We start from the raw sequence: 110,031 nt of genomic DNA on the forward strand, positions 1-110,031 counted from the left end.
GAAACTGAAAGTAACCGGAACACCGCGTGGTACTTGTTACGAGTAACGAGCATCCCGAACACCGTAATATTCGCACGAATATCAAGCTCGGACGAGTACGTTCGCTCATCTCTAGTTTTGTCCCTTATCAGTTTGGCCAAGTAGGGTTACTTAGACCCCAGGAACAAGCGCAGGCCTGAATCTATCGACGCGATCAGTCTGCCATGGTAGGCAGGGCCTTCTCCCTCACTCCTTACGTAGTTAAAAAAAGACTTCCTGTTTATTATTTGTCAGTTTGTTTTGGCCTCCGAACTGTGAGCAACTATTGTGCACGTCTGCAGTTGCAGGTCCAGCATGTCCTTTGCAAGCGCAACAAAATACACATTGGATATTGTTTACCTTTGCTAAGATGAGTCCCACTGAGGTGCTAACTAGTCAGCTGAAGACACTGTTATTGGAGGTTGCTGAACTAAAACAGCAGCAACCCATTCTGAGGCTTCTATTAAAGAGCCTAAGATTGATCTACTGAATTGTTTTTCTGGAGATAGAATAAAATTTGTTTGCTTTAAAGAGTCCTGCAAACTTTATTTCAGGTTACGCCCCCTATCCTTGGGTGACGAGCTTCCGAGGGTGAGAATCATTATTTTCAGGTTTCAGGGTGCCCCCCAGACATGAGCCTTTTCTTTGCTGCCCTCCTCTGAAGCTTTGTTCTCTGTGGATCGTTTTTGAGGCTTTGGGTTTGATTTAGGATGATCCCAATAGGGTCTCACTGGCAGAGGGGAAGCTCACAGGCTTGCGTCAGGAAGATTCTCCTATTGAAGAGTTCTGCACCGAATTTCACCACTGGGACAGAGACTAATTGGAATGACCCGGCGTTGTAGAGTCAGTTTTATTGTGGCTAAGCGGATAATAATAAGGACCTTTAGGTGGCGTATCCCATGCCTCAAAGCATTGATGCAACAATGTCTTTAGCCATTATGGTAGGAAGATGGATTACAGAAAGGCATAAGGAGCTTTCCCATCCCCCTGCTTTCTGGCCTATGGCTGAGGAGGAACCCATGCAACAGGATTCATCGGTAGGCAATGCCTGTAAATGGAAGACTGGACATTTCCTGGAAAATTATCCTCGCCGTAACTTTCTGCCACAAACACTTAGTAGTCTGGAGGTTACAGGGGAGACCCCTATAGGTCTAATGATTGCTTGGATATTGTCCTCCTGGTTGGTTCTTCCTGCTGAGATTCTCACTGAGGGTGGTATTGATCCAATCAAGGTCTTCTTGCATTGTGGAACCGGTGTCAATATTATTCATCAAGAGACAGTCAAGCGTTGTGTCCCAAACCTTTGTCTAAAGATTGGATTATTTCATACTGAAGTTTTTACCTTGTATGTGATGGAATCCCTTCCGGCGCAAATAGTCTTGGGTTTGCCCTGGTTACAGTTGCATAATCCCATGGTAGACTGGGAGAAGGAGGACATTGTTAAGTGGAGCCCTTACTGTAGTGAATGCTGTATTTCAGTAGAGATGCCTTTGGTACAAGCCAAGTTACCCAAATATTTGTTTGACTTTGCTGATGTGTTTTCACAGGAAGGGGCAGACAAATTACGGCCTCACAGAAAAGGGCATTGTTCTATGGAACTCATCCCGGACTGTAAATTGCCCAAAAGTCGCATGTACAGTCTAACCGTGCCTGAGAGATTGTCCGTAAAGGAGTATATTCAGGACAGTCTAAAGAAAAGACACATTCGTCCCTCAATTTCTCCATTAAGAAAAAGAATGGAGGTTTGCGACCCTGTCTGGATTTCAGAGAGCTAAACAAGATAACTAAGCATAATCTGTACCCATTGCCTCTCATTCCTGATCTATTTGCCCAGTTGAATGTTGTCAACTGGTTTTCCAGTTTAGCTGTACGAGGGGCATATAACTTAATTCAGATCAAGAAGGGGGACGAATGTAAAATGGCATTTAACACCCCAGAGGGGTATTTGGAGAGTTTGGTAATGCCATTTGGGTTAACAAATGCGCCTGGAGTTTTTCAGTCTTTCATCAATGAAGTACTATATGAATTTAATGGCCGCTTTGTCCTTGTATATCTTGATGATATTTTAATTTTTTCATTGGATTTTGAGACACACATTGCCTATGTTCGTCAGGTCCATCAGGCGTTACGCGATAAGTTAGTTCGCAAATTATTATCATGGGTTTATCAAAGGATTTTCGGTTTTGGTTTAACCATTGACAGATATGACTAGAAAGGTCAGTTTTTCTTATAAATGGTCTTCAAGAGCGTTACAGTCCTTTCAGAAGCTGAAGGAATATTTTGCGACAGCTCCGGTTTTGGTACAGCCATACACATCCAGACAGTTTGTAGTGGAGGTGGATGCCTCGGAAGTTGGGGTAGGTGCAGTGCTATCCCAAGGTACTAATACACTGCAAAATCTTCACCTTTGTGCTTTTTTTTCACGCAAGTTTTCTTTGGCCGAGCGCAATCAGTGTTGGTGATTAAGTGGGCGTTTGAGGAGTGGCAACACTTGTTGGAAGGGGCGCAGCATAAGGTGATGGTTTTTATGGATTCAAAAAACCTAATCTACCTAGAGTCAGCCAAGAGACTCAGAGTTTTTGCCCCTAGCTGAATTTCCGCTAAACAATAAACCGCTTGATTCTACGGGGATGTAAGCTTTCTTGTATAATTATGGTTTCCACCTGTGTTTTGGTCCCTTTTCCAAGGAAGTATTGGAGGTGCCTGAGGAGAATGAGTTTTCCTCTAACATCGAGAAGTAAAGAGATTCAGAGGAATCTTCAGAAGACGGCTAAAAATTTTAAGCGGGTGGCGGATAACAGACATCTGGAGGGGACTAACTTCTTGGTGGGAGACTTGGTTTGGTTGTCTACTAGAAACATAAAAATCAAACAAATGTCATTCAAATTAGGTCCACGATTTATTGGTCTGTTTAAAATTTTGGAAAAAATGAATCCGGTATCTTTTCGTTTAGAGATTCCTGGTTCAATGAGAATCCATAATGTATATCATAAATCTCTGTTGAAAAAGTTTGTGGACTCTGGCAATGGTTCATGGCCGCTAGCCCCAGTTGTGGTGGATGGAGAAGTTCATTTTGAGGTAGGTCGCATAGTGGATTCTCGCCTTGTTAGGAGATCTCTTCAGTATTTAGTGCATTGGCGCGGCTATGGTCCTGAGGAGAGGACGTGGGTGCTGACAGCAGATGTTCATGCGGATCGATTAGTGAAAGTTTTTCACAGGCTGAATCTTAAGCGACCTGGTCCTAAGGGTCCTTGGGTCCCTTCTAGAAGGGGAGGTACTGTTGCAGCAGTGCTGAGATCGCTGCTGGATTAATGAAGTCTGGTATGGGTTTTAGATTTGGTTCTGCACCTTCTAGCTTGGTAGGTGTGACGTAATGTAGTCACATCTGTGGGTAACTACTGGGTATTTACCTGGGCTGATACTGAGCTAAGGTGATGTGTATTGTCATTTGCTCTCTGTCTATGTTGGCAGTCAGTAGCTCCCATGGTCAGCATGGTGATCTCTGCTCCTTACTCCGGACGGCTCAGTCTGCTGCGGCTTATTCTACTAAAGCTAAGTGCTGTGTTTAATTTTGTTTTGTCCCTTATCAGTTTGGCCAAGTAGGGTTACTTAGGTCCAAGGAATGAGTGCAGGCCCGCATCTATCGATGCGATCAGTCTGCCGTGGGCCTCTCCCTTGCTCGTTACGTAGTTAGGGAGAGATTTACCATTTATTGTCAGTTTGTTTTGGCTGCCGCACTGTGAGCAATTATTGTGCACGTCTGCAGTTGCTGGTCCAGCACATCCTTTGCAGATGTAACAGGGAGCTATAGAAAGTATCAGGCTCCTGGATTAGAACTGACAGCTAACTGATATTCATAAAAAACATCATGTACTAGACAGTTCAGAAAGAGATATACTTTAATTATTTGCAGATTACCAGTCTATCATTCACCCTGACACATGAGTAATGAGTACCAAAATATATATAAGTGCATCATCGCTTATGAATATCAGGTGTTGGGAGCTTATGGTGAAGCCAGTCATCTACTCTGGACTGCATCATCTTTATGTCAGAGCAAATGATTGCTGCAAGTAATAAATCAGAGGCAGTTCCATTACAGGCACGGTGAACAAAATCACAGCTACTGATATAATATTGAGATACTCAGCGACTGAGTACTCTGATTAAGTCTATAGTTGTACATGGGGGAACTATACAGGTTCAAATTATTAACCCTCTATAGTATGTACCTATAGAATTATACCCATGTGATACGTTGGAAAATATATGATCATTGGACTTCCAACAAATATAGAATCAAACTATATATGAATTATACCATCCTGAAGTGTTGGTAAAGACAAGGAAGGATAGGTCTTCATTAGAGATGAGCGAACGTACTCGTCCGAGCTTGATATTCGTGCGAATATTACGGTGTTCAGGATGCTCGTTACTCGTAACGAGTACCACGCGGTGTTCCGGTTACTTTCAGTTTCCTCTCTGAGACGTTAGCGCGCTTTTCTGGCCAATTGAAAGACAGGGAAGGCATTACAACTTCCCCCTGTGACGTTCAAGCCCTATACCACCCCCCTGCTGTGAGTGGCTGGGGCGATCAGGTGTCACCCGAGTATAAAAGTCGGCCCCTCCCGCGGCTCGCCTCAGATGTCTTGTGAGTTAGCTGAGGGAAAGTGCTGTTCTATTGGAGTTGCTGTAGGGAGAGTGTTTGTAGTGAGTGTAGGCTTCAAGAACCCCAACGGTCCTTCTTAGGGCCACATCTACGTGTGTGCAGGCTGCTGTTAGCAGTGGAGAAATTTTTTTTTCTTCTCAAAATCGGCAGTGCAGAGCATTGCACCCGGTATTAGGGACAGAAGTGGTGCTTAGGCAGGGAGAGTGTTAGGAGTGAGTGTAGCCTTCAAGAACCTCAACGGTCCTTTCTAGGGCCACATTTAACTGTGTGGAGTACTGTGCAGGCTGCTGTTAGCTGTGTTGCTTTTTTTTTTTTTTCTCAAAATCGGCGGTGCAGAGCATTGCGCCCTGCATTGATACTACAGGCACAGAATTGTGTAGGCAGGGCCGCAACACAGTTATATTAGTCATTGAATAGACGCAGTGGGCCTTTTCTTTTTTAACAAAAGGGAAAAAAGTATATTTGCCCTGCCTCTGTCAGTCCTAAGGGCTCTGGGTACGTGTGTGCTGCGTGGAGAACGTAAAAAAATCAGACGCAACCAGCTACGGTTGAGTGCAGCCTTGCGCCAATTTCTTTCCTGCCTGGGAAATACCTGCTCTGCCACAGTTAATAACTCTGCAACAGTAAAGTTCTGTGACACTTTTGCAGGGCCGCAACACAGTTATATTAGCCATTGAATAGACGCAGTGGGCCTTTTCTTTTTTAACAAAAGGGAAAAATGTATATTTGCCCTGCCTCTGTCAGTCCTAAGGGCTCTGGGTACGTGTGTGCTGCGTGGAGAACGTAAAAAAATCAGACGCAACCAGCTACGGTTGAGTGCAGCCTTGCGCCAATTTCTTTCCTGCCTGGGAAATACCTGCTCTGCCACAGTTAATAACTCTGCAACAGTAAAGTTCTGTGACACTTTTGCAGGGCCGCAACACAGTTATATTAGTCATTGAATAGACGCAGTGGGCCTTTTCTTTTTTAACAAAAGGGAAAAAAGTATATTTGCCCTGCCTCTGTCAGTCCTAAGGGCTCTGGGTACGTGTGTGCTGCGTGGAGAACCTAAAAAAATCAGACGCAACCAGCTACGGTTGAGTGCAGCCTTGCGCCAATTTCTTTCCTGCCTGGGAAATACCTGCTCTGCCACAGTTAATAACTCTGCAGCAGTAAAGTTCTGTGACACTTTTGCAGGGCCGCAACACAGTGTCAGTTATTAAACTTATTATTCAGTGAATAGACGCAGTGGGCCTATCCTTTTAAACAAAGGGGAAAAAAGTATATTTGCCCTGCCTCTGTCAGTCCTAAGGGCTCTGGGTACGTGTGTGCTGCGTTGAGAACGTAAAAAAATCAGACGCAACCAGCTACGGTTGAGTGCAGCCTTGCGCCAATTTCTTTCCTGCCTGGGAAATACCTGCTCTGCCACAGTTAATAACTCTGCAACAGTAAAGTTCTGTGACACTTTTGCAGGGCCGCAACACAGTTATATTAGCCATTGAATAGACGCAGTGGGCCTTTTCTTTTTTAACAAAAGGGAAAAAAGTATATTTGCCCTGCCTCTGTCAGTCCTAAGGGCTCTGAGTACGTGTGTGCTGCGTGGAGAACCTAAAAAAAATCAGACGCAACCAGCTACGGTTGAGTGCAGCCTTGCGCCAATTTCTTTCCTGCCTGGGAAATACCTGCTCTGCCACAGTTAATAACTCTGCAACAGTAAAGTTCTGTGACACTTTTGCAGGGCCGCAACACAGTGTCAGTTATTAAACTTATTATTCAGTGAATAGACGCAGTGGGCCTATCCTTTTAAACAAAGGGGGAAAAAGTATATTTGCCCTGCCTCTGTCAGTCCTAAGGGCTCTGGGTACGTGTGTGCTGCGTTGAGAACGTAAAAAAATCAGACGCAACCAGCTACGGTTGAGTGCAGCCTTGCGCCAATTTCTTTCCTGCCTGGGAAATACCTGCTCTGCCACAGTTAATAACTCTGCAACAGTAAAGTTCTGTGACACTTTTGCAGGGCCGCAACACAGTTATATTAGCCATTGAATAGACGCAGTGGGCCTTTTCTTTTTTAACAAAAGGGAAAAAAGTATATTTGCCCTGCCTCTGTCAGTCCTAAGGGCTCTGAGTACGTGTGTGCTGCGTGGAGAACCTAAAAAAAATCAGACGCAACCAGCTACGGTTGAGTGCAGCCTTGCGCCAATTTCTTTCCTGCCTGGGAAATACCTGCTCTGCCACAGTTAATAACTCTGCAACAGTAAAGTTCTGTGACACTTTTGCAGGGCCGCAACACAGTGTCAGTTATTAAACTTATTATTCAGTGAATAGACGCAGTGGGCCTATCCTTTTAAACAAAGGGGGAAAAAGTATATTTGCCCTGCCTCTGTCAGTCCTAAGGGCTCTGGGTACGTGTGTGCTGCGTTGAGAACGTAAAAAAATCAGACGCAACCAGCTACGGTTGAGTGCAGCCTTGCGCCAATTTCTTTCCTGCCTGGGAAATACCTGCTCTGCCACAGTTAATAACTCTGCAACAGTAAAGTTCTGTGACACTTTTGCAGGGCCGCAACACAGTGTCAGTTATTAAACTTATTATTCAGTGAATAGACGCAGTGGGCCTATCCTTTTAAACAAAGGGGAAAAAAGTATATTTGCCCTGCCTCTGTCAGTCCTAAGGGCTCTGGGTACGTGTGTGCTGCGTGGAGAACGTAAAAAAATCAGACGCAACCAGCTACGGTTGAGTGCAGCCTTGCGCCAATTTCTTTCCTGCCTGGGAAATACCTGCTCTGCAACAGTAAAGTTCTGTGACACGTTTGCAGGGCCGCAACACAGTTATTAAACTTATTATTCATTCACTAGAGGCAGTGGGCCTTTCCTTTTTAAAAAAAAGTTAAAAAATTATATTTGGCCTGCAGGCTTGCGCCAATTTCTTTCCTGCCTGTGAAATCAAATCACTGCTAATACAGCATGCTGAGGGGTAGGGGTAGGCCTAGAGGACATGGACGCGGCCGAGGACGCGGAGGGCCAAGTGAGGGTGTGGGCACAGGCCGAGCCAGTGCGGTGGCCAGGGGTAGAGGCAGGGCCAGACCGAATAATCCACCAGCTGTTTCCCAAAGCGCCCCCTCGCGCCATGCCACCCTGCACAGGTCAAGGTGCTCTACGGTGTGGCAGTTTTTCACAGAGACGCCTGACGACTGACGAACAGTGGTGTGCAACCTTTGTCGCGCCAAGATCAGCTGGGGAGGCACCACCAACAGCATGCGCAGGCATATGATGGCCAAGCACCCCACAAGGTGGGACGATGCCCGTTCACCGCCTCCGGTTTGCACCACTGCCTCTCCCCCTGTGCCCCAACCTGCCACTGAGATCCAACCCCCCTCTGAGGACACAGGCACTACCGTCTCCTGGCCTGCACCCACACCCTCACCCCCGCTGTCCTCGGCCCCATCCAGCAATGTCTCTCAGCGTAGCTTCCAGACGTCGCTAGTGCCACAGTTTGAGCGCAAGCGCAAGTACGACGGCACGCACCCGCACGCTCAAGCGTTAAACGTGCACATTGCAAAATTGATCAGCCTAGAGATGCTGCCGTATAGGCTTGTGGAAACGGAGGCTTTCAAAAGCATGATGGCGGCGGCTGCCCCGCGCTACTCGGTTCCCAGTCGCCACTACTTTTCCCGATGTGCCGTCCCAGCCCTGCACGACCACGTCTCCCGCAACATTGTACGCGCCCTCACCAACGCGGTTACTGCCAAGGTCCACTTAACAACGGACACGTGGACAAGCACAGGCGGGCAGGGCCACTATATCTCCCTGACGGCACATTGGGTGAATTTAGTGGAGGCTGGGACAGAGTCAGAGCCTGGGACCGCTCACGTCCTACCCACCCCCAGAATTGCGGGCCACAGCTCGGTGGTGGTATCTGCGGCGGTGTATGCTTCCTCCACTAAAGCACCTTCCTCCTCCTCCTCCTCCTCCAACGCAACCTCTGTCTCGCAATCAAGATGTGTCAGCAGCACGTCGCCAGCAGTCGGTGTCACGCGGCGTGGCAGCACAGCGGTGGACAAGCGTCAGCAGTCCGTGCTGAAACTACTCAGCTTAGGATAGAAGAGGCACACGGCCCACGAACTGCTGCAGGGTCTGACAGAGCAGACCGACCACTGGCTTGCGCCGCTGAGCCTCCAACCGGGCATGGTCGTGTGTGACAACGGCCGTAACCTGGTGGCGGCTCTGCAGCTCGGCAGCCTCACGCACGTGCCATGCCTGGCCCATGTCTTTAATTTGGTGGTTCAGCGCTTTCTGAAAAGCTACCCCCACTTGTCATACCTGCTCGGAAAGGTGCGCCAGCTCTGCGCACATTTCCGCAAATCCCACACGCACGCTGCCACCCTGCGGACACTGCAACATAGGTTTAATCTGCCAGTGCACCGACTGCTGTGCGACGTGCCCACACAGTGGAACTCTACGCTCCACATGTTGGCCAGACTCTATGAGCAGCGTAGAGCTATAGTGGAATACCAACTCCAACTTGCGCCGCGCAGTGGGAGTCAGCCTCCTCAATTATTTACAGAAGAGTGGCCCTGGTTGGCAGCCATCTGCCAGGTCCTTGGAAAATTTGAGGAGTCTACCCAGGTGGTGAGCGGCGATGCTGCAATCATTAGCGTCACCATTCCTCTGCTATGCATCTTGAGAAGTTCCCTGCAAAGCATAAAGGCAGACGCTTTGCGCTCGGAAACAGAGCCGGGGGAAGACAGTATGTCGCTGGATAGTCAGAGCACCCTCCTGTCTATATCTCAGCGCGTTCAGGAGGTGGAGCATGAGGAGGATGAGGAGGAGGGGGAAGAGACAGCTTGGCCCACTGCTGACGGTACCCATGCTGCTTGCCTGTCATCCTTTCAGCGTGTATGGCCTGAGGAGGAGGAAGAGGAGGAGGAGGAGGATCCTGAAAGTGATCTTCCTAGTGAAGACAGCCATGTGTTGCGTACAGGTACCCTGGCACACATGGCTGACTTCATGTTAGGATGCCTTTCTCGTGACCCTCGCGTTACACGCATTCTGGCCACTATGGATTACTGGGTGTACACACTGCTCGACCCACGCTATAAGGAGAGCCTTTGCACTCTCATTCCCGAAGAGGAAAGGGGTTAGAGAATGATGCTATACCACAGGGCGCTGGTGGACAAACTGATGGTAAACTTCCCATCCGACAGCGCTAGTGGCAGAAGGCGCAGTTCCGAGGGCCAGGTAGCAGGGGAGGCGCAGAGATCAGGCAGCATGTACAGCGCAGGCAGGGGAACATTCTCCAAGGCCTTTGCCAGCTTTATGGCTCCCAGCAAGACTGTGTCACCGCTCCCCAGTCAAGGCTGAGTCGGCGGGAGCACTGTAAAAGGATGGTGAGGGAGTACGTAGCCGATCGCACGACCGTCCTCCGTGACGCCTCTGCCCCCTACAACTACTGGGTGTCGAAGCTGGACACGTGGCCTGAACTCGCGCTGTATGCCCTGGAGGTGCTTGCTTGTCCTGCGGCTAGCGTCTTGTCAGAGAATGTGTTTAGTGTGGCTGGGGGAATCATCACGGATAAGCGTACCCACCTGTCAACCGACAGGGCCGACAGGCTTACACTCATCAAGATGAACAAAGCCTGGATTTCCCCAGACTTCTCTTCTCCACCAGCGGACAGCAGCGATACCTAAGCAATACGTAGGCTGCACCCGCGGATGGAAGCATCGTTCTCTCTCACCATCCAAAACGGGGACATTTCTGCTTCATCAATCTGTGTATAATATTCCTCCTCCTCCTCCTCCTGCTCCTCCTCCTGAAACCTCACGTAATCACGCCGAACGGGCAATTTTTCTTAGGGCCACAAGGCTCACTCATCTAATTTTTCTAAACAATTTTTATATGTTTCAATGCTCTTAAAAGCATTGAAACTTTAACTTGAACCAATTTTTTGTTAAACTGGGCTGCCTCCAGGCCTAGTTACCACTTAAGCCACATTAACCAAAGCGATTAATGGGTTTCACCTGCCATCTTGGTTGGGCATGGCCAATTTTTACTGAGGTACATTAGTACTGTTGGTACACCAATGTTTTGGGGCCCTCACCTACAGTGTAATCATAGCAATTTCTATGTTCTTCGCCTGCACTCATGGTACAGAAGTGTGTGTGGGGTTGGCCTACACTTTAGCTACATAAATGTAACTTGGGCCTTGGCTATACTGCAGCTACTGAAATGGAACTAAGACTGCGCTCCCACTATACTGCTGCTTCGGAATTGTTACTGGGGCCTGTGTAGGCTGCTACTATTACTGAAATGGAACTAAGACTGTGCTCCCCCTATAATGCTGCTAGTGATATGTTAGTGGGGCCTGTCGCTAATGCTACGGCTGAAATGTTACTAATTCTGGGCTCTGCCTATACCGCTGCTAATGGTATGTCTCTGGGGTGTGGAAACAGAGGCTTCCCAAAGACATGATGGCGGCGAGGCCATTTCCCACCAACGCTGTTACTGTTAAGGTGCATATAACCACGGACACGTGGAGAGGACACGTAGTGCCTCCAAAACATCCCCCGCCACGGCCCACTTAATCCTGGCCACATTCCGAAAACCAACAAAATAAAACCGCGCTACTAGGTCCGCAGTCACCACCACATTACCACCAACGCGGTTACTGTTAAGGTACATATTACCAGTCTGACTGGGGCATGCAGTGTTGGCCGGAGCCCACCTGCATTAAGCACGACATTACTACCTCAGCTGTGTTGGGCAATGCAATGGGATATTTTTGTGTATCGCCGGTGGGTTCCAGAGAGCCACCCATGCTGTAGGTGCACACGGAGTTTAACCTACATGTGTCCACTTGTAAAGAACCCCAGTCTGACTGGGGCATGCAGTGTGGGCCGAAGCCCACCTGCATTAAGCACGACATTACAACCTCAGCTGTGTTGGGCAATGCAATGGGATATTTCTATGTACCGCCGGTGGCTTCCTGGCACCCACCCATGCTGTGGGTCCACAAGGAATTATAAATGCATCTGTTTCCACTTGTAAAGAACCCCAGTCTGACTGGGGCATGCAGTGTGGGCCGAAGCCCACCTGCATTAAGCACGACATTACTACCTCAGCTGTGTTGGGCAATGCAATGGGATATTTTTGTGTATCGCCGGTGGGTTCCAGGGAGCCACCCATGCTGTAGGTGCACACGGAGTTTAACCTACATGTGTCCACTTGTAAAGAACCCCAGTCAGACTGGGGCATGCAGTGTGGGCCGAAGCCCACCTGCATTAAGCACGACATTACAACCTCAGCTGTGTTGGGCAATGCAATGGGATATTTCTATGTACCGCCGGTGGCTTCCTGGCACCTACCCATGCTGTGGGTCCACAGGGAATTATAAATGCATCTGTTTCCACTTGTAATGAACCCCAGTCAGACTGGGGCATGCAGTGTGGGCCGAAGCCCACCTGCATTAAGCACGACATTACTACCTCAGCTGTGTTGGGCAATGCAATGGGATATTTTTATGTACCGCCGGTGGGTTCCAGGGAGCCACCCATGCTGTCGGTCCACAGGGACTTCACAATAGGGAGTTGTACCTGCCTGTGTCTATGAATTAAAAAGCCCGGTCTGACTGGGGCATGCAGAGACACCTTGACAGAATGAATAGTGTGTGGCACATAGGTTCCCCATTGCTATGCCCACGTGTGCAGCTCCTGATGGCGGTGGCACAGGATTCTATTTCTCATTGCTTCTGTACAGCATTGTGGGCTATCGCCCGGCCCCTTTTAAAGAGGGTCGCTGCCTAGCCGTGCCAACCCTCTGCAGTGTGTGCCTGCGGTTCCTCGTCATGGCAGACGCACTTATAAATAGACATGAGGGTGATGTGGCATGAGGGCAGCTGAAGGCTGCGCAGGGACACTTTGGTGTGCGCTGTGGGGGGGCGGTTGGTCAGCATGTAACCCAGGAGAAGTGGCAGCGGAGTGTCATGCAGGCAGTGATTGTGCTTTGTTGGAGGTAGTGTGGTGCTTAGCTAAGGTATGCATTGCTAATGAGGGCTTTTCAGAAGTAAAAGTTGTTGGGAGGGGGGGGGCACTCTTGCCGGTATTGTGGCTTAATAGTGGGACCTGTGAACTTGAGATGCAGCCCAACATGTAGCCCCTCGCCTGCCCTATCCGTTGCTGTGTCGTTCCCATCACTTTCTTGAATTGCCCAGATTTTCACACATGGAAACCTTAGCGAGCATCGGCAAAATACAAAAATGCTCGGGTTGCCCATTGACTTCAATGGGGTTCGTTACTCGAAACGAACCCTCGAGCATCGCGATAATTTCGTCCCGAGTAACGAGCACCCGAGCATTTTGGTGCTCGCTCATCTCTAGTCTTCATATAAAGTTCATAGAAGTAAATGATCTGAGCTATCCACTGGTATAAAGGCTTAAGTGTTAGTGTGAGCAGATACCTCACGATATGAGGGATTGCATGAAATAATAAAAGTAAGAAAAAAAAAATACAAAAGATGATTCAACCATCCTATCTGGTGTGTGACTGAGGTCAATCCAAAACACTTGGCTGTCTTAAGAAAAAGTGTCTTGCTTTATTAAAGTTACTGTGCCATAAAATACAGGAGTTCACAGAGTACGCGTTTCAAACCCTCACACGGGTTCTTGTTCACCTCAATAAACACTCCATACACTTCCGTTTCAATAGACTATTTGCATCAATTAAAAACAAAAAACACCTGATTTTTAACCCTTTGAATGCTTGCTACATATATCCTAATAGGAAGAACCTTATATCAGATGGCAGTAAATATTCCAACCATAATTCCAAAAACAGTGCATAGTACAAAAATACCTTACAATATAATAAAGTGCATTCATTAATATAATATTAGAAGGAATATACAAAACGATATCAATATTCAGAAATTGCATTAATACCTTCATTATTTAGTTTTCTTTTTTACTTTTATAATGACTATAAAATGATCTCAATAAGGTATTATACCTCTAAATTAATTTAATATATTTATTTATTTATTAACAATTGACAAGATGAGGGAGCAGAAAAAAAAATGTGTACAAATATAAATTTTTCTAGATATTAATTTATCAATTAAATATGTACATATTATACACGATAGGACATGAAATATATTTATAATGTAATTAATTTTTTCTTTATAGTAAGATATCAATTAGATGTAAATGTAACAAAGATAATGGAAATTTTAGTATATGTAGAGCAAGTCTGTTCTTGCAATCATGCCAGCCGGTATTCTTGTGTTTAATTTTAAAATCCATAATGCCTCTCGCTTGAAAAGCATTTTTTTAATGATTTTTTTGTCTCCTTTGATCCAATAATATCTCTATACCATACCACTTAAAACTGTCTTGTGTACTTCTCTAAAATGTTTTACAGCCCCTGAATGGGTAGAAAGAGAATTTTTTATTCCTCTGAGATGTTCCATTCTTCTAGTCTTCACACTATATATTGGATGTTATAACAGACACACTCTATTATATACATTACACTAAAAGATTTGCAATTAATGAACTTCTTGATTTTATACTCTTTAGTTCCCATGAATGTAGATTTCTTCATTGCTAGATCAAGCACCACAACATGCATTACCACACTTATAAAAACCTTTATGTGTGAGCTAATGTGATCCCTCATTTTGTGTGAAAGGGCTTGGGGATAAGATATTACTCAGGCTCTGGTTTTTTTTGGCCACAACGGAAACACCCTTATCCAAACTTTTACAGAAATCGCTATGCTGCTTTAAAATGGATAAATAAGTAAAGAATAGATCTTTAATTTCATAGAAATTATAATTAAACAGAGTTGAAAACACCAATCTACTTCTGCAACTGGAATTTTTTCTTACAGGATTGTCTAATAAATCCTCCCTTGTACGATTTTCCACTTTATTGCAGGCTTTATTTTTCTGTCATAACCTCGTTTTGCCAATCTATTACAAATGGATTTCTTAGTGTGATTATAAATCTCTTTTTTGGAGCAGGACCTTTTTTGCCCTTACAAACTCCCCAATCGAGATGGCATCCATAATTTTGTTATTATTTCCCCCATTTCACTGTCACCATGCAGGATGAGGTCCAAAAAGGGTAACTACAAGTGAAACGGAGGTTACAATCATTGCTATTAATATATTTTTTCAAAATTTGTCACTATCTTGTACAGCACCATTCATGTCATTATCATTGTTCCAGATTATAACATCATCAATAAATCTAGTATACTACACCATGTGACCGAGGAATAGATTATTGTCAGAAAAAATACTGAGCTCTCTCAAGGAGCATAGAGAATTAATTTTATAAGTGGAAACGCCATTTTAATTATAGTAATAAAAGTTATATTTTATAGTTTTTGGTCTTCTCAGTGATATATTTTACATTGTCTCTCAACAAAGACAATTCTGTTTTTATGGAACCTACTTTTACTAAACCACCTTTTACTGCTATGTATAACTGGGCTTTCTGCTCGGAGATATTCTTTAAAAGCATTTCTTTCCTCTACTGTGTCATCAGTACTCCTATTTCAGAGTCATAATCAACTTTACATCTCTATTGCCACCTCCATTTAATCACTTCTATTGTTTCTATTGAGAGAGCTCTCTTCATCATGCTTCAAGCCATGATTCCATCCATTTTTTCCATTTGACACAGAAACTTCATCAATCTTTTGTTGTGAGTTTTAGTAGATCTTTTTAATGAAGAAAAAAAAACTAAACTAAAGGCTCAATCTTTGAAGAATTTATTTACAAATAGAGGCAGGTATGTTTTTAGACTTACCAATTAGAGATGAGTGAACGTACTCATTTAGGGCGTTTTTTCACTCAAGCACCGCTTTTTCCGAGTAACCGACTACTCGGGCGAAAAGATTCGGGGGGCGCCGGGGGTGAGTGGGGGGTTGCAGAGGGGTGTGGGGAGAGAGAGAGATGCCCCCTGTTCCCCACTGCTACCCCCTGCTCCACCACGCCGCCCCCCGCATCTTTTCGTCCGAGTAGTCAGTTACTCAGAAAAAGCGGTGCTCGAGTGCAAAAACGCCCTAAACGAGTCATTTCGCTCATCTCTATTACTAATCTATTTGGCCATTACAGGCAACAGTTTTAGGTTTTATCAATTTTATCACTTTATTCAATGCCTAAGGGCTCATGCCCATGAGCGTCGCGGGATACGCCCGTGGATTTACGCCACAAAAGTATCGCGACTAAAAACAAAAAAAGTGCCTGCAAGTGATTACGGATTTCTACGGTCTCCATTAATGCTATATTAATGGAGAGCTCCCATGGCGTAAATCTGCCTAAAATAGAACATCCGTGGTAGAATTCCGCATGTGAGCATTGGCAGGCAGAAAGCTAATAGGTTCAATGGAACCTAATAGTTATGGAATTCACATGCATTTTTCCGCAGCAGGAAACGAGTAGCGATTCCGTTCGTGGGCATTTAGGCAGGATGACTATAGGGTGCATGATTGATTCACATGGGCATGATATATATGCATATCTAAAATTATATGCCATGTGCACACATACAGTACTACTCTGTCCCTGAGGAAGCCACCCTAGTGGCAAAACACATTGGTTATTTGTGTATTCTATGGTAACCTAGGTATGCATTAGCCAAAGTACCATAATTAAATTTTTAAGCTGGAATGGAGCTTTAATTTTTATGATTATGCGAATACATAGGTGGAAACGTTCCATTGGTACTTGTGAGTCTAGTACTATCTGCAATTACACATACACCAGTCTGTTCCTGATTATGGATATAGTTATGATAGTATCACGAAGCAGGGTTTGGTAATGCAGGTGAAAGGGAGAGTCTAGATGGAGTATATATCGTGCCCAGATACTTGGACTGGGTGAGGTAGAATCCAATCCAGGTCTTCCTAGTAGGTTTCCAGTTGCTCACCTGTGAGTAACTAAACACATTACTGGGGCATAAAAGGCTGCCAGGTTAGGCAGTGTGTGTCAGTGAGTTGAGGACATCACAGGAAGAGCGCCTGACCTGGTGGGAGTAAAGTTTACCCTTCTGCCCAGCCGCACCCTAGTGGACAGATATTTAAATGTCTTCGAGGGGTTTTTGATATAAAGACTGTTTTATCGTGTGTCTGCTGCAACCTGCTGTTACACCTGTTGTCAGAATAAATGGACTCATTCTTGGAGGACATTTCTAGCCATTGTGTCATATCCACCCCCTCCCTTAACAGAACGGAGTTGTGGTACACGGACTTATAAGCTATTGTTTCTCTGTTACCAGCCCGAAGGCTGAAGCATCTATATATATAAAATTGAATGTATGCGTGTGTGTCTGTGTGTTTGTCCTTTATGCGCTACTACACCATTCATCCGATCGCCATGAAACTTTGGGAAGTTGTTGAGTACACCCCTGGGAAGATTATAGGCATAGTACAACTATCCTACGATAAATGGTGCGCGTGCGAGCGTCGTCGACAGTTGCGCCCCCCCCCCCCCAAGTAGATCGTTTGATTTCCATCACTGCCACTAATTCTCTCACTTCGCGATGTCATAGAAACTTGAAATTTGGCATGAGCATTGATTATGTCATAAATAGGAAAAGCTAATGGGTCCCAACTCGATTATTCAATTCTAAGCGCCAAAGAATTAGCGTCCAAATTTTACGTACGGAATCTAATTCTCTCACTTCCCAATGTCATAGAAACTTGAAATTTGGCACGAGCCATGATTATGTCATAAATAGGAAAAGGTAATGAGTCCCAACCCGATTATTCAATTCTAAGCGCCAAAGAATTAGCGTCCAAATTTTACGTACGGAATCTAATTTTCTCGCTTCCCAATGTCATAGAAACATGAAATTTGGCACGAGCATTGATTATGTCATAAATAGGAAACGCTAATGGGTCCCAACTCGATTATTCAATTCTATGCGCCAAAGAATTAGCGTCCAAATTTTACGTACGGAATCTAATTTTCTCACATAGAAACTTGAAATTTGGCACGGGCATTGAATATGTCATAAATAGGAAACGCTAATGGGTCCCAACTCGATTATTCGATTCTATGCGCCAAAGAATTAGCGTCCAAATTTTACGTACGGAATCTAATTTTCTCACATAGAAACTTGAAATTTGGCACGGGCATTGAATATGTCATAAATAGGAAACGCTAATGGGTCCCAACTCGATTATTCGATTCTATGCGCCAAAGAATTAGCGTCCAAATTTTACGTACGGAATCTAATTTTCTCACATAGAAACTTGAAATTTGGCACGGGCATTGAATATGTTATAAATAGGAAAAGTTAATGGGTCCCAACTTGATTATTCAATTCTATGCGCAAAAGAATTAGCGTCCAAATTTTACGTACAGAATCTAATTCTCTCACTTCCTGATATATATAAATATCTGTCTGTCTGTCTGTCTGTCCTTTATGCATTACTACACCATTCATCCAATTGCCATGAGACTTTGGGAGGTTGTTGAGTACACTCCTGGGAAGATTACTGGCATAGTACATCTATCCTATGATAGGTGGCGCGCGTGCGAGCATTGTTGACAGTTATGCCCCCCAGACAAAGATCGTTTGATTTCCATCTCAAGCACAAAAGCAAAAGGCATTACCAGCAACGGCATGCGGGTTCAACTACAAAATGATGCATCCGCCAAACGTTTCGCAAGACAATTGCTGGATATTGAGAATGCTGAGGTAAAATGAAAGCTGTGCTGTGATTGGTTGCTATTTCTTATACTGCTGAGGTAACATGAAAGCTGTGCTGTGATTGGTGCCTACTTCTTATACTACTGAGGTTGCATGAAAGCTGTGCTGTGATTCGTTGTTATATATTATACCACTGAGGTAACATGAAAGCTGCGCTGTGATTGGTTGCTATATATAATGCCGCAGAGGTAACATGAAAGCTGCGCTGTGATTGGTTGCTATTTTTTATATTGCTGAGGCAGAATAAAAGTTGTGCTGTGATTGGTTGTTATTTCTCTTACTGCTGAGGTAACATGAAAGCTGCGCTGTGATTGGTTGTTATATATTATACCACTGAGGTAACATGAAAGCTGCGCTGTGATTGGTTGTTATCTAGATATATAAAAACAAATGAATGTCTGTCTGTCTTCGCAGCAACGCGCGACGGGTAAGCTAGTCTATATATATAAAATTGAATGTATGCGTGTCTGTCTGCGTGTCCTTTATGCGCTACTACACCATTCATCCGATCGCCATGAAACTTTGGGAAGTTGTTGAGTACACTCCTGGGAAGATTATAGGCATAGTACAACTATCCTATGATAAATGGCGTGTGCGAGCGTCGCCGACAGTTATGGCCCCCCCCCCACGTAGATCGTTCGATTTCCAACATTGCCACTAATTCTCTCACTTCCCGATAGGGTAGAAACATGAAATTTGGCACGAGCACTGATTATGTCATAAATAGGAAAAGCTAATGGGTCCCAACTCGATTATTCAATTCTAGCGCAAAAGAACTAGCGTCCAAATTTTACGTACGGAATCTAATTCTCTCACTTTCCAATGTCATTGAAACTTGAAATTTGGCACGAGCATTAATTATGTCATAAATAGGAAAAGGTAATGGGTCCCAACTCGATTATATAATTCTAAGCGCCAAAGAATTAGCATCCAAATTTTACGTACGGAATCTAATTTTCTCATTTCCCGATGTCATAAAAACTTGAAATTTGGCACGAGCATTGATTATGTCATAAATAGGAAGAGTTCAAGGGTCCCAACTCCATTATGCAATTCTAAGCGCCAAAGAATTAGCGTCCAAATTTTACGTACGGAATCTAATTTTCTCGCTTCCCAATGTCATAGAAACTTGAAATTTGGCACGAGCATTGATTATGTCATAAATAGGAAAAGTTATTGGGTCCAAACTCGATTATTCAATTCTAAGCGCCAAAGAATTAGCATCCAAATTTTACGTACGGTATCTAATTTTCTCGCTTCCCAATATCATAGAAACTTGAAATTTGGCATGAGCATTGATTATGTCAAAAATAGAAAAAGTTAATGGGTCCCAACTCGATTTTTCAATTCTAAGCGCCAAAGAATTAGCGCCCAAATTGTACGTACGGAATCTAATTTTCTCACCTCCCAATGTCATAGAAACTTAAAATTTGGCACGAGCATTGATTATGTCATAAATAGGAAAAGTGAATGGGTCCCAACTCGATTATTCACTTCTAAGCGCCAAAGAATTAGCGTCCAAATTTTATGTACGGAATCTAATTTTCTCGCTTCCCAATGTCATAGAAACTTGAAATTTGGCACGAGCATTGATTATGTCATAAATAAGAAAAGCTAATGGGTCCCAAATCAATTATTCAATTCTAAGTGCAAAATAATTAGTGTCCAAATTTTACGTACGGAATCTAATTCTCTCACTTCCTGATGTCATCTATATATATAAAAAGGAATGTATGTCTGTCTGTCTGTCCTTTTTGCGCTCCTACACCATTCATCTAATCGCCATGAAACTTTGGGAAGTTGTTGAGTACAGTCCTGGGAAGATTACTGGCATAGTACATCTATCCTGCGGGCATCGTCGACAGTTATGCCCCCCAGACAAAGATCGTTTGATCTCCATCTCAAGCACAAAAGCAAAAGGCATTACGAGCAACGGGATGCGTGTTCAACTACAAAATGATGCATCCGCCGAACGTTTCACAAGACAATTGCTGGATATTGAGAATGCTGAGGTAAAATGAAAGCTGTGCTGTGATTGGTTGCAATTTCTTATATTGCTGAGGTAAAATGAAAGCTGTGCTCTGATTGGTTGCTATTTCTTATACTGCTGAGGTAAAATGAAAGCTGTGCTGTGATTGGTTGCTATATATTATACCGCTGAGATAACATGAAAGCTGTGCTGTGATTGGTTGCTATATATTATACTGCTGAGGTAACATGAAAGCTGCTGTGCTGTGATTGGTTGTTATATATTATACCGCTGAGGTAACTTGAAAGCTGCACTGTGATTGGTTGTTATCTAGATATATAAAAACGAATGTATGTATGTATGTCTGTCTTCGCAGCAACGCGCGATGGGTACGCTAGTATTAGATATATATATATATATATAGTTCTGTTACTAAATAAGTATCTAACAAATGAAATGTAGCTACTGTATACTAAACTTACCTTTTATTAACTTCCCTTGGTATATATGTAATTGTCTGTACATGCAGTCTGCTCTGCTGTGTATCTAATCTTTTCTTGTGTGATACTAGTTGTAGCTAAGATACACTGTGCAACCAGGTACCAAGAGCCTGTACTGGAATTCACCCACTAACACCCTCCTTCTTTTACTCAGTCTACCCCTCCCTACTCTGTTGTAATAAGTCTCCCATATGGATAGCTTAGGAACAGAGTGTAATTGGATGCTTGGCTGCAGAGATGTTCCCCCACTGCCCCCTCAGTATCACTCTGTCGGTATTATTGTATCTTGATGCCACCGGAACGGATAGGTGGAGAGAAGCCTTAGCCAGTTTGACAGCCAGGTCACGCCCCCATTTGATGATTGGCTGCAGGATGTTACGAGTGTAGACTATTAGGTTGCATTAGGTAGCGGATGCCGAACATGTAAGATAGTGACTGGCTCTCCCTTTCCTTGGGCTGACAGGTTAGTGCTCGATTATGGCATGGCAGCTGTGCCGCAGAATGTGTTGCCGGGCGCAATGCATACTAGCAGCATAGCCGTTGTGTCCGGCGCTGTGATTGGACCCTCCGCCGCCGAGAGCACTTGGATTTAGCAGGGAGCATTTAGGAAGGTGCCGCTGGCTGCAGTCAGTGCCCCCTCCGTCGCCGACAGCACTTGCATTTAGCAGGGAGGATTTAGGAAGCTTCCGGGTGCCGCTGGGAGTGGCCCCTTCCGCTGTGACCACACTTTTATTTTCCTAAGGAGATTGTGTAAGGTGCCGCCCACTGCACAAGGACTACCTCACTACGGGGGAAGCAGGGAGAAATCAGCCACTGCACGCACCACTGTTTCCACCTCCATGCGACTGCAGGCACTCAATGTTCCCTGGCAGCCGGAGAGGGGTCCACACTGTCATGCACTGCAGATGGTAGGGGTGGAACCAGGGAGAACTCAGGCACTGGTTACTGTAGTATCTTGAGGCCACCAGACTGCAGACAACCATCTACTGCAGGCATGACCTGGCTGTCAAAGAGCCTAAGCCTTCTCTCCACCCAGCAGTTCCAGTGGCGTCAAGATACAATAATACCTACTCTGTCTGACTTCCTGTATGTATATGTTTATAACTGGTAGAGAAAGTAAAATATACTCCATGCTTTCTTTGTTCCAAGCTAAAAGATAAGATGAACCAATAAGTATTAGAATTTATTAAGCCTTCCTATCCAACATATAAAGCTCTGTGTGATGTAATAAAGTAGTCTGAGATTTGTGAGCGAAGCTCCCTCAGTCTGTTTTGTGTCTACACAATCTTTGTTTGTTTCCTATACACTCTGTGCAGATTGTACATCGTATATCAGAGTCACAATTGGTGGAGTTGATGTCGGCAGTGCATGATTGCTAGGGGCAATGACATGAATGTTTCGGCTGACCAACACCATACTAAAGCACCCGCTTTAAAAAAGGAGGGGGTTTCTGAAGTAGCTGGGGCAAGAAAGGCGGTGCAGCAATCTCTGCAAAAGAAGACATTGGAAAACGACAATATTTGAGAGGGTGGCTAAGAGAGAAGAGAAAGTAGTTGTTGACCAATTTGTCAGGGACCTACCGGTAGAGATGCAGCGCAGGGTTGGACATGGGGACCTCAAAGACGTTAACCAGTTAGTGGACCTTGTCAAAAGGCACATATTCATGTAACATTACCTCAGTGACATCTCGACTGTCCAGACCCCTTCCCCGGGCACCTGGTCTGCACTGGGTAAGTCGGTATCACCTACTAGAGGAAGGTTAATGCATCAGGATAGAGGCCTGGGTTGTTGTGGGAACATCCCAGGGTCCAGGGTTAAATAAGCAGAGATCTTCTCAGTCTTAGACCAAACTCCCTGCCCAGGAGACATGAACTATTGCAGTGCTGGAGATGCCAGGAGCTGGGACATGTCTCAGCCCATTGCCTCTTAAGCTCCAAGCTGATGGAGTGTGCATATGGAGTGTACGAGCCTGCGTATACTGCCTCCCCTGTACTGGAGGTGGAGCCTCAGATGTGTCGCATAAAGGTAAACCAGGTTGACGTATAAGCCCTTTTGTGCATCCACGGTGACATTAAAAATTACCTCGTAGAATTGGCTACCATTGAGACAGTGGTGGGGACGGTCGACAAATTGATGCACCAAGCGATATTGAGACAAAACTTTCCCGTTTTAGCAATTGTGGGAAAAGGCAACGTCCTCTGTGAAAGAGACTGATGTAGCACCAGGGATGGCTGGCCTACACCAGACAACCCTGTTAATATGGACATTGATAACGAATGCCTAACTTTTCCTCTACAGCTATTAGCTGGAGAAAATGATGAGGACCCTCAGATTCCCCATGGTATTTCCGATCTTGAAGTATCAAGTGAGAACTTTGGTACTGCGCACTGCTGACGTCATATATTTATCATGCGGCTCGCAGACGGGACCACAGGCTTTCCTTTATCCTAGTGGGCATCTATCTAGGTCACACGACCACTAGAGATGCCAGGATGACGTCAACAGTGCGCCCAGCGTCCCTGCCGTGAATTCAGTCAGAATCACTTCAGGTGAACCTATGAATGGTGTGTAATATAAATATATATATTAGTCCCATATGCTTGAGAAAGGTGTTTGTATACGCCAAAACGCATTGCATTTATTTTGAATTTTATTCTGGTGCATGTGATATAAGCAAGATTAAAATAATTTTGGTATAATCTTCTGGATCATCAGCCATTTCCTTGATCCTGAGGGAAGGGGTCTTTTTCTAATTGATTGCTCTAAAAAATTCTCCTACATCTAACTATTACTGTAACATTAACCAGTGTTTCACTACAACTTCCTCACAGCACGAGCGCATAAGGACTTTTTATTACTTCCTATTCGCAATTTTCCCAATGTTAATTTCAATTTGGGGCATTCCCGTTTGCTGCTCCATGTTCTATGGATCGTCTATGGGATTGAGGAATCGCAGTATTTGAGCCTGCCGGGAGCTCAGGTGCTAGCGTGGGGGGGGGGGGGGGGGGGGTTCCCGTTTTCTCTAATGGGGGAGTTGCTTGGCACCAGGCGAGTCTCCTTTCTTCTCACTTATAAATTTGATTGTTATTTATATTTTCACGTAGCAACGAGGCGCTGTCCAACTCACACTGTGACAGATGCAGCTTATACGAGCCATTTAGTCAAATTTACCTACAACAGTTTTGCACGTGCTAACCTTTAACTCAGCCATAAAAATTGTGTTCCAAGCAAAGAGAATCACATAGACTTCTTTTAATACACATTAACAACATAATTCAGACATATAAACATATTCACACAAATTTGTATTAAACACATTCACAAAAGGAAATTAAAAATATTCACTTAAGATTACAAGTATAATACTAATGGATGGTCGAAGAAAATCAATAAATGAACAGGCCAAAAGTTATGCATAAGCAGTAATATAAATTATATTCAGTTGCGACACGGTCAAAATTATTTCAAAAGAACTTTTATACAGCAATATGACATTTATGTCACTTCTATGTTGGTTACCTTATTGGTAACTCTGGATCGTCGCGGGATGCATTCCAAATCATATCGGCTTTCATAGATAGTGGGACATATCTGCCAATGATTGTTTCTGTAAATGCCTAAATAGCTGTACACATCTGGCTTGTAGGTCAGCAAACATTTTACACCTGAACTTCGAATTACAGCATCTGTCTGCATGATACTTTCTTCATCTGTGAAGTCTTGAGTATATACACATATAACATGCTTACTTTCGGGATGGTGAGGGCTCACTTTAGCTACATTAAGCTGACCTTCTACTACTGCAGTAGCTATTCCACGCCAGGCATGGTCAACTTTAAATCCAGTATCTAAATGCATAAGCCATTTTCCAGATGTCACTCCATAATTAAGCGCTAACTCACGTACAAGTTCATAATTAACCCTGCGTCCTGTACTCTGGAGCTTTTCCCAGGCATCCTGAAGGTCCTTGCCACCTTCAATCTGTGGGTAATAGCCTGGGCCATATACAGCTATCCACCCAACTGGACCAGATCCTTCTTCTGGGTTTCCAAAACGAGAGACCCTGGAAGGACGGTACGTTTCTAACCACTCATTAAACTCTGCTCGTGGAGTCTTACGAGCATCAAAAATTATCCAGGGATCCATATCGGCAGCCATGGATTCAGCAGCATGGTCTTCTGCTCCTTTTGATTCTCGTTCACCCTCCTCCCAATTCAACATGTTTACACAACTGCAGAGAAAGAAATGAAAAACAATTATATGATACTTACAATGCTTTTTTTTCCATCTGTACATCACTGTGGGGGCTGCCATCTTGCCTGAACTGCAGAGATATGCTTTACAGCAGCCTTATGGGTCATTCACACAATAGACAGGAACTGACCCATCGACTTGTATGGGAGACTGTTCTAAGTATACTGTTATTTTTGCAGAGCTTCCTCTGCAGGGAGGTTGAGTAAATAAGTTGTGTCCATCATCCATTGTGAATGGGACATACTATGTTATTTACATCTATAGGTATTACGTTTCATTATGATCTTGGCTATGATAACGAGACTGCTGACTGCTGAAATGTTTTCTCTACAGACAGGAAGAATCAGCTTATTAGTGATCAGTGTGAAACCTGCAGGATATTTAGGTTTTTTAACCCCTTAAGGGCATGGCCTATTTTGGGTTAAAGGACGCAACGATTTTTGGCGGATTTTCTTCTCCATTTTTCAAAAGTCATAACTTTTTTATTTTTCAGTCGATGCGGCCGTATAAGGGCTTGTTTTTTTTGTGGCAAACTGTAGTTTTTATCGGTGCCATTTTTGGGCACATAGACTATATCGTAAAACTTTTTTTTTTTTTTTATGACAACAGGGAGAGAAAAAGTATCAATTCTGCCATAGATTTTTTTTTAAAGCGTTAGTCATGCAGCATAAATGACACAATCCATTTTTTCTGCAGGCCGGTATGGTTACAACAATACCAAAATTTTTACTTTGTTTTAGGTTTTTCCACTTTTCTGCAAAAAATCCCTTTTTTTGTAAATCTTTTTTTTTCTAAATTGCTGCATTCAAAATCGTGTAACTTTTTTATTTTTCTATGTTCGGAGCTCTATGAGGGCTTATTTTTTGTGAGATCAGCTTAGTTTTTATTGGTACCATTTTGGGGTGTTTTTAGGGATTTTTAGTATTTTGCCTCAGTTTTTTTTTAAAATGCTTTTTTTCCGTGCACAGTCAAAAGCATGTGCAACTTATTGTATGCGTAGTTAGGGACATGACTATACCAAACACGTGGGATTTTAATATTTATTTTACCTTTTTTATGCTAATATGAGAAAAAGCATTAAAAAGGGTTTTTTTGCATTTTTCTTTTTTGTTCATTTTTCTTATCTTTTTTTTACACCACCATTTGTCTCTCTCTGGGGGACATACAGCACAGCACTGATAATCCCTGTGATAAGGCATTGCAGGGCTACTGCCCTGCAATGCCTCATCGCTTATACAGCGATCACAGGCTATGGCAATACAGAACGCCAGTATCTGGTGTCCTGTTGCCATGGCAACCAGTCGGGCTCTCTGATTAATTATATCGCGAGAGCCCGGTGACGTCACAGAGAAAGAGTGCTCCCTCTGTAAACCCTTCCCATGCCGCGATCTACATAGATCACAGCAGGGAAGGGGTTAACAGTGGGGGTTGCATCTTCGATGCACTGCCGCTGTTGCAGCGGGAGGCTGGCTATGACTGACAGCAGACTCCCGCTGCGGGATAGTGCGAGATCACTTATGATCTCGCGCTATCCCCACTCTGTAAGTTTACGCCCTGTTGCAGGAGAGTACCCCGCTGCCAGGACGTAAACTTATGCCCTGGACCAGAAGGGGTTAAAAATGTTTTTCAAATGTGCGCCCAGAATAAAGTAAACAGATATAACATACTGTACAAATATATATATCTTATCGAAAATTTGTACAGTAGGTTTGCACATATTTGAGATATTGCAGTTGAAATTGTGAAAAAAATAAATAATTTTCCCAATTTTGGCACTTTTAATAAATAGAATTTATGTATATTGGTCTATTTTTACCACCTAAAGGAAGTACAATATGTGGTGAAAAACAATATCATAATCTCTTGGATATGCAAAACCTTTACAGAGTTATTCTATGTTAAAGTGACACGTCAGGTTTCTAAAATTTGGCTCCATCACTAAGGTGCAAACAGGCTTCGTCACTAAGCGGTTAAGACCTACCCTTTTGGTCATTTCGTGGTCGAAGGTAGAACAGATCAGAGCCTCTGCATTCTCGGCAGGATTTCTCTAAGTCTGTTTCAGGAACATGCAGAAAATCTTACAGACTAAAGGCCCTTTTAAATGGTCCAATCGCTCAGTGTAAATGCTGTCAGCGACTGAACGAAGAATGATAATTCATTCACTTATCGTTCAGTTTATGCAGGCATAAAAACTGAATGACGATCTGCCTGTGTAAATGGGCAGCCTTTCATCTATAAACAACTGCCAATTGCTGTGAATGGAGGCGGGTAGCTGGAGATCATTCCACCTCCATTCACTGAGCGATCCTTGCTCCTGTGTGAAAGTACATGGAGCGATTATCGCTGACTGTCAGGCGCTTCTGTGCTAGACAATCTTCTTATGTAAAAGGGCCCTTAGAAAATGTGTCGGCATTGTTCATATTGACAATACAGAAAGGAAGTTTGTATTTCTAATACAGCAGAAAAGAACGAAAAAAAAGGTTATGTATAAATATATTAGTTATAACACTACAGTTAGGAGAGACCTATGTACTCTCATAGCACTTTCCAAGCGATTCCACCACTGGATGGCATCCGTACTAAAAAACAGCATGCTGCAAATTTTCTTCCACTCGCGAAATACACAATTCATACCCACAAGTGTGAATGAAAATTCTGCAATAAATGCCTTTCCTTGCCCGCATTTTACCGTGGACGGCAATGGCGGAATCTGCAATTCAAATACAGTCATGAGAGACCAGCCTTATACTACCGATTAGGATTAGATGTTACAGAATGCTATCCAAAATAGGTGATAGAACGTTATATTGATATAAAGGAGATCAGTATTAGTGTAATATGTCAACACCGAGAGCGTGGGGGTGCCCAGGCTGAGCTAGAGCTAATACCAGGAGCTCCCGATCGCCCGTGGCGTACCCAGCTTGACCGAGCTGAAGAGATTTCTGTGCATCATAGGGACGCCGGTAATTGCTTACATGCTGCAATCGATTTTGATCGAGGTGTGTAAAGGGTTTTCACAGAGGGAGGGAGCTTCCTCTGTTTTTTGTCATCAGACCCCCCGCGATTAAAAAATAAATAAAATCACGGAGGCCCGACAGGTTGCTATGGAAACGGGACACCAAATACAGGCGTCCTGCTTTGCCATCAGCCCAGACATTGATGAGCTCCAGCAGCGGCAGGAGAGCTGGCTGTCAGTGATGGCTGGCCTCCCGCTGTATCAGCTTGGGGGTGCATCGGAGCAGTGACCCTCGCTGTTAACCCCTTACATTCTGCGATCTATGTAGATTAGAGCGTGTGAAAGGTTTCACAGAGGGAGTACGCGCTCCATCTGTTAGGTCATCGGACCCCCACGATAAAAATCATGGAGGGCCGACGGGTCGCTGTGGCAACAGGATGCTAGATACAGATGTCCCGCTTTGCCACGCCTCCACGAAGTTGTCTCTCTCTCGGCAGCTCAGTGAAGGTGTGTGTGTCCCGCAGACAATCGGAAGCTGTGGGCATGACCTGGGCATTACCTCTAGCTCCGCTCAGTCACGCACACATGGTATACGCCTACAACTGGTGATTGACTGGTTGGGCAACACATTGAGGAGTGTCTTTGAAGGGTACATTGGGCTGGAGATTGACAATCTGGAGGCCGGTGCACCCAGTCATGAGGACCGGCTTTTTGGGGGCAGCGGCTCCTGCAGCACTAACGTGCTGACACCCAGGCCATCTGGGTGTCCGCACTTACCTGGTTTCTTTTCACTTTATCTGTACTGCGGATGGTCCACACGGTGAGCTGTCGGACATGTGCAGTACAGATTTTTTTTAAACTTTGCTTTTCCTCCATCATCGCTTAGTTGTCGCCGTAAAAATGGGGCATGCTGGGTTTTGTATTTTTCTCTTCCGCGAGTGGAAACTGCAATTAGTTTTCACTCATGTGCATGAAAAATCACTTTTCCATAGCATGCTATGGGCAGTATTTGCTGCGGAACCCAGAGGCGGATGCCCGCACCAGATTTCGCAATGCAAATCCACTAATGTGCATGCACCCTTGGGGAGCACAGTTCACATTAGTGAACACCAAGGCTTGGCAGTGCTCTAGGCAGTAATTGTGTAAACGTCACTATAAGCAACATTTGCATTCGGCAATTGTGCCATCAACAACTATTGCAAACAAAAACTTTTATGATCGTTCATGCCATCTCCATCTCCTCACAGTCTGTCGTGGGGGGGGGGAAAGGCATGTACACCCAGTAACACATATAGTGAGGGTATGTTCACATGGCTGAGATTGTTCACATGCTGAATATTTCTGGAACAAATTCACACATGGATTTAGACCTGTAAATAGGCAAAATCCAGGTGCAGAATTTCCAATGTCATTCTGTGTATATCCAGAATTACATGCAAATTCTGCATGCAGATTTTGTCCACTGATAGGACCAAATGTGTGTGGCAAAAATATGTGGCTTAGCCACATATTTCTACAAAAAAAGTGTCAAAGTTCACCATATGAGCAGACTGGAAATGGTGCCTGGTAAATGTCCCAATACAAGGGAGACTCCAAAATCCACAAGGTGCTCCTTCATTTCTGAGGCCTGTCTTTGAGTTATTGCTATAAACTAGGGTCATGTGGTATATTTTTAAAAACTGCATATACAGGCTAAGGCCTCGTTCATACAAGCGACAAAGTTGCGCAATTTTGTAGCGTTGCTACAATGCTACAAATTGCATGTATGAGAAGCCCATGCTTTCATATGAGTTAATTCACACATGCGATGTTTTGTAGCATGCGACAACCTGACACGCGACTCATGAGGTTTTGTAGCCCATGTTTCACTATGCAGGCTTCCTCTGTGTTGCATCACACAAAAACGCAATTTTCGTGCGGTGCAGTGCAACTTTGACTGTAGGAAATATTACTGTCGAAGTCTAAACTAAGCTCTAGCTGAAGGGAAAAATAAAAAAATCCACATACATCACCTTACAAGTGCTCTCAGCAGCTTCTACACGGGTCCCGACACTGTTTCTCTTCATCATCTTCTGGTCAGGGATTAAAAAATCACTGCCTCCTGGAAGCGCTGGCTGTGATTGGCTGACGCTTAGCCAATCACAGCTAGCACTCGATGAGCCAATCACAACCATTCATCGAGTTCCGGCTGTGATTGGCTAAGTGTCGGAGACAATCACAGCCAGCGCTTCCAGGAGGTGGGGATTTTTTAATCTCCGGCCAGAAGACGACCAAGTTCGGGGAACCCGGGAAGAAGCTGCAGCGGAGCCATAGACAGCGTGTCTAAATGATGGATGATATTTAAAAAATTTTTTTTCTTCAGTTACGGGTTACTTCGGGGTAGGGCTTATATTTCAAGCCCCCGCATCCCCTTCCCTGAAAATACTCCCATGCTGTGCTACAAAGTCAGGATATCACCACGAGAAACCACAGCAAAAATCGCACAGACCAGTGATGAGATTTTGCTGCGATCTTTTTCGCGGTGATGCAGTGTCACCCATGTGAACGAGGCCTCACAAATATTTTTTTTTCTTCAGCTGCGATACAGAAAAGATTAAAAATGGAAAATCTGCAGAAAAAAAAAATAGATGTTTAGATTCTACCTCCACTTTGTTTTAATTCCTGTGAAACACCTAAAGGGTTAATAAACTTCCCAACATGTGGTTTGGAATACTTTGAGGGGCGCAATTTTTTATAGTGGAGCGATTTATAGGAAGATTCCCAGAAAAAAAATTGCGCTTGAGAATGTTTTCCCAAAATTAAAAAATTGCTGCCACGCTCTATAAGCCAGGAAAAAGTAAAAAGGACAGTTAGAAAATGATGTTGAAACATGGACATATGATAAATGTTATTTATTAAGCAAGCAGAAAATGTCAAATTTTTAAACATTTTTTTTTTCAAATTTTCTCTAAAACTTAGTGTTTTTTTTAATAAATGCAAAAACATACTGATGGAAGTTTAACATGGATATAAAGTAAAATGTGTCACACAAAAATCTTAGACTCACTTGAATAGTTAATAGTATTCCACAGTTGTTACAACACAAATTGACATTTCAGATTTGAAAAAATAGGCTTAGGCCTAATGTCCACGGGCGGATTTGATTTGCAGAATTTGCGCAGGTGATCTGAAGCTCAAGCTGCCCATAGAGAAGCATTGGGCATCCGCACTTCATTTAAAACCTGCGGATTTGATTTTAAATTATTTGCGGATGCCACGTGTGGATAATAATTCACATCATCCTCTATTTTATCCCGGATGACGTGCGGATGTGGCTCCATTCATCTCTATGAGAGCTTAGGATCCGCAGTGCATCCGCAAATACATTTGTGGATGCACTGCAGATTTGAAGGTTAAAATCAATTAGGGAGGTAGGGAAAAGGCTGGGGAGGTGGAGTTGTGTACATCTGTACTGGATAAAAATGCAATCCACGATCTCCCACAAGCAATAAAAAAAATCCTTTTAACGACGACTAGCAGTGAATCCACTGCGGATATAGGCATGAAAAATCCACATGTGCCGTGGACATGAGGCCGTGCAGGTCTCCCACGTGTGCAATCCGCACACTGATAAGGGAGTGAAAGTTTATGGTCCCTGAATTACTGTTGATGGGGGTCTTATCTGTATAATAAATGTCTCACACTTCCCATTCACGCATAAATCCTGGGGAATTATTTAACCCAGTATTCAGCATGTCAAAGGTTGTTATCAATTTATATTCCGAAATTCTTCTGTGGTTTTGCGACTTGAAACCACCCTTCAATATCAAAACTCTCATATCTCCTATGTCATGTCCATGGTTAGAGAAGTGCTCAGCCACAGGTAATTCTCTTTTTCTGTGTTTAATTGTGTGGTGATGAGATCTCATCTTCGCTTTCAGTCTTTGCCCTGTTTCTCAGACATAAAGACCAATTAGAGGGGTCCTTATTATACAAGATCTTCATTCCAAGGCGGTACTGTTGCTCTTTATTCCTCCTGTATAACCACCATCACTGCCTGGTCAGGACAAGTTCAAAATATATATTTTTCTATTTATTTCTATATTCCTCCTCTAAAACCTAGGTGTGTTTTATCATCAGGCACGTATTATAGAGCAAAAAATACGGTATACAGACCAACAAAAATTGTTCCAAAAAGTAAAGTGCATAATGCACACCCAGTACAAAAAAGTGACAAGTGAAACAATACATACAAAGGTGTGAACACATACAATTAAAGTGATTATAGAAGGCACTAGCTATAATTAAATCAAAATGTAAATAAGTGCAAAAAGCGCACGCATTCACACGCACAGTGTGCATATCTCTTTTGAGTAACTGGGATGATAGTTGGCCCTTGTAAAAGTACCAGAAACTCTAGGTCTTTTCTGATCAGCACAAATCTTAAGACCTTCCCACACTTTTGTAGACTGTCTTTGCACTTGTTCCATTTTATAAATGTATTTTTGTAGCTGAGTCCTCCAGTACTGAATACTGTATTCCAGGTGTGGACTCACTAGAAGATCTAGCTTAATGTGACCATTGATTCATGCTAATATACAGGCCAGCCAATAAGAAATGGTTCACTATGGGGGCCAATAATCATTCAGATTCTCGCTGGATCGCGGAAATCTGATCAGTTATCATTCAATGTAAATACATACTGTGACCGAACGACGAACAATAATTTATTTATCGTTCATCGCTTAGGTTTCTTCACACATAAAAACCAGACGAGGATCGGCCCATGTACATGAATGACAGCCTATTTAATGTGAATAGAGGCGGGTGAGCAAAAGGGCCACAAGTGGCACTGAACATACCCTGTTTCCTTGAAAATAAGATCTAACCTAAAAATAAGCCCTACCATGATTCTTCTGGATTTCAGGGGGTGGGGGCTTGTAATATAAGCCCTACACTGAAAATAAGCCCTAGCAGAATTACATTAATAAAAAAAAAAAAAACATTACCGTGCAGACTCGGTAATGCCACAGCTCAGCCAATTCATAAATCCTGCCTCTATGACGTGATGGCTGTGGTTGGTTCATCAAGCGCTGCATTGATTGGCTGAGCAGCGGTTGAAAAACAAATCCCAGTCATTGCATTGGTTCATCGAGTGCTGCATTGATTGGCTTAGCATCCCTCGATAACCAATCAGAGCCATCACTTCCTGGAGGTGGTATTTATGACTCCCGTAACTAGGAAGTGATCTTCTGTGGGCAGCCAAGGACAGCAGCACAGCTCTGGAGAACAGCGGGAGGGACCTAAAACAAGGGGAGAAAAAAAGACATGGAGGGGAGCTTCTACCAGTAAAAGGTTACCTTTATTAATAAAAGAGCATACAACTCAGTTAAAGAACTTGAGGACACTGGACGCGTTTCAACCTCGGGGACCTAGAACGAGCCTGCTAAGTATAACAAAACATCCCCTGAAAATAAGACCTAGCTCCTCTTTTGGTGCAAAAATGTATATAAGACGGGTCTTATTTTTGGCGAAACACTATATTAGGAACAAGGGTGCCATAAGAATTACCTAACTACAAGATCTACATAGACATGCCATAAGTCACATAAGAGACATATATAAATTGATTATGAAGTGGCTTAAAAATGTCCAAAACTATATATGTTGTGAGGTGTAATCTTGTGGGTAAGGTTTTACACTGGCCAGCATATGCATGACGACATGAAATATTGGAGTTCGAACGATGCATTATACCAGAAGGATAGGACATTTCATTCCCAAAGTTGTGTGGTCTTAACATTTCTTGATCCACAGTATCATGTGTACACCAGAAAAATGTCATAGAAGGCATTACCCCTTGCAGTGGACGGCACAGTGGCTGCCCATAGGTGCTCAATGAACATGACCGGCTGCAGCTGACTAGAATTGGTTGTGCAAACAGAGACTCTAGCAGAAAAATCACATCCACATTCAATGCAGGAGGTCCCACACACGTATGCAGGTCAGCGCATGGGATTGGGAGAAAAAGAGTATCACCACAGTGCTTCTGTTGTCTCCACCACACCAGACACAGCACCTCACCTGGGTGCATGAGGTTGTTAACTGGGCTCTAGAGGGACGAGCAACATGTGGCGTGGTCCGGTGAGTTATAGTACCAATTGTTTCTATCTTAAGGTAGGGTCTGTGTGTGGCACAGACCCCATGAAGGAACAAACCCCAACTGTCAACAAAGCACTCTGTAAGCTACTGTTGGTTTCCTAATGGTGTGGGGTGTGTTGTTATAGTATGGGTTGGATACACAGCTCTGCCTAAACACATCATTGACTGGTGTCCACTACGTTTCACTCCTTGGTGACCATTTGCAAACCTTTCATGGACTTAATATACCCCCACAATGTATAAGGAATTCTAGAGAGTTCCTACAAATGGTGTGACCAGAACATTCACAGATAAGAGCCCAATCGAGTATTTATGGGATGTGGTGGAGAGGTCCATTTGTACCCAATATTCCTGCACCTACAAATACCATAGAGCTGTGGGTGCTATCCAGATCTCATGACGCAATATCCCTCAAGATGACTTCCATTCAATTATGGAATCAATGCCACGTCAAGTTGATGCATTTTACAGGGCTAGAGGGGATCCTACATGATTAGTTCCAGTCCCGTGACTTTTAGCATGTCATTATATACAAAATGATTTTTGTGTTCAAGCTTTTGGACAAGAGTGACATTACTTCTTTGGGGGGGAAAGGAACCAAAAACATTTTTTTTTTAAATTCCTATACATGGCCATGAGACTCCTGTCCTGGTGGAGATGACCTTATTTAAGAAAGAGTGTGAACGTAATGTCATGTTTAAAAAAAATGTCTATAATGAGCTCAAAAATCAGTGCTAGAACCAAGATGTTTTTTTTTTTAATATTCTTTTTTTTTTTAAATTGAGATAACAAGCGTACAGGTTAATTCCAGCACTAGACGCGTTGCTGATACAGCTTGTACAAATAACTTGAATGTAGTTTACAATAGAAAGTTTACCATTTTTCTCAAGGTGTGGGGAGAGGGAGAGTGGAAGAAAAATAAAGGGTGGGGGGAAGAGGAGAGTGAGGGGAATCATGTGTGATTCAAAAGTACATGTGGCATGAAATCAATCTCCATTGGAGACAAACCCGATATACATTAACCCCTTCCCTCCCCATGACGTTAGGGTACGTCATGGGAGCTGGGTACTTCCCGCAAAATGACGTACCCTTATGTCATATGGATAGCGCAAAATCATAGGTTATCTTGCGCTATCCCGCAGCGGGAGCCGGCTGTCACTAGTAGCCGGCCTCCCGGAGATGCGCCCCCCGCTGTTAAACCCTTCCCTGCCAAGATCTCTGACTTCAGCCGGCTCTTGTGAGGTTATCGCAGAGAACCCGGCTGGTTGCTATGGCAACAGGACGCCAGATACCGGCGTCCTGAATTGCCATTGCCTAAGATTGCTGTAATAAGTGATAAGGCATGGCAGGAGAGAAATCCTGCCATGCCTTATCGTAGCGATCATCAGTGCTGCATAATGTACAAAAAATAAAAATGTAAAAAAAATGTTACACACTTATTTATGCTTTTACTCATATTAGCATAAAAATAATAATAAATCCCAAAAGAGGATCACAAGAGTATCTTTTATAGATTTTCCATGAAGGATACCAGAAGTCCCTAATAAAGTTGGTCCATAGGAAGCCAGATGTCGCGATCTCACAATTCGATTTTTCAAGGGTTTTATAATTTCCAGCCATCTATTTAATTGGATTGATTTGTAGTATTGAGACATATCTGGAAGATTAATGTCACTTCTCTCCCTCCTCTGAACCAAGAGACTGTGAGCTAATCGAGGTCTTCTGTGTTTCCAAATAAATCTGGAGAAAATGGATTTTATGTGCTTGAAAACGGAATTTGGGAGATAGATTGGTATCATTTGTATTTTGTACAATATTTTGGGGATAATGTACGTTTGCAGTAAGTTTTTCCGTCCAAACCAGGAGAGAAAAGGTAAGTCATGTTTGCAAAAGGAATGTATTTTCTTTTATGAGAGGGGCAAAGTTCTTTTCGTATAAGTGCTCAAGATTTTTTGTGATTTGAATCCCTAGATACTCAATGTGGGTTTCATTGAGTATCTGAACCCATTTAAATTGTGAAGACCTTTGGAGATTTTTTACGACAGCTGTAGGAAGGGTGATATTGCGTACAGTTGACTTAGATACATTTACTTTAAAATTTGAGATGGCGCCGTATGATTGCAAAATGCAGTAGACTTTTGACAGGCTTTGTTCTGGGTTGGTTAAAACAAATAAAATGTAATCTGCAAAGGCAACTGTTTTTATAATTTTACTCCCTGGATGTCATTGTTCTACCGTCCCATTTGTAGAACAATTTCCAATGAAAGGATAAATAGCCTATGCCTATGCCTAACAACTGCCTATGTTGGTGTTGGGGACGCAACGATTTTTTGGGGATTTTCATCTCCACTTTTCAAAAGTCATAACTTTTTTATTTTTCTGTCAACATGGCTGTATGAGGTCTTGTTTTTTGCGTGACAAACTAGTTTTTATTGGTGTCATTTTTGGGTGCATAGACTATATTGTTAAACTTTTATTATTTTTTTTATGATCGCAGGGACAGAAAACATATCAATTTTTTCTTTTCTTACAGTGTTAGGGCTCACGTCCACGGGCGGGTTTGAATTCCGAGATCCACGTAGGGCACTCGCGCAGATGACCTGGAGTTCAAGCCACCCATAGACAATTATGGGCGCCCACAGCTTAATTAAAAGCATGCAAGTTTGTTTTCTGGACCTTCCAGTCTGGAAAGCAAATCGCAGCATGCTCCATTTTGCCGTGGATCCCATAGGGACGGCTTCCAATAAAGTCAATCGAAGCCGTCTGATCTGTGGCACATCCGGGACTGTCACTCCGATTGTACGACAGGTCCCATGGGAAAGCAGGAGATTTTTAAAAAATCTGAAGGAAATAGAAACTTCCTTGTCCATCCTCCCCCTTTGGCCGGTGGGTCCAGCTAAGAGATCAAGACCAGCGTCCATAGAAGAGGTTCGGATTCTGAGGATGACCTCCTGGAGGGATCTCACTCAGAAATTATGCCATTTCTGGATGAGAATAAAAAGGATTTATTCTCCATCTCCGACATGGAACAGCTGCTAGGCGCAATACGTAGTACCATGCAGGTGGAAGAAGAAACTTCACAGCCGCATTCAATCCAGGACGACATGTTCCGGGGTCTACAATCCCAGCATAAGCCCACATTTCCAGTTAATAAAATCCTGAAGCAACTGATCCTGTAGGAATGGAGCCATGCCGAGGAAAAGTTCCCCCTCACTAAGGAGTTTAGGGATAGGTTGCTTTTTCCTTTCGAAGATACGGGATTCTTCTAAATCACACCTAAAATGGAGTTAGCAGTTGCCAGGGTATCCAAAAGAACTACTTTGCCGTTCGAGGACGCCTCTAACCTGCGGAAACCTCTAGATGCTAAAGTTGACGGGACCATGAAAAAAGCGTGGGAGGTCTCCGACCCTTACAATTAAGACTAATATTGCAGCAACGTCAGTCGCTAGGTCCAGGGTGATTTGGTTGGATCAGCTCCATACCTTAATCTCCCTAAAAGCTTCCAGAGAGGACATTGCCAATTGTCTGCCCCTTCCCCAGCTAGCTATGGGATTTTTGGCGGATGCCTCAAGGCAATCCATCCGCTTCGGAGCCCGCTCAGCAGTAATATCCACTACAGCCAGAAGGGTTGTCTGGGTTAACACATGGTCTGTAGATAGACCATCTAAAAATAGACTCTGTGCGTTAGCCTTTCAAGGCCATCACATTTTTGTGCTGCTTCTGGAATCCCTGTTGGGAGTTGTCTGACAAGAGTCACGGGTTCCCGATAGAGAGGCCGTTCAGGCGTTCTCCCCCAGCCAACCCTCCATCGAAAGGATATATAGAAAAAAGGAAAGTCCGGACGTTGGTCCTATCCTAAGTGAGGAAGGTATGAGATTCCACCTGCAGGCCTATTGAGGCCTCGCGTTCAGAAAGTAGGGGGTAGATTGTCTGTTTGCCTCTAAGTGGGAAGAGGTGATTTCTAACCCTTGGGCTCTGCGCCTTATAACAAAGGCATATAGAATCAAGTTCTTCTCTCCTCCTCCAGGAAGGTTTGTGGTCACACCCTGCCAGTCATCATCTCTCCAACAGGCACTGCTGTTAGGGGCCTAAGACTTGCTGTCCGGGCTATTTTCCGGGTCCCAGTGAGGGATCATTTCAGCAGATCAACCAGGGTCTACCATCAAGGCCACTGGTTTTGCAATTTCTTTTTTATCTGAATCTGTAGGGAATGTTTCTCCTAAAGGGTATTCTCTGATCTATACTGAGAAAATACTAAACTGTGTGGTATAGGCCAGTATAAGAAATAACCTGGTGGTTTTAGCGAGACAGCGCATGAATAGCTTTTGGTGGGGAGATCTCCTAGTTCACTCCTTGAACTATCACAGTGATCTATCCTGAAGCTGGGCAGCATCTCCTAAGTAGCATCTGCCTTCTTGAGAGAAGCATGTTGTGCTCCCAGGGAACACATACATTGCGCGGATTAGGACTCCATTGCGCAGTTACTCACTAGGCCATTTATCCCTGTTTATCATACATCAATATAGACACCCTTTCGGTTTTGATCCCCCAGATTGGTATTGGGCGAACGAGGCAATTGTGCCCTACATATACTCTTTGCTGCAACTATCCTTGTAGCAATGTTCTCAGACCTTATTTTTGACAGTCTAAATACCAAATTCAATTCTTGCTAGACGAGTGGAATTCTCCTTTAATAAGCTCTCTAATCTCCTGAAGATCTGCTTGAATTGTGGTGAAATGTGTCAAGTCAGCAATTTGAGCTTGAGCTGATAATTAATTTTGAGCATATATTATGCTCTTTATTCAGCAAAAATAGATCATGCTCTGGAAGTCCAGAAATCTGATCTTATAACAGTGCTTCTAGCATGTAGATATTCTAGTGACCAATCATCTGGAGCATTAGATTATTTTTGTTGTGGGGGGGGGGGGGGGGTCGAACAATGATTTAATTATAGACCCAATTGTAGAGAGTTTCGCCCGTGTGTGTATGTGTCTGAGTGTTGTTATTGTCTTATTGTCATTTTGCTGGTCAAGCATCCAACTTTTCTATATATTGTGCCGATGGCTATTGTGCCTGCCTTATGGCGATCGTGCCTATGGCGACCGTGTCTGCTTTGCAGACCTTCAGGTATTGTATTTTTGGCTTTTTCTGTGAATGTCTTTGGTTTTTTTTCCCCCTCACCTCTGTGATTTTATGTAATTTATAGTGAGTTAGCGTAGGTACTGACGGAAGCGGTGTGGCCTCGGCGCGGCCCGTCAGCCTATGCGTTTTGGCCAAAATGCAGTACCAACACCCGCATTTTATTAGTATGCATTAGTACTTTTGTATGTAGTTTTGCTAGTTGGTAGGGGAGCCCAAGATGTCAGCCAGTGTGGCCCACTTTAGAGATACAGGGCAACCCGCTGTTGTATCAGCCAGGGTTGATATCCTGTATGGTGGGTCACCATCCATCTATGGCTGGCATCTTTGGTATCGTTCACATGTTCAGGCTATTAGTATATGCAGTCACTCCTCCCCAATCTGGGCTGGGTTGAGTGGGTGACTGCATATTAGCCTGCCAAGAACAAGCTGCTCCTCCACTTTATTGTCTGGCTGACTGCATATCTCCAGGGCTTACGGCCATTGCGGCTGCCCTATGGCGATTGTGCCGATGGCGATTGTGCCTGCCTTATGGCGATCGTGCCTATGGCGACCGTGTCTGCTTTGCAGACCTTCAGGTATTGTATTTTTGGCTTTTTCTGTGAATAATTGTTGTCTTATTGTCATTTTGCTGGTCAAGCATCCAACTTTTCTATATATTGGGTGCAAATAATGCAAAAGCTGTGCCCTAGAGGTGTGTGTGTTTCTTAGAGAAAGTTATGAAATTATTTTACATTTAGTCTACTCTGTGAATGGCCTATTTTGTATAAAAGATTTAAAATGGAGACTATACAATCTACAGTCCCCTTAATTGCGGTAGTGTCATTGCCACCATCGATCTCAAGTACTCCTATTACCAAGTGCCAATTCATCCTGAGTTCTAGCAATATCTTCAGTTTGTGTTGTTTATCGATGGATCTATCCATCATCTCCAGCTCTTATGCCTGCCCTTCGGGATTTCCTCCACACCTCACATTTTTTCCAAGATAGTTCTGGAAATGATAGCCTTTTTGCGATCCCTTAGCATTATTATCATTCCCTATTTAGACAACTTTCTTCTGATAGAGTCTGACTCAGGACTCCGAAACTAATTAGATTCCACCTTTAAAGTTATGGCGGTCCCTTGGCTGGACCGTAAACGTTCCCATGTCTAGTCTTGAACCAGAATACCGTAAAAAAAATTGTTAGGGGTCATTTTGGATTCACGCTTCCAGTTCATCTCTTCCTTATTCAAGGCAGCTAAATGTAATGGAAGCTTGTGGAGCTTTCTTTCAGTCTCCTCAGGTTTCCATCAGAGATGGCATGAGGGTCTTAGGCATCATGACATCCTGCAATAACATGGTCCCTTGGGCCCTGTTTCATTGCAGGACCTTGCAGTCCTTTATCATCAGAAGTTGGGACAGGGCACCATCCTTTTTAAACCAGCTGATTCCCATCTCCCCAAGTGTGAGGAGATCCTTGAAATGGTGGCTGTCGGCTGATAAACTTTGCTAAGGCATTGGTTTGGTACCCCGTTTCGCTGGTTAACATATTTACAGTTGACAGTTTGACTGGCTGGGAGCCCACATAGGACAAAATTATGTCCAAGGAGTATGGAGTATCCGTGAAGTGTCCCAATCCTCTAATTTTAGAGAACTTTGTGCTGTATGGTTGTTCATAATTTGAAGCAAATGTTAAAAGGGAAACCTGTTGAGATTTTTTCGGACGATATTACAATCGTGTCACTTATTCGCCACCAGGGATCCACCTAGAATCCTCGTCTTCAAAACCTGGCAGCGAGACGCCTAGACTGGACCGAACAATGAACTCTCTCCATTTCAGCCTTCCACATAAGAGGGTCAGAGAACCTAACAGCAGACTAACTCAGCCGCAGAAAGATGGATCCGGAGGAATGGACCTTGCACCCCCACGTTTTCAGCATGATCACAAGGAAGTGTGGGATGCCTCAGGTGGACCTGTTCGCCACTCAAGAAAATTCAAAGTGTCTCTGTTTCTTCTCCTGGAGTGCAGACAGACATTCCCTAGGCATAGACGCACCCTCCCATGCTTGGGATTGGGAGCGAACATACGCCTTTCCCTACTATGCCTCTAATTCCCCTTGTTTTAAGGAAAATCTAGAGATCTCCGGGCGCTGTGAATCTGGTCGCCTACTTCTGGCCAAATAGGCCCTGGTTTCCACTGCTTACCGCCCTCTCAGTCTGGGATCCAATCCATTTACCCTTGAGAGCGGACCTTCTTCAGCAGGGGCCTCTGGTATGTCCGGAGGTTCAGAGGTTCCTGAAGAAATGCAATTGATGTGTTTAGCTTTTTCAGACGCCGCAGTACTCTGCTTCTCTTTCGGGGGGAAAATAACCCTTTGGGGTTTAGAGTTGTGACAGTTAAGTCGTCTACCATTCAATCCCTTGTTATAAAAAGTCAGGTGTCTGGAGGAAATGTCGCGTGTCTATAGAGTGTACTCGTGTGAGGTTCCCCCTCTTTACAGTTGAATTTAAGGATTGGTTTGGGGATTGGGGTAGGCGGGGTAGTTTGTGCAGTAGCTTACACCATAAGCTGGGAGAGTTCGGTATGGCCACAACACAATCCGACAATGGGTTTGTCAGATTTTTAAGTAGTAGATGGTTCCAATCAAAGTGTGCCCTACTTAATACAGAAGGCGACTATAGCAAACTCTAAATTCTTTCTAACTATCTCTTTTATATAGCTAATAGAGTTGTGTTATTTCCCTGCTTTTAACATGCTAAGCGAGAAACGCAACGGTAAACATATGAAACTAACATTTTGTTACTCAAATACAATGGGAAACACCATCAGACAAGGGGAAGTTAACCCAGTGTGTAGGCGTATGCGAGCCATCAGCGCAGTCATCTAGATAGTTTATCCTCTGCAGGTATGTGCCCTTAACCCTCTCACAAGAGGAGGGGGAGCAGCCATGCCCGCTCCGATAAGGTTTTCCAGTAAGCCAATCTATGTCTCTGCGCTTCCATCCCACCAGCGGACCGGAGAATGGGTCAGGCCAACCCAAGGGGAGCCAGGAGGCACCCCACGAGCCGGCCCAAGCCACTGGGGACAGGAGTGGGGAGGGAGGGGCCAACCAACAATACTCGTCAGGCCGATCATGGGTGCGCATTGCAGTTGACTCACGCAGAGGACTTTCAAGAGCAGATAGTGGGCGTATGTCACACATATAGATACAAGTGTAGCTTGATACTTATCAAATGTCTAATCACGTCTGCACATACAGCTGCGTCTTTTTCTCTGAGGGCGAATGCAAATTCTGGTTCACTTACGTTCAAAGTCCCCTTGGCTGTAAGATCAAGTGAAGGGAAAGCACAGAAGGAGGGAGAGAAAAAAAAAAAAAAAAAGAGGAAAAAGAAAGGGAGAAACAAGAGAGGAGCCAACACAAATCTTGCGCCGGTTTCAACACTGCCAGTCCAACAAGGTCGACTAACAAAACAGGTCTCTAATAAGGCTATCTCATCTCTTGTATGGATCACCAGAGTACAAGCTCGTCCAGGGATCATGCGGTGGAGGGGGTTGCTGTAAGCTCTTGACGTGGGAAGTCCATTCTAGCTCTAGATTTTCTGTTTCTGGGAGACTTGGAGCGTGGTATCTCCTTCCAAGCGTCTACTTCACTGTTTTGGGGAGTTCCTCCTTCTCCCCGAGTGGCATCCAGGGTTCCTGCTGGGCTATGTACAAATCAATGTCAGACTTTCTTTTTGAGGTCTCCATCGCTAATTTCTAGGGAACTGCCAGATGGAAAACGCGCCCCATTATAGTCCATGGGGTCGTTTGGTGCCATGTGGTTTTGTCATAAGACTGATCAATTCAATCCAGGGGGTCAGTTTTCCAGCTGCCATAACGAAGCAGGAAAACAGAACCTATAATTAAGCTGGTCAAACAAAGTAATTGAATTCACTCTTTAGGGGCTTGACGATTTTGTTTTTTAACATAAAAGTCAAACCAATTTTGAAGGTAACTTTTAACCCCTTAAGGACATGATCTATTTTGGTCATAAAGATGCAATGATTATTGGGGAATTTTCATCTCTACTTTTCAAAAGCCATAACTTTTTTATTTTTCCCATCAATACAGCCATATGAGGGCTTATTTTTTGTGTTGCAAACTGTAGTTTGTATTGGTCCCATTTTGGGGTACATATAATGTATTGTAAAACTTATACTTTTTTTTTTTTTTTGGAGGGCAGGGAAAGAGCCAATGACGTTACTGAGGGAGCGCGCTCCCTTTGCGAACCCTTTACATGAAGCAGGTTGGGGTGTACTCATCGATTCCTGCTGTTGGTGCGAGATGCAGCCTGTGCCATTCACAGAATGCAAGTTTACATCCTGCTGCGTTAACTACCACTTTGCCAGGCCATAAATGTCCTGTTGGGTTAAAGGCATGTTCGTATGGTGGATTCCACTATGTAATCTTTCTCACATAGTAACATAGTATGTAAGGCCGAATGAAGGCAATGTCCATCTAGTTCAGCCTGTTTATCCTCCTATGTTGTTGATCCAGAGGAAGGCAAAAACCCCAAGAGACAGGAGCCAATTAGCCTATTTGGGGGAAAATTCCTTCCCGACTCCCTAATGGCAATCAGACTAATCCCTGGATCAAACCCTAATAGTTCCTACCTGCCTGTATAGCTAGATTAAAAATTGACCTTAGATTTATATCCTGTAATATCCTTCCCCTCTAGAAAGACATCAAGTCCCCTTTTAAACTCCTCTATGGATTTTGCCATCACCACATCCTCAGGCAGAGAGTTCCACAGTCTCACTGCTCTTACAGTAAAGAACCCTTTTCTGTGTTGGCGATGAAACCTGCTTTCTTCTAGACATAGCGGATGCCCTCTTGTTACCGTCGTCGCAGTCCTGGGTATAAACAGATCATGGAAGAGATCCTTGTATCGTGCCCTCATGTATTTATACATATTTATTTGATTACCCTTAGCCGTCTTTTTTCTAGAGTAAATAATCCCAGTTTGGATAGCCTCTCTGGGTATTCCAGTCCCGTCATTCCATGTATTAGTTTAGTTGCCCTTCTTTGAACTTCCTCAACACTGTAACATCTTTCCTGAGCACCGGTGACCAGAACTGTACGCAGTACTGCATGTGGGGCCTGACAAGTTCCTTATATAGCGGTAGAATAATGTTCTCGTCCCTCGCCCCTATACCTCTTTTAATGCACCCCAAGACTTTATTAGCTTTTGCAGCAGCTGACTGGGATTGGTTACTCCAGTTTAACCTTCAATCCACTAGTACCCCCAGGTCTTTTTCCATATCACTTTTTCCCTATCAGTACCCCATTTAGTGTGTATTAGTGACATCGTTTCTCCTGTCCATGTGCATAACCTTACATTTATCAACATTGAACTTCATTTGCCATTTTTCTGCCCAAGCCCCCAGCTTATCCAGGTCCATTTGCAGCCGTACATTGTCCTCTGTTGCACTGATTATATTGTATAATTTTGTGTCATCTGCAAATATTGATATTGTATTGTGCAGCCCCTCTATCAGGTCGTTGATAAATATATTGAACAGAATGCAGCCCAATACTGAACCCTGTGGCACCCCACTAGCGACGGTGGCCCAATTAGAGTATGAACCATTTATTACTACCCTGTGCTTTCTATCTCTGAGCCAGTTCTTTACCCAGATAAGGGAGATGGAATAAATCCTCCACAGTGCCACCTATTGAAAGGCAGCATTCCTTCGAGTCAAAGTGGGACTTTCACTTAGTTTATAGTATATAGTTGCTCTCCCTAAGGAGAAAAGAGCGTTTCTGACCCCTTTACCCAGATACACATGTTTTTACCCAGTCCAAGCTGCCTCATTTTATATATCAGTCTATTATGCGGCACGGTGTCAAATGCTTTAGAGAAGTGCAGATATACGAGATCAATAGACTCTCCCAGGTCGAGCCTAGAGCTTACTTCATAGTAGAAGCTGATCAGATTGGTGTGACATGATCGACCCTTCATGAATCCATGCTGGTGAGGAGTTATTCCATTGTTCTCCTTGAGGTATTCTTCGATGGCGTCTCTCAGAAACCCCCTGAATATTTTTCCAGTTACTGAAGTGAGACTTACTAGCCTGTAGTTACCAGGCGCACTTTTGGACCCACATTGGCAATCCAGTGGTACAACCCCGGTTTTGATAGTATCCATAAATATTAGATATAGCGGCCTAGCTATCTCATCACTTAGTTCCCTTAGTACAATTGAGTATATTCCATCAGGGCCTGGCGATTTATCGATTTTAATCTTTAACTGGTTCCGCACTTCCTTCTGCGTTAGGTATGAGATATTTTGTGAGGGGTTCATTTTGGCCCCCTGCATCTCATATGGAATTTTCTTTTCGTTCGTGAATACGCTTGAAAATAAACTATTTAATAGGTTTTGCCTTCCCTCCATCATCTTTAATGATTTCTCCTGTAATATTTGTTAAAAGGCCAGTGCTCTCAGTGCAAATTCTTTTGCTGTTAGAATAATTAAAAAATAGTTTGGGGTTGTTTTTGCTCTCTTTGGCCATCAGTCTTTCAGCCTCTTCCTTAGCAATTTTGATCTTCTATTTGCATATTTAGTTTTTTTTCCCTGTACGATTTTAACGCTTCTTCGCTACCGTCTTGCGTTTGAACACTCTTTTTTTTCCGTTTATTGCCCCCCTTACAGTCTTGTCGAGCCACAATGGGCTTCTTTTAGGAATCACCTTGTAAAACTGCGGCAGAAATCCACGACTATTCTGCTACAGATCCACACTTGGATTTAGCCCTGCCAATGGGCAAAATCAGCATACAGAATTTCCAATGCAGTTCCGCATAAAAGTAACATAATTCTTTATACGAATCCGTGTGGAAACATAGTGTAAATTCTGTATGTGGATGTTGCTATTAACATGACTAAATCTGCATGTGGATCTATAGCAAAACCAAGGCAGGATATTATGCAGTTATTCCCCCTTTTATGAGTCCCCAAAAAGATCAAGCCACAATGTTCATAGGATGCTGCCATCCTGAATTGTATCATTTGCTTAAAGCAATGCTTCTTGAGAAAAATATTGAGGGGGGTCACACAGACCAACATAAGACTTGGTGCAGGTAGCTGTTTCTATACATGTATGCTGCCTTAAACTGACAGCCATAGTACCTCCATTAGATTAAAAAAAAATCACAATGAACACATACATTTTAGCCTTGTTCCTCCTAAGGCCTCATGTCCACGGGGAAAATCAGGCCCGCCGCGGATTCTTCATGTAGAATCTGTAGCGGGTCCCTCCTGCCCCGCGGACATGAGGCCTAAAAATCAGAATAAACTCACCTGCTCTGGACGATGCGGATCTTCCTTCCTTCGCGGTCAGATCTTCTTTCTTCGGCACGGTGGTTGTGCTCGGCACACCGCCGACGTGCCGCGTGCATGCGCCGGGCACATCAAAGAAGAAAGAAGATCCGATCGCGAAGAAGGGAAGAACCGCATCGTCCGGAGCAGGTGAGTTTAATTCTGGTACAGGTCTCCCGCAGATCCGGGCGGCTTCCATAGGCTTCAATAGAAGCCTGCGGGAGCCGTCCCCGCAGGAGACCCGCACGAAAATGGAGCATGTCCATTTTTTTTCCTGCACACGGATCCGCGCCTGACGGGAAAAATGACATCCGCAGGTATTTAACTACCTGTGGGTGTCCAATGCATCCCTATGGGGCGCGGATCCGCATGTGGGAGAAACGCTGCGAATTTTAAGCCCGTGGACATGAGGCCTAAACGTCAGACTTCATATCCCCATCTGTATCACAGTCACAACTGTGATGCATGGGGTAGTGGAACCTCACATTCTTGTCCACCCAGTGTGTCACAGTTTAAAATCAAGCAGAGTGAACGTTATTAAGAAAAAAAAGTTAAAAATAGGACCCAACATTGTTAAAATTTTTTTTTGGGTAAATCTGTAATCGTATCAACCCATAGAGTATCATACTGTATTTTTCTGGCATCAATTCCCCCTCCCCCCCCCCAAAAAAAAAAAAGAGAAAAAAAAAAGAATTAGAAGCTGCAATGCATCTCAAAATTCTGACATTAAACAATATAACTCATCCTGCCAAAAGCAAGCTCTCGTAAAACTATGTTGACGAAAAAAAAAATAAAGGCCAGTCACTCACTAAGCGGTTAACATATACTTAAAAAATTTAGATTAAAATAGAGAATTTTTTTTTTAAAATAAAATATCCCCAAGCCCTAATTATGTATATGGAAAGCATGAACATGTAGATATTTTGACTTTCATTGGCTAAGGCCTCATGTCCACGGGGAAAATCGGGCCCGCTACGGATTCTACATGTAGAATCTGCAGCGGGTCCCTCCTGCCCCGCGGACATGAGCGCTGAAAATACGAATAAATAAGAATTTACCTATCCGTAGCGGGCGGCGAAGCTCTGCTCTTCCTCACGGCCGGATCTACTTTTTCGGCCGGCGGATGAATTCCTGACGCCGGCGGCACGTCGCCGGCACGTCGTCGACGTGCCGCGCGCATGCGCCGGGCACATCCGCCGAGCCGAAGCAAGGGAGATGCGGCCGTGAGGAAGAGAAGAGCTTCCCGGCCCGCTGCGGGTGAGTAAATGCTTTTAATTCCTATTTTAGGTCTCCCGCGGATCCGGACGGCTTCCATAGGCTTCAATAGAAGCCCGCGGGAGCCGTCCCCGCGGGAGACCCGCATGAAAATGGAGCATGGTCCAGATTTTTTCATGCTCCATTTTTTTTTAAATCCCTTTTATTGACGATCCGCTGGTATTTATGTACCCGCGGGTGGTCAATGCATCCCTATGGGGTGCGGATCCGCGTGCAGGTAATCCGCTGCGGATCCTAAATCATATTTTCCCCGTGGACATGAGCCCTAAGTCTTTAAAAAATTTTCTATCAAATTTTTTGTTGAATTTTAACATGTGCAAGCAATACAAGAGATTGATGGAATAATCTTCCACAGCGTCACATTTTGGAAAGTAGCTACCCCATCAGTTAAAGTGGCTAGGGATGTAAGCTAAACCAAACTATCCATGTACATACAGCTGTTTCAGTGCACAGTTGGTCGTGGTTGGCTAGGCGAGCGGCCATCAACACTATTCAGGGGGGGTAATGTTTTTCCTTGTGGAGAGTATCAAAGGAGGGATCACCATGAGGCTTCATTCATACGTTAGCTTGTACACTACGTTAATTCACATGAATGGACGATTTACTGCGATTAAGTCCCGAGCTTAATTAGCGTTTTCTTATCCATTCACACGGCTGGGAGCGACATATTAGCGAAAAAATATGCCGCAGCCTGGAAATCCTTCGCTCGGCATAAATCCTTAGAATGACTTCAAATGCCTAAATAGTTGCACCTGTAAGTTTTTCACAGGTGTTGGATGCTGCTAAGCTGCCTCCCTCTCCCTTTTTTCCCAGTTTACATAGGAGTCTATAGGAGCCGCCAGCATATATCGGTCAAAAGATAGATCCAGAACCATCTTTTTGGGCTATGCATGGAAGCGCCCGATGATTTCGGTCGTTTATGTACTATTTTTTTATGGTGCAACGTTTTTACATGCCGCAAATTCGCCCATGTGAACGAATGCACTGGAATCCAAACCCTTATATGGTCGCATTTTTCACCCGGGCGTCAAAACACAGCTACATAGCAACGTAAAAACGCTTGCATGAATAAAGCCTGAGGGTGTAGGGAATCTTATAGGACAATGTGGTGCTGTGGAGTATCATTCAATCGCTCATTTCCAGAGCCTTCTCCCATCCCTACAACATACTCCTATTTAGAGCTCCATAGTAATCATAACACATAGTGAAATCAGAGGCCTATCTGCTTGATCCTCTTGCCATCCATAGTAATGAATTGAGCCTGTTCATCCCCCTCCTGTTCAAAGCAGTGAACTGAGCCTGCTCATGTCCCCTGCCATCCATAGTAATGAACTGAGTCAGCACATCCTCCCGCCATCCATAGTAATGAACTGAGCATACTCTTTATCCCATCCCCACTACCCCCTCTCATAGCATGTGTGCTATTCTGCCCGGATTTTCACACAGATCTGGTTGGAGACTTTGAGCGAAACCTCTGACGTGAATATGAACATAGCCCTACTCACTTAGTAAGGAGGCATCGGAGAAGGCACAGTAAGGTCATTCCAGGACAAATCACCCAATGGATAACACCCAAGATTTCAGATTTTTACGAAACTGCCCATTTGTTCAGTAATAAAATGAATATTAAAAAAATCTCAATTTCCAGACTCACCGTGTCATGGTGTAAAGAAATATAGGGGTTCAATTTGCGAAAGGTCACCAAGAATCATAACTTTTTGATAATTCATATCTCAGAAACTACTGGACGTAAGAAGGTGTGCAAGGCGGGATTCTCTTCATTATAATTTGTAGTTTTATACCATTTTTCCTAACACTAATTCCAATACAAGTTAAAGTAAAATTGGAACAAAAAAGAGCCACTCCAGAGAGAAAGCTGAAAAAAAATTATATAAATGCCCCATACATTGAAGTTTCTTACTACACAATTTCAGAAAGGCATTCTTTGTAGTTTAAGAAAAAACTATCATGTTGTAAAAAGAAAATTGCTTTTGGACATACAGTTTGATCAGCTAAACCAGTGGTTCCCAAAGTAGTCTACATGGACCCGCAGGGGTCGATTTTTGACTTGCTGGGGGTCTATGTCAGCAATAAAAAAAATTGGGGATGCACAAGATGTAAATGGTGGTCCACGTAAGCAGACTCCATTTAGGCAGGTCATTGTCAACATTTAGGCTGCCTGTCCACGGGCGGGTTTTCATTGCGGCTTATCCGGCCGCGGGAAACGCTTCCCCCCTTGTCCACAGGCGGAGAATCATTGCAATTCTCCGCTCGCGGCCCGGCAAATCGCAGCATGCTGTGATTTGCCGCGATTCTCTGCAGTCAGCCTATCTGTCAGATAGGCTGTGACCGGCAGAGATCTGTCTGTTGGCTCCTGCTCCCGGGCGGGATACCGCAACGCCGTGGACAGGCAGCCTTAGGCGTTCTATAAATGACATAATACACCTTATCCTGATTGTGTGTAAATAATACTTATAATAGACACAGAAATTACCTCTTTGATACTTCATAGAATTGTTTATGTAGAGTTCAAGCAAATCTTCTTGGGCTCTGGGGATAGACAAAACAGACCTGCGCAATAGCTAACTTACCTATAAGGTTTCTACTGTGCATCGTTTTCAGTGATCTGCCAGAGCTCAGGAGGTTTTGTGTGAACTATACCTATCTGCTTTGTGGTGTGCTACGTTCATGTGCGAGTCTTTACAAGTTTTCATACCGGCATCAACGCATTGCACGCGTACCTGCTGCTTATCCTGCATTGTGGACTATCGCAAGAAAGTTTTTGATAGCTTTTCCATCTTCATACCTCATGGAAAAGGCTTTTAGCGCGGTCACCAATCTTCTTACGAAAAAAGTAATCGATTGCAAATCACTGGATGTGGAGAGAGTACACCTCGGTAATTTGAAGTCAAATATTGACCAATTGTTATCAGAGCATTAGGCTCATCTCTCCCATTAACAGCATTATCTGTGGATTCATTTAATGTAAGAATTTTACTAGGTTCTGATTTGTTTTGTCCCAAATCCAAATATTTACTTGCATTTTGTGTCTTTTCAATAAAGATCTGAATAAAAATTGTACAGTATGTTTTTCCTTTTTTGCAACTGTCTACTCTACAAAAATTCCCTAAGTGAGCAGCACTGTGTCAGCTGGGAAAAACTCATAACTTTATTAAGTTAAGAAAAATTCAATATTAGGCAGGCGTGGGGTCTACGGAAAACAAACAAACAAAAAAATCGGTAAGTGATCAAAGGGGCAAAAAAGTTTGGGAACCTCTAAGCTAAACAATCAATTAATCTTGCCATTTTAAGATGAAACAATTCATTCTATGCTTTTTTATGACGCTGTGAAGCACCATTTATATGCTGCCGCCTTCCTAACCTACAAAATTAATCAAACAATTGTGGAATCCCCATGACAACTGGCTATTTGAAGGAAGGGTAAGAGGAATCCCCTTCGAAGCTTGCTGCTTGACCAAAGAGTTCACATGGGTTGTGGGGGAATTCTCATGTAAAATTCAGATGATTAGTACCTGAGTTGGGATAAATCGAAATAGATTTATATTACACAATTATATACACATATATACATACATACATAATAGTATATATCTCCCTGCAACCTATACATTCACTTGTGTCATCTTGTGCACCGAGAGTTCACTACGAGACCTGACACTTGCATTTCTGACATGTTGTAGCTGTGATGTCCGCTGTCCACTTATTCATCATCTCTCAGTCCTTACCGCCCTCCTTGGTAATGTTTTTTACTCCAATAACTGCATATTAGAAAACAGCATGGCTTCCTCCTATGACTTAAATGCCCTCTCTACAAGTTCAGCCTCATCTCACTGTTGCAGATTGCTGGGAGATGGAGACATGATTCAGCAGACAGAGAGGAAAGAGGCATAAAAAGAAAGATGGAGAGAACATTTAGGGCTCCTGTCCACGGGCGAATTTTCACCGCGTTCCCCGCGTCGATCATTCGGACGCAGGAAACGCAGTGAATGCTTTCCATAGTGCTGCTATAGAAAGCGAGCCCCCCTGTCCACGAGCTGAGAATCATATCGATTCTCCGCTCGCAGACGGCAAATCGCAGCGTGCTGCGAATTGCCGCGGTGAGCCTATCTGTCAGATCGGATCTCCGCGGAGATTCGTCAGCTGGCTCCTGCTCCCTGGCAGCAGCTCCCACAGTGGAGATCCGCCGCGGGATATCGCAACGCCTGTGGACAGGCAGCCTTAGGCAGTACTTGCAGATGGGTTAGGCTAGGATCAGTTACTCAAGGATTATTCAAAGTAAAACCTAAACTAGGCTAGGACAGAGGAGCCACATGATCACTGCTCTGTGCTTGGCTAGGCATGAAAGACTGGGAAGGGGAGAAACCATTCAGATTACAGTGTTTTCCAGAAAAAATACCTACCCCTAAAATAAGCCCTACCCTCATTTTCAGGAGGGGGGTGGTATACAAGCGATACCTATAAAACAATCCCTAGCTACACTATAGAAAAAAAGCAATACATTGCCTAGCAAGCACTGTCCAGGTCCCTCCCGCTGGTCTCCAAAGTTTCAGCAGGCTTGCTTGCAGTCCTAAGCTGCCAACAGAAGATCGCTTGCTGGTAACATGGTTCATAAACACCGCCTTCAGGAAGCGATGGCTCCGATTGGTTTTTAAGTACTGTGGCTAAGCCAATCATAGCCATTGCATTGGTTCATTGAGAGCTACATTGATGGGTTCTCAAGCGCCATGGCTGGGCCAATCAATGTAGCACTCAATAAACCAATGCAATGGCTGTGATTGCTTCTCAAGCGCTGCATTGATTGGCTGACCTGTGGTGCTCGAGAACCAGTCAGAGCCATTGCTTCCTGGAGGCAAGGAAGTGAGTTACCAGGAAGTGATCTTCTGTCGGCGGCTGAGAACTGCAAGCAAGCCTGCCAGAACTCCAGAGACCAGTGGGAGGGTCCCGGACAGCACATGCTAGGTAAGTATGATAAGACATCCCCCAAAAATAAGAGCTTGTGCCTCTTTTTGGGGCAAAAATTACTATAAGACAGGGTCTTATTTTGGGGGAAACACGGTATAAAAGCTGCTAGTACACTTAAGCAAGATGTATTGCTCTAAAATGCGTATTATGGTCAAAACAATATGGTACATTAGCACAAATTTCAAACATTTCCCACAGCACAAGATTTATCTATTACATGTCAGTATGATTAATTATGATTTCTTTAAAATCATTAATAGGCTACAAATATTTTTTCTCAAAGCTACAAAAACAAAACAAAAAAAAACTTCCTGAAATTTTGTGGTAAGAAACTGGTAAGTTTACTATGTATGTTTACACACATACTTTTTCGGCTTTCTCTCTGGAGTTGATCAGTTAAAAAATAAATTGAAATATATGTTACAATTTTACTTGAACTTGCATAAGAATTACAGTGTTAGGAAAAATACGTTTAATAATAATAATCTTTATTTATAGAGCGCCAATATATTCCACAGCACTTACAATACAGGGGAAATAAAACAAGACAACGCTTACATGAAGTAATCAATTGATGGAAACAGTAGGAGTGAGGGTCCTGCTCTAATGAGCTTACATACTACAGATAACGGGGGTGATATAGAAGGTAAAGGGGCTGGAGATGTGCACGGTATGGCTAGGTGGAGAGTGAGGGATGCTATACACACAGACACAGGATTGCAGTCTGTGGGACAGGGAGCATGTTATCAGGCGGAGTACAGAAGGGTGTGGTTTAGGGGATATGGTATGCCTCCATGAAGAGGTGCTTTTTTAGAGCATGCATGAACTTTAGCATGTCAGTGACTGCCCGGATATTTTTTGGTAGCGCGTTCCAGAGGACCGGTGCTGCTCTTGAAAAGTCTTGGAGGCGGGAATGAGAGGTTCGAATTAAAGGGGCACTCAGTCAGATTTCATAAGCTGAGCGGAGAACGTGGGCTGGGAGGTGAATTGAGATGAGGGAAGCAATGTAGGGCGGGGCAGTGCTGTGGAGTGCTTTGTGGATGAGGGTAGTGAGTTTAAATTGTATTCTGTGTTTGACGGGCAGCCAGTGCAGTGACCGGCACAGGGCAGAGGCGTCCAAGTAGTGGCTGGACAGAAAAATGAGCCTGGCTGCAGCATTCAGGATGGATTGGAGAGGGTAGAGTCTGGAGCAGGCGGGGCCTATCAGCAGCGAGTTGCAATAATGAAGCCAAGAGTGGATAAGGGCAACAGTAAGCATTTTTAGCGTGCCCACGGTGGGAAAAGGGCGCATTCTAGCAATGTTCTTGAGGTGCAGCTGACATGTTCAGGTGAGAAATTGGATGTAGGGGGTGAAGGAAAGATCACAGTCGAATATGACCCCAAGGCAGCGGGCGTGCTGTCTTGGAGTTATGGTGGTGCCACACACTGAGATGGAGATTTCAGGATGAGGTCGGTAAGTAGAGGGAGGAAACAGGAGGTCAGTTTTTGAGAGGTTCAGTTTTAGGTAAGGAGAGGACATACTGTTAGAGACAGCAGACAGTCGCTGGTGTTCTGGAGGAATGCTGCTGTGATGTCCCAGAAGGAGGTGTATAACTGGATATCATCAGCATAGAGATGGTACTGGAAACCAAATCTCCTGATGGTCTGTCCAATGGGGGCTGTGTAGATGGAGAAGAGGAGGGGCCGGGGACCGAGCGCTGGGGGACCCCAACAGCAAGGGGAAGAGGAGAGGAGGTAGAGCCAGCAAAGCAGACACTGAAGGAGCGGTCGGATAGGTATGAGAACCAGGAGAGGGCAGTGTCCTTTAGTCCAATGGAACGAAGCATACTGAGGAGAAGTTTGTGGTCAACAGTGTCGAATGCTGCAGAGAGGTCGAGGAGGATCAGTAGGGAGTAGTCGCCCCTCGATTTGGCTGTCAGGAGGTCGTTTGACACTTTAGTCAGGGCGGTTTCTGTTGAGTGTTGGGGACAGAAGCCGGACTGTAGAGGGTCAAGAAGAGAGTTATCTGAGAGATAGCTTATAAGGCGAGAGTAAACCAGGCATTCTAGTAGTTTGGAGATGAAGGGCAGGTTTGAGATGGGTCGATAGTTGGCAGCATCGGTTGCGTCAAGAGTCGGTTTCTTTAGCAGCGGTGATATGATAGCGTGTTTGAATGAGGATGGGAAAATGCCAGATATCAGAGAAAGATTGAATATAGTGGTGAGGTGAGAGATGACCATCGGGGAGAGGGACTGCAGGAGGTGTGAGGGAAAAGGGTCGCTAGCGCAGGTGGTGGGGCAAGCGGAGGAGAGCAGTCTGGAGACTTCTTCCTCTGTCGTTGGTCTAAGTAGAGAGTGAACAGGAGCTAGATGTAGTACTGACGAGACTAGGGTCGGGGCTAGTCTGGGATTGGGAGGTTATTTCCTGTCGGATGTCGTCAATTTTCTTTTTGAAGTAAGCAGCCAGCTCTTGAGCACTGAGATCTGTCACAGGGGGGCTGCAGTTTTGAGCTGGGAAGGGAGTGGAAAGTGTCAAAGAGTCTTTTAGGCTCATGGGAAAGTGAGGAGATGAGAGAGGTGAAATAGACTTGTTTGGCGTGGTGGAGGGCAAGGTTGTATGTTCTGAGCATGAATTTAAAGTGGAGAAAGTCTGCGGGCTTTTGAGACTTTCTCCACAGCCGTTCAGCACACCTAGAGCACCACCGGATGAATCGCGTTTGAGGCGTGAGCCAGGGTTGCCGCGGTCTATATCAGATGGCTTGGGTTATGGGGGGCGCCGCTTCATCCAGGGCATGTTTGAGAGTGGTGTTGTAATGTGCGGCAGCCAGGTTGGGGCAGGAGAGGAGAGAGATAGGGGACAGAGAAGACTGTAGAGACTCTGCAAAGTTTTTGGTGTGAACAGCCTGAAGGTTCCTGTACGTACGGGAGATAGGAGGGTCTGGGAAGATACTAGGAAGCTTGACAGAGAAAGAGGAGATTATGGTCCGAGAGCGGGAGAGGAAAGTTAGTGAAGTTGGAAGCAGAGCAGAGACGGAAGTAGACCAGATCCAGAGTATTGCTATCCCTGTGAGTGGGAGAGGCTGTGAGTTGTGAGAGACCAAGGGAGGAGGTGAGCGATAAAAGCTGAGAGGCAGAAGGGGTCACTAGTGGAAATGTTGAAGTCTCCTAGGATGAGGGCTGGGATTTCGCAGGAGAGGAAGTGGGGGAGCCAGGCGGCAAAGTGGTCCAGAAACAAGTGAGGAACAGCTCGGGGGCGGTAGATAACTGCTATTTGCATGGACAGCGGACGAAAAAGCCGTAGGGCATGTACCTTGAATGATGGGAAAGTGAGTGAGGGTACTGACTAATAGTTTCCGAAATATGAATTATCAAGAATTGTGGTTCTTGTTGACCTTCGGAAAATTGACTCTCCTGTATTTCTTGACGCCATGGATCTGAAAATTGAGATTTTTGCATATATTCTAGGAATGAACAAATGTGCAAAGTTTAAAAAAAACTTTTTTTTTTACCTTGGGTGATTTGTCCTGGAATCACATAGTCGCAGCACAGGTGGGGAAGGTTGTCACGGTCTCTTTAACAATGCATGTGTGACATGGGACGGGTGAACTATCAGAACATCCAGCATGAGGCACATCTGCTAGATGAAGAAAATATATCTTTCACCATAGCGGTGTAGCAGCAGAACCAGTCAAGAATGCAAACAAGATTGAGAAATCTTGGCATCAGGTACAGAATCTTGGATGTATTGACAACCGTTTTGGTCGCCATTTAGGCTGCTTTTACACACAACACTTTTTTAATGGGGCTTCTCAGACTAGCGTTCGAACGCAACGGTTTTTGAGCGCTGTCTGTTCTATTTTCATCATTTAAGTGTTTTTAAATGCATTGCGTCCCCCATTAAAATCCATGGGGAGTGTAAAAAACATGGTAGTACCCTGTGTACATGATTTTACTGCGTTTTTGAACGCAGCGTTCTAGGTTACAGAGCGGAAAAGTGAAAGTGGTAACGCCTGTGTGAGAGTGGCCTTAGAGCCCTGGGAAAGATGAGCGAACTTGTCCCTGACTTAACTAGTTGCCACTACTATAGAGCTTTTACTGTACTAAGGCCGCTCTCACACATGCATTCAAAAAATGCCAAGCTGAAAATCGTGGCATTTAACCGTGATTTCAAGCGGCGTTGTTGAACACATTGCACAGCGTTTTTTAACACTCTTCTCTATCCCTTTCAACACTGTCTCCTTACACAGCAACTCTATATATACACAATTAAGGCCCCCTGTCCATGGACGTGTGGCATTGCTATAGAAAGCGCCGGCCCCTGTCCACAAGCGGTGAATCATTGCGATGCTGCGAATTGCCCCGATTCTCCGCGGCCAGCCTATCTAATAGATAGGGCTGACCGGCGGAGATTCGGCGGCGGCTCCTGCTCCCAGGCGGAGATCTGCCGCGGGACTTCGCAACGCACGTGGACAGCCGGCCAAAGAGATTTCAGACCTGTCATGTGCATGAGGCCTAAATCACATAAGTCAAAACATAAGGGTCGTGGGTTGAATCCGAACCACCACCTCATTTTATTTGGCCCCCTGCCGTGAAGCAACCTAACAAGCATTCATTCCACTCACCTGGCCTGCAGCTCCAGCCCAGCGGCGGCCAGGCAAACTTCGTGACCAGTGATCTCTTCCCCTTGGTGTCTGCCTGCGGCACCCTGTATGCAGGGCAGACACTGAGCGGAGAGGTCAGCGGTCACAGACCCTGCAAGGTTGTCGTCGGACCAGAGCTGCAGGCAAGGTGAGTTGAATGCTCGTAGGGATGCTGGCTGGCCAGAGGTCGATAGGAGAGGGGGTTCACTATTACTACTGGGGTCAATACGGGGACCACTATTACTATTGGGGCCAATACGAGGAACCACTATTACTATTGGGGCCAATACGAGGAACCACTTACCATTTGAGACACTATGTGGGACCCTATTACTATTGAAGATCCAAGTATGCTTTAGCCATTGCAGTGATAAAATATATAAAATAAAATACACAATTAAATATATTCAGTCTTAGTTTTAAAGTATTTCACCACTTCTGCCCTCCCACTGCCCCCTTATATTGTAGCAGACACAGCACGACACGCCAGGATTGACTGCTATTGTAACGTAATAGCATCATAAACCATCTTTTCATCCAGTTTTGTCTACATCAGTTTCTATACATGAGGCTAATTGCACAAGGATTTGCAAGGACATATCTTAAGAAAGGTACTCTCAATATCCACAGAATATGTTGTAAATGTTTAATAGATATGGGTCCCACCTTTAAAACCCCACATATGTCTTAAAAACATGCCCCCACCACTCTTTTGGCTCAAATCTGCTGCCTGAGGTGACCAGAATCAGCTGTTCTACGCCATTTCCGTAATTCACATAAAAGGGAATGGGAGTTACGGAAACAGCATAGCACAGCGAGCTGTGCCGTTTTTACATCAAGATGTCAATGAAACAACGTACCTTGCTGCGCTACACTGTTACCCTATGTCCCATTCACTTCTATAGGAGTTACAGATACACTGTACATCAAGTCTCCAAAAGTCAAGATACACTAGCCAGCAGAGCGAACAGAACGTGATCATTCTTTACACTTCAAAGGAAAACCAGTTTGAACCAAAAGAATGATGTAGATGTGTTTGGCTTTGTAACATCCCTTTCTGTATCACCTGGAAATCCACCTTTTTTGCCTGACAAAGACCTACTTAAATGTTGAAATGTAGCAACTGTCTGTATGGAGGAATAAAGCTACAAGTTTTAACTGCATCCATTTATGCCACCGTGGGCCCCATCTTCAGTGTCTTAGATTCTGTTATTACTAGAGCCATGACCGTTACGATGCATGTAACAAGATGGTAGCATTTATTCTTAACTGCTTGTGTGGCACACAGGAGTCCTGCTATAAAACTGTAAATAATTACTTGGGCTGCCTTCACTGGCATGAAAATCATGTGAGATTTGTGTGTTGCGAGGCGCACAAATGTGAACCCCATTCTTTTGAATGGGGTCATACACATAAGCGACGTGGTGCTATGCAGGAAACAAATTGCAGCATGTTCTATCTAGCTGCGAGATCTCAAGTCGCAGGCCCATTGTTTTCAATGGGTCGTGGCAGTAGCGCTGGCCCCATTGAAAGCAAAGGGAGAACTCCGCGATCCTCTGCCGCGGCTGTGACAGCCGCAGGGATTTCCTCCATCCCCACAGTGATACGAGGCTGTTTTCACATGAAAACACTTTGCATCCACAGGGTTTTCACATGGTGGGGAGTGCAATGTGGGGGCAATATTCACAGCCCCATAGCGCTCTTGCCAGTGTGAAGTAGGCGTAAGGCTGGGGTCAGACGAGACAGAAATCCCGTGGAATGACTGCGCAGAATGACCGCACGAAAATACCTTTCGCCGCGGATTTCGAAGCGGCTTCGCCGCCTGCATTCCGCTTCTACCATCTCTCCCCATAGAGGAGAGCGGCCGCTGCGGAAGTGGGGAAAGAATTGACATGCCACGTCTTAGAATTCCACGTGGCATGTCAATTTCAATGCGACTTGGCTGCAATGGATAGGCCGCAGCATGTGGACGAGATTTTTACAAATCTCTTCCACTTTGCTGCTTTATCCTAAGATAAAAAGCTGTGGGCGGAATTTCCATGCAGAAAGTCCGTACGGACATTCTGCAGCAATTTCGCCCAGTGGGAACCCAGCCTTAGTGTGATTTGCAATTTTTTTTTGCATTAACCCCTTAGTGACTAGTATGACTTTGTGCCTTAAGGACCAAGCGTTTTTCGTTCTCACATTGCAAGAGCCATAGCTTGTTGCCATTGCCATAATATGGAGGTTTTTTTTGTGGGACTAGTTGTACTTCTTAATGGCACCAATCTGGGGTACCTATAATAGATGTATAACTTATTACATTTTTGAAAGGGAGAAGGAAAGCAAAAACAGAAATCCCGCCATTGTTTTCTGCGTTTTGTTTTTACGGTATTCACCATCCTGTAAAAATAACTGGATTACTTTCTTATCTGGATCCGCACAATTACTGCGATATCAATGTTATATAGATTTTTTTTTACTACTGTGGCACAATAAAAAACACCTTTTTAAAGAAAAATAACTGAATGTCCGCATTCTAAGACCCGTAACATTTTAATTATTCCGGTAATGGAGCTCTGTGAGGTCTTGGGTTCTGTAGGAGGAGTTGTAGTTTTTATTGGTACCATGTTGGGATACAAACAACCTTTTATCTGCTTTTGGGCTCACTCACACGGGTATATTGTCACCGCGTATTTCCCGTGTGTAACATGCACTGAATGGAGGCAATGAAGGCTATGGACTTTCATTCTTCCATTCACACCTGCGTTTGAACTGCGAGTGGACAATCGCGGCCCGTACGCGATCTCTGTGCTGAGAACAACGCTGTGGTACACGTATGCCTTTGTGAATGAGCCCTTTTATTAACTTTTTTGGGAGGCAAATAAAAGAAAAACAACAATAATCAAGCACATATAAAACATGGACAAAAAGACAACCATGTATAGAGAACTTACATTAGAGGAACTGTTCATGTGACAACCGTCGTCCCGCCAGCGCCCCCAGGTGACATGTGGCGTCACATGCGAGTCCAGCCTGAAAGCTGTGGAACACAAAATGCGCTCCAAATGACGTATTAGGCGTGCTGCATGGTCCAGCCAGCGCTGTTGGATGACGTATGTGGCATCACACGTGATACCATATGCTATGTTCAGAGATGCTCGGGCTACATCACGTGGTCTCACATTAATGGATGCTGGAACGCTACTGCTTTCCAAATGAAGTATGTCCTGCCGCTGAGTGATGTGTGTATCGTCACACGAGACCCCATGCTGTGTATTCCAGCAGGTACAGGGTGTGTCCCATGGTCCCTCATTAGTAAATAGAGGAATGCTGTTGCGCTCCTAATAACCATAGGTATGTGTTAAAAGTTTTACTTTTTCCCTTATATGCGGCTCTCCACCGAGGTGGATCGTGTGAGGAACTGCAAGTACCTCCCTGGGAAAATCGCATATCTTCTTCGGTTCCAAGGCGCTATCGTATTCATTCTTTTTAAGATTTTGGGGGTATTATATCAATTTAAGAGGTTTTTTGTGAGAAGAAAAAAAAAGGTTACTTTTAAACTAGATTTCTTAATTACATTTTTTTCCACACAATTTTTTAATCCCTCGAGGGGACAAGATGTGATCATTTGAGCGCTAGGATAGTACACTGCATTACTTATGTAGTGCATTGTACTATGCCTATTAGACTGATAATAATAGTCAGCCACGCCCCCACCTTAAAAAGATGTAGATGTAGGTTTAGGGCTCTTGCACATGGAATCTGGCCCTGGAAGCAGCGGCGTCCGCGCGTACCTGGTACTTGTAGTTTACATCCGTGCTGTGGATGGTCTGTACAGCGAACTGTCGGACATATGCAGTAGATTTTTTTTCTTAACTACTGCTTTTCCCGTGTCATCGCTTGACTTCATGGGAAGTCGTCCGTGCGGAATGCGCAGAATACAGAGCATGCTGTGATTTTTCCTCTGCTTGTGGAAACCACAATTGGTTTCGGCAAGTGTGGAGGAAGAATCAATTTCCCATAGCATGCTACGGGCGCCATTTGATGTGGATCGGCGGTGCAGACACCCGCTGCAGATTCCGCAGCAAATAGACAACTGTGGGCAGGAGCCCTTAACGACCATCATTTAGGGCAGTCAATAGGTGTGTTGGCCATCACTAAGGGGTTAAATGTATAAAATCTGCAGCCATAGAGCAATAATAAACACGGTGCACATTACAAGATGGGGAGGTGAGCAGCAACCTCACTGACTGCACTTTTACCTTCTGAGATATCCTCCCTCCTACGAACCAGAGTGAACTAGATGCCGCCAAAACCATCAAGAACACGTAGCCTGCAGGATGGAAGTTACACACTAGTGGCAGGGCTCCGGTATCACCAGTCCTAAACTTCCTGTTCTAGGCCTAGTTGCCTAGACAACAGCAGCCATGTTTGGGGGCAGGGCTACAAGGCGCGTGTCATTTTAAAACTTTATTAACAAGCAAGATCCCAATAACAAAGCGTATTACTTAGTAATCAGTAAGCTGAAGCCGCTGCACATGAGCAGTGACCGGCCTCTACCACTGAATGATCGCTGCATTTACTATAGAGAGGCTATGAGTCCGTCTAGTCCGTCTACTATAGAGAGCCGAGGTTCACTGCCGCACACCAGCGTCCCTCCTACTTTATGTAATCAAGATCGCAGCCTCTTTTTTTTTCTCCAAATAACTTTATTGTTAAACACCTACTTTACAAACAGCTCACCAGGAAGTATTTTTTAAGAATACAACGAACTTTATTAAACAGCTTTTGGCGGACATAGATTGACAGTATTCTCAGCCGTTGAGATCTGAGAATTGTTCTCCTTTCTTGCTGCCCCGGTGGGTCACAGTCCTCCTACTTCACGATGCCGAGCAAGAAGAAGAAGTACAACGCTCGTTTCCCGCCGGTGGGTTTGTGGCCTAGTTCTAGTCTGCCCCTGTTCAGGCGTGCGTTTTCCTGATACCGCTAGCACGGGCATCTGCTGGAGTCTTTCACGGGGTTTCTGACCGTGTAGTGCGCGTGTTGGGACTGCACGCTGTAGCCGTCCCTTCTGCATTGCCGCGCAGGGTTTCTTGTTGCCTGGAGTCTCGCAGTGCCGCTTGCCTTCTCCGTCTTCTCTGCTGACTTTATCTGTTTCGGTTCCATTGGCCGAGCTGCGGCTGTGTTGTGCTCACTAGTTGTAGGTCGGCTTCCACAGCACTGGTTGCCTCGCAGGTTGGGCTCGTTCACACTGTCCTATGGGAAACGCACACGTTTTTACTTCAAGAGAAGGATTGAAAGATACTTTTCGTGGCCCCATAGAGCACAGTGGCTTACATGCAGGCGCTCAGCCGAGCCGTGCTGCTTGTGGGACCGAAAAGTGTGGGATATTGCGCCTTTCTGGCCCACAAAAAAACTGCAAATAAAAACATCCCCTTTTTTTGCAGTTAATGTGGAAATGTATGAGTTTGCGTAATTTTTCCGAGCAGTCGGCGCGCACCCCACCACGGAAGACCCAGAACACCCAGCGTTTCCTTATTGAATTGCAACGCCTAATAAGGATTACAGTAGAAATGTATAACTTTTCATGTCAGATTAAAGCGTATTAAACGTATATGGCGCACACGCTTCTATAATGTAAGCATGTACTTGGTGCATGGGACTCTACACTTTTTTTTAAGGTACATGTACAGATTTTTGGCACGTGACGCTGTGGACGGGCTCTTATCACGTTTCTCTGTTACATCAAAACTTTTTTTTTTTTCAATTAGTCATTTTATTGAAGAAAAATAACGCTGATTTTCTAGATGTAATTGTTAATCAGTTTGGCGCCCCCTAGTGTGTCCAGTGCTATGCTCAGCAGCTCCTCTTTGGATTACGGTGGTTTCACATCTGCATCAGAATCTCCGGCTGGAGGTTCTATCACGGATGTGGCACTTTTTCTTCGGACCCCATTATAGTCGGTGGGGTCCGCCCGGCACTACTTGGTTCCGTCCAGAGACGGCGTTGTCCGATGTAGAGATTTCAATTTCCTGCTCCCCAGACGGAGCAGAAAAGCGGAATCCCCAGCGCAGATGTGAAACCACACTGAGGCCTAGATGCCTTTCTAGAGCGCCATGATAGTACAGGGTATACATTAAATAACCAGCGCAGTTGTTGATCCGGGTCTTGGCGTCAGAGAGGAACTTTCAAACGTTGTTCCAGGGATTATCCTGACTGTCATTATGGAGTCAGGGAGGAATTTTTTTCCCCCCAAATGGGCTAAATTGGCTTCTGTCTGTTGTTTTTTACCTTCCTCTGGATCAACAAGGGAGTGGAAACAGGCTGAACTGGAGGGATGTTGTCTCTCTTCACCCTAACATACAATATTACCATATTACATAAGCAGATGTGAATTGCGGATTCCGCGATCGCTGTCTGCATGGATGATCCGCAGTAATATGCGAGTACGAATTGTGTATACCGCAAGCGGAAGAAAAATAGCAGCTTTCTTTATTTTAGAGTGGATTGAGGTCTATGAAGCTGTGTACGCAATTCGCCTGCATGTTGCTTGGAGACCAGGTAGAAAAGCTGGAATTCCAGATGGGGATACAGAGGGATGCTTGCGAGTTTTCTTCTGAGTGGGCGATACGCTACCCATACACGTACATCAGCAATATGCAAATCGCAGTTATACAACATTTGTCCTGAGACCGGGGGAGGAGTATTTTCACCTGATGAACTTATTTGTGTCTGGCCCCTTCTGCGGTCTCTCGATACATTTCCTGACCACTACCAATGCAGAACACCTGCTGTTGTGACCAGAACTGGCCAGTCTGATAGCCACATGAAGTGTTTCAGAATACTGATGCACTGGGTAGTCAGCGAAGAGTTGTAGCCATCTTGGGGGACGGAAGGAGGGCCCAGGAACTGGTGGCAGAACGCTTGTCACATAATATCATAAAGCCCTCCCAACCCCAAGAATGGAAGGTCACTTTGAGGCTAACCTCACATGGGCGAGCGTGATACGGGGCTGTAAACTCCGCTTCCCACCATGTGAAGGCCCCTTGGATGCGAGATGGTTTCATGTGAAAACAGCCTCGTGTAACTTAAAGGATGAAGGGAATCCCCCGCCGCGGTTGTCATAGCCGCGGCAGGGAATCGCAGAGTTCTCCCACTGCTCTCATTCTGCAGCAAATCACACGGCCAGGTTCAGATTCCGCATATAGGATCTCGCTGCCGAATCCGACCTGGTGACCTCTGCGTACCTGTCCAGATTCTTGTTATCTGTGCTGCGAATGTGCCGGCCAGTGCATATGCGCAATACAGATAATTCTGCGCTGTCGCTAGGCATTGACACGGATCCTGTGGCCTTTCCGCAATGCAATTCTGGAAGGGCCACGGATCGGATAGCTTCCATTCACTTCAATGGAAGAGAAGAAGGCTCCATAGGGAAACATGGGCTACAAAACCTCACGAGTCGCGTGCATATCGCGGGAGGCGCGAGGTTTTTGCGTTGGGATGTTGCGTGCTCCAAAACATCGCACGTGTGAATTAACCCATTGGAAAGCATGGGCTAAAGGAACACGCGATTTAACGCAACAAAATTGCGCGACTTTGTCGCTCGCTTTGAACGAGGCCTAAGTATCAATGTAGTGAGCCACAGGTGTAAGGAGCAGGCTGGTCTGCTCGCTGCGCAAACCTAGGCAGTTCTCTTAGAGGTGAGCAAGATGTGAGCAAGGGCTGCTCAGTGAATGGAGGTGGAGTGACCTCTGGCTGCCCGCCTCCATTCACAGTAATCGGCAGTTGTTCATAGATGAAAGGTTGCCCGTTCACACAGGCCGATCGTCATTCAGTTTTTATGCCTGCAGAAAATGAATGTTGAACAAATTATTGTTTGTCATTCAGTGGCTACCGGCCTTTATACATTGAATGATTATTCTTTAGGTTCCTGCAATCCAATGAGAATTTAAACTATTATCGTTTAGTGTAAAAGAGCTCTTACAGCCAGAAATCTAGTCTTAAGGCCCTTTTACACGGAACGATTATCGCTCAAAATTCGTCCAAACAAACGAAAATGGGCAATCATCGTTACAGGTAAACGCGGGTGTCGTACAGTTTTTGTTTGAACGATGGATTCAGTTCACTTAAAATCCATCATTCAGCCACTGAAAGACTCCGCAACTACTTTCCATTTGAATTTATTTCACTCATCTTTTCATAGACTGCAGATTGTTCTCCTCGCGGCCTGCTTACACTAGCCACAAGGAGAACAATAGAATGTTCTGGTAGCTGTTTGCACAGCTGGGCGTGTTTAAACATGCTGGGCTCTGCAAACCTCTCATAGAGGTCCTTTTACATGCAAATGAAGATGATAAAGTGTTATTGGCCATTAACACTTTATTGTAATAGATCGCTAAATCTTTCGGCCCATTTACACAGGACAAATGTCGTTAAAACGATACTTGTCCTTGTGTTTCCTTGCTCCCGTGCTTTTGCACAGGACCTAGCAGAGCTGGCTCGCTCACTGGGCGGCCAGCAGGGGTGTGTGGCAGTGCAGGAGACTACTCTCCTCTCGCTCCCCTGCCCCTGTCCATTTATTTAATTTACAATGAAGCTCATAGTTTATTCAGCATAAACGATGGACTATGAGCTCATTGTTCAGTGTAAATAGTGACCGTTCAGTACTGAATGTCCGCTGTATTAACCCTTTCCAATCCAATTTGTATTTCCTAGGGGGCTTACTCCTTTTCCGCCGTTATACAATGGCGCTATCTGCTGGCTAAAGCCAGTACTGCATGAGGTGACACGCTGGATAGGCTCCGACAGCAGAGAGGCTGGCAATATACAGTAAGAGAACCCCTACGGATGTCTTCCAACATCAGAGCTGTAAAGCCTTAAATCATAATGTCTTTAGAGGTCAGACAGTGGATTGGAAAGGGTTAAGTGAATGGAGAGGGGAAGGGGAGCGAGGAGAGAGAAATCTCCTGCACTGCCCCACCCCCCTGTGAGCGAGCCAGCTCTGCTAGCTCCCGTGTGACATCATGGGAGCGAGGACAAGCAGGGACGAGTGTCAGGCATCATTTGCTCGACATTTGTCCCGTGTAAATGGACACTTTCAGTCGTTTGAAAGATTATCTTTGCATGTAAAAGGGCTTTTAATCTGTATATTTTGGGTCTTCTCTGGGTTTTTTTGTAATCTAATTTTCAACTTCTCATGCATGCTAAGTGGGCTGCTGCTACCTGGTATAATTTGAAAGAGTAATCCAGGGACAGGACATTTTCTTAAGGGCTCCTTCACATGAGCGTATGCGCAAATGCGCATGCTTCAGCGTAATGTATTTGCGCTATGAACGAGGTTGATTTGCACGCGTGTCTGCATTGTACTGTAGCTTTTTGTGCACACAGGGCCTGTTCATATGTTTATACACAACACACCTTTTCCCTGATTTGCAGTTTACCTACATCTAACTTCACACGGGTGAGTGCAATATCGGAACTTGAATCGCAGCCCGATAATGCGCTTGTCAACATGCATTTTCCCTGTGGATACAAGGCATTTTTGCTTTAAACCGCCACACATCATTTGGGGAAAGAAGTGATCCTCTGTCGAGGCTGTCTTTGCAAAGGCTCCCCCATTGTTTTCAGTTGGAGACCTTGCATCGCGTGCGCACAGCACCGAGTGCGATGATGCAGCCGCTCCAGATGAAAACAATGGCAGATGTGATGCAAGAGCACGCACAAAGGTAGGGCATGGCGTGATTTGTTTCCTGCAGTGCAATGCCTGACCCCATTCAAAAGAACGGGGTTCATAATTGTGCAGGATTTGTGCGTCTCGCAACAGACTAATCTTGCACGATTTTCTTGCTCTTGTGAAGCCGGTCTTAGTGTAAACATTGTAGATTTCCTTTCTGTAGAATCAGATCTATAGAAGTTAGAAGCATTGCTTCAAGGGGAAATATGGTGCTTATTCTGACCATGTAGATCAAACCCTGTTCATAAATCTCAAGTGATAACTACGTACTCCTCAACATTTAACTCCTTAAGGACCAGGGTGTTTTAGGGGTTTTACTGCCCTATTTATTTTTTTTTTCTTCCACTAACAAAATTATTTATGCTATTTTTATTATTTCCGTGATATACAGAGCAATTTTTTTTTTTTTTTTTTTTTTATATCCTTTTTTTTTTTTTTTTTTTTCCGCTGACTGAAAAATTCCTTCCCGATTCCATAATGGCAGTCAGAATAATTTCCGGTTCAACGTTTTGATAGTTCCTACCTGACTCCGAGACCCGAATTAACAACCTTGTTGGTTATTCAATGTCTATATCCTGTAATATCGTAGTGCTCTAGAAACATATCTAGCCCCTCTTAAACTCCTCCATTGATTTTGCCATTACCACGAGAGAGTTCCACAGTCTCACTGCTCTTACAGTAAAGAACCCCCTTCTGTGTTGGTGATGAAACCTTCTTTCCTCTAAACGTAGCGGATGCCCTCTTGTTACCTTCACAGACCTGGGTATAAACAGCTCATGGGAGAGATCCTTGTATTGTCCCCTCATGTATTTATACATAGTTATTTCGTCGTCCCTTAGCCATCTTTTTTTCCAGGGTGAATAATCCCAATTTTTGATATCCAGAACTGTACACAGTATTCTATGTGAGGCCTGACAAGTGCCTTATATAGTGGAAGGATAATGTTCTTGCCCCTATGCCTCTTTTAATGCACCACAAGATTTTATTTGCTTTTGCAGCAGCTGATTGGCATTGGTTACTCCAGTTAAATATACAATCCACTAGTACCCCCAGGTCTTTTTACATCTGACTTTTCCCTAGCAGTACCCCATTTAGTGTGTATTGGTGACATCCGTTTCTCCTGCCCATGTGCATAACCTTACATTTATCAACATTGAACTTCATTTGCCATTTTTCTGCCCAAGCCCCCAGCTTATCTAGGTTCGTTTGTAGCCGTACATTGTCCTCCTTTGTATTAATTACCTTGTATAATTTTGTATCATCTGCAAATATCAATATTTTATTGTGCAGTCCCTCTATCCGTAAAGAAAGGAAGGGCAGCACATAGGAATGAAAGAGACTCTTCTTACCAAAAGAACTTCATAAATAGTTCTTTAATCATAGTCCACACAGAAAGACTATGATTGAAGAACCATTTATGAAGTTCTTTTGGTAAGAAGAGTCTTTTTCATTCCTATGTGCTGTCCTTCCTTTCTTTATTGACTACATTTTGCGGTGGATGCCTGAAGTCCGGCATCCAGGTGGGCGCGCACAAAGTAGTTTTTCCCTCTCACAGCTTTTGCTGGTTAAGTGCTGCTGATCACCTTTGCCTTTCAGTCCCACTATCAGGTTATTGATAAATATATTGAACAGAATGGGACCTAATACTGAACCCTGTGGCACCCCGCTAGCGATGGTGGTCCAATCAGAGTACGAACCATTTATTACCATCCTCTGTTTTCTATCTCTGAGCCAGTTTTTGCCCAGACCGAGTTGTCTCATTTTATATATAAACCCATTTTGCGGCACGGTGTCAAATGCTTTAGAGAAATCCAGATATATGCGATCAATAGACTCCCAGGTCCAGCCTAGAATTTGCTTCATTGTAGAAGTTGATCAAATTGGTCTGATATGATCGACCCTTCGTGAACCCATGGTGATGAGAAGTTATACTCTGGTTTTCCTGGAGTCATTCCAGGATGGCATCTCTCAAAAACCCCTTGAATATTTTTCCAATTATTGAAGTGAGACTTACTGGCCTGTAGTTTTCAGGCTGTCTTTTAGACCCCTTTTTGTATATTGGAACCACATTGGCAATGCTTCAATCCAGTGGTACAACCCCGGTCTCGATAGTGTCCCTAAATATAAGAAATAGTGGTTTGTCTATCACGTCACTTAGTTCCCTTAGAACCCATGGATGTATTCCATCTGGGCCAAGCGATTTGTCAATTTTTTTAAATATATTTTTTTAACCAGCTCTGCACTTACTCCTGAGTTAGGCAGGTGATATATTGGGAGGGGAGGTGGGTTATTTTAACCCCCTGCATCCCGTGTAACATTTCTTTTTCCTTTGTAAATACACTTTGGCAATCAGTTCCTTCCTGCTTCCTTCTTTGCAGTTTTTATCTTTTCCTTACATAATTTGTTTTTAGCCCTGTATGTCTTTAGCACTTTTTCGCTGCCTTCTTGTTTTAATAATTTAAACTTTCTTTTCGCTTACTGCTCCCCTTACAGTCTTGTTGAGCCATATTGGTTTCCTTTTACTTGTAGTTCTTTTATTTTTAAAGGGTATCAACTGCTCACATGAGGTAATTAGGAAGTTTTTAAACTTCTCCCATTTGTTACCTGTACTGTTGTTTTTGAGGATTCTGTTCCACTTAATGTTACCGATAGTAGGTCTGAGCTGCTCGAATTTTGCTTTACTAAAGTTTAGTTTTTTTGTCGCTCCCTGATGAGGCTTCTTATTGAATGACAGCTGAAAATTAATTCTATCGTGGTCACTATTTCCCAAGTGTCCCTCCACCTGCACCCCCGTGATTCTGTCAGTTTTTTTTAGTTAATAAGTCCAGAGTGGCCCTCCCTCTAGTTGGCTTCAGTACAAGTTGGGTAAGGTAGTTGTCTTTATTGTTCTCGAGAACTTATCACCCTTGTGAGAATCGCAGTTTTCGTCTTCCCACATTATATCTGGATAATTAAAGTCTCCCATAATAATTACTTCATTGTGGTTTGGCACCTTTTTTATTTGCCCATTAATACATTTTCAGTCTTCTTTTAGTCTCTCCTTGGTGGTCTATAGAAAACCCCTATGAGAATTTAGTTATTTTTCCCTCTGTATTTCTACCCACAGAGATTCCACATATTCATCTCCTACACCTGTATCTTCACGAAGCCTCGGCATTAAGATCCAATGCACATGGGCGTATTTGCACTTCGTGATCCGGAGGGAGCATTCACCTTCGAATCCCACAATAAATGCTGTCCCATAGACATCCTATGCAAAATGCATTTCTATGCTCATGAGCAGAAACCATCTGCTATTTTCCATCCGGGGGGGACAGGGGATCGCAGCATGCCCTATTCTAGTGCGAGCTTCGCACGGATGGCTTCCATTGCAGTCAATGGAAGCTGTCCATCCCGTGGCGATTCGTTGCGGATCTGCATCACCGCCGTTGTGTTGTTCTCTGCACTGTGCATGTGTGGCGGCGTGCCACCCTGCATATCCGCTTCCCAGAGAAGAAGACAAGTGACAGGTACGCGGGGATCACCGTCTGGCACAAGGTCTGATTCCGCTGCGAGATTCCTCTTTTTGTAATAGGGGGAAGACAGTGTAGACAGTGACCTGGGACAAAGTATTGGAATCGAGGGTCGAGCGTGGGGTGGGGTTAGTGCAGATAGAACTCATAGAACAGCTAATAGAAGCATAAGTAGCAAAATGAATATAAAGAATAACTACAACCAAATAAATTGTATGGCAATGAATGCAAGAAGTCTGATCAGTAAAGTGGGTGAGCTTGAAGCAAGAGTGTCTGAAGAAAATTGCGACATAGTAGGAATAACGGACACATGGCTTGATGATAAATACGTTTGGGCGGTGAATTTACAAGATTACAATCTCTTCAGAAGAGACCGTGGGAACCAGAAAGTGGGAGGGGTATGTCCGTATGTTAAGTCTTACTTGGGCTGAATGCGCACGGCAGAGTCAGATTCCGACTGTGAGATCTTGCGGCCGAATCAGACACTGTGACCCGTCAGCGACCAACGCGTCAATGGACTTTCATTCTTCCATTTACACCTGTGTGTGGGCACTGTGTATCAATATGAAATAATGAGGAGAAATAAATCCCAACATGCTCTACTTCTCCACATATAATATGCAGTTTTCGAATGGGCTACGTATGAAACGCTCTCCACAGGCATGCATTGTGTATGGGCAGCGTCTCGATATGCATCCACGCATGGAATTTGGAAAATAAAAAATAAAAATCACACTGTGCCAATCGCAGCCCGTACGCGGTATCTGCCGGCAGAGTGTATGGGCTGTAATGCGTACAAGCTGCGGGAGACTCACAGCGTTGTACGCATACTCTCATGTGAACGAACCTTAAGGCTAAAAACGATAATCTTGTATAAATGCCAGTGACTCAACAAGTAGCGATAAATCATTCGCCAATTGGTTTGTGCAGGCATAAAAATTAAATGAAGATCTGCGTGTGTAAGTGGTGGGCAACCAGGAGCGATCTGTAACCCACCTTGCTTCCATTTACAAAGCAATCATCGTTCCTGTGTGAAAGCACGAGCGATAATTGCTGGAACAACTGTTGGGCGTCCAACACAGTCCTCTTCTATATGTTTGTCAATATCTGTTTGTTTGTTACAAACTGTACGACCAATTAACATGAAATTTTGCACACCGTGTAATCCCGACCCGGAGAAGGTTAGAGGCTTAAAAATGTTATTGTCTCAGCAACAGTATTTGCATTTTTTTTGCCTTTCCTTGAATTTTAATACAGCAACCCCCAAATATGCTTTTACCAATGCATTCTATGTACTCTATTTAGTATTTCTGGTTATTTCCAACAAGTAATTCCTACTAGAAGAGTCATACTGAGCGCTGGCAATTTGTGTTTCAGGAAATGAGATGTCCCCAGACAGGAAAACGTGGAGCAACCGAGGATTAAAATCTGTTGCCAATAGCAACCAATCACAGCACAGCTTTAATTTTACCTCAGCACTAAGAGGAGTAAAAGCTGTTGACTATAGCAACCTATCACAGCGCAGCTTTCATTTTACCTCAGCAGTATAATATGTCATAGAACGGTGGAGTTGGAAGGGACCTCTAGGGTCATTGGGTCCAACCCCCTGCTCAATGCAGGATCACTAATCATCCCAGACAGATATTTGTCCAGCCTTTGTTTGAACAGTTCCATTTAAGGAGAACTCGCCACCTCCCGTAATGCTGCGAATGTATATATGACTAATACATTCACAGCATTAATCAGCATCTGTGTGCTTACACGTATTTATTCATACATTCTGATACCCTCTTTTCTTAAAAGGTCCCATTTTGTATTGCATGTGCTCTGCATCTGGTACCCAGGATATATATATATAATATATTTATTCATTCGCACAATCTGTTTGTGTCGTAAACAAATGCACAGTTCTGGTCTGATTTGAGTGACATTTTGCATGAGCGTTTTTCAGCACCAGGCGACAAATACTGGCCAACCTTTTATTTTTTTACAAACTTAATTGCCCTTTACGCTTTGAAAGCCCCTTTCACTTTAAATTTCCCATTCTTCCCATGTTATCTCTTCTATGTAAATGTTCTACCATATAGATGTACGTAGTTAATTTTGTGATTGTTGGAAAAATGAAGCTAATGAAATCTTTTTGTTAATTTAAAAAAGTCTGAATTGCTTTTTTTTAATATATAGGCAAGAATTAAGAAGATTATGCAGACTGATGAAGAAATTGGCAAAGTTGCGGCAGCTGTTCCTGTCATAATTTGTATCCTTTTCAGTGTGTGCTTGGAAATTCTAAAAATCGATTTTGCTTAATGGGGTATTCCCATTTTGTTTCTTCCTGCCTGAGATAAGAAACTGGTTTCCTGACTACCTCGCCAGACGCTACCGAAACAGCCAAGGTGGCACCCTAAGGCCAGGCTCACACAAGCGTAATTTAATTGCTTATTACGCGATGAATGAGATCAATGAAAGTACATTGATTTTTCATTAATCCACTCACTTGCGTGTATTCATTGTGTATAATCCACACATCTAAAAGAATGCAGCATGTTCTATTTTACCGTGTATTACACATGATGGAGCTCTTTTGTTCTCTGTGGGTACGTATGAAAATGCTGTACGTACGCAATTGCATTGCATATGTGCCGTGTTTTTATACAACCTCGCTGGGAGACAATAGAAGAAAAGTGAAAAAAAATTTTGAAAGCCAGTGCATGACAGTGTTTGTGTGTGAGATACGATGTCATGCCCAGGTAAAAAAACACTGCAATACGCCTTTCAACACCCCGGTAAGACGCTGCATTTTACCATAAGGTGGTGTGAGCCTGGCTTAATGTCCTGTCCGTAACTCACATTGAAGTGAATGGGAGTTACGGAACAGGCATTTGGCTGCCACTTCAGCTGTTTTTGTAACGCCCAGCGAGGTGATGGGGAGATCAGGGTTTCTCATCTCAGCCAGGTAGGGACAAGGTGAGAATATCGCTTTAATTTGAATGTTTATTTTTAATATGTCTGATTTTAGTACAACTTGCACAATGATTGGGCTACTTCCCTTTTACATTTTACATTTAGCCTAATATCTTTTTGAAAGCAAATCCTAAAAAAACTGCGCTCCAGACTAAAAAACAGTTTACCTAGGAGCCCTTAAAGCCAAAACTTGTAAGCACCAAATTTAAATACATATATAATGTTATAAATAAGATTTAATATCTGAAGTGCTGGAGTTTCTCTCCTTCTTTAGATTCCTCTCTTTCTACTGCAATACTGCAAATATTGGTTGTACTAGCGAGGTTAGACTAGAGCACATGTGTCACACACAAGGGCCGCGGGCCGAATTCTGCCCGCTGCCTCATGTTATGTGGCCCGCGGTGTGCCGACTCCGCTCATCACTGAAGCGATTACCAGCTGGGGTGCCGCAGCTTCCCGCTGGTAATCGCGCTCTTACCGCTGATCCCGGTGCACACTGACGTCAGTGTGCAGCCCGGATCCTCCTCCTCCGAGTCCTCTGCTCATCAGTTCCGCTGGAGAGGACTCGGGGAGGAAGTGTGCCAGGCGCGCACACTGACGTCAGTGTGCATCCGGGCTCAGGGCAAGCAGAGAGGGAGCAACGCTGACAGGAAGGAAGAGCTATGGGTTGGGGGGGGGTGCTGCTTATTACTGGGGAGGGGGGTGCTGCTTATTACTGGGGTGGGGGGGGGTGCTGCTTATTACTAGGGTGGGGGGGTGCTGCTTATTACTGGGGGTGAGGGATGCTGCTTATTACTGGGGGGTGGGGGGTGCTGCTTATTACTGGGGGGGGGGCTTATTACTGACAGTACTTATTATTATTATTATTATTGCTGGGGGGGGGGCTTATAATTATAACGTTGCTATGGGGGTTAATATTACTAATTGGGCCACTTTGGGAGTCGTTATTTTTACTGGGGCCACTATCAGGGTCACTATTAGGGCTCGTTCGCACGGGTGGAATTGTATTTCGGTCGGACAAATACGCTGCATATTTCCCCAATCGAAAATCGCTTATGCCTGTATATTTGCGTACGTAAAAAGGAACGCCGGTGGCCCATTGAAATGGTGCGCAAATATGCATTGAATACGTAGGTTTCCTGCACATTCACCACGTATTTGGCGGCCCATTCACTTCAATGGCCTATTGGGGTGCGCAGTATGCAACAAAATAGGTCATTGTGTGTGAAAATATACATCATGTGAATGACTCATTGACATCAATGGCTTCTATTCAGTGCATATTCTGTACACAAATACGCTTGAGTGAACGAGCCCTTACCGTACTGTCTTAGGCCTCCTGCACACGGGCCGAAATTCCGCAGCGGGATTTCCCGCAGAATTTCCGCCTGTGGAAGCTGCCATAGGATTGCGTTAGAAAACGCAATCCTATGCAGACGGCTGCGATTTGTCTGCGCGAAATCTCGCACAGAAAACAAATTGCAGCATGCTCTATTACTGTGCGGGGCAGCCAGCACATCTTAGAGCCGGAGCCGCGGGAGCAGGTGAGTGCCGCGCTGGTTCCTGCAGGGGCTCGGCTCGGGTCAGGTCTTGCTGCGAGAATTCTCACAGCGGGATCCGACCCGGCCGTCTGCAGGTGGCCTTACAATCGGCCCTTTGAAGGTCACCATAAGCCTGATGTGGCCCTTGGTGAAAATGAGTTTGACACTCCTGGACTACAGTATAATACCGTCACTGTGTACAAGAATATAACACATTTTCTTGAGTGCAAAAATATTAGATGCTAAGGTCACTAGCTCACCTCAGAAGGGTTGTTGTTCCAGGGAGTTATTCTGATGTGTAGATTTGGAAGGGAAAGATTGTTTTGTTTTTTTTTCTAAAGCGAGGAAAATTGACTTTGCCGTGAAGAAGTGGGGAGGTTGCCTTTCTTTGAACATTGCAGAGTAATAGGCTAAACTGGATGGAGATATATCTTGTTTATTTTTTAATATTATAATGCTGTTCTCTGCATATAACTATTATAACACCTCCTTCTGAATACAAGAATATACTATAATACTGCCACTACATACAAGAATAGTGCCATCCAGAGGGCCCTCCTAGTAGAATCATAAGCACAGACTGTTTGCGCCCCTCCACCCCCAATCACATGCACAAATATCTGCTAATTCAATATTAAACTCCTTGACATTCTGATAGCCCGTGCACTAGAGCTATTCCTTGAGTCGCTGCTGAAGAAAGCTTGTCAGGTGACACAGTCTCGAAGTGCAAAGACCATGACAACTTCACATCTGTGAGTTTTGTTCCTTAACCAAAGATCCTTCTACAGAGAACGACTGTCTGACACATAAGTGCCCGACAGCCGCCTGACTATTGCTTCTGTGCTTTACATAGGAACGATAGTCACTCAATGAAGAGAGGCATCGCGGGCCGAGGATCGTTCCAGACGCCCCCCTCCATACATTGTAAACAGAAGTCACTCAAAGGCTGGGTTCACACGGGGCGTATTTTCGTCGGAAATCTCGCGGTTTGGCCGCAGCAAAAACCGAGAGATTTCCGCCGGGAGAACCGCCGCGGTTTAAGCCACGGCGGCTTTGAAGCGGTCCGGCCGCATGCTTTTCCGTTGCGGCCGGCGCTCCCATAGAGGAGAGCGCGGCCGTAACATAAATAAACAAAAAACCGACTGTAAACAGACATGCTACTTCTTTTGAAACCGCGGCTTCAACCGGATTTACCGCAGCCGATTAGCCGTCCCGTGTGGACGAGGTTTCTGAGAGACCTCGTCCACATGGCTGGCTAATCTTGAGATTAGCGGCCGCGGGCGGTTTTGCCGCGGGCGGATCTGCTGCGGCAGAACCGCGGCAAATCCGCCCTGTGTGAATCCAGCCAAAGACTGAGCGGCTCCTGTTTACACAGGCCAATACACAGGCCAATAATTGTTGGTTTTCAGTTTTTATAAAAACCAAACAGCTTTTGCAGGTGAGCAATTTTTCTCACTCTGTGCCCTGTTGGTGGCTACATGTACACGGGGCGATTATTGCCAAAATCTGCTGTTTCCAGCACCTCAAACTACAAAACTGGGACTCCGGCTGCTGCTTATTGTATATAGTACTATGCAATCTATAGTCCCATAATGACTTGTATTATAAAAACTTCTATCAATATCTTGTTAATTATAATTAATATTGATAGAGGAACTTTCTCTGTATAGTTCTGCCAATCTGTTTGGAAAGGGTTTGTTCAGAAGTAGTCATTACTGCTGATTTTGTATTTACTCGCTATAACCCTATTCATTCTTCACAGGAAACAATGTATAGAGCTTGAGCAGCAATTTGACTTCCTAAAGGATCTCGTTGCCACAGTCCCAGATATGCAAGGAGAAAATGAAGACAATCACACAGAAGGGGATAGGGGCTCCCGAAGGTAGAAACTCTCACCCCCTCCCCCTTCCCATTTTTTTTTTCTTTTCTTTTTCATGCATGACTATGTAAGCAGTCATCATGTCTGGGTTGCACCTCGAATATGACAGTGTTGTAGACTGTTCTGCGATATGTGTAGAAGTCCCAGGAAGAGGAAGCTTTCATTGTAATTCTGCCCTGTGATAATGAGATGCCTTAGTAGGTCATTTTACTCATTCATGACTGAAGGTATTTTAGGGCTTTTGTTTTACTTCTTGGTTTAACCCTCAAAACCCTTTTGACGGTTAAATCAGACTGATAAGACTAATAAGGCAAAAACACGTGGCAATAGCACTCGTACACATTTTAATATCTGAATAAAATTGCAGAACTTTTGTGTACAAACCGCAAAATAAAATAACGTTTTCTTTCTTGTACTGTCACATCCATGGCTTACCTGCACATATAATGTATTTGTTAGAAGTGATGATGGGTTTTTGTTTTTTGTTACATTTAATAGAAAAAAGCCTACAGGCTTTTTCTTGCACTGCACTTTGATCCCTTTGCATGACTTTTGGTGGATGATTTTGGTGTCATTAGATTTGTGACATCCTCACCACTGCTGTAAAATCCTAAAATTTGAGTTTCATGCATGGCGTGACCTGTCAGGCCAGGTCAAAGTTCTTATGTTAAGTCTAGCAGCACTGTTGTGCTTCAGCTAACAGCGCCGCTAGGCAAAGTCAGGGCTCCTTTACAATAGCGAGGGCGATACCGGGCTGTGAATCACAGCCCAATATCACCCTCGCAATCCATGTAGAAACCCCTGGGTGCGAGGAATTTTCACACAGAAACAGCCTCGCATCCCTCCGGAGCTAAAGGAATTCCCCGTGCGACTGTTAAAGCTGCAGCAGGGGATTGCGATGCTCTCCCATTGTTTTCAATGGGACCAGCACTGCTGTCGCTGGCCCAATTGAAGACAATGGGTGATATCGCAAAAAGAAAGCACGTGCTGCGATTTTCTTTTTGTTTTCCCTGCATAGCATTGCAACGTGGTGCCATGCCGGAAAACATCGCAAATGTGAATGAACTCATTTTAAGTTTGCGGAGCAAACATTGTGTCAATCTAGTTATCTTTAATAACCTTACAGAGATTCCCTGTCTGAATATAGTAGCAGCTGGTTCTGTGTTTGGGAGTAGATGAGTTCTGTCTTCAGGGATTTTAAGTGTCAGGGAACTGAAATAAGCAGTTCTCTATCACTACACACCACCAATTGTGCCTACATCACTGTGAGCAGGTGAATGCATCGCCTTGGAAGTCAACAAGTAAATTAAAGGGATTCTGTCACCATCTTTATGCTCCTCTCTCTGAGGGCAGCAGTAATGACAGACATGGTGATTGCAGTTGTATGTCTGTCTTATGTTTTTGTAAAACAGTTTGTCAGAAATGTACATTTTGTCAGTAGCAGCACGCATACAGAAGGCTAAAGGAAGTAATCAATATTCAGAAGGTGCAGGCTAGCCCAGCCCACCCTCCATCCACTGATTGATAGCTGTTTCTCTATACACAGTAATGGGCAGCTGTCAGTCGCTGATTGGAGAGTGAGGTCGCCAGGGCTAGCCTGCACTTCATGAGTGTCAAGGATTACTTTGTGCAGTCCTCAGTATGGTTGCTACTGATAAAATATGTTTCTGACAAACTGCTTCACAGATACATGAGACAGGCTGACATATTGCTGTAAACAACGTGCCTCTCATTACTGTATACTGTTATCACAGGGCAGCATAAGGATATGTTCATTCGGCGGAATGCCATGTAAACTCTTCCGCCTCTGAAAACTGCAGCAGAAATCCACAGTTAAGCCATGATTTTTTGCAAATACTTCACATCCAAATTTAGCCCTGTGAATGGATAAAATCTGCGTGTGGAATTTCCAAAGTGAGTCCGCGTTAAGAAGTGACATGTCACTTAACGTGGATCTGCTTCAGAAATTCCACACATCAGTTCTGCTCCTTCATAGGCCTAAACCTGCAACAGAAATTTGTGTCTTAGTAGTGGATTTCTTCTGACTTTTGTAGAAGCAGAATCCGCATTGAAGAATTCACATCGGATTCCGCCATGTGAAAGCGGCCTAAAAGAGGTGACGGCTTAACATGGCGGGTAGTAATTAGCCCAATAATTTTACATGGGGTGGGTAGGTAACATTCTGGTGATTGGCTTTTAACAATTTGTGTTTTTGCAATTACATTGTATTTTAACCATATACATTGATTTACCTTTATATACATTATATATACTAAGGGGTCGAAAACCAGGAAGCAGTCGAAAAAATGGCGGTACAAATATGAAAGGAAAAGATAAAAAGCAATCAGAAACAGACTCTGAGCAAGAGGTGAGCATATGTTTCTTTAAGCAAACTATTTTCTCAGAACTCTTTAGTAGGCCTTCACACACCCCTACATTTTTGTTTTATTTTTATTTATTTTTTTGCACCTATATTTGCGTCATGGTTGGCTGCAGCCAATAGCAGAGCTTGGTGTTCGATCAATGTTACAACTCTGACAACCCCTTTAATTGTTTAACCCCTTCACGACCAATGACGTACCGGTACGTCATGGAGCCGCGGGGTATGTATGAAGAGAGGTTGCGTGGCAACCTCTCTTCATACAGTGCGGGCGTCAGCTGTTTATGACAGCTGACACCCGCAGGCAATAGCCGTGCGCAGCCGATCGCGGCTATTAACCATTTAAATGCCCCAAACGATGTTCGGGGTCCCGCACGGCCCCCCCCCCCCCCCCGCGGTGAGATCGGGGGAGCCGTGCAGGTGTCATGGCAGCCGGGGACCTAATAGACTGCCTGTCAAAAAGCAGTATGACGTAATGCTATAGCATTACATCATACTGCAGGAGCGATCAAAGCATTGCATCTTAAAGTCCCCCAGGGGGACTTCAAAGTAATGTAAAAAAAAAAATCAAAGTTTTCTTTAATAGAAAAAAAAAAAGTTGTGAAAGTTTAAATCACCCCCCTTTTGTCATATCTATTATTAAAAAATCTAAATAATAAATTAAAAATATGTATTTGGTATCGCCGTGTCTGTAAACGTCCGAACTATCAAAGTAGCGCATTATTTTTCCCGCACGGTGAACGTTGTCCGAAGAAAAAAAACGCCAGAAATGCACTTTTTTAGTTACCCTGTCTCCCAGAAAAACGCAATAAAAAGCGATCAAAAAGTCATATATATTCCAAAATGGTACTATAAGAAACTACAGGAAATTACGCAAAAAATGAGTCCTTGCTTAACTACGTCGATGGAAAAATAAAAAAGTTATTGCGCACACAAAAATGACCGCAGAAAATAATTGAAAAAAATGTAATGTCTTTGAAAAAAAAAAAGAGGAGTATAGTAAAAATAAAACTATACAAGTTTGGTATCGTAGTAATCGTACCGACCCATAGAATAAAGTTATGTCGTTTTTGTTGCCGTTTGTGCGCCGTAGAAGCAAGACGCACTAAAAGATGGCGAAATTTCGGGGTTTTTTTCATTTTACTCCACTTAGAATTTTTTAAAAGTTTTTCAGTACATTATATGGTACTTTAAATAGCACCATTGAAAAATACAACTCGTCCTGCAAAAAAAAAGCCCTCATACAGCGACGTCGATGGATAAATAAAGGAGTTACAATTTTTTTAAAGGGGGGAGGAAAAAACGAAAATGGAAAAAGAAAAAGGGCCGCGTCATTAAGGGGTTAAAAAGCATGTCATGCGGTTTAGGTTTTATTTTTTTTTTCTATACGCACTTTTTTAAAATATAGACAGTATTCTGAAGTTTAAGTCGTACAGAGAACCATATGGGGAAAAACGTGAGTAAAAGAGCCGTTTTGATGGGGAAAATTAGGGAGAGGGGAACACTGACCCAAAAAACTGCAGACTTTTCAATGTTTTGCTATAGACTTTAAAGAAATATATGAACATAAAGAAAAAAAACACTGAAAAAGCAATGAAATGCTGCATGTGAATCCATCCTTAAATAGGCTTTTCCACAGGGAATGAAGTGGAAGCTGATGGCTCTATCCCCTGTGTAGTGGCCAGTGCTGGCATTTGCAGGCACAGCTCTCATTGATTTTAAAGGCAGCTGTGCTCGCAATTACCGGAGCGGGCCTCTACACATCAGTATAAATGGCTCGGAAAACCTCTTTAACGCTATATTTACACGGGCTAATTTCCACGTGCGTCACGAGACTGACAGACCTCGCACATGAATAGAACCAATTATTTTCAATTAGGTAAATCACATTAGTATTCTTCATTTTTTTTTTTTTCTTTTACTTTTTCACTAACCCAGATGGTGCAATTTTTTTCAATCTCGCACTCGGTTTTGGGGCAATTCCACTGCAAGAATCGCCTACTAATTCATATGGAAGCCAAAAAAAACTACACCACACTCGCATGTCAGTGAGATTTTCTTTTCTGTTTTAACTATTTTAACCACTTGTGATTTTTCAAGCTTATGAAAATCACAAGTGCACCTGATGCATAATGCACTTTTTTGTGCAAAATGGATCGCACACACTTGAAAATCGTGTAGAATGACAGGTAAATGAGTGAGAGAATGGTCTGATTTTTCTCGGATCTATATTGCAATTGGCTGTGTAAAATACAGCCTAATAAATGATACTCCAAGTAAACCAAATGTTTGATATTAACAGGAGGATTCTGAAGGCTCCGAGACAGAAGGGGAAGAAGAAATGTGTCCTGCTACAGCTGCAAGTATTCAATCACAAGCCTCATTTCAAAGGTAATTTATGTATTGTGATCTGAAAATCTGTAGTATAAATGGAATGCGAAACTCTTCACTTATGGGACACCCATTCTCATGATCATTAGGGTCCTAGCAGTCAGACCCCACAGATTTGGACATCCCTTATCCTGTGCATAGGAGTTAAATTTTAAACTTGGCACAATTATTTTGTGTTTCTGTAATGAACCAAAAACAATGAGAAATCAAGCTGTTGTGAAATAATGATCGTTTCATTCATGTTATGATATGAATGCATGCTGAAATGGGATCCTGTAAAACCTGCTACATTCTTAAAGTGTAAGTAAAATCTAACATTACTTCGGACATCTCATGGTTTGTTCGGTGGGGATTTGGGATCTGAGATCCCCATTGATTGCTAAAACAAGTTAGCAGATGCACTCAGCTGAGTGCTGTTCTGCCAGTGCCTGGAAAGTGTATGGAGTCTGCACACCACTCGGTGATGACAGCCGAATAGGCACAGCGCTGAGCGAGCGATTCTGCCTGTTCTTTTTAACAGTCGGTGGAGGTTTCCATGGCTGCTTCCCCTTCCTATCCATACTTCTAACATGTCACTTAGGTTTTTTTGTTTAGTTGCACTTTAAAATTCAAGAGAAAAATAGGAAAACTTTATAGAAGGCTGCATATTCTTAAATACCCAAAATTAATTGTCAGTAAAGTCCACAATCTTGCATACAAAGATTCAACTTGATATGACTTTAGATTTGCCATTTGCATGTGTCTCAGTCTAAAACTTGGAAAACTAGCATTTGATGTCCGTTGAACACATATTTAGATATCTTTGTTTCAGACTTCAGAGCTCTACAGAGTTACTTGCATTTTTAACAATTATTGGTTACATCTTTTAAAGTACGTCTTAAAGCACTTGGGAGTTTCTGTTTCAATTAGTCTCTTTTGGCACATTTTTTATTGTTCTTCTGTTGATTCTGTTCTCTTCTGCAGTACTCCTCCAGCTCCATCCTTCCTACATTTTCAGTCTGTACCAGTCATGCCCTCGGCACATGCTGCTCTGCCCGCTATGCCAGCTCCATCGCTGCCTGCTGGCTGTGACGAGGAGGAAGATTATGATTCGTAGCCCCTGGACAAACCAATTCAAATTCCGTTTTCATTTATTTGCTTATTTGGTTTTGTTCTTTTATTTTGGTTTTTAAACCGTGGGGGTGGGGGGGTAAATGTGTTCTTAAGTTTATTAAAAAAGGAAGAGGAGGAAACAGACTTTTTGTTGTTATTTAACTAGTGCATAGTACATTTCACAGGAGAGGGCGGTTCAGATATCTTATTGATGCTTTATAAAACGTGATGACCTTTATCAGAGAAAACGTTGAAAAGCATTTTAACCCCTTAACGACCAGCCCATAGTGTTTTTACGTCCTCCCGAAGTGGGCCTTATTCTCTGAGGACGTAAAAACATGCTTCCTGCAGAGAATAATGCCCCTCGGGCTGTGGACGTGACAGCTCCATGCTGTCGGTGTCCGCAGGTAGCTGACAGCATGGAGCTGTCATCCCGGGCTGTTCGGAGCCCCCCCCGGCATTGCGATCGGCGCTATGCAATGGATAGCGCCGATCGCAAAAAAGTAAATAAAAGTGCAATAAAAGTTAAAGATTCAGCTGCTCTGATGGATCGGATCCATCGGAGCAGCTGAAATTACTCACCGATGTCCGTCGCACGAGTCCCAGCTGTCCCGATGCTCCGGGCGCCGTAGCCGTCCTTCTGCGCATGCGCGCCTGGCGGCATTACGTCAGCCGCATGCGCAGAAGGCCCGGCGGCGCGGGAGACTTAAAATCTCCTGGCTCCCGGCTCCTGTAGGTAGCCGGGAGGCAGGAGATGTCAGCGGGGACTGCGGTGAGCGGTACCCGGTACCGCGATCGCCGTTATCCAATGGATAGCGGCGATCGCAAAAAAGTTTAAAAAAGTGTAAAAAAAGAAAAGTTTCACCTCCCCTCATGGATCGGATCCATGAGGGGAGGTGAAAATACTCACCTCAGGTCCGCCGATGTCCTCCGGCCGGTGTCTGGACCCCCCGCTGGCTTCTGCGATGTGCCGATGCGGCGCGCATGCGCAGAAGCCGGCGAGCCCGGCAAATTCAAAATCTCTCTGCACCCGGCTGTCACAGATAGCCGAGTGCAGGGAGATATGACTGGGGACCGCTGTATGCGGTTTCCAGTCATATGATCACCGTTATCCATCAGATAACGGTGATCATATAAAGTTAAAAAGTAAAAAAAAAAAAAAAAAAGTTAAAAGTAAAAAAAAGTTTAAAAAGTTAAAGTTTCATCTCCCCTTATGGATCGTATCCGTAAGGGGGGATGAAATTACGTACCCAAGGTCCCGGATTTGTTCCCTGGTGGGATGTTGATCCGCGGATGTTACCCCAGCTTCGGCGCATGCGCCCGTCAGCATGATGGCGGACGCATGCGCAAAAGTGAAAGATTGCCCAAGAACTATAAAATCTCCCTGCTGCTGGCTACGAAAGGTAGCCAAGAGCCTGGAGAGGTCACGGGGAGCCGCGGTATGCGGTTACTGGTCACGTGATCGCCGTTATCCAATGCATAATGGCGATCACGTAAAAGTTCTTTAAAAAGTGGCAGTTTCATTTCCCCTCACCGATGCGATCGGTGGGGGGAGATGAAACATCTTCTCGGAGGCTTCCGCATTTAAATCCAGATGCGATTATCCTCCATGGACCCTTCCGGCTGCTGCGCATGCGCCCGCCGGCAAAATGCCGGACACATTCGCAGGAGGCGGGGAGCCCAGGAAATTTTAAATCTCCTTGCTCCCAGTGACCAATGGTTGCTGAGTGCTTGGAGCAGTGACCGTCGGCCTCGCTGAGCGGTCCCCGGTCACGTGATAAAGTAGCGAACTAACATTAGGCCGGTCACGCGTGACCGGAGAGGAATTACAGGTTCTGCATGCGCTTGATCAGCGGTAATCCACGGATTAATCGCATGCATTGGATTACACGATTCCCCCCAATTAGCGGGTCGGAATTACGTAATCCACTCGCAGAAACAGAACACAGCATGCTATATTTTACCACGAATATCTGCGACCTAGAGCCCATTGTGCTCTATGACCGCGGATATACTCGCAGCCCATATGCAAACACATTGTGTACGGACTGCGGGTACCCGGGTCATCTCTAAGCGACGGCGCGGGAAATGCAAACAAAAAACCGCCTGTGTGAGTAGGCAGTTATGCGCAGAACATTACGCAACCGTACGCAGGGTCACAGCCGGGCTCACAGCTGGGATCCGCTGCGGGCCTCCGCAAGCAGATTCCGCCTACGGCTACGTGAGCCCGGCGTTATTCAGACCGCTACCTGTAATCCGTAATTTACAAGAAGCCCCGGGAACGCTCGCCTTCCTGCAGTTCCAGGAGCAGCTTGTTGAGCGCCTTCTCTGTGAGACCGCTGCACCGCAGCAAGATTACAAAGCCTCACAGCGCCACTTTCTACACCCCATCCCCGCTGCTGAGGTTACGAAATACCCCCCAAAATACATGAGGAGGGGGGGGATACCCGGTTTTCTTGCCCCATGTGCCCAGCCCAACCAGCCTCCGTAATTATCCCTGTCTTCGGACATAAAACGCATTTATATTATTACCTTTATCTAATATTTAGGGAATGCCAAAAAATGGGGATGGTGGGGGGGGTGGGGGGGGAATTATTTTTAGGAAGTCAATTTTTTTTCCGTATAAGTGGGCAATGGGGCCTTGAATTTATTCAGTTCTGCCCTGAAATCCAGCGGGCATTCCCTCCATTATGGGCCTAGCCATGTGTCCTGTAAGTAGATTAGGGCCACAATGGGTATGTTTCTGAACAGGGGACAAACAGGGGTATCCATTTTGGGGTGAAAGTCTTCATTCCTATGTACACTGTACAAAAAAAACAGTTTTTAAATTGACAAAATTGCCAAACAAATGAAAATCGTAATTTTTTCCTTTTGCTTTGCTTAGATTCATTCAAATACTTTGGGGTCAAAATATGCAGTACACCCCTAGATGAATTTGTTAAGGGGTCTAGTTTTTAAAATGGGTCATTTGTGGGGGTTCTCTATCGTTTTGGACGCTCAATGGCTCTACATGTGGGCAATGGGGACTGGAATTTATTCCGTTGTACCCTGAAATCCAACGGGTGCTCCTTCCATTATAGGCCTAGCTATGTTTCCTTTAAGTAGATTAGGGCCACAATGGGTATGTTTCTGAACACGGGACAAATGGGGGTATCCATTTTGGGGCGAAAGTCTTCATTCCTATGTACACTTTCCAAAAAAAACAGTTTTTAAATTGACACAATTGCCAAAAAAATGAAAATCGTAATTTTTTCCTTCTGCTTGGCTTAGATTCATTCAAAAACTGTGAAGTCAAAAAAGTCATTATACCCCTAGATAAATTCGTTAGGGGGTCTACTTTTCAAAATGGGGTCACTTGTGGGGGTTCTCCATCGTTTTGGTCACTCAATGGCTCTACAAGTGGGCAATAGGGCCTAAATCTCCTTCAAGCAAAATTTCTGTTCCGAAAGCCACCGGTTGCTCCTTTCATTTTGGGCCCCATTGTGCATATAGACGTAATACTAGGGCCACAATGGGTATGTTTCTGTGCACAGGACAAACAGGGGTATCCATTTTGGGGTGCAAGTCTTCATTCATATATGTGTGGTACAAAAAAAACTGCTTTTGAAATGACAGAATTACCAAAAAATGAAAATCGTATTTTTTTCCCTTCGGCTTGGCTTAGATTCATTCAAAAACTGTGAAGTCAAAAAAGTCATCCTACCCCTAGATAAATTCGTTAAGGGGTCTACTTTTCAAAATGGGGTCACTTGTGGGCGTTCTCCATCGTTTTGGTCACTCAAGGGCTCTACAAGTGGGCAATGGGGACTAAATCTCCTTCAAGCAAAATTTCTGTTCCGAAAGCCACCGGTTGCTCCTTTCATTTTGGGCCCCATTGTGCATCCAGACATATGATTAGGGCCACAATGGGTATGTTTCTGAGCACGGGAGAAACAGGGATATCCATTTTGGGGTGCAAGTCTTCATTCATATATGTGCTGTACAAAAAAACTGCTTTTAAAATGACAGAATTACCAAAAAAATGAAAATTGTAATTTTTTTCCTTCGGCTTGGCTTAGATTCATTCAAAAACTGTGAAGTCAAAAAAGTCATTATACCCCTAGATAAATTCGTTAAGGGGTCTACTTTTCAAAATGGGGTCACTTGTGGGGGTTCTCCATAGTTTTGGTCACTCAATGGCTCTACAAGTGGGCAATGGGGCCTAAATCTCCTTCAAGCAAAATTTCTGTTCCGAAAGCCACCGATTGCTCCTTTCATTTTGGGCCCCATTGTGCATCCAAACGTAAGATTAGGGCCACAATGGGTATGTTTCTGAGCACGGGACAAACAGGGGTATCCATTCTGGGGTGCAAATCCTAATTTTCATGTGTACTATAGAAAAAAGTCCTGTCTTTAAAATGACATATTTGCAAAAATATGAAATTTTTGTTTTTCTCTTCTAAATTGCATGGACTCCTAAAAAAAAACTGTGGGGTTAAAATACTCATGACACCCCTCAGTGAATACGTTAAAGGGTGTAGTTTTTAAAATGGGGTCACTTGTGGGGGTATCTATCATTTTGACTCCTATGAGCCTTTCCAATCTTGGATTGGTGTAGGAAAACAAAGTGTTCCTCAAAATGCTGAAAAGTAATGTTACATTTGTACGTCTCCTAAATGGTTAAAAAAAAACGAAAGTTTTTCCAATGTGCGCCCAAAATAAAGTAAACGGATGGAAATATAAATCTTAGCAAAAATTTCTATATTATGTTTGCACATATTTGAGATATTGCAGTTGGAAATGTGAAAAAATGACGATTTTTTCAAAATTTTCCCAATTTTGGCGCTTTTAATAAATAAACACAAATTCTATCGGTCTTTTTTTTCCACCTAAATGAAGTACAACATGTGGCGATAAAACAATGTCAGAATCGCTTGGATATGCAAAACCTTTCTGGTCTTTTTCCATGCTAAAGTGACACGTGTCAGATTTGCAAAATTTGGCCTGGTCATTAAGGCGTAAACAGGCTTGGTCACTAAGGGGTTAATATCTTTTATGCTGAGATCTGATAGTTTGAATTTGTAAGGACACATCATATATTTGGTAATTCGGGTGGCATTACAGCAAAGCACTTGAAACGAATCAAAATAGGAATTTGCATCAAAATTTTTTAGCCCTTTGAGGACATAGCCCTTTTTTGCACTTTTGTTTTCTCTTCCCCGCTTTCAAAAAATTTTAATTTGTGCTTGTTTTTTGCAGCACAAGTTGTTGTATTTTTCAGTGGTACCGTTTAATGTACCATGTAATTTACTGAAAAAACAATAAAAACCGGTGAAAGGGAAAAATGCAATTGTGCCATTTTGGGGAGGCAGTGGGGGTTAAGGGTTCTAATTTTTACAGCGTACATGGTGTGACAAAAATTACATAGGAAAGGCTATGTACATTTTTTTTTTCTTATTTTCTTTAATCAATGTGTCTTTGAAGATGAAGACTTTTTGTAGTTTGGTTTTCATTAAAAATTTCTAATTGTTTTGTTTCTATGCTTGTACTGTTTTACAAGGCACTGCAGTTTGGACAACCGACATAATAGGAGTACACTGATGGCTTCTTCTCAGCCCCTCCACGAGCTTGCTCTCCTGTTCTGTGGAGTTGAAACTGTCGTTCATTATCGTTCACATTCTCTCGCTCCTATGGAAATGTGAGCGATTAGTCGTTGCATGAGTTTGGACAGAACGATTAAACGACATGTCGTGTACTGTAGTGTTGTTCACTTTTTAACGCCTGTCTGCTTACTGTGAATGGAGACCGGTATGGAGAGATCGCTCCCCGGCCCCCTCTGCCTCCGTTCCGGCAGTGCTGTCAACGATGCTTGCTCCTGTGTAATGGCAAAGGAGCGATCATCAGTGGGACGAGCTGTTGGATATCGTTTGCCTGACAGCTTGCCCCGTGTAAAAGAACCATTAGTCTGTATATGTCTCCAAGTCATATGGCCCATGTACACGTAACGATTATCGCTCAAATTTACGAATATTAACAAATTTGAGCGATAATCGTTCAGTGTAAACGTGAAAAAATAGCTCACTGTTTGTTCGCGGTTGTTCATCGTTGACTGAAAGTCAGCAGAAAACTATCACTGGATTAAGCGCTGAGCAAGAAGCCAGCGATGTCTTTCTTTTCAGACACTCTACACAAGTGCTGACTACTTTAGCGGTGACGTCAGCAATTATGCAGTCATTTAAACAACGGTCATGTGAAAGGACCATTAAGTAGTAAGAGGATTAAAATCATGATGTAAAGTCTGGAGGGAGAAACCTTACTACAGAGGACTGTATGACTCTGGGGAGATGCTGTTCGTCTGACTAGCTCCCATGCCCCAGCATGTTGCAGCTTCTATTCCTTCTTTGTTGTACTCTGCTCTCTATCCAGATAATGGTACAATAAAGCAGTGTTTTTTTAAGGTTCTTTACATGGGTTGATTATCGTTGGTAGTTGCTCAAAACCCTGTGCTCCCGAGCTGTTTTGAACGCTAGTCATACCGTGTAAATGCATGCATAGACTAAACGAAAGTCGTTCAGCTTCAGCATGCTTAAAAACCAAATGACAAGCCGTTCAATGTAAAAAGCAGCCGTTCAGTACTGAACGGCCACTGCTTACAATGAATGGAGGCCAGCGGGGGGAGAGCGCTCCCCCAGCCGACCCGCCTTCCTGCTGGCTGCTCTGTGAGCGATCCAGCGATACTCCCTCCTGTGTAACTACATGGAGATGCGCTGTTGGGCATCGTTGGCCCCACTGCTCGTCCCATGTAAAAGGGCCTTTAGCGCAGCTGATCTCTCACCACCTTGTCATTTAATCTAGAGATAGCACTGTGCTGTAATCAACTATGCCTTGCTTATCTGTTCCACCAGCAAGCTGTCTCCTAATGGTAAACAAGGAGAGACAGCATTATTTAGGATCCAGTGGACATGGCGCAGGCTATGATGGGGAAGGGGAGCTAAGCTTGTGCTGGGAATGTCCCTCAGCACATGGAGGACTTGAAACACAGCACGTGTAAGGCACTTTTACCGCGATTTCCAGTGGCGTTTTTGAATGCATTGTAAAGCGTTTGTCAGTGCTTTTTAATGCACCCCATCACAATGATGGGGTGAGTTAAACTCGAAAACCTACAAAAATGGAGCAGACAGCACTAGAAAATCGCAGCATTAGAAACTCTGCGTTTGAGCACAGGTTTGCTAAACCCCATTAACCCCTTCCCGCTCCTGGACGTACCTGGTACGTCATGGCAGCCTGGTACTTCCCGCAACATGACGTACCTGGTACGTCCTGGAGATAGCACGGGATCACATGTTATCCCGCAGCGGGAGCCGGCTGTCAGTCACAGCCGGCGTCCCGCTCCAACAGCGGGGGGGCATCGGAGATGCGCTCGCCGCTGTTAACCCCTTCCCTGCCGCGATCTAAGTAGATCGCGGCAGGGAAAGAGTTCACAGAGGGATCGCGATCCCTGTGTGTCTCCGGCCGGAACTCGCGATGTTATCGCGAGAGCCCGGCCTGTCACCATGGCAACAGGACGCCAGACACTGGCGTCCTGTATTGCCTGTGCCTATTATCGCTGTACAAGCGATAAGGCATGGCAGAGCAGTAGCTCTGCCATGCCTTATGACAGCGATCATAGGCACAGTGATGTAAGTCCCTCAGAGGGACTCAAATAGTATTAAAAAAAAGAAAAGAAAAGTGTAAAAAAAATAAAAATGTAAAAAAAAAAATGTAAAAAACCCCTTTTTTATGCTTTTTCTAATATTAGCATAAAAAAAGGGGAAAAAAAACTAAAACCCCACATATTGGGTATTGACGCATCCGTAACGACGTGTACAAAAAGTTGAACACGCTTTTTATTTTGTACGACAAAAAGCGTAAAAAAAAACGCTAAAAAACAGAGGCAAAATGCTAATATTTAGCATTTTGCCTCACAAAAAATGCAATAAAAGTGATCAAAAAAGCCGTACATTTCCCAAAATGGTACCAATAAGAACTACAGCTCGTCTCGCAAAAAATAAGCCCTCATAGAGCTCCGTACATAGAAAAATAAAAAAGTTACAGGACTTTGAATGCAGCTATAGAGAAAAAAAAAAGATTTCCAAAAAAAGGGGGTTTTATTGCAAAAAAGTGTAAAAACCTAAAAAAAATATAACAATTTTGGTATCGTTGTTACCGTACCGACCCGCAGAAAAATTTTAGTGTGTCATTTATGCTGCATGATTAACGCTGTAAAAAAAAAAAAAAAAATCTATGGCAGAATTGATGCGTTTTCTCTCCCTGTTATCATTAAAAAAAAAAAAAAAAAAAATTTACGATATTGTCTATATACCCAAAAGTGGCACCGATAAAAACTACAGATCGCCACGCAAAAAACAAGCCCTTACACGGCCGCGTCCACGGAAAAATAAAAAAGTTATGGCTTTTGAAAAATGGAGATGGAAAAATACCAAAAAATCGCTTGGTCCTCAACGCCAAAATAGGCCATGTCATTAAGGGGTTAAAATCAATTAGAGCGTTGTACTGAGATTAACGTGACTCTCAGGGCTAAGGTGTTTTAAGTGCTTGAGAACAAAAATTTAAAGCAAAGAACAAATAAGTGCATCATATTTTTAAGTAAGATATATGTGTGTATTGATTTTTCATCCACACAGGTTTCCATAGCCTTGAACTTTTAATTTATGGGTTAGTGCAATTACTGCAATTCCAGAGTTGTAATTTTTTTTCCTTGTACAACTTGTTTTTTGTACAAATCTACTAAAAATAAATTAAAGTCAATTGTACACAAAAATGGTACCAACGGAAACGTCAGGACGTATCGCACAAAATGAGCCCTCGCTCAACTGTCGACAGAAAAATAAAGTTATTGTGCGCAGAAAATGGAGACAGAAAATAATTTAAAAAAATATATGTATTACAGCAAAAAAAACCCTATGAAAAATACAACTTGTCCCACAAAAAACAAGCTTTCATACTGCGACGTCGATGGATAAATAAAGGAGTTACGATTTTTTTTTTTTTTTAAAGGGAGGAGGAAAAAACGAAAATTGGGGGTGGGGGTGGGGGGGGGAGCTCCGTCACGAAGGGCTAAAGCTTAGCCAGAGTGACCAATGGGTTTTTGGTCACCACTTGTCTTCTCAAAGCCCTTCTACGCAAATTACTTTGGTGGGTTTGCCAGCTCTAGGAGGAGTACCAGTTGTTCCGATCTTCCTCCATTTAAGAATTATAGAGGCCACCGTGTTCTTGGTAACTTTTAGTGCAGCAGAATTTTATTTTTCTTATAGCTACCTCCAGATCTTTGTGTCTACACAATGCTGTCTGAGCTCTTCAGGAAGTTCTTTCCTCCTAATGACTTTGTTTTGGCTCTAAGATGCATTGTGAGCTGTTAAACCTTATATACACAGGGGTGTGTATTTTAAAAATCATCTCAAATCAAGGTGGACAGGAGCACTCCAAGGAGTAGGAACCTGTCAGGTTGCGTTCAGAGATGGCATTTTTGTTGCGATTATTCATCTGCAATTAAAGATCACTTTAAAATAATGCATACAGTTTTTAAAAACTGCATGCATTTTTCTTAAAAAATGTTAAAAACCCTCATTCTCAACAATACATGCATTAAAAAAGAAATACCGTATTTTTCGCCTTATAAGACGCACCGGTCTATAAGACGCACCCCCGTTTTAGAGCGGGAAAATAGGGGGAAAAAAATCAGTACTCACCTTCCCCGGCATTCTGCGGCGCTGCTGCAGGCTGTCGCTCCCTCCTGGTCCCCGGCAGAGCATTGCTTTCTGGACGCAGGGCTTGAAATCCCCACCTCCAGAAAGCTAATACTGTGATTGGCTGAAGGCGCACGTGTGTTAGCCAATCACAGCCATTCAATGATGTCATTGAATAGCTGTGATTGGCTGACGGCGTGTGTTAGTGAATGCTCTGCCGGGGCCCAGGAGGGAGCGACAGCCTGCAGCAGCGCTGCAGAACGCCGGGGGAGGTAAGTACTGATTTTTTTTTTTTTTTGACAGGAGGAGAGAAATCTTCTAACTGATCGCACATTTGTTCACGCGATCGCGAATTTAATGCGCAATCGCGCCACGTTAAATTCGTGATCGCGCTAAAAATGGCGATCGGAACGAATTTTCGCCACATTCGCTTTATAAGACGCAGGCACTGCCCCCCTCGACCCCCCCCCCCCCCCCCCCCCCCCCCCGCTTTGGAGGCGGAAAAAGTGCATCTTATAAAGCGAAAAATACGGTACATGTGGTTTTTGAAAATTTGCGGTTGAAAACAGCAGCAAAAAACGCAATGCATGAACACAGCCTTGAAGATACTCAAGAGAAATGAGGGGTTCCCAGAGCTAAATTTCAAGTCTCATCCCAAAATAGTCTGAATAATGTTAGTTTTTCATTAAAAAAAAAAGTTAGATTTTGAATATTTTATTTTAATTTTCTCATTATGTGGTATTGAGTAAAGAAATATAGAGAACAACATTTTTTTTTAAATTTGAGACTTAAAATAGCAATCTAAGCAGAGATGCTTAATCAGTCCACTGAGCACAGAAATGTGACAGTTTTATTATGTCTGTTATCTCTACTTTAGTGGACTGATTAAGCATCTAACTCTTTGCTCAGATTGCTGTTATTTTAAGTTTTAAAATGTTTGTGTGAACCTTTATTTAGATCAACCCTCTGCATTTGTATGTTATAATTGTGTCCCATCTAAACCAGTTTCATTTTATCCTGATGAAAAGTCAATAATAAGAACCCGAAAGCTCTCTGTAACATCAAGTATTTTTTTTAGCCATTAAAAGGTATCATATCTACAAGACTACTTGGTTTCTCTTACCGAGAACAATCACACTTTACTCTACTGGCTAATACAGTACCAACCCCCCCCCCCCCCCTTTTTTTTTTTTTTCTTTTTTTCAAAATTCTCATGGCACTGTTAAGAATAAAACAATGACATTGATGTCAATTGATACCTCTAGAAATGTATAGGTTAATTTTACATTTTAAAGGGAAGGCAGTTTTTTTTCATGCATCCCTTACTGTAAGAAAAAAAAAAAGAACAAATCAGATGTTTCTTTTTTTTTTCTCTAAGGAATAACAGTAACTCATGAAACACTGGCCTGACTCTTCATTTTATTGACCTCCCTCCGTAAATGAACGTTTCAAACACTATACAGAAAATTTGCTTATGATTAGGTGTAGTCACCTTTTCTCCATCCCGTCCTCGTTTTTTGACTCCGTATTGAGTGCTGGACAATGGCTGATATTCTGACTTTGCTGTTCCTGCTCAGTAGGATCTTTCCGGTTTACAAGTCAAATAGCTAGAATTGTGCCACATTTTCTTTTTTTTAACACACTGCAAACTGTATTTTTTTGTTAAGGAGTGCACATATTGAAATCATGACAAACTGTAGACTTCCAATGATTAACTGAGATAATTTTAAAGGGCCTCTCTCACTAAAACAAATTTTTCCATCTGTGCCCCTCATCTGACTGCCTGTCACAGTCTGGAGATCTTCTTTGTGTATTGCAGTCTCTTTCGTGCAGTGCAGCCTCCTCTCTGATACGTATTAGCGTCTATTAATGCAGAAATTTTTGGTTTAACTTTTACATCAAGCTCATGATGCGTCGACCAGCATTAGAGGCTATATCGTTTCTGCTTCCTGGGGGACAGTTTATACTTCACTGCTATTTTCACCTAAATAAGCTACATGCCATAATTCTACTCCGGAGGATGAGCTGCGATCTCCTCTATTATAACCGTGTGACAAGAGCTTTGTGATCATCAATAACTGTGATAGGGAGTGTCTGTTTCCTCCTCTAGGTAGTTTCTGTGGTAGGGTCCATGTAATAGTATGACACAGAATTATAAATTATTTCCAGACAGCATAATTCCAAGTAAATCTGAGCTGGTCAGAATTGAGATCATATGACCATCTTAGGGCTGACACCCACTGGCGTTTTTTTTTTGTTTTTTTTCCCCTCTATTGCGCTGCGAGAGCAAGTGAAAACACTCATCTCGCAGCGCAAGATAAAAGCTGGGATGACGCTGGGATATCGCCAGTCTTTTTAATGGGGCCAGCGGCAGCAGCGCTAGCCCCATTGAAAAGATACGGAGAATACCGCGGACTTCTGCCACAGCTGTCACAGCTGTGGCAGGAGTTTCCTTCATCCCCACTGGGATGAAAGAATCCTCTGCCACAGCTGTGGCAGAAGTGCAGCATGCTATCCCATTGCTTTCAATGGGATTGGCGCTGCTGACGATCCCATTGAAAGCAGTGGTTTGTGGCAAACCCTGCAGTATGATTTTCGGGGAAGGACTTGACGTATAAGTCCTTCCCTGAAAAATCATCATTAAGTGGTAAAAAAAGAAAAAAAAATTTACTCACCTCTTTGCCGCTCAGACGCGTTCTCCGGCTGGCTCCCCAACACTGCTGTCTAGCACTTTCAGCAGGCGGGGATTGCCTCCTGAAAGGGCTGTGCTGATTGGCTGAGCACTCAGCCAATTACAGCTAGTGCTTAGCTATTCATTCATTCGGTCCCCGCGGGGATGAAGGAAACTCCTGCCACAGCTGTGGCAGAAGTCCACGGTATTCTCCCTATCTTTTCAATGAGTCTAGCACACGCTGCCGCTGAGCCCATTAAAAAGACTGACGATATCCCGGCCTCTTTCTTGCGCTGCGAGGCGAGAGAGTGCAAGAGAGAATAAAACGCCAGTGGGTGCCCAGCCTTGGGAAAAACAAGCTGGGAGATTCAGATAGAAATTAATAATTAACCAGTGGTAACATTTGCTCTCTTATACAAGCTGGAGAATAGCTGAATGAAAAAAAAAAATCCAGAGTGGCCCTTTAATATTAATTTGCTCAAATCTAAAAAAAAATCCATGGCTCCTTTTGTAAAAGCTTTTACCCACTAGCTTTTTTTTCTTTTCTTTAGGCTGCGATATCGCTGCGTTTTTTTTTTTAAGTGGGACTTTCTAATGTTAAAATAACAATGCACAAAAATTGCAAGTTTGTTCATTTGTGATTCTTAACATTAGAAAGTCCCATTGAAAAAAACGCAGCGATATCACAGCGTTAAAAAATACGCTAGTGGATAAAAGTTCTTAGATTGCTGACTGGTTTACTCTGGGTTCATAAGGCCTTCTGCACACGGCTGGAAATTCCGCAACGGGATTTCTCGCAGAGTTTCTGCCCGTGGAAGCTGCCATAGGATTTCGTTAGCAGATGCAATCCTAGGCAGACGGCCGCGACTTGTCTGCGCGAAATCACACGCAGAAAAAAATCGCGACATGCTCCATTTCTGTGTGGGGCTCGCAGAACCCCGCACAGAAATATCACCCCCCGGTCGGCGCATGCGCCGGGTGCCCGGCAGCCGGCACATCAAACAGCCAGAGCCGCGGAAGCAGGTGAGTACGCGCCGGTCTCTTCAGGGGCGCGGCCCGGGTCCCGCTGCGAGAATTCTCGCAGCCGGATCCGACCCGGCCATCTGCTGGCGGCCTAAAGGGATTTTTTGTTGCAAATAATTGTAAAAATTACCTACCTTTCAAAGTTTTAAAATCTCTGCTGGTTGTCATTCAGGAGGAACTTTCATTGTTTACTTGTGAATAAAAATGTGTCCAGGTCATCTGATGGACACAAAAGTGCACAGATTCTTACAGCATGACCATACCAGTACTATTGTATCTTGTCACCACCACAAGTAGCAGGGGGACTGAGGTCTGCGTAGGATGGAGGATTAGGGTTCGTTTCAGTATTAGGCTTACATTATTAGCTGTAAATGCTTCCATTTGAGAGTGCGGCCACATTAACATGGAAGCATTTACAGCTATTAATGTAAGCCTAACACTGAAACTAACCCTAACCGTAATCCTCCATCCCAGGCAAAACTGATTCCCTACGCTGCTAGGAGCTTGCCGCTCATCTAACGTCATCTCCCCTCCAGGCTACTCCTTGCCTCCCGCCGCCAAGCTGTTACTGGAGCCGTGCCCCTCCATCCAGCCATGGAAAGAGCGCCCCCCGCTTCATGGGCACAGTAGGGTGACCGAAGCAGCTATAAGCAGCGCAGGACGAGCGAGCTGTGCGCGGAGAAGGGAGACTGGCTGCACGGCTTGCTCTCGTCCTCTCGGACGTCCTCCACTCACTCCCCCAATTAGGGACTGGGGGCATCACCTAGCTGTCAAGCAGCCTTACCCTTGTCTCCATCCATACTTGTGGAGACAAGATACAATAGTACCGACCATACCTGCCACTAGGCAATGGAGATTGAGGGGCAGAGGGCAGGGACAGCAAGCAGATTTTTTTCTTCCCAGGTGGCAGTCTTCTCTGGAGCAGCTAATGGAAGGACTAGAGAGCAAGCCACATGTGTATGGCTCAGTGAGCGCTGACCGCACTGTTTGGTGGGCAGCAGTCAGCAGGGACTTTTGTCTGCTGTGTCACCAATCAAAGAACTGCACACTTGGTAGCAGACACCACTAAATATGCACTGAGTCACCGATTTTCGCCTGTGCAAGCAGACAGACACTGTGATAGGTGCTGCTGACACTCTCTTCGTGTAAGTAATAACTGCACATCAATTCTGGAATGGATGTGATTGAACACTATTATCCTTAGTGGGGGATGGGTCTATACAAGCAACACTGCACTGTAGCCAGGGACCCGCCTGGTTGGGTAGGAGGCTACTGCGATGGATAGTTTACTGAGTTGAAGGCTACCTGGGAGAAGTATGGGGGGAGTGCTTGCTTTAGAGCACCTCCTGACCCCCTCCCACAGATATGTGCACATATTTCCCCTCCCTTCAGCAGGCTCATAGGTCCAGTTCAAAAATCTTTAAGCAGATCCATTCCCCACAGAGGCACGGGTGTCTGAGCTGGGGGGCAGTCTGTGAGAAAAGCATTATGGGTAACTTTGAAGGGGGCATACATTTATCATATGGAGCACTTTGGGAGGTAGTATACAGTACATATGACATAACCTTATATTGGATATTTAGGGGGACATTGTATATAGCATTATTTTCTATGGGACACCTTGAAAAATACTGTATTATATTACTCCAAAGTGCTCCATAAGTAGCACTATAGGGATACTATTTGCATGAAGCTATTTACCATGAGGAACGTTAAAAAGGGTAGAGTTACAGAAGAGTGTTGTGACATAATCTACCTACCACTGTAATTTTGAGGAGCACTATCTATCTGTATTTTACTATTTTTTTCTTAGAGCAGGGGGACTATAATTATAGCACTATTATTTCTTACAGTATTTAGGGGGGCACTGAGCAGCACCACACATGCATTATTAGGGCGCATTCAGATGACCATATATCGGCTGGGTTTTCACGCCCAGCCAATATACGGCGTGTCTCTCTGCAGGGGAAGGAGGCTGGAAGAACCAGGAGCACTGCTATGAGCTCCTACCCCCCCCCCCCCCTCTGCCTCCTCTCCACCCCCTCTACACTATCTGCAATGAGAGGAGGTGGGCTGGGGGGTGGGGCTAAGTTCAGAGAATTAGCCCCACCTCCTCTCATTGCAGATAGTGTAGAGGGGTGGAGAGCAGGCAGAGAGTGGCGGGAGCTCAGAGCACTGCTCCCGTCTCTTCCAGACTCCTCCCCCTGCAGAGAGAGACACCATATATCGGCTGGGTGTAAAAAACCCAGCCGATATACGGTCGTCTGAATGCACCCTTGGGGATAAAAACAGTATGGCACATTTAAAGGGGGCAGTAGGATGGAGGGGTTGTGAAAAGGGTGAGAATGTGCTGGGAAAGCATTGAGTCAAAAATGTCAGTATTGCAGAGACGACACATACATTTAATCAAAATTATTCAACCCGCTGTTGCAAATTAAGTTTATTTGTCAAATTTACAAGCTTGCAGCTGTTTGCAAAAAAAAAAAAAAATCAATCAAGAACAATTTAAATAGCTCAACGCAACTAATATGACAAGTGGTTTCTCCTAATTCAAAATGCAGCTTTTAGCGACTACTGCAGTATTGGAATAATTCAACCTTTGAATAACATTTCTGTAAGAGCACACACTTGCAAATCAGGTGCTGTCTTCAGTACACCTCATGCACCTAATCAAGTACTTCAGTTGCATCTGCTGTGCTTGAGATAAAACACATCAAATGCCTAGACTGGCTAGAGCTTTGGTGACTGTGATGTTGGATTGCATGTTATATATATGACTAATGGTCCTTTTCCACGGGCAGACCGTAGTTTAAACGACCTCACGAGTGCTGACATAACCGCTAAGGTCATTAGCGCTCATGTAAAGCGTTTACACAGAAAGATTTCACCGTTTGATCGCAGGCTTCTCGTCCACTTCTCACTTAACAAAGTGTGAGCGTTTTGTTTTTTTTAATGTGCATTTACACTGAACTATTATCGGTCAAATTCATTTGTTTGAATGAATTTTTTGATTGATAATGGTTACATGTAAATGGGCCATAACCCAAGGGAGTGGTCCATAAAGTTAAGAGATTACATCACTGCCTTGCCCAAATAAGGAAAAGGATACAAAGAGATAATATAGGCACTGAATGTTCCTAGACATACAGCTGGAAGCATAGTTTGCAAGTTGAAAATTAGAGGAACATTGGCTACACTACCTGGACATGGCAGAAAGCGGAAACTATCACCCATTGCCACTAGGTTCCTGAGGTGACAGGTTGTCAAAAACCCACAAGTGACTGCAAAATATCTGCAGTAAGAAATGGTGGGAGCAAGCATGGAGGATTCCATTTGCACAGTAAGCTGCATACTAAATGTTGATGGTCCTCAAGCCTGAACTCCACAACATCCACCTCTTCTGACTCGAAAAAACAAGAAAAATCGGCTGAAATACGCTCAAGACCATATAAATAAGCCAGAAAAGTTTTAAGATTCTATTCTGTGGAGCAATGAACTAGAACTGGAACCTATGGATCAGCAATAAGTCTGGAGAAGGAAGAATGAAGCATATGCTGAAAGCACCTTACCTACATGGTAGCATGGCAGTGGCTCTGTAATGTTCGGTGACCAAGAAAAGAGGTCCACACAGAGGAGCTGGCGGGGGTAGAAGTGTCACTTGTCACGGTGGCTCTACCAGACTCCTCCCCAGAGGGACGCACAGAACCTCTGCCAAGTCACCGCTAGGCCTCTTCCAGGCAACGCTGGGGCAGCAGTTACCTGTATAAGTGTGGTGAACTTGAAGTTTTCACACGTGATGCCACTGTTCCTTCACACAGTTGAGTATCCAGCGGTTGAATAAAGAGAGTCCACTCACGCACACGATTGGAACTTGGGAACGGGTAATGACCTGTGAACTTTACTGTATAATTTACATACAATACTTGCAGGAAAGACAGCTTTTGGTGATTGATCAGGGAGGAGAACTCAGGATGAAACCAGGCCTACAGTCTCAGTTATATGCATTGCTCTGCTCCTGAAGATGATGAAAGAATCACTCTAGCTCTTAATCACTTACATTTATAGAAGGGAAAACATCACGCCACTAGACAGATTTTGATACTTTCCTAGACATATCCCAGCCATTTCTAGACATTAACCTCTTGCATGCTGCAACTGTGCAATATACATAACAGCAGACAAGGCACAGTGCATCCACATGGAAGACATGACATGTATGATAATTATGGAGGGGCCAGTAATAGGTGTTTTGGGCCACTACACTGGAACTGCTTTGCTTTCTCTGGCATCGGAAACCAGCACCATGTCCATAACAAGATGGATTCAATGGAGTATCAGGAAATCCTAGGAAATAAACGTCATGCTTTTTGTGAGGAAGCTGAAGCTTGGGCGTCATTGGACCTTCCAAAAGAACAGTGATTCCAAGTATATCTCAAAGTCAACCAAAGCTTAGTTTCAGAAGAAGTCCTGGAAAATTGTGTCAAGACTAGGGATGAGCGAGCATACTCGTCCGCGCTTGATGCTCATTCGAGTATTAGGGTGCTCGAGATGCTCGTTACTCGAGACGAGCACCACGCGGTACTCGTCTCGATTAAACGAGCACTGACCATTGAATTCAATGGAGCCGGCAATACAGCCGGCTCCATTGAAAGCAATGGGCTGCCGGCGATCTCAGGATGAATTTTCCGGAAGGGCTTAAAAATATAAACCCTTACCTGAAAATCATCGTAAAATGTGTAAAAATAAAGAAATAAAAATATGTCAGCATAAAGATCGTTCTCCTCTGCCACAGCTGTAACAGCTGTGCAGAGAAGAACGATGTTAGCCCATTGAATTCAATGGAGCCGGCAATACAGCCGGCTCCATTGAAAGCAATGCGCTGCGGGCGATCGCGGGATGAATTGTCGGGAAGGGGTTAACTATATAAGCCCTTCCCTGCAATTCATCCAGAAATGTGTAAAAATAAAAAATATATATATATACTCACCTTTCCGCTGCAGCCGGAGTTCAGCCGCTGCTGCCGCCGGCAGTTCTCCTGAACTGCTTCTCTATAATATTCAGCAGTCGGGGCTTTAAAATCCCCGCCTGCTGAATGAGCTGCCTCTAATTGGTCACAGCCTGACCAATCAGAGGCAGGTCTCACTCACACACCCATTCATGAATGGGTGAGTGACTGCTGCCTCTCATTGGCTCAGCGCAGGGACCAATCTGATTGGTCAATGAGAGGCAGCAGTCACTCACCCATTCATGAATTCATGAATGGGTGTGTGAGTGAGACCTGCCTCTGATTGGTCAGGCTGTGACCAATCAGAGGCAGCTCATTCAGCAGGCGGGGATTTTAAATCCCCAGCTGCTGAATACTACAGAGAGCAGTTCAGAGAACTGCCGCCGGCCGCTGCTGAACTCCGTCTGCCGGGATCGGGTGAGTATATATATTTTTTTTATTTTTACACATTTCTGGATGAATTGCAGGGAAGGGCTTATATAGTTAACCCCTTCCCGACAATTCATCCCGCGATCGCCCGCAGCGCATTGCTTTCAATGGAGCCGGCTGTATTGCCGGCTCCATTGAATTCAATGGGCTAACATCGTTTTTCTCTGCCACAGCTGTTACAGCTGTGGCAGAGGAGAACGATCTTTATGCTCATAGTGGGGGGGGGGGGGGGGCGCTCTTGCCGCTATTGTGGCTTAATAGTGGGACCTGGGAACTTGAGATGCAGCCCCTCGCCTGCCCTATCCGTTTCTGTGTCGTTCCCATCACTTTTGTGAATTTCCCAGATTTTCACAAATGGAAACCTTAGTGAGCATCGGCGATATACAAAAATGCTCGAGTCGTCCATTGACTTTAATGGGGTTCGTTACTCGAAACGAACCCTCGAGCATCGCGGGAAGTTCGACTCGAGTAACGAGCACCCGAGCATTTTGGTGCTCGCTCATCTCTAATCAAGACCATTACAGTTGCCTAACTTGAAGACCACAGAAAATCTTTTGTGGGGTTTAAAAAAGCAGGTTGCAGAATATTAGTGAACTGGAGGAATGAGCTAAGATTCCTCAGGAGCGCTGTCAGAAACTGGTGTCTGGCTATGCATCACATTTGCTGCAGGACATAACCGGAAAAGGATGCTCTACTAAGTACTAAAGATGCTTATGAAGGGGTTGAGTAATTGTAAAGGGCGATTTCACACGGGGGCTTTGGGCACACATGAGACATGCGCATAAAAAGCACTTCTATAGATTCCTAGGGAAGTGCTCACATGAACGATTGTTAGATGCACGGAATCCACGTATCTAACAAAGATAGGACATGTGAGTGCAAATTTGCATGTCAGCTCTGAGGTGCGCACAAACATAGCACCTGTCTTATCCTTGCTGCGTGATTTCCATACTCTCCTATGGGAGCTGGAAAGCCCGCACCTCGGATCGTGTGAATTAGCCTGTTCACGCATTCTTTAGAGCAGTGAAGTCGCGAGCAGACAGCGCCCATGTGAAAGAGCCCTAAGACTGCAGTAGTCATTAAAAGTGGCATTTTGCATTGATTCTGAAAAAACACTAGTTATATAAGTTGCGTTGAGCTGTTTAAGTTGTTCTTGTTTGATTGTTTTTCTTGCCAATAGCTGCAAGTTTTTAAATTGAGAACTAAACCTAATTTTAAGTGGGGGTTAAATAATTTTGATTGCAATGGTAGCTGGAAGAAGTCAAAGTGGAAGATGGGAAGAGCAAGCAGCTCAAAGAAGATCTAATTTGTAGTTATATTATGAGGGTGCATTCACATGGGCGAGAAAATTGTGCAAGGTTTTGTGCGTTGAGAGACGCACGAAAATACAACACATTATTTACAATGCGTGTATCTACATGGACGATTTTTCTCTCACAGCATCGCTGGAAAAATTGCTTCATGTCCTATTTCCATGCGATTCTCGCACGAGAATAAATCCTGCAGTTGTGCGGGCTCTTGCATATCACATAATACACCGAGAGTGTGTCTTTGTGTTGTGTGATGCAATTAGGGCTTTACATTCTCTCTGTTGCTCATGTGAATGCACCCTCCAGACATAGAGTGGTGGTGTTATTTAGCCAGGGTGTGGGATGGTTATTTAGTGACGGAGTAGGTGTGTTATTCATTCGCTACATTTATTACATTATTATTATTTATTATGAAGGTAGGGCTAATCGATGTATACAGATTCTGGTACAGCATTGGGTATGCCTGTTTTTCCCAGTAGAGCAGTGGTGGCGAACCTATGGCATGCGTGCCAAAGGCGGCATGCAAAGCCCTCCCTGCTGGCACGCGCCGCCATTGGCCACTGACCATGTTAGTGAATACCAATACAAGAAGCCGCTCCCGTGCAGGTTTCCACTCAACGGTGCTGCTAGTGGCACTGATCCCGGCGCACACTGTGACGTCGGCTTGCAGCCGGAATCCTCCTCCCCACTCCCCTGACATCTCCTGAATTGTTCCGCGAGAGCAAGGGGAGGAGGTGTCTCGCAGCACACTGACGTCACAGCGTGCACCTTGGATCAGCACAGCAGCAGTGCCGAGCAGAGGAGGAGAGGTAAGTATATGGGTCTCATGGGGGTCACTATTCCTACTGGGGACCGCTGTGGGGGTCACTATTCCTACTGGGGTCCGCTGTGGGGGTCACTATTCCTACTGGGGTCCGCTGTGGGGTCAGTATTCCTACTGGGGTCCGCTGTGTGGGTCACTATTTCTACTGGAGGCTGCTGTGGGGGTCACTATTCCTACTGGGGGCCGCTGTGGTTGTCACTATTCCTACTGGGAACCACTGTGGGGGTCACTATTCTTACTGGGGGTTGCTATGGGAGTCAGTATTCCTACTAGGGGCCGCTGTGGGGGTCACTATTCCTACTGAGGGGGTGCTGTGGGAGTCAGTATTCGTACTGGGGGCCCCGGTGGGGGGGGGTCAGTATTTCTGGTATGAAGGTAGGAGACCAGGATAAGTCATGGGCTCCACATAAATGTAGCAACTCTTGTTCAGTTAAACTGTGAGAATGGCTGAAAAATAAAAAAAGATCTATGGCTTTTGCTGTGCCTATGGTTTGGAGCCTACAAACCATACAGATGACTGCTATTTCTGCTTGACTCCGCCTATAAAGGCAGGATTGTCAATGAAGAAAACAGGAACAGTTCAAAACCCAAATCTTTCATCTGCTATTCGACCTATTTCACATTCAGATAGTTTACTAGTTCCTACTCCACCCCAACATTATGAGTTTGAAGTAGAGAATGAAGAAACTATGGAAAAAGAAGAACCCAACTTTGAGGTTAAAGATGATACACTGCATAGACTGAGTCAAGCAGAATTGAGTGATCTCATTCGAGACCTTTACTTGTCAAAGGACAAGGCGGACCTTCTAGGCTCAAGACTACAGCAATGGAATCTTCTCCAACGTGATGTCAGGGTCTCACCGTACAGAAAACATCAGAGGGATCTGCTTCCTTTTTTTGAGAAGAAAAACAATCTGGTTGTTTGCTGCGACATTAATAGGTTGTTGAAATGTGTGAATTTGAACCATGATCCAACTGAATGGAGGCTATTCATAAACTCCTCCAAGCTTAGTTTGAAAGCTGTATTACTTCACAACGGCAACCGTCTTCCTTCTATTCCTGTTGGTCATGCAGTTTACATGAAGGAGACTTATACAAACATGATAGCCCTCCTCGACTCAATCAAATATGCTGAAGTGGAAAATCTGTGGCGATCTAAAAGTCATCGCTGTACTCTTAGGAATGCAACTGGGGTACACTAAATACTGTAGCTTTTTATGTATGTGGAACAGTAGGGATAGGAAATCACATTACATTCAAGCGGACTGGCCTGTAAGAAATCTTGACTCCGTCAAGAAAAATGTTGTTGCCGAACCTCTCGTGGACCCAAAAGATGTTCTTCTTCCACACCTTCATATGAAGCTGTTTTTAATGAAAGATTTTGTCAAAGGTATGAACCAGGAAGGACAGGCATTTAAGTATTTAAGAAACAAATTTCCTAGATTGAACAATGCAAAGGTTAAGGAAGGTATTTTGTTGGGCCACGAATTCGATAACTTGTAAAGGGTCCTGCGTTTGACCAAGTTTTGGAGGGAAAAGAAAAGGAACCTTGGCAAGCCTTAAAGGGAGTTATTCATGGATTCGTAGGCAACAAAAGAGATGATAACTACACCCATTGGGTGACAGTACTTCTGGAAAAATACCATCAACTCGGATGCAACATGTCCCTTAAAATCCATGTTCTCCACTCCCCCCAAGACTTTTTCCCTCCTAGTTTTGGAGCTGTCAGTGATGAACACGGAGAAAGATTCCACGAGGATATTTCTGTAATGGAACAAAGGTATCAGGGCCGTTGGAATGAAGCAATGCTTGCGGATTACTGCTGGTCTGTGTGTAGGGATGCTCCGGAACTCCCTTACAAGAAACAAGCCAATAGAAAACTATCTCATAAAGTGACCATATGATTCACACCGAACCACCTGCCAGGAATTCTTCAATCAATTTAGAACTCTTAGAATGTAACTGTCATTAAAAAAAAATTCAAATGCACTTTCAATGTTGTTAGCATATGTAAATAAAATGTATCATTTTCTCTTAAAATAACATACTTTCACCTATTGTATATCACAGAAACTAGAGCTAATAAATATTTTTCTTTGACATATTTGGTTTTTCTCACCCCAAAATTAATAAGATTTGAGTCATGAAGTTAAGGAAACATTCCAAAATATATTTTTTTGGTTGGCCAGTGTTATTAGTGAGTCTGATGCACGCTGCATGAAGGAGAGATACTGTCACAGCGCTAAACACTGCCCCAGTATTAATAAGTGCTTCTTGCAATGTACATACTGCACATATGCATATACACTCACAAATATAGTGCTATATATCCATACTGCAAACATTACTTGCACTCAGGATCTCAGAATTGGCTCTGCACATACTGCTTGGAACGGTTTTGTCTGTGGCAAAATGGGCGTTGGGCTGGGACCAAGTTCTCTGTTGGGACATCCTTTATTACTTGGTGATTCACAAAGTTATGGATATGATAAATTTTAGTTTTGATTTGTATTAATCCCCTTTGGCTGCCTTGTGTGACCATTACAGATGATTCAATATGTTCTTGCATTATAGGATACCCTCTAACTTTATGTTTTTGTAATTCTACCATGTTTTTTTCTGGGGTATGAATTACATTATATGGTTGCATTGTATGTTACTTTGGCACTGTGCACTTTACTTTTAATTAAATTTTGGACATGCATGGACTATTATTGCCATTTGCATTTATTTCTAGAGTATTCATTCTCTTCTACATATCTTTAACTGTGATTTGCGTCTGGAATTGTTCGATAACATATATTTATTTTATTCACATATTGTGGGTCATATCTCCTTTACTAAATATATAAACCTGACCTAAAGAGTCTCCCAACCAGTATTTTAACACTACCTCCACCCAACATGTCTATCATTTGTTCCTTACTACTTATAGATTGCAAGCTCATATAGGCAAGGCTCCTAAGAAATGTCTGTATGTTGATGGCGCTTTTGAAATAAATATTTAAATCACAATCTCACAATTCCCCCTCCTATCGCGCTCAGCATGAAAAATCAACCTAAACATCCAAACTAATCCTACCTGCAGATAAAATCAATATGGGGCCTGAAAGTAAAGATGTGTTATTGAGGGTTCTCTGGGTACAAATGTGTATTTAGTGCCGCAAATGCAGTGTTGATCATACTCTCTTGTAGACAGATGCCCCACTTTCCCAGAGATGAAATGGGCAGGTGCTAAACCCTACCATCCTCATCCACACAGTTGTTTTGTTAAATCACAGCACACCCATTGTATGTCCAGAAGAGGAGAAGAGAAGAGAGGGCTGCCTTTAGCTACTAGTCACATGATGCTATGATATGCTGACCACTCATAGTGACGTGGACAAGTGGTGATCATTGCTACTGACTAATGACGTCAGTAGTGGTCGTTGCTACTGGTGTGGTCATGTAGTTGCTGCTAAAAATGGTAAGGCAAAACATCTTACGGATTATGAATCCATATGCAAGTACATTTGAACAGCATTACGTGTACTCCATATTTGTACCTGGAGAGCCCCTTTAAATTTTATGGCTCATGTAATATGTGGTTACAGTCTTGTTACATACTGTCAACATCAGCATGAATCAAACTAATTGACCATAGACTCATAGACTGGTAGAGTTGGAAGGGACCTCCAGGGTCATCGGGTCCAACCCCCTGCTCAATGCAGGATTTACTAAATCATCCCAGACAGATATTTGTCCAGCCTTTGTTTGAACACTCCCCCCCAACCCCTCCCCCCGTGGTAACCTGTTCCACTCATTGATCACCCTCACTGTCAAAGTTTTTCCTAATATCTAATTTGTGTCTTCTTCATTTCAGTCTCATCCCATTGCTTCTAATCCTTTCCTTGTGCAAAAGAGTATAGGGCTGATCCCTCTGCACTGTGACAGCCCTTCAGATATTTGTAGACCGCTATTAAGTCTCCTCTCAGTCTTCTTTTTTGCAGGTTAAACATTCCTAGATCCTTTAACCGTTCATCATAGGACATGAATTGCAGACTGCTCACCATCTTGGTAACTCTTCTCTGAACTTGCTCCAGTTTGTCTATGTCTTTTTTAAAGTGGGTTGCCCAGAACTGGACACGGTACTCCAGATGAGGTCTGACTAAGAAAGAGTAGAGGAGGATAATTACCTCACATGATCTAGACTCTATGCTTCTCTTAATACATCCCAGAATTGTGTTTGCCTTTTTGGCTGCTGCATCACATTGTTGACTCATGTTCATGCAAACTACCAACCACTAGACATTGAGTTTTCACCCACAATTTTGCATCTTGTTCAAAGGCCCTGTTCATTTTGTTGCAGAAGACTAGGCTCACGCCATGTATTTTCACCATGTTAAAACTTCTTATTTTTTTGTTTAGCAAATTTACCTTTAAACAGGATGCAACAGGACAGGATATAAAGTGATAGAGATTCCTTTCTTCATCCTAATTAAGAACAGGATCCTATGCTTTGTAAACTAGATGTCAATGACAACAGGATACAGCAGTATAGGGTTCCTGTTGCATCCTGCATTAGAGGAAGCCTATTACCTAAAATTCCCATAAAAAAAACAATACTAAACTAAGATATAGTATTGACAAACAAATGTAACCATATCATTCCTTCTCTTCATAGTGACTCCACGGCCCCATAATCCAATTAACAATTTTCTTGCTGCCCTGGTTCACGCTCCTAGGCCTTTTCAGTCGAGCACAGTTTTAGCACAGTTTAGGCATGTGAAAAGATTACGGCTATTCTGCACTTAAGAGCGCGTGAACAGGTGATTTCCAGCTATTTTAATTAGCTGTGAAATTCCCCGTTCACACGATCAGAGGTGCGTGGTGCATGTTATCCAGCTCCCATAGGAGTCTATGGAAAGCACGCACCAAAAATAGGTCAGGTCCTATCTTTTCTCACTCCAAGGACCTTAGATGCGATCTTTGAAGTCGCATGTCCTATCTTTGTTAGGTGCGAGTATTTAGTACGTCTAAAATTCCTTCATGTGAAACCATTGTTTCTAATAGACACAATCTTTTCACCCGCCTCTAATGTGCTAAATCAGCGCTCATTTGAATAAGGCCTAAGAATCATAGAATGGTAGAGTTGGAAGGGACCTTCAGGGTCATCTGGTCCAACCCCCTGATTAATGCAGAATTCACTATATCAACCCAGACAGATGTCTGTCTGGCCTCTGTTTGAAGACTTCCCAATTGGTACAAACCACACTCCTTTTCTAATGATTGACAGCTCGCTTGAGCTGGAGACGCAGTGCATTCCACACGCTTGTGCTGCAATTCACTGCGGTCCATGCACAGTCATGTGCCCTGCTGTGGCCATCAGGGACTCGCTGACATCAAGCATAAGCACTGATTCTAATCTTGAAGAAAGAAAAAATCATTCCATTCAGCATGGTGTGAACCGGACCTTAAAATTTTTTATATCTGTAGTTACCAAAAGGATTAAGCAACAAGCACGGTTTGCAGGCAGTCTCAGATTCAGGCTGAATGCACACATGCGTATATTGGCCGCGTTTTCACATCCGGCCGATATACGCTGCGCCTCTGATACATTGGTTTACAATGCATCAGTGCACATGGGCATATTTCCGCAGCATAAAAGCACCCGGCCGGCCAAGATAGTGCATTTCGTCCGGGGGCTTTTATGCTGGGAGGTGGGAGGGAGTTTAGCAGCGTGACTAAACTCTCCGCCCCTTGCCGGCTGTTTGCAATGACAGGGGGCGGGCTGGGGTGGAGCTAGTTGCTGAACTCCCGCCCCATCCCAGACCCTCCCATTGCTGGCTGTAGCAAGGGGCAAAAAAGGGGATGGATGTTTAGCACACTGTCTCCCCCCCCCCCCCCCTTCCACCTCCTCCCCTTGTCAAGAGAAGGTGAAGGGGAGGGAAGGGGGAGACACTGTCTCCCTCACCCAACGGCATTGAGGGCTCAGGCCAGGGCTGTCTGAACGGGTGTACAAACATTAAATTTGTGCACT

The 110,031-nt window shown here is 44.0% G+C and overlaps 2 protein-coding genes across 2 annotated transcripts; one reads left to right on the plus strand and one right to left on the minus strand.

The window, feature by feature from the left end:
- Window positions 1–24,098: 24,098 nt before the first annotated feature.
- On the minus strand, window positions 24,099–61,944 carry C11H11orf68 (chromosome 11 C11orf68 homolog). Its single transcript, XM_066584111.1, has 2 exons — window positions 61,800–61,944; window positions 24,099–25,083 (listed from the first exon to the last, which is right to left on the minus strand). The coding sequence occupies exon 2, from the start codon at window positions 25,071–25,073 to the stop codon at window positions 24,348–24,350; it is 726 nt and encodes a 241-aa protein (XP_066440208.1). The 5' UTR covers window positions 25,074–25,083; window positions 61,800–61,944; the 3' UTR covers window positions 24,099–24,347.
- A 352-nt stretch (window positions 61,945–62,296) lies between these two features.
- On the plus strand, window positions 62,297–83,282 carry DRAP1 (DR1 associated protein 1). The gene is made up of 7 exons (XM_066584112.1): window positions 62,297–62,464; window positions 72,967–73,039; window positions 75,943–76,036; window positions 77,047–77,166; window positions 79,441–79,531; window positions 81,846–81,934; window positions 82,898–83,282. Exons 1-7 carry the CDS (start codon window positions 62,423–62,425, stop codon window positions 83,028–83,030), a joined length of 642 nt encoding a protein of 213 aa, XP_066440209.1. The 5' UTR covers window positions 62,297–62,422; the 3' UTR covers window positions 83,031–83,282.
- The last annotated feature ends 26,749 nt before the right edge of the window (window positions 83,283–110,031 follow it).

The sequence above is a fragment of the Eleutherodactylus coqui genome, chromosome 11, assembly GCF_035609145.1.
Source record: "Eleutherodactylus coqui strain aEleCoq1 chromosome 11, aEleCoq1.hap1, whole genome shotgun sequence".
NCBI classification, from domain to species: Eukaryota; Metazoa; Chordata; class Amphibia; order Anura; family Eleutherodactylidae; genus Eleutherodactylus; species Eleutherodactylus coqui.

Coding starts and splice junctions, on each gene's coding strand:
- DRAP1 (XM_066584112.1), top strand. CDS start 62,423: ATGCCGAGCAAGAAGAAGAAGTACAACGCTCGTTTCCCGCCG. Junction 62,465..72,966: donor ACAACGCTCGTTTCCCGCCG/GTGGGTTTGTGG, acceptor TTTAATATATAG/GCAAGAATTAAGAAGATTAT. Junction 79,532..81,845: donor AAACAGACTCTGAGCAAGAG/GTGAGCATATGT, acceptor TGATATTAACAG/GAGGATTCTGAAGGCTCCGA.
- C11H11orf68 (XM_066584111.1), bottom strand. CDS start 25,073: ATGTTGAATTGGGAGGAGGGTGAACGAGAATCAAAAGGAGCAGAAGAC.